The following is a 144,179-nucleotide window of genomic DNA, read 5'->3' as shown; positions in this document are numbered from 1 at the left end:
AGAAATGCTCACGTTGCGTGCTGCATTAGCATGATAGAAGCTTTTGTAACATCATCATGAAGTAAATTAGGATGGAATACACTGTCGGCGCTATAAAGGAAAACCTTAGTGCTTTTCTCGCATACAAAACTGACATGAAGTAAATTATGTTATTACTACCGAGCACTATTCATGCTTCACACTCATAGAAAACTGTACCAAATAATGAACTGTGCGACCCTCTAACACATAATGCATTCTTCACCTCAGATATATATTGTCTGCGATAGTCTCTTGTCCGGACCAATTTAGGCGTCTTACTTGGGAGAAACAAATGTCTTTCTGCTCCGCACAAATCTACGCGCTGCAATATCTGCTTCAGTGCGGAGGCAGAAATTGTGATTTCAAATGACCGCAGAGGGACAGCTTTTCTGAGTTAATGCAGTTTCTTGGTTACATCATCCTAATCATTGATATTATTATTATTCCCTTTGGAGCTCTAGAAAAGGCTGAACTCGTATCGTGCAAAGTTAAACATGGTCTCACGGAGCCAGCGCTGACACAAAAACAAGATTTAAATTGCAACAGATACAGTAAATCACGGCTGGCCTTGGAACGCCTCAGGATCCCCCAGAATGAGCTGGAAAGTGTTGCGGGTGAGAGGGAAGCCTGGGTCGGCCTGCTGAACCTGCTGCCACCGCGACCCGACCCCGGATAAGCGGCTGATAATGGATGGATGGACAGTAAATCACTTGTAAAATGTTAATATGAAAATTGTTCTATGCGTTATGAGACTTACTACACCCTTTGGGTCACTAAACGTGGGTGATTTGTCCACCTGCAGTAGCAGTGCTGGTACAGCTCACCACATGGGATTGACTTAAAATAATGAATGAAGGTTTAAAAGGAAAGTTCATTTTCAATAAAAAATATTTTTAATGGCCATCAAATCATAACAGAAGTTATCTGGAGACAGCTCCCATGCAGAGCAGGTGTAGGCCGTAATGCTTTGTTACCTGCTTCTCCTCTCAAGGCCTTCTCCACAGCTACGCCCCTCTCCTCCAGCTGCCTCTGCTTCTCCTCCACCTGCTCCAGCTGTCTCTGGATGATCTGAACGGACAAGAGAGCCGCGTCATGAATGAAATGCATGAACACGGCACATTACAAACAATCAGCGTTATCTCGCGCGGCTGCACAGACTCACGTGTGCCACGAGTTTCTCAGGGAGGCTGCTGCAGAGGCTACCTTTAACAGTTTACTAATGCAACGCTTTACCCTCATTAAAAATAAACAAACCAAGGAGCACGGCTAATTAAAGTCTACAAGCACATCAGCCTGTTGTGATGGGCACTTATTTGACAGCTTTGATCAGAAAATGATTGATATTTCATAGTTCTCCCCTCTTTGGCCCACCCCACGCTCTCTCTTGTGATTGGCAGTAAATGGCGGTGATGCAGCCTCTGAGGACGTCTTAGAGTCTGATCTCGTGTTCAGGGCTCTGACGCCACAGAGGCAGCTCAACCACTACCACCACTTCTACTGAAACCTACTTCTTAACTATTAATGCAGTGAGACAAAGGTGAACCAATATCAATCTTTAAGACATATTTACACTTTCATATTACATTTTTCCATTATACTTCAGTAACTAGAATGTTGAACTATTGCATTAAGTCAATGCTTTGGGCTGCCCTAAACAACTCTGTGGGCTACAGATGATGTCGTCGAGTGACTCATGTAAAAATAGCTCAAACTAGTTCAAATAAGGTTTGCATGTCTTTAAATACCCGATTGGTAAAAAATAGCTCCACACCCCTTTTGGTGACAAGGAGGATTACATTTTGTGTCCATGGGATTTGGTCCAATTGAATGATATTTGAGGTGAACATAATTGACTTGATAAATTATGAAATGGTTCAATGTGGGTACAGTGATGTACGGCGTAGAACGAGAGATATCCAAACTGAATATAATTCATTGTTATAACTGAGTATGACTTGATAAATGATTGAATGGTTCGATGTGGGTACAGTGATGCATGGGGGCAGAATGAGAGATGTACAAAATGAGCAGAAACGTAATCCAAAAGGTTATTTCCCCCTCAGACTCTAACTTCCCCTGTCAGTGCTGAACTTTATCAGTGCCACGCAGCAAGAGGAGCTGAACAAGTCGTGTGGTTGGGGTTCTGCCATTAGCCACTAAAAGGAAGCAGGACTTAGGCCAGCTACCCACAGCTCCAGGAGCAGAGACTTCAGCTGTAGCTTAGTGCTGCGTCGGTGGACTGGAAGCCCGACTGCAGAGTTTTAACATCAATCGCAGTGAACCTCCGAACCAAAGTATGAATTTGGCCGCAATCCAAAACAGCGTTGGCAGTAAGCACCCGCTACCAACCAGACGCTGGTACAATATGCAAGTGGCTGCTGGATGTGCATCACCCACCAGCCAAAGAAACAATGGTGATCTATTGAGAGGCAGTGGGACAAAAAAAATGTTAATTTCCAACCCTGGTTGAGTCACATAAGTGTGACCATATGGTACATAAAAAAAAAAAAAAAGAACAGAGGACAACACTGCGTAACAGTGAAAACAAACCCTTTGCATCCTATTTCCAGCATGCCACTAAATTACATCCATAAACTTTACCCATTTTTAAATGGTTTGACACGAATGACATGAATAATGGTTTGGTGAAACCGTTTAAAAGGGAGCTAGTCGGCACACAACCGCCACAGGAAAACTGACACAGAAGAGTGCATCAAGCCTACTCTGAACATGGCATCAGAAGACCCGCAGCCTGCAGCTCTGTGAGCGCTGAATCACAGTGACGCTAGAAGCTGAGCTCAAGTCAGCATGCTAATGCAGTGTTCACACCAAATGTGACACGATTTTTCGCGCCGCGTTTACTTGAGCGACAATAAAAAGGTGTTCACACCAAACACGCGAATAAATCGCGCCGCGACAAAGGGGGCGTGGCTTATCTCTGTCGCTTCTCTCCGTGAGACTATGGAATAAATAACCACTAGTTCTGCTTTATACTTGTTGTGGAAGTCCCAAAAATGACGGAACATCAAACGCCCTCGTGTTTGGGTTCATAACAGCATCTGTAGCCCCACACAACTCGGTGAATTTCACCGACTCCACCAGGAACTGCGTCTGGTTTATCTCCGTAAAACGGATACCGTTTCCTTCATACACCATGGAAATAACCACTAGTTCTGCTTTATACTTGTTGTGTAAATTCCACATGCGTCGGAACATCAAACTCCATCGTGTCTGGGTTCATAATATTATTCGTAGTCCCACAACAGCATCTGAATGAAGCATCTGAATGAAGCCTCTACCAGCGCTACTTCAGGCGGAGCAGCAACAGTTTGATTCAACAGAAGCAACGGCAAGACGGCGGTGGTGACGGGCGGATCTTCTCAACGCTGATTCTCAACGCTGATTGGCTGACGCAACTATGACTCACGTGATTTTTTGGGAAATTTCAACTTGCGCGAATTCGCCCAGCGTCAAACGCGCTATTCGCGTCGCCTCAAACGCGTCATTTCACGTCCCTGCCAAAAAGTATTTACTCGTCAAAGTAGAAAAAAACACAAGGGAAACAAAAGTCTTCTGGATACAGACACTACCAAGGTTTGAAGGCGACGCACGCTCACACACACGGGTATAAAAAGACAATCCGGCAGGGGTACATCACTGATAAAAGGTTGAGAACCACTGAGTTAGAGGATCATCAAACGTATTACTCATCCAGAGGGGAACGTGACGAGACATTTCCCTGACGGAGGGCCACCTCACAGCGGTTTCGGAGGAAAAGTCCCCAAAGGGGCGGTTACCTGGGCTCGGTGCAGCCTCTTGAGTTCCTCCTGCTTGGCTTGCCGTCGGGCAGCTTTCTGGACCTTTCGTGTCAGCTTGGCATTCAGCTTTTCCTCTGTGTAGGTTTTCTGGTGCAATAATAAAACAAAACAAAAACATGGGGTCAGAGAAGTCTCACTCACAAGCTACTGATATGTGGAGTTGACTCCATGGGGCCCTGGCCCTTCAGGAAACACTGAACAAGAGTGGAGGAGGGATTACATCCTGTAGACTAGCACAATAACATCTAGCTTTTGATTTTTAAAACTTCACTCCACAGTGTAAAAAAAAAACGATTGCCTTGAACCATTTAAGTAAAATAACTCAAATCCTTTTAGTGGAAAAAATGCTTAAATGGAGTACTCCCAGCTCAAGTATTTATTGTTAGGTATACTCAAGTAAATAAATTACTAGTACTAACTCCATTCTTTGTATTGAACTTAAAACATATTTACTATTTAAACCTATTTGTAATGTTTGTATGAACTCAGATGGAATGAATTTATTTGAACCAATATGATTATTTGACCAACACATTACTCATAGGGCTGTGCGGTATACCGGTTCTATTTGAAACCAGTATGAATTGTTCATATACCGCACGGCCATAAAGACTGTTGTCGCTCTTCGGCAGGCAGCCGCCTTTATTTTTTCACCACTGAGGACGCAGCAGTCGGAGCTACTTATGTGTCATGGTTGTAATTTGTGTCATGGTTGTAACTTTAGTCATTGTTAAAACTTTATAACAACAATCAATAACCCACAACTATCGCTCTTTACAAAGGTAAAACACCACGACACAAACTATTTGTAACACTAATAATTGTAATAATTGTGCCGAACTGCATGCTGGGTAGACTTGCTCACTTCACAACAAGCAGAAACTCCGTCGCAGGATGAGACAGACCCTTCCGGTCTGCTTGTAACAATAACGGTGTTATCGGACAGTACAGTGTATATTTCTCGGTAACTTTTGAAAAATCTAAGCGAAAAAACGCCGAAAGATGTACATTTACAGACACCTGTCTTAACGACAGATCAAGGATCAGCTAAGTTTTCGAACACATCCGCTGTCTATAAAATCAATTTAGATCAAATGAGTTAATACAACTCATTGGAATTGATACACATAACTTGAAAGTCTACCAGAAGTTGGTCAAACTCAAAATGACTGACTTATGAGGACATAAAAAGCTGGCATGAATCGAGAGAAAAGAGAGGACAGCACAGTTAATCAGAAATGAGTCGAACAAAACATCACTTACCTATTGTAAGAAAACTGATTTTTCAGATTCTAACACCAAGGATTTTTACTATAAAGCAGATAGACAGGTCTGTTGTTTTAAGACTAGAATAATATCTCAACAGTATATCTAATACACTTACTGATCTATGAACTATGAACACCACAACAGTCACTAGAGACTCGTCTACTTAATTCCTGTGGGCGCTAATTGAATTACGCACGGCCTGGCAGGCATGAAACAGCTTTAACACCCTGCTAGTGGAGCTGTGTAAGGTCCAAATTCAGATCAACGTTATTGAAAAATAACTAAATGTGGATTCTTCATATGCATGGTAAAAATGACGAAAACTTAAATGTGTTTACAATGGTTGATAAATTCATGCCTCTGGCCCTTAACTCGACCGTACCCATCTAAACCACCAGACACACACACACACACACACACACACACACACACACACACACACACACACACACACACACACACACACACACACACACACACACACACAGCAGCAGTGGAAACAATAATTTAGAATTTCATTCAAACATAATTAATGCAAATGAGTTCAAATAAAAGAAATCATGATAGAAATGTGGATATTCTGCGATGAATTTTCTGCATAGTCCTAATATACCATCTGCATATTTAATGAATCCAGTCTTTTGAATAATTCCCTCATTTAGTACTTCTGTTCTCATGATGATGTTAACATGTCCTGTTGAGGTGCTGTGTTTTATATCATCTTTTCTTCTGAGATTACCTGGGGGCAAGAATTTAAACTCTCTATTCTAACACTACTTAAAAAAATAAAAAGATGTATAAAGTATTGCATATTCATTTGAGGTCGGTTTTAAAGCCAGATGCAAGCTTTGTGTACTTAAAATTGAAAAACATAATATATATATATTTACCTCCTTACAAAATTATTAACCTCTATTAACCTCTTTTTCCCGCTCTCTTTTATAATGACTCTGTCACCCTCTTCCTCTCCTTTAACTCACTCTTTCACTTCTTCATTGAAAGAAAACGCTTTTTAAAGAAAGTCAAACAGGAAAGGATGCAAAAGATGTGACGTCTATCCTCGCTAAGCCACACATTGTCGTTTCATTCATTACGGTTTGGATATTTACAACAACGAGAACCAGAGCGTGAAACAAATTGCTCAGAATCGTCGAGAGGTGGTGGTGAATCACGTCCTGGTTCAGGCCGCTGCCTGGAGTCTGCTGACTGGCTCTGAGCAGCTGGTCTACACTGATTGTCAGCAGATGTTTTGCAGACTAAAATGAGCTCAGGCTGGCTTGGCGAGGCGATGCGCGTCTCGATACCTCACGGTCACAACGCAACATGTTTTACTGCGTCTGTTATTACTCACATCTGCCTTTGACTTCTGGGAGGACCTCTCCAGAACGTCATCACAGGACAGGTCCGAGTCCTCAGAGAAGATCAAGTTTCTGCGCGATTTCAAGTCTGCAACAAGCATAAAAAGGTAGTTTTTCTTTTTTTTTTTCTAGAAACACCACAAATAAGTATCACATTCAAAAAGTGCTCTAGATCACCTTTCTTATCCGATGATCTCCCGAGAGGCGAACCTTTCTTCTTCCCAGAGTCCTGAGTGGTGGAGTTTGAGGACGGTGTGCTCGGACACAACTTATCTTCCTTCTTCTTTTTGTACCCCGAGAAGACCGCCTTCCACAGGGACTTGTGTTTGGGCGGCGTCTCGTCCGTGCTGGAGAGCCTGCTGCTGTCGTTCTTGGCTTTTTTCTCCTTCTTATTCTTGCGAGAAAAGGGAACTCCGTTTCTTGCTCTTACCCGCCGAGGAGCCGTCTGACGAAGGACTTCCTCACCTCCTGCGGCTGGGGCTTCTTCTTCTCCCTCATGACGACCACTGGAACTGGTTCTGCTCGGCCAGTAAAGACAGGTTTCTGTTCCTCCAGCATGCCTGGAGACTGAGACTTGAAAGGGGGTGGAGTCCTGCGATGGAGCAGTAACACTCTTCTCTAAGATTTTACTGCTGCGGTCCAAAGGAGTCAGGCCGAGACTCTTCCTGATCTCAGCACTCTTTCAACCAAAACTCCTCAATGATATCCGTCTTTTTTGACGGAGTTTCCTCTGTCGAGGAATCTATGGACGTGGAGAGTTCAGGCGTGCCCGTGTCCGTTTTGGTCATGGGCGTCGAAGTGACGCCGGGGACCGGCTGATTTCTGACGGGAGAGTCCGAGGTGAGGGCCGACGAGGGCTCCTGGCAGGGCAACGGCTGAGCACAGATTGGGGAGAGGGGGTTGCCCGTGAGAGGGCAAATAGAGGGGTGAGGGTAGACAGGAGATTTAGGTGTGCAAGTCTCTGGTAGCGGGGTGGGCTGAGAGCGGATTGGGGAGCCAGCAAATAACTTGACTGAGGATCTGACGGGTGATCTGACAGGTGACTCGATGGCTGGAGAGTTGATGGGTGATTTGGAGAGTGAATTTAGGGGAGGTGAGGCAGGGACGTTGACAGGGGAGGCAGCAGCAGCAAGAGTAGGAGAAGGGACAGAGGACGGATCGTGGACTGGAGCAGGTGGAGGGCACAGTGGGCTGCTGGCGGCTGGAGAAAGGAGAAGGAGTTGACCCCTCAGTCTTCCTTTCCTCGGGTATGAATGGTTCTGGGAAGAAGCGCGTGCCAGGAGACTTCAGCGGCGTTATCTGGAAAAAGAAACGGAGAAGATCAGGATTCAGTCCAAACTAACGTCACATGCCTTCAACTTGAGGTGTGGATTTGTCTCACCTGTGGTTGGGGCTCTGGAGATGCTTTGAGTGGGAAAAGAACAACATCTTTTTTCTGCATGGGGCCGGCGCTGGACGGCCCCAAAACAAGAATGATGCCTTATTTTTATTCATGTACAAATGATTTCTGAGTGATCAATTTAGATGAATTATTAGGGCATGTACCAATACCGCAGGCCGTTTTCCGACTTTCTGGTTTCCTTTGCTCCTCAGGACATACTTCAGCCGGCTCCGACTGGTGCAAACGAGCCTCAGCTTCTGCATCCGAAGGGATGTCATCTAGAATTCACATGATGAAATATTCAATTGTTACACAGCTTTATATTGTTCATATTTGACATTCTTTTATCATAATAGAGCCGAGTTATTTGTGAACCAAAAATGTTGCGTTGAATTGAGAATTGTGACCGCTCACCCTGATCCATCTCTGTACCGGGCTCAATATCTGGACTGTCTGCTTCTGCTTCCAAGTCTCCATCCTCACAGGGCTCTGACATGACAATGAAATGGAAAGACTTAGCTGGGTGGCACACTCTTCAGACAATAACACAGCAGGAACCTTTTCCCACTTCCTAACCGTCACTGAACTCTTTTCAGAAATTCTTCCTTTAGGTAAAAATGTGTTCAAAGATTGCTTAGAAAAAGAAATCTGTCAAAACCAGTTTTGAAGAGTAGAGCGTAGTTACAGGAAAGAATGAAAGACCGAAAAAAATATGAAAAGACTTTAACACCAAAAGCCTTTTTTTTTTCTTCTGAAGACAGCTTGAAGGAAAATTCTCTGGCGAGAAAATCATACATTAGTTTTCCGTACAAATAAAATCCAATAAATCAGTCAATGAATAAATGGTTTTGGCTCACAGCAGCATTAGTAATAGATGCATGCAGCGATCCATTCTTAAATGTGCAAATGGATGACATTTAAACCAAGCAAAAGCAAAAGGTTAATGACATTGGTTAAGTGACGAGCAATAATCCCTCATTTAAACAAAATGTGAAGGGAGAGATTTTGTTTCTAACAAAAGGTGAAACCAATCTATTCAGTTTTAGAATAATATCACAACATTAACTAGCTCAGTAGACAAAATCTCGTGGGTTTGAGCACAAGGAGATCGTCACTAAGCTTTTAACCTAGAATACAAGTGTTGCCTATGAATCCAATTATGTGTGTAGGACTCTCATTACATTCAGACAAGCTATTAAAAAGTTTATATAATACCTCAAAAGCCTCAATACCGAAACTTTGTGCGAGTACAAGTGCAATTTACGGGTTAGTCAAAAAAATTGAGAACAACAGTAATGGCATGAAATACTTCACACATTACCCATCAGCGAGAGAAACACTGTGGTAGTAAGTGTTTTCAAGCCTTGATGGCTCGTCTGTCTCTGGACATGGCTTTACAGTAATACTATGTGAGTAAAGAGAAAATACCAGTGGCGGGCCGTCAGGGCCTGCTAAGCCTTCTCTGCTGGCCTAAACAGAATCGCAAAGTTTAAATTAAAAACAATTACAATTACAAGTTATAGCTATTTTATAGTTTAATTGTTTTTCACAAATTCACTACATGTATTATAATTATTTTTCCCTATTAACTTATTTTCTCATTGCACACCTGCTGTGTCCCTCTGTTGCCTTCAGCCTTGAGCCTGCTGTATGGCGCGGCGCAGCCGCTGGTTAACAGCGTTCATCCAATCACATTTCACTTCTGTTTCTCTATGGACCCGAGAGCTGATTAAACTATATGAGAAGGTCTTCCAGCATCTGTTTTGCCACGGGCCCGCGTGACCATTAACGTGCGCTGTGATTGGTCAGTGTGTCAGTACGCTGGGAGTACATGGCCACCTGTTGCTGGAACTGAAGCGCTCTGATAAACTGTACAACCGCGTCGCTGAACTTTATTTTAAGGAGAGCGGGTGGACTTTGTCTTTAATGAACAGCATCTGGTAAGTTTCCTGCTTTTTGTGTTTTTTCATCTGCGGTGGCGTTGTGTTGATGTGTCTATGGTGCTGTTTTTACGAGGCTGGGCAGGTGGGCTGGTCAGGACGCACAACATCGCCGAGGCGAGGTTGGAGGCGTCCGACCAAGAGGCGCTGCGTAACTGCGTTGCTCAGCGGGAGTGTCCGCTGGTGATCCACGGTCCCAGTGTGAAAAGCGCATTGCTGAAAGGGAGCGTGGGCTGTGGGAGCGTGGGCTGTGTTTTTTCTCTCAAAGTGGAGGAGCTCCGCGGGTCGGTCCCCACACCTCCCTCCATGCTTGTGGTGGACTGTATGAGCGTGCCGTGTATTGAGCAGCGCGTCATGTATTGAGTGAGTCGGACACTTTTTTCTCCTAGTCCGGGGTGGGGGGGATCAGCTGTTAAGCTAAACCGCAGGATCCACGGCCTGCCACTGAAAAATACATATTTGGAAGTTGGATGGCTTTAGGATAAGAGGTCGGGAAGTGAAATGAGACCCACAGAGTGCAGAACTCTTGAGAGCGGCAGCCTTGCAGCATGCAAGCTTTTGTGAGTGTACTGGCATCGGAGCGTGTTCTCTGCATGCTCCAGGAAAAGGCCAGACAGATAGAGAGTCTAAGACGGGATGTCATGATCCCTTATAAGTCTGTGCTACCTCCAGACATGGACTCCAACCAGACTCTCACTGCCTCGTGTCGGGCGGATGTGTGGGCGGGGGCTACGTTCAAACCAGAGGATACGAAACAACGAGGGATAGATGGCAGGGAAATAACAGTAAAGTAATTAGACACATGGAGAGAACATAGTAGAACACAAAAGAACAAAGCGGAACAAAATCAAAAGGAACTGACAAGGCGGTTATGGGGTGCACTGGGTTGTGGTTAAACATCACGATCACCGCAGTGACTCCAAACGACAAATTAAAAGATTGAACACAAAATAAGACATTCCAAAGAAAAAATCAAAAGTGACAAAAATGTACAAAATCAGAGATGATTATGAACAACAGGTAAGTTAGTTGGGGGAGGTGGCTCCTCCTGTCGCAGACACGGACGTACGAAACAGAACAGCAGCAGCCACACTGGTGAAATGAGACACGCTGAACCGTAACCCTGTGAGGCCTAAAGCCTTGGACTTCTTCGCCCAGCGAAACCTTCCCAGGTGTTCAGCTCCTCTGGGTGGGTTACCTGTGGAGGAGGGCTGTGTGGGCTCAGAGGGTTGGGACAGTTGGGAGGCTGAGGCCAGCTGGCCCTCCTTGTCTCCCTCAGAGTCCGGGCGTGTTCTCACCAAACCTGGAATGGCCTGGGGATCCACAGGCTGCAGGACTTGTTGGATCTGTATGTTCCTGGCTAAAGGAGGGTGTCGGCATACGGTGGAGTGTGTGTGTGTGTGTGTATGTGTATGTGTATGTGTGTGTGTATGTGTGTGTGTGTGTGTGTGTGTGTATATGTGTATGCGTATATGTGTATGTGTGTGTGTGTGTGTGTGTGTGTTTGATCAATCCAAGAAGTGAAAGGCAGATAAAGAGAGATGAAGGGAGTTGTGCCGGAAAGGTAGTAGTAGATGACAAAGAGAGGAGGGTCAAGACAAAAATGCAAGAGAAAAGGCAAAGAGACAGTTAGAATACAGTGGCACTAAAATAAATCATCAGTGGCCAAGTAGAGGGAGGCTGCATGCACTAGACTGCAAATAAAAAAGGGGAAGAAGGGAAGAAATAATTTTCACATGTTGAAAATGACAAATCTGCAACTCAATGGCAAAACATAGCTGCAACAACAACAACAACACAGATACACACATTCATGGGCGCACTCAAACACAGTGGACATAGGGGAAGGAGAGTCATGAAGAGGAGGGGATGAAAAGGAGGAAATCAGAGCGGATGAGGAGAACAATGTTTGAGACCTTGACAGATTATGAAGTTCAGACACCAAACATACACCAAAGAAAACAAACTACACAACATTGACAGAAAAAACATCTTGAATCACACCCCAAGAGTGGAGAAACTAATTTACCATCGCTCGACTCATCATCATCTTCGTGCTCATCTTCCTCCTCATACTCTTCATCATCTTCGTCTCTGCTGACTGCGTCGGCCTGAGCATCGTCTTCGTCGCCTCTCAGTTTGGCGGACTGTTTGGCGGTTTGGCATGTCGGACTCTGAGCTACTGTTGGAAAAGTGTTAGAACAATTGGGAGGGAAAAAACAGACAACCTGCAAGGTCAGTGAAGGATTGACCTTCAGCTTATTGTGCAATACTAGTATAGTGTTTCACTTTCAGGCTGACTTTAGCAATTTGTATTTGTCCAAAGGTTCACCTGCAAACTCTTTAGGTGCTTCAGGCAAAAAAAGTACTATAGGGCCACAACTAACAATTATTTCAGTATTGATTTTTATTTTTATTGATTGATTTAATTCTTAACCTGAACATTTTAGAAAAATGTCTTCCATTCCATTTAGAATTAATGCTTCACTGTCGGATGAAACCTTTGAAAACAGTGTGCAGGAGCTGATTTTTTATTGAGAAAAACCCCTTTGGTTCCAGCTCCTTAAATGTACATTTTTACTCCATCTATAAGTCAATATCTTTGGGTTTTGGCATGTTGGTCAAACACAACTAGACTTTTTAAGACAGCCGTGGGCTCTGGGAATTGATTTTGAGCATTTTTGCTATTCACTTAGATGCGACAGACCTAATAATTAATATATTGATTAATAACATGCTCAGTAGATTAATCCATATTGAAAACGTTTCCCTGTTGCAGTTTGTTACTTGGCCTGCTGGATGGAGTTATTTATGTCACTGAATGTGAGTTTGTCCCTCAACTGGATACCTCACTTAAAGAAATGCACACAGGAAAAATGAGGATGTTGTGTGTGACTTTGACCAACTAGAAACAATCCATCAAAGGATCAGCTGCAACAATCAATATAAAAATTCCAGCAAATTAGAAAATCCCAAAACTCAAACAGTTCCATTTAAAAAAAAAAGTGCACGTCTCAGCTGTTTTCATGCTCTCACCTGGAGCCCAGGTCGGCGTCTGCGGCCTTGTCCACCTTTTGCTTTTATATATTTAATATTATATATATTTTCTAATATATTACATATCTACCTTAATAATGAATATTAATAACCCTATTAAGGGAATAACTAAAACATTAGGAATACTGTAATCTAATTGTTGCTAAATGCATATTAGCATGTACTCTATCGGGATAAACTTCATCCCAACAATATGACGTGATTTTACTTCAACATCTTCTTTTGCTTATCGTAACACTATTGTTCCATGACGCCTATCTTTAATAATGAAAGTAATTCTTCAAATTTGTTACTATTTAAAATTAATGTTGCATATCTTTATATAGTATTAGTGCACAACATCAATTTATAATACTCCTCTTGCCACACAATGCAGCAGGCCTACACATAACTTATTTAACTTACTTACCAATAATATGCAATCCAATTAATGTCGCAAAGATGCAGTATATTAAGCAAACTCAAGAAGGTCTTGGCAGCAATGGGTGGAGGGTGAGAGGCCGAGGGATGCAGGAGGACAGGGCAGCCAGGAAGGAGTTGAGATCACAAGAGAACCAATCACATGCACTAATTCAAGCACTAGTAGAGCTCTCAGTTTTAAGCTGCTCTGATAGGAGGAGGAAAGGTAAAGCTCACTAAAGCACTGATACAGGCACTTCATCACAGTACGGTGAGTTTTAGTAAAAACGGATATTGTAGGTGCAAAACAGAGAAAGAAACACATCAAAAAGCAGGCTCTAAAAGAAACAGATCACACGGGAGGAAGGTAGAGCTAAAAGAAAGCAGTCACAGGCCACTAGAGGTTACAATCACAACAGAATAAAGCTTGGCTCTTCATTAAAACACCAGCAGGTAACAAACATGTTGATGCAATTACCTTAGATTACAGGAATGTACTGCTATGTGTGAGTTTGAACTGATATTTTGAGTAAAACAGCTGGCACATTACTGCCACATCTGATAATAAAATCAGTCCAGGAAGAGAGTTACAAATAGCTAATATTGCTGCTTGGAGAGCCGACCAGAAGGAACTCTGTCCAACTCTTTTTTTAATTACCAAGCCAAGAAAAATTAAAATGTATTTAAGATGCACCATTCAATTTTAAAAATATACGCTGCTTAACTGCCTCGACCAATCACAAGTCAGAAAATGTCTGAGAGCTCGGCCGAGGGCGCTGCTGCTGCCATCGCCCTCCCGGGGGCATCCACGGTCGCCGTGGGAGTTTGGGGCGCCTGGTTCTCCTGCAAGACAGACGACGTCAACCTATACTCAATCTGCCTCCCGCATGTTAGCTGCTGCGTGCTTCAGCAGGGCATTTGGAAGACAAACAAAACAACTTATTTCTTCATTATTGTGCAAGTGGATCCTGATTTCCACCAGGATTTCAACGGGTAAAACGGAAACCGGTACCTTAGCAGTGATGGGAGTGGGGGAGGGAACGGGCCTCTTTCTCTGAGCATAGCCAGACAGGCGGTAGCAGTAGTGAGGCTTGCAGTAAAATGTTCCTGCAGGATAAAGGAGACACAGAGCACATGAGCAAATCAATTCAATACAAAAACAAATGTGTAAAGTGCACATTCTGCACATTTCACCTCACAGAGTCCACAGGGTTCATCTCTTCTGCAGAAGTACACTGTGCGTTTGTCATTTTGAATAAAAAGATCTTCCTTTCGGTCTCAGCTCAGACCATCAGTGGGTTTAAGTCCCACGGCTGACTCGGAAAAACAGCTTCTCTTTCTCAATAAACTGCCGCCTGTCTTTGGGCACCTCCCCAAGAGGGGAAATGACTCCATAACTATGAGACTGGACTTGGCTCTTCTGAAGTCAACGTAGTGGAATGTAACGTCAGCTTACGTCTTTAAAGTTGAGATGTTAAAAGCCAGGAGGCAAAGGCGTAGGAGGACAGGCGTAGCGTGGTGCTACAGTATTCACACTTGAAGCAGCTGCGATGGAAGAACTTCCCCTCTGCGCTCAGCCTCTCCATCACGTACACACGCTTGCGGCAGAAGAAGCACACGTCGCTGCCCCCAATGTTGGCGGGGAACTCTTTTCTTAGTGAGCCCTGCGGAAGGATAACGCAGTGATTAGGTTTTTAGTGAGAGGAGAGGAGAGGCTTAAACGTCAAAGATTTTGTGGACATCACACGCCCGGCCGCTGCCGGATAAATGCTGGGTGTTGAGCTACTTATAACCCAAGGACAAGACCACAACAGAGGTTATTTGTCAAAAGGAATGGGGATCTCTTATCATTATGAAAATGATCTACAACCACAACGGTATCCCAAACAGCAGTTACCTGTGGAGGAGCAAACACACACACACAAACACACACACACACACACACACACACACACACGCACGCACGCACGCACGCACACGCACGCACACGCACACACCAGCTAGAGGAAGGTGGATTAATGTTGAACTGTGACAGAAAACTAACACTTCAGTGTCTGAAACAACTCGCTGGTCGACACTTGTGATCTATGCGAGCCACATGCCTCCTACCACTGGGGCAGCGTGCTTACCAAGTCCCTCTTTTCAGGTAAAGGCTTAGGATCTTCCTGAGATTGAAGCTGATTGGCTATCTGCTCAGCCAATGAGCCAACGCCTTTTTACATCCTGACATAGCTCTATCAACATCATTAAGCAGAGGAAAAAAAAAGAAATACAGGTGGACAAACATTAGAACATGGTGGATGAAAAAGAAAGATAAATGTGAGAGATGGTGGGTGTGCCAGCAGCCCCGCCTCACCACAAAACCAAACGTAGCTCCAGTAGCTAAGACTCACTGCGTATACGTGCCAACACAGAGCATTATTGGTTTTGGGACATCAGAAAAAGAGAGATCTTTACCGCATTTCAAAAGACGACGACGAAACTAAGTGCAGGCGTGCTTCTGTAACGTCAATGTTTATGAAGACCAAGTAAAGCAGTCATGCGTTAAAAAAAAAACTATGCCTCATCCCTTACAGGGGAAGAATTGAGGTGTATTTTGTATGAGGCAATCCTAAACCATGCAAACTATTTCTGTGGATGGATCAGAGGACGAGTTGCAGTCCCCCTGCGCTGCAAAGTTGTTACCCTGCCACAATTGGAACTGTGCTTGTCAACATGGGAATTATACTAGATGAGATTTATTTATTTTGCAGCCAAGCTGCTCTTGCAAATCCAAAACAACTACTAGAGACTCCCTTGGTAAAATAACTGCGGGAAGTATAATTAAGTTGAAGCGGTGTGCCAGCTGAGAATATTTTGACATTTGTCCAGGTAGTCACAGTCACAAGGACTGATTACTCACCCACATGCTAAAACACTACGACAACAGAAAACAATTAACAGGTTGCAAATGAGTTTCTTAATATTTCACAACAAGCAGACGGCTTTTCAAACAAGTTTCAAGGGAGCTTAAGTCATGAAAGACGGCGTGCAGTGCGTTAGCGTCACCACACTGCATTCCTGACGGGCGGGAAACCACTACCTGTCTCAAGGAGGGGGTGGAGTGGGGAGAACCGGGGGGAGACCGGGCTCGGGCCAAGTGCCATTGTTCCGAGTCGTTTCAAAATAGTAATTTAACAATTAAGAAACCAAATATGAACTTTTTCACACCACTTTCTGAAATCAAACTAAATTGTGTTTGGAGAGCAGCCTCATGATCAGCTCCATCACCTCGGGGGTTCCACGCTAACAAGCTAGCATACATTGCTGAGTTCAGCGCTTTCTAATTATTGTAAAGAAATTGTGTTCTATTACTTTTGGGCACCTTTGCCAATGGCAAATAAAATCACTTGAATTAAAGATAAAGGTTGATGTATTTTTGCCGTTAGCTGTTGAGTCATTCCCTCTCGTGTTCCATGCTAATGCATTAGCATAAATTGCTGAGTAAAAAAAGGCAGCTAGGCCATTTCTATTTCTTAGTTGTTGTTTTTTACAAACTGTCCTTTCATACAGTTTACATAATAAATATCATATTAACCCGACGGTTTGCATGTGAAATGTCATGTTTTTTTTTCATGTACTTTACTGCTAATATGAATTATTATTAACATGCTGCCCTTTTACAATCGCTAGTTCAGCCTAATGCTGAGTATTGAATAATGGAGCAGCTCCAACAATCTAGTGGGATAAATGGACGATGATGGTGTCTACTCTTGAAAAGGTAAAGTTGACCAACAGGGAAAGTTTGCAAAATTAGTGTGCTCTTTTATCAAGATGCATATTTTTTAGATTATCAAATCAGATGTCTGTGTTAATGGGGAAATGTCACCTGCGGTCCGGCTGGCTTGCCCTCGAACTGAGAGGCAAGTAGCTCAGCCCTCTCCTGAATACTAAGCACATATAAGGGCATTTCATCATCGGAGAGCAGAGGCCTTGCCGGCTCCTGCAGAGAAATAGATGATTCAGTCACAAAAGGGATGTACAAAGCGGAAAATGTAATTATTCTTTCCCAAAAAAATATCTCCTACTCAAAAAGCTTGTCATTGCAGTAATAACCACAGATAGTTTGTACGCCATTGTTTTTATAGCAGTAATTTAATCCGATGTGGGTAAAACGATGAAAGCAAAGCAATGCACTAAGTGGGACTATCCAGCAGAACATCAGAGCACACTTGAGATAAACACAGACTGAACAAGCTTGAGAGAGCCTTAAAGTGAGGCATTGTTCTCAAAATTAAAGCTGCCATAAGGGGTGACTTAGTGACACCAAAACCTAACCGTTCTAGAAGAGTCATTGTGACCAATAAAAAAAATCTGAATATTATAAACTCCGTTCTCCTAAAATGTCCATGCACGGCGTTCACCTTTGGTGGCTTGTCGGGTTTGCCCTTAAACCTGGAGATTAGGCGGTCAGCCCTCTCTTGTATGCCAGGTATGTGAATGGGTGTTGTCAGGTGGGGCGGCTTCCGCTCCTGCCAAGGGAAGCTCTATTGAGACTTGACGATGATTCGGTGTAGCTAAAGGGCTCGTGCTGTTAAAAGCCTGATTTGTTCCATAAAGCAGTTTGTTCACAGCTACTAAACCATTATCTCATGAAGAAAATCCAACCACAAACAGCAGTGACAAGCTGAACACGTATCCATGCAATCACTCAAGTACTCTACCCCGTATTTCAGAGGCATCTCGTAGTATTCAAGCTCCTCTACTTCCGGACTTTTACGCAAATGCTTGAAGGCAGAAATGAGCAGACACACGCGCTTTATTAACACTTTGGGTTCGCATGGAGCATAAACACAGTCACAGAAAGGAGTTGTTGTGTTAGAGAACAGCTTGTTATGCAGAGTCTCTTGACAGTGCCCGGCGATAAGTTAAAATTACTCCCTGGAGTTTTACATTTATTCACAAGCTGTCACATCCAAACGGCATACCCTTCCGCATGAAAACAAGCAGCTCCTCTTGATAATGACACACACACACACACACACACACACACACACACACACACACACACACACACACACACACACACACACACACACACACACACACCACCTACTCACAGGGTCCGGGGAAGTAAACAAGACCGCAACCTCTCTAGGCAGTCATTTGGAAAAATGCAGCGCTTTTGTTTTTTTATTATTTACACAGAGGCCAAATCTGAGGTACAGCAGACACAATTAGAGGATGCTTTCAGAGAAGAAGAAAGGGGAGTAGGATTAAGGGGGCCACTAGATGGGTCTGCCATGGATTTGTGGCAGATACACACACACACACACACACACACACACACACACACACACACACACACACACACACACACACACACACACAGCAGACTGTGTGTCACCTCTGAGTGAAGCGAGAGCGAGGAAGTGGAGGAGGAAGAAGGGAGCAGAATGGTTTTCTTTGGGCAGCTCCGAGAGCCCGAGCTGGACAGTCGGTCGGCACCGCCTCTGGCCTTGAGAGATGAGGGACAGGGACAGCAGGTTCAGCAGAAGAAGAATAGAATGATGATGAAAGAGTAAATACGCCCCACACTCCTAATTGTTGTCATTCACAGCCAGAAATGAATAGCAATGCTTTGAAAACCTTGCAAAACAAAAAGGTTTTGTTATCCATGTAGTTTATAGAATTAATGTGCGGCACCACTTCACTTGCTTAGGTTCACTTACACTACGGCGTGTAAGCGCCGAAAAGGGGTGCAGGAAAACTATAAAAACAAGGCCTTGTGAAACCTCATGAAAAGCTTCTTTTTTTTTAAGTTTTACATTTAAAGAATATAAAACATACTGAATACGAGTGGCTTGAATCCTAAACAGTTTGTGTAGAGTAAGTGTTTAGGATTATCACGATTATTTCCAGTGTTTACAATAGACTTTAAGTTAATTACCTTCGCAGCAGAGACTGGCTGCGCAGTGAGAGGACTTTTAAGAACAGCCGTGAATTAAATCCCTTTAAAGAGGGAAGTTGGGAGTTTAAATCCGTCTCTGTGAGGGGAATGCTTAATCTAGTGACGAGACAAAAAAAAGACAACTTTCTAAGCACCAGCAGGGGAAACCGCTGCTGGCACTTCACTGTGCTGAGTCTGATTATTTGCATGAGAGAACAGTAAAGCAGGACGACAACCCGGCAGGCCAGCTGGCTGCTGCTGGTCTTTACTGAGGCCGGAGGAGAGGACGTAGCACGGGGTCGGAATAATCAGTCAGCAACACTTCAACACACCTGGGAGTCGGGTTGGTGGCTAACAAAATAGCAAGTTTAATTAGAAGCTTAGCGTGGAACCTTAAACTGGAGCTCTCAGGTCAAAGAAAAGTGTCTGACAAGGCAACAAGAAAAAGGGTCATTACATAACATCAAAGGAGACGGACTACCCGTTCTGTTACTCTTCACTTTATCTGGTCTCGTACTTTTTTCTCCATACTTTTGTATTGTGCCAAGCAAATTGTCAATGCACCAGCAAAATGTGGGGATGAAGACAACTCCAGGGGTGCAAGCATGGATGTATACAATGCAGATTTCAAATAAATGAAAGAATTGGCTGTGCCAATGTTTTATATGAAATTAAACCTATTCAACAGTTTTGTTCATGCTCAAAGATATATAAACCTCAATACTCTTTCATATGTTTATGTGTACAATAAGATATTTTGTGTTAAAACCATCACAACTAACTAACAATTTCTGCCTTGTAAGCATTTTACGAGCATGCATTATATTATTTTTACGGTTGTTTCAATGCAGTAACAGAATGATGTTTCATTTTAGATTTGCAACACATGATTTATACAGTTGTATAACCATCTGGATCTGCTCTGGGCTTATTTAGTCCTCAGTGGAGAGGCTATCCATTTCCACACACACACACACACACACACACACACACACACACACACACACACACACACACACACACACACACACACACACACACACACACACACACACACCACTATTTGACTCAGAAATTAAAAGCAATCCCACAGTTTTGTTAACCACACAACAAGAGCCATTGAGTTAATTCCTCCGAATCAGGTAAAGGGAAGAATGCAGTTTTGTCCTGCTGATGTAAGTGACATTTTTCGGCGGATGAGGGTCTTCTCTCTTTTCCAAAAATGACTGCTACAGAGGTGTGTTTTAAACGCTGGAGTGATCTCATGTCTCAATCTCAGATTACCCTTTCAATCCGACTATGGGACAGACATCCTCTGCTGAAGCTGCCTTTCTATCCAGCGACAAACTGACTCCTGCATCCTTATCAAGGCTTCATAGAAGGCTCGTCTTCCCCCCTCACAGATTGTCAACACTAAAAATCCATTAAATATGGCAATGGCTATGCATTTATTACCTTTTGTTTGCTTTTATCAGATCACCATTTTTGTTTTGTTCTGCATTCACAGGAGAGTGCCCAGAATCTCATTATCTTGCGCTTGTGCATGATTAAGATGCACCCATAAGACATTGCATGTCAGGAATGAAGGCTGCAGGCACATCGAATACCTTTACCCTTGTCCTTTATAGCTAGGACATAGACTACAGACGTATACTATAAATATGAACACTGAAGCATTTCACATGACTCGATAATGACGGGCCTCTCCTTGACATGCTGTTCACTGTACATCACACTGACGGTTAACGCTTACCAATACTTGTCCGCGGTCGAGATTGGATGTTTATGATTCCGACAATGGGGTAAACAGTAGCGGCGTAAATCAACTGTTGATTGGATTTATCTTTGAAGGAACTGCGTCCTCGAGTTCAGATAGGTTTCCTCCCGTGTGTGTCGACATCGGGATATCATTAATGGAGCCGATTTCACTGTTAATGGGAGATCAGCATCACTCACGTTACTCATTTTGTGCCACAGGACGGTCTCTGTTGGATATGCTGCAATATCTGAGTACGCCACGAGGACTTACACACTACACACCACTCTTCATTATATGGCAGTGTTAATACTTTACCCTGAACAAGATGCCTTTTTGATTTTCATGCTCTATAGTAAAGTTATATTTTATTATTCTGAGTTGAGTTTTTTTTTGAGGTAGTCACGTGTGTGTATCCAACTGGAACACAAGCTTTTTTTTTACTTGTCTTTTATTTTACAAACAAATAGATGATTTTAAATGGGGCCGCTGAAGAAATGCAACGTGCTTTATGAGCAACTGGCATCAAACAGGAACATTATGGTTTATCTGGTGTTTAGTCAAATCTAATAGCCTTTTTTATACAACTGTAAAAATCCAGGTGGTCACAGTTTTACAGCACAGAAACACTAGAGGCTATATTTATGACTTGGTATGACATGTGAATAATAAAAAAGTGATATCATTTTAAGGGTTGTTGCTTTAGATGATGTGTGACATGTTTGACATGATTGATTTATTCACATGTGTGCAAAATGTTTTATATGTAAAGAAAATGAATCCTAATTTTTAAACTGTTCTGTTGACTAATGACTTGTGATGTAAGTGCTTCATGTAGCTAAATGCATAGGGGTGTTGGATGTATGCTGAAATGGCAATAAAACAATGCAGTGCAAAGTCTTACTTTCTAAAGCGTTATGGTCAGACTAAAATCTGTTTATTTCTTCAGAGAACATGACATACTATATACATTGCAATGAGATTAACTGTAAACCCAAATATGTGGTAGATATCAGTGGTGGTCCGTCAGGGCCTTCTAAGCCTTCTCTGCTGGCCTAAACAGAATCACAAAGTTATAGCTATTTTATAATTTAATTGTTTTTCACAAATACACTACATGTATTATAATTATTTTTCCCTATAAGGTTATTTTCTCATTGTACAGCTCTGTTGCTCAGCCTGCAGTCTTCAGCCATCAGACTGCAGCTGGTTTGAAGGAGAACATTTCATCCAATCAGATGTTTTCTCTCCAGTGTCTCTTGGCCATCAAGGCAGTTTAAGCAGGCCTTTGCAGATTAAAGTACACGGGGAGTGGACGTTGTGGTTGATTGTCATGGACTTCAACTAATCAGATCGTTAGTTTGACAAGCTGGGCGGGTTCTTTGACGTGCAGGGCCTGCGAGGTGGCGTGGACGTGTGATTGGTCAGTGGCCCAGCGTGACCATCAACATGCGCTGTGATTGGCCAGTGTGTCAACAGGGCGGAGCTCAGTGGGAGCTGGAATGATTCAGGCAGAAGCTAGAGAAGTTGTGACATTTGTTTTGCGTGTTTTGGCGCTCGGTGGGAGATAAGCGGACTTGGTGGTGGATTTGGGGCGTCGACTGCTGCTGTCGAGCGGATATGTTCTGCCCTAGAAATGCGTGGAGGTTTCCGGGGCGCGGTCGGGAGGCTCGGCTGTCCTCACGAGTCCATGGCCACCTGTTGCTGAACTCGTTGTTAATAAGGACAGGCGGATGGACTTTGTCTTTAAGTGAACAGCATCAGGTGAGTTGCTTTTTGTGTTTCATCTGCGGTGGCGTTGCGTTGTGTGCTGTTTTTTTTAAAATAATGGATTGTTTTGTCATGTTATAACGAAGTGTGGTTCTTGTTGATGCGGGGAAAGCCCGGGTCAGAGAGGCGCTGCGTGAGCTCTCCCCGACTCAGAAACGTCCGCTGAAAAAAACTCCTCCTTCATTACTTTTCTTTTTTTCGAGAATAGGCTCGGGGGGGCTTGGCGCTTATACGGTGAAAATAGCTCCGCGGGTCGGTCCACACCGTGTGCCCTCCATGCCCGTAATAGTGCAAAGAAATCAGCCGTATAGCAGAGTGAGACTGCGGTCAAGTGAGCCCACATCCGCCGAGTCAGCCGCAGTTGCAATTCTAAATGCACCTCTATTCAAGGTGTTACGGTACGGGGGCCAGCTCAATGTCACAATATTTAAACGGCTATAAAACCAGTTCCATAGACTTCTACATAGATATTCCACTGCAGTCTTGTTCAAGGGGACCTCTGCTATGCCCATGTGCATGGCCTTTAGATATTACTGTACAGTTTTGGAGAAAGGTGAATTCAAAGTCTGCTTGAATTCCATAATGATATTCATAATTCCCCAATATTCAAACAGCTATAAAATCAGTTCCATAGACTTGTACATAAATATTCCACTGCAGTCTTGTTCAGGGGGACCTCTGCTATGTCCATGTGCATGGCCTCAAAATATTACTGTACAGTTTTTGAGAATTTAATTCAAAGTCAACTTGAATTTCATAATGATATTCACAGTTTCACAATATCACAATATTCAAACAGCTATAAAATCAGATCAATAGACTTGTACATAAATATTCCACTGCAGGCTTGTTCAGGGGGACCTAAGTTATGCCCATGTGCATGGCCTCAACATATTACTGTACAGTTTAGGAGAAAATTGCATTCAAAGTCATCTTAAATTCCATAATGATATTCATAATTTCACAATATTCAAACAGCTATAAAAACAGATCCTAAGGTTTGTATATCGATATTCAACTACAGTCTTGTTCAGAGGGACCTCTGCTATGTCCATGTGCATGGCCTTTAGATATTACTGTACAGTTTTGGAGAAAGGTGAATTCAAAGTCTGCTTAAATTCCATAATGATATTTGAAATTTCACAATATTCAAACAGCTAGAGAAACAGATCCTTAGATTTGTATATTGAAATTCTACTGCAGTCTTGTTCAGATGGACCTCTGCTATGTCCATGTGCATGGCCTTTGGGACACAATTGGACAACATTGTTGATGAACGACAAAACATGGCACTTGAATTACTCCGCGCATCAGGTGTGTGACAGCTTTTCTTCATATTAATTTATATTGTGATATTGTACTACAAAAGATGTAACATTTCTATAATTCTTTTCATTAGTTTTTGACATCGAAACACAGTGTGCCATGTGTTCGGCAAAAAAGCCACCCACTCTGGGGCCTCCAGTCACTGAATGGGTAATGTGTTGTTTTAATTCATACTTCTTTATTGTCCATCCGAGCCACTCGGATATGTCCATGTACTCTGCCTTGCTATTTTATTTGCATTTGTACCATGGCAGCTGTAAAATTAAAATAGTACCTGTGCTATAGTTGATTGTCAGTCAATCAAAATAACATTTTACAAGCGATGAACATGACAATAAAATTAAATATTTGTTTAGAAAAATTGCAAATAGATGCTATTTGCGTTTGGGGTGAATTCATGTTTTAATGAAATTCTCAAATTCAATTGTTTAATTTTTTCTTTTTCAGATTCAGTGTGATGCTTGTAACAGGTGGTTTCATCCCGACTGCCTGCAGATAAACAAAACAAAACTAGAATTGATCAAAAATTTTTATTGGAAATACATTTTGTGCAAATAAATCAACAAACATTGTTTCTTGTGGTTATTGGGCTCTTTTTAGATATAGTCCGGTCCTTTTGGGGTTTTTCCATGTGTCTCGTGTCTCCTGTTGGTCTCTGTTACGTGTGTGTTTGTGCGTGCCGTGGGCGGGGCTTACAGCACCTGGGCTCATCTCCACACCTGCACATCATCTCCAGCACCTGTCATCTCATCAAATCCTTCCTGTTAAATACCCCTGGCTTCCATCTCTCCAGTTGCCAGATTATTTCACCATTTCAATTAGTATGTTGACTCTGGGCCTCTTTTAGTCCTTGCAATGATTTAGACTACTCTTATGCTTTACATTGTTTTTGACTGTTACTAACTCCTGTTCCCTGTGCCCAGCCGCCCCGTCACTTCACCGCTCAACATACATTCAACTCCTGCTATACCCAAATCACCTGTGTTTAGTAAATAAAGTCCATTTCGTCACCCTACCTTGACGTCCCTGTGTCTGTGCTTGGGCCCAGCCAAAGAACAGAACTGCAGTGGAATTTCAATATACAATCTAAGGATCAGTTTCTATAGCTGTTTGAATATTGGGGAATTATGAATATCATTATAAAATTTAAGCATGCTTTGAATTCAATTTTCTCCAAAACTGTACAGTAATATTTGGAGGCCATGTACATGGACATAGCAGAGGTCATCCTGAACAAGACTGCAGTGGATTTTTGATATACAAGTCTATGGAACTGTTTTTATAGCTGTTTGAATATTGTGAAATTATGAATATCATTATGAAATTTAGGCAGACTTTGAATTCACTTTTCTTAAAAACTGTACAGTAATATTTAGAGGCCATGCATATGGGCATAGCAGAGGTCCCCCTGAACAAGCCTGCAGTGGAATATGTATATACAAGTCTATGGATCTGTTTCGATAGCTGTTTGAATATTGTGATATTGTGAAACTGTGAATATCATTATGAAATTCAAGCTGACTTTGAATTCAATTTTCTCAAACTGTACAGTAATATTTTGAGGCCATGCACATGGGCATAGCAGAGGTCCCCCTGAACAAGACTGCAGTGGAATATTTATGTACAAGTCTATGGAACTGTTTTATAGCTGTTTGAATATTGGGGAATTATGAATATCATTATGACATTTAAGATGACTTTGAATTCAATTTTCTCAAAAACTGTACAGTAATATGTTGAGGCCATGCACATGGGCATAGCTTAGGTCCCCCTGAACAAGCCTGCAGTGGAATATTTATGTACAAGTCTATGGATCTGATTTTATAGCTGTTTGAATATTGTGATATTGTGAAACTGTGAATATCATTATGAAATCCAAGCTGACTTTGAATTCAATTTTCCCAAAAACTGTACAGTAATATTTTGAGGCCATGCACACGGACATAGCAGAGGTCCCCCTGAACAAGACTGCAGTGGAATATGTATGTACAAGTCTATGGAACTGATTTTATAGCTGTTTGAATATTGTGAAATTATGAATATCATTATGAAATTTAAGCTGACTTTGAATGCAATTTTCTCCTAAACTGCACAGTAATATTTTGAGGCCATGCACACGGGCATAGCAGAGGTCCCCCTGAACAAGACTGCAGTGGAATATCTATGTAGAAGTCTATGGAACTGTTTTCATAGCTGTTTGAATATTGTGACATTGAGCTGGCCCCCGTACCGTAACACCTTGAATAGAGGTGCATTTAGAATTGCAACTGCGGCTCACTCGGCGGATGTGGGCTCACTTGACCGCAGTCAGAGTGAGCTCTGCTGTCCACACATGACGCCGTGTAGTGGGCATCGCGCCGTGTTCAATACACGCAAGGGTTTAGACAGGAACTCCCGGGACACTTTTTTTTCTTCTTCCCCAGTCCGCACCTGACGTGGACACACGTCATTGAAGGCCTTGGTCTAAAACCCACGACCCGCCACTGGTAGATATACATGTGTGTATGTATATACATATACGTACATATATACACATGTATGTATGTATGTTTGTGTGTGTATACATATATACATATACACACACACACACACACACACACACACACACACACACACACACACACACACACACACACGTAAGTGTGTGTGTATATAAATAAGATTTCTTAAAACAGTTTGAAAAGTATTAACTCCTGCAGCCACAAACGTCCATGCCATTATTTTGAAAACCAGCCTATAAATTGTCTTCCGGTCATATTGCTTTATAGTGACATGAGGAAGCGCCCATAAATAGTGTTCGGAAGTCTGCGCAGACTATCACAGCTACAAAATGATGGCATCGAGTTTCAGGGACTGCAAGGTTTGTGTCCGGGCTTTGGGAGGCATTACGTCATTATCAAAAGTTAGCGGCGACATTCGCTGGTTATGTAAGTTTAATGTAAACTCAAGCGAACGTCCTTTGTGTGGTAAGTGGATGCAAACTCCGTTAAATTGGTTAAGATTAAATGCAGTGCGGTTCCAGCCTGTTATTGAGTCTGCAGAACCCACCAAAGGCTGGCGACGTGTGCACACATTTCTCAGGCGGACTTTAAAGAGCGAGGAAAAAGTGCGATAACAACGCTACTGTAGCTCACTGTGTGCGTGCGTGTGCACGCAACATGGATATATAAGTATTTACTACTGTAGCTCACTGTGTGCGTGCGCTTGTGTGTGCGCGCAACATGGATATATAAGTATTTACAACAGTATTATTATGCTTTTCCCCTTCTTACAGGCATGGAGTGCAGAAGGTCTTCCGTTGTCCACCAGCAGTAATGAGGCTTGTAAACTATATGACGCCATCCTAACGCAGGTAACACACACACACACACACACACACACACACACACACACACACACACACACACACACACACACACACAAATATTGTCTGCTGTGTTAGTGAAAGCTACATTTACAATCTACAACGTGTCATTTTTCTTTGGCTCCTAGTATGTGAAATGGCGGAATGATGAGACCGTGGGAGGATTTGAAGGATGCATTTCTGCTATCCAGGCAGCTGACCCTAACTTTGGTAAAAGTATATGTCCTTGAATGTTATGTATTCATTTCATTTAAGCTTTTGCATAAGATAGTGATGAGACACAGGATCCCAGGGAGCAGCAGAAATAAAAAAGAAATACAACATTATTAAGGGAGACAACCGTGCACCAGTGTTAAAGTTCAAAATAATAAAACAATTTAACAGTGCTAAATATATCTACTGCTGAAATACCCTAATTAGAAATGACTGACCCGAGATACCGTTTTAAATAAACATTGACAAGGCCAGATCCTCAAAGTCCTAGTTCGAGGAGCAACAATAAAGGTCATCATCTCTCTCATATTTTGGAGTCTTCAAACATTGGGCACAACTTACTGAGTAATAAATAGAAAGGACTACGACCTATGAACGGCAAAGATCCGTTCAGCTAAACAAACACTTTCCAAATAGATCTTTGGATGTGTTATAAAACCCAAGTGCACATGAAACATTAGTGTAACTAATAACAATGTGAACAACCCGCAATCAACATCCAGGTGAACCAGTTCCATGACCTGGGGGTTTTGCAGGTGACTCAGTTAATGGACCAGGATAATCCATGTCATTAGTCAAGAACTTTGCCTTTCCTGCCAAGTAAAAATGTCTGCTACGCCTCTCTGATATGACAACGCCGTGAATATTTCGCAGTGACTTCCTGTGCTGTCATTTATTTATCAAAAGCATTAACCCGTTGACCTTGAATTAGAGGTTGATCGGTACTTGCCTGTCAAACAGAGCAATGGTGACGTTGCGGACGCTGCTGTTTATCACCATGAGGTGATAAGGTTAAGCTCTCAAGTGTTTTAAATTGTTGTTCATGCATAACTGAAAACACGGGGTCAGACCTTTTGAAATGTTGGCTATTTCACAGTTACATAATGAAAACTAAGTCATAAGTACTTAGTCATAAGGTTTAAGTTGAATAACAGTATTACCACGAATCATAGTCAATATAACAGTTCTCTTTGAATTGAAAACAAAGCATTTGTCAAACAATATTTGGAATTATTAGTAACTTTGTAAGCACACACACACTTTGCTGTCGTCGTTGTAGGATTGTTAAAATGACGGACCTCATGTGACAAAAGCAAGAAAGTCCTGAAGGAAGGACCAATGGTATCTGTTTCCCTGTAGTCATGGGCCATGTGATCAGTACGGGTCTGGAGCTGGTGTCTACGGCGAGCTCCCCCCGTCTGAACGAGAGCCTGGCCGGCGCCGTGAGGCGCACGGTGGAGCTGGCCAGCAGCCAGGTGCTCTCTCCCCGAGAGAGGCTGCACGTCGAGGCCATGGAGCACATCTCACTCGGGTAAGATCCAGAGCCGGGTTTCCACAGGAAGTGCTCTCTGAACCGAGGGTCACGCCGGGGCGAGTGGCACTAAAGAGGGTCTCAAGACCGCGAGTGCTCTTTGAAGTTGTAATACGGACCCCAACATGCATACAAGTATTTTTCCGTAATAATGCTCACACACTGTATATTACCTATCTTTAAAAATCAAAAGGTTTGGAGAAGTATCGTACTGTGATTGGTGAACGGTATATCAATGAATTAAAACTCTATCTTCACTAATCATCAATTTCACAAAATCTTCTTAAAATTGTTATCTTAAAAATAGAACCGATGTGCAAGCGTCATGCAACAACAGCGTCATATCTGAATGTTCAAGACTCGCCCATATGTTTGTTTTTATTGCTTTTTTTTGCTCCGTTTAAGCTCTCTTTATCTATAGAAAAATTGTAAAAACATCCAAATTATTTGTGTTTGAAGATGGGATCTTTGGCCCAATTTCCCCAAAAAACAGTTTCACTGATTTATCAAAAAAACATTGAAGTGAGGTCTATAGTGCAGTCAGTCAACATTGGGTTCAAATTGAGAAAAGACCTGTTTTGTTTATCATCACGCCAGAGGACATTTCCTGTGAAATAATTAATTATTTTTAGACTAGAAGAATGTCTCCAAGTTCCTCTGTTTCTGTCCCCATGTGATGCCGCCACATGCTTCAGATACACAGCATTCCTCTGTTTGTATTGTGTGCCAAAGCATCTTATGTAAATTTCAGTCACACAGTGCAGCAAGTAATATTCAGATTCCATCTGCAGTGTCTTATTTCCCCATGGTATAGTATTATAAACTGTAATATTGAGAATTACTTTTTTTCTGTCTCAATATTGTCTTCGAGGATATTTATGTTTTGCAAGCGCCTCTAATTCCCTCCGTTCAGCACAAAGTATATTGACATCTGAGTGATTTTCATGGTACACCTCTTCAGTTGTCCTTCATCAATGTCTTTAGCAGTGACTCGTTTTCTTGCAGACATTTTACGAAGGCCTGCAATGTATGGGAATACATTCTGGTGGATCACCCCACTGACCTGCTGGCTCTCAAGTTTGCTCATGATGGTTACTTCTACATTGGAGCCCAAACCCACCTTCGGGATTCTGTGGCCAGGGTGCTGCCCCACTGGAAACCACACATGCCTTTGTTCAGGTAGAGAAGACGGCAAACATCACATCACAGCACTTTATATGACTTCATAATCATGCAAAAACTCAATGTATTGGCTGAGTTCTATATGTAATGGGAGGGAAAGTGGGCTTTAAAACACTTCAAACTTAAGGGATGTACACTACCGTTCGAAAGTTTGGGGTCACTTAGAAATTTCCTTATTTTTCCTTTATAAGATAACATTAAATTAATTAGTAATACTCTATACATTGTTAATGTGGTAAATGACTATTCTAGGTGGAAACGTCTGGTTTTTAATGAAATATCTACGTAGGTGTATAGAGGCCCATTTCCAGCAACTATCACTCCAGAGTTCTAATGGTACATTGTGTTTGCTCATCGCATAGACGACTAGTGGATGATTTTGAAAACCCTTGTGCAATTATGTTAGCACAGCTGAAAACAGTTATACAACAGTTAGAGAAGCTTTAAAACTGGCCTTCCTTTGAGCTAGTTGAGTTTCTGGAGCATCACATTTGTGGATTCAATTAAACTCTCAAAATGGCCAGGAAAAAGAACTTTCATGTGAAACTTGTGAGTCTGTTCTTGTTTTTAGAAATGAAGGCTATTCCATGTGAGAAACTGAAAATGTTTCTGGGTGACTCCAAACTTTTTAGTGTATGTGTGTATGCATTATGAAAAATCACTGCTAGCACAAAAAAAAAAACTGTAGGGGAGAAATAAATAAGATATATTTTTAAATTTATGTTTTCAATATCAACGTCAATAGAGGATATTACATTTGTATGGCATACTATATACCATTACTTTTTTTTTTTTTAAACATTTTATGGCAAACTATACTGTGACTAAATGTCATACTCTACTAAGACTTTTGCATGAAATTTACGACATTTGACACTTTGATATTTTTATGAAATGTGAATTTCTTATTACATTTTTCATGACCTATGTCATATCTTATTGTATTTTAAATGAAACTCAATATAATTACTTTAACAACATTTTTATGTTGTGTGCACAATTTGTTTCTGCTGCCCCCAAGTGGACATGAAAAAAATCAGTCATTCCAGATTTAATAAATACTAGTTTCCAGAGTAATTAAGGCAAAAAATCATAACGCCATAACCCTGCTCTTAGGCCATGACAAATACGGCAAAGACAACAGTTTGAGAATACCTTAAGATGTTTTATTCAGCTTACATAAAGAAATAGCTAACGGTATGTGTGGCAGTCGGTAACATCAGTAATGTGCGTGTGTAGGTGTTGTCAGTGAAACCAAACCCAATGATAACCGGCAGCACCGGTCTGGGATCACTCCACCAAACCCACGCACTGAGCAACACTCACGCAGGGCTTTTATGCCGACCCCCTTCCCGGACCAGGTGCTCTGCATCATGTACTGCAGTGATTAGGGACAGGGACCTTAGTTGTGCATCTTGTATGTCGAACATCGCGTATTATTATTTTATTTTTTTTATCGCAGTTGAGAAACACGACGAAAGGAAAAAAAATGCAAGTCACACAGTCTACATGCAAACACAGATCGTTTAGATACTAATATACCAGTTTATTGCAGGCTGTGGCCGGTCAGCTAGTGGTTGTAAGCAAAGTGTTTTTTTACTGAGAAGCCAGCGAGTGTTTCAAAAAAGGCTGTTGAGGCCTCAGAGGGTAATCTCTCACACTGCGGGACGCCTCGCTCTCCACCCTGCAATCACGCATGTCCTTTATGGGTAAAAACTCAGAGCAAGTAAATGTTGTTTTTCTTCCACATCTTTCATTTAACAACACATATTCAACGTACATGCTGTAGGTGAGTCAGACCGAACAAGATCAATTCATATTTAAACATTTGAGGGTAACATTTGTGTCCTACAGCAAATATATCTTCAAGCGATGTCTTGTTTCACCGAGACAAATCCTCAATATACTGGGACAACTACCACAGCTATTGTTACCACAGCGACAATAAAAGCCTGCATTGCAACATAGCAGTAATTTAAAGGCAGTTTTTAGCATAATTAAACGTTGATCATGTTGACTTTTAAATTTAAAAAGCAAGTCTCGGTCATTTCACTCTAATTTATTCCCTGTGTGTTCGTTCCCTCCCTCCCTCAGCTATCTGAAGGGAATGTATTCCTTTGGTCTCCTGGAGACCCGCGCCTATGACCAGGCTGAGAAAGTAGCCATGGAGGTGAGATTTTATTTTCCATTATAGTGTATTGTAAACACGTGTGTGTGGTCCAGGCTGGTTGTGTCACTTCAGCTCAGAAAGTAATTTGCTGTCGAATACGAATAATAAGAATTTTTTTTAAATGCAACATTTAATTGTTTTCCTGCATCTGCGTTGCGTCTCCTCTCTCTTTGGTGCAGGCCCTCGCTCTGACTCCGGATGATGCTTGGTCTGTTCACTCGGTCGCCCATGTTTATGAGATGAAAGGAGAGGTGGACAAAGGCTTGAAATTCATGGAGAGCAGAGAGAAAGACTGGCAGGTACAACTTGTGCTGTTCCCTTTTGTGTGTGTGTGAAATCATTTTAGCAGCCATGTACAGTTATGTACATACAGCTTGTACTACGAAATTCAATTACAAACTGAAATAGCCCACGGATGAATATTTCAAAATTGTATTGTTTATTGTCAGGTGTCTGACGTGCTGGCCGGTCATAACTATTGGCATTGGGCTCTATACTTCATCGAGAAGGTAAATATTGTAATATTATTGTTTTCTCATCCGAGCGAATAGCTGGCAGTAAGAGCGTTCGTGGAGCTCGTATTTATGATATCCTTTCCCCTGGGTAATTTGAAGTCTGAAGTTGATTATACTACAAGATTAATTTGTGTTTGCATCTGTGCCACACAATCTATCAACCCCACTTATCGCTCAAGTCGGGAGTTATTCACATTCACCTTCCTCACCTCTTCCTCCTCCACAGGGGGAATACGAAGCCGCTCTGCAAATATTCGATTCTCAGGTTGGTTTGTGTTGAGAGTTTGCATCAAAGCTTTAACGATGTATCGGTCTGAGTGCATCCACACAGAGTCCTTTCAAGAGCCATGCATGTACCAACGCACTAGGGATTCTGACTAAAAGCAATGTGTTGTGAGTAAAGGAGGCAAGTGTGGGCAAATGGAAGTGAAATCCACGTGATGACACATTTCAAGTGCCATAGCTGATTCCTATTTTTAGAGGGAGTAAAAAAATAAAGACGAGAACATTTCATAATGTTACTTCACATTGTCATGAGTATGAAAGCAACAGAAATGCTGACATAAAGTTAGATGAATTTCATGAATGTTTTAACCTCTCACATAAGGGGAATACCACGAGACGTAGAAGTGTCTCTTTTAAAAAAAAAAAAAAAAAACTCTAGAGAATGTCCTTGTGTGGATGCAGTTACATGTTCCATCCGTGTTCAGGGTGAATAAGTACGCGTTTGTCCTGCATTAGGTGTTAAGACGTTGCAAAACGACAGGATCTATGCTGGACGCTGTGGATGCCAGTTCAATGCTCTGCAGACTGGAAATGGAGGGTAAGATACGGGCTGATGTGGTGATTCTCAATGTAAACGCTGTCTGCATTCAGGAAATTGGAAAGGTAGTTTAAATCTTAAAGAAAATATGATATCTTGGACAAAGTGTCGGTAAAATTATGGAAGCGATGCACGTCACTTCTTATACTGATTGACCTAATGAAGGTGTTGCAACATTTGCTAATGTGTTGCTTACTGGCTGAAGGACGACTGGAAGTCTAATTTGGGCTAATTTAAGACGGTACTGTCTTCAGCGAAACTGCTAATGAGGTGAGATAATCTCAGTTATCATACCTCATTAATCTGAAACTAAAGGCGGCTGTGTTGGAAACGGCTGCAATTAGCACAAAATAGTCTCAGTCCATTCCAACTAAAACGAAGCCCAAATGGCCTGCAGACATTTCAAAATGTGTCTCATAATTATGTGGCCTTTATGCAGCCTTTAAGCAATATCTGTGTGTGTCTGTTTGTGTTGGCGCGTGTCAGGTGTGTGCGTGGGGGACCGCTGGCGAGAGGTGCTCCAGGTAACACGGCCTCACACCGACGATCACGTGACCTTGTTTAACGACCTCCACTTCCTCATGGTGTCGCTGGGAGCCAAAGAGAGCGAGACTTCTCAGCGTCTGCTGGAGGGCCTCCAGGAATTGGCTAAGTAAGTTCCACACCATTTCTTCTGTTCACTGCACACCTCAACACGTGCCTTACATAAGAGCCACACAGACCTTACGTAAAACGGAGACGGAAAACAAGGCTGAGCGAAGGATGGCGAGGTGGAGAGCGCATGCGGTCAGGAAGGGAATTCAGAGCTGCAGTCCGTCTCAGAGACCGGAGTCTTCCCTCTGTAGCAGATGCACCAGCTGCTGCCTCTGTGGAATTGTGGTTACAATGTGTTCTGGCATCCCGAACACGGACATCCTGTGCTCTCCATTTTGTCCGGCGTGCCGCCCACAGAAAAAGCGGCCACTTATAACCAGTTCTTTGAATTAACCTCATTTTCAGGGTTATGTAATATCATGCAAGTCACAATAGTTGGGGAGTGATGCACCTTCGGGGAAAGCAGCTCTTTAAAGTACTTTTCCAGTGGTGGCCAGCCAATAGAGGGCAACACCCACCTTGAGCCACCAAAAATGCATATTTATAATATTATTAATAAATTGTCAATATTTGTGTTTTTGAGCTATGGAATATCCCCAGTAATATTTGTAAAATAGATATCTGCGCCAGATATATGCTTTTCTTGCTTGTCCTCTCTGCTCATGCACCGCTCAGCTGCCCCGTGCACGTCTCTGCTGCTAGTGCACGTCTCTGCTGCTAGTGCACGTCGTGGAGCTCGATCGATTCTGCCCAAGGAAGACGGGTCTAATACGCAGTTTAGCCAATCACTGATTAAAGAAAGAAATAAATGAATGACATACAATTGATTCAATCAGCGCCCTAAAACAGATTTCCGGGAGGGCAATCATCTTGCACCACGGTGTGCATTCCCGTGTTTGTCTCGTTCAAATCTCGCGTGTTCTTGTGTTCTCGCCGGCTTCTCTTCTCTCGCAGCGACATTTTAACGTCATGACAATGGATCATCCCAGCACGAGCGCTAGTCTTGCAAGAAGACTAAACCCTAACGAGATCAAATCTCTCCTCCAAGACCCGTTTGAGAGAATTACTCTGGCGGTGAAACTCCTGGTCCCAGATCAGCGCTTCAACTCAGCAGAAACAGACCAGCATGAAAGGGAAGTAGCACATGCGGCCATTTTGGACTGTATGCTGTCGGGTTTTAAGGGATTACAAGTAAAGAACGCTGATTTTATCGACATTCAAGCCGACGAGGACTGACTGACCCACTGTCAGCTGATGCTACGCTAACGTTGTAAAGCTCGCATATGCCGGTGTTACGATTTAACAGGCGACCGTGTTAACTGGCGACTTTCTAGATAAGACGTAGCCGTCCTCGTGAATACTGTTTAATTTTTCAATACAGTGTCAAACCTTCTCATATACAAATTAAACAATGCGGCTTTCACGAGGACAGCTACATGTTGTCTACCTATTCTCAACAGCTGTCGTAACTACGAAATTGACTGAAAGTCACCAGTTAACAGGGTCACCTGTTAAACCCTGTTATGGCATTGATAAAAGAGGAAACACGTTTGTTTATTTTCTTTTACACTAAATGCTATACTGGCAATGGAATGGGCTGCCTTAACAGGAACACAGGGGATTGTTATTGTTATTGCTTTTATTTTGTCGGCTGTGTATAATGTGACCGGGAGGAAGTGACGTGAGGGGTTTGTTTTGGTCGGGATTCTGACGTCTGGGCGACGCAGTTGGCACTTGGAGGGTTCAGGATGGCGCGTATTTATATATCATATTATAGTGAATTATACACACACTGAATTGTATGAATAAAATGTCCTTATTATAACAGTGTTGGAATAAATTATATAAATGATAAAAAACATTTTTGATACACTTTTCTTTTTTTTTGCATTAAATCATACTAGGATGTTTGCTGAAATTGATTGGCTAGCCCTATTGGCCGCCACTGTACATTTCCCAAGACAGAAACGTTCTCTTCAACACAGCTCTACTTTGAATGATCAGGCAAGACATGAGGATGTTTGAGCTTTGCATTTATTTAATTCCATCACTTGCATGTTTACCGTGCCTTATTACCTTGGTTTGGAAGGAATGTAGGCACAGGTTAACATAATACATATTTTTGCCCTTTTGTAATTTCACATACTTCCTCTTACAGAAACAGTGACTCTCAGCATTAGCTTATCCAGCCTCACAGTGAAGGGATGTCTTAAGAGGAGTCATGCTTTAATACCACCTCAAATTAAATAAATAAACCTGCCTGGTTTTCCCCATAGATTTTGTTAATGTTTTTTTTAAGTAGGAGATTACATGCAACATTTACAGCTTTCATTTCATTAAACCTGAAGTGCTTCCTCATATAATGTCAGGAGCCTAGTTGTATGAAGTTACCTCCAAATTCGAACTGTTCTCTCCTGAGTTCCCAATTGTTTGAAAAGCAGTCCGTGAAAGTTTTTGAGCAGTTTCTTGTTTGTTTACAATCTCTCAAGTTACACTTTACCAATAAATGCCTTGTCTCCTTTGCCCCACAGAGAGCCAGGGGACAATCAACAGCATCAGCGGGCGGGGACTTTCGGTGTGTCAATGTGTCAGGCCATGATAGAGTACGACCAGGGCCACTACGATCGAAGCGTGGAATTACTCTACCCTTTACGCTACCGCGTGGTAGATATAGGTGGCAGTGATGCACAGGTAAGCTCCCCGGGGAACATCTCTCTGTGGTGAACCCCAAGCAAGAAAACAAAATCGAGTCCAATCCAATCAGTGGGTCTCTGATGCACAGTTGAAACGCATGGCGCCTCGAGGCTTCACTTTCTTTCTCTTCAGATAACATTGATCACACTGCATTGAGATTTCTTGAAAAACAAAAACCCCTGTTGTTGTGAAATAGGCCAGAGGTGAAGAACACTCTGCATAAGAGCCAAAGCCTTTCGGTCCATGAACATGCTCCATAGTGTGAGAATGTGGAGCACATGAATAATGAATCTGTGATGGATGCTGATAGACTTTATGCATTTTATGTTCGATGTGTTCAGAGAACTGTTCCCCAAGGTGCACCAGTGTACATACAATACAGTACAACAAAAAGGGTAGAAAGACTATATACAGTGTTGGAGAAGGGTTATGTTTACTAATGGTTTTGTCCACTGTTGTTCTCAGAGGGATGTCTTCAATCAACTGCTTATTCATGCGACCATGAAATCTGAGAATAAGCACCATCAGAAACTGGGAAGGTAATGTACTACAGGGATTCCCAACCAAACAGAATGCCTCAATCTTCTTTTTCAGTCGCCATCCATGTGTGTATGTGAAAGTCTAAGAGGAAAAAAGGAATAAAGCCCCTTGCACTATTTGAAGCGCTGGATTTCATCATATACTGTATGTATAGATTCTGTTGGGGCCATAGCTGTCTACTCCAGTTGCCAGAACACAAGTTGCATGCTCCCATTATGCGACCCACATCCCCTTGTCTGTACATCATGTTAGGCTTTTATTATTGATCAGTTTGGCCTCTCGGCTTGTCTCTGTAAATCTGTGTTTAAATGTTATCCTGTTCTGTGTTGTGCTGAATTCCTGCAGATGTCTTCTGATGGAGCGCGATGCCATGCGGCCGAACTCCCTCCTGACGGATCGCCTGATGCAGAGAGCGCTGGCTCTGCACAGCTAGACGGATTGCTACACGTCAACGTCAGCGCCATAATCTGATGTGCTGCTTTCGGAGACCCCTTTACCAACCTGCACTCTTTTTAATGTGGAGCTCGGTGCTCTTTTAGATACAGACCTTTTAAGCTTTGTAAGTGAACACATTTGTACTTCTAATCAACATGGAGCGGTGCAACTGTCACATTTCTATGTAAATGTGTTTGGAATAAAATCAATACAATAGCCACGTTCAAAAGCAATATATACACACTTTGAATTTTGCATGTGATGCCTTTGAGCAACAAATTAAAGTGTATTACACTTTTATACCTGGAGGAAACAGCACGTTAAAACAAGAAATGTATTGGATGTTGCAGTGATACAGTAGCAATAAAAAAAGATGCCCTTGCACGTCAGACGAGCGGAGTACTGTAAGTTCTTTTCTTCCCCCCGCGGCGGCCCGCTCTCACAACACTGAGGTAATCTCATCTTGGATCTGAGAGATCAGGATCTGGGACAGCACGATGCCTGCAATCTAGAGGACAGTAGCAGCCACTTTAGATTGCACAACAGACTCTGACTGTACAGTTTGTGCCGAGCAGCTCAAGGTCCTTCGTGCTCATTTGGCACAAGGAGGAACAGTTGCAAAATGAGATGAGACTGTTTGGATTGTGTCGCTTGAGTTTACTCTATAGTCATATTAACTCTTTATATACTGTATACACACACACACATCTCTTCTGATCACAAAGTGTTTCTCTCAAGCGAGAACACACATTCAGCGGCAAACACATCTTTTAACGGAGCGCAATAATTAATGGTTTGATTTAATTGTGGTATGTTATGCTGACAAATCCAGTAATGGTGTCTAGTTAAAATGTGCGAGACCATAAAGGCAACTTCATATTCAGATTTCCTGCACATCAAGGCAAACTGGAATACTAGTGCAATTGTTTTGACAGGACTCATGGGTAATTCACATGCTTCCCTTTTAGCAGAATCTTTGGGGACCCAATCAGCCAGATATGAGCGCAAGACGGATCAGGCAAAAGAACCGGTAGCAAAGATGCATGCTGTGGTGGAATGCAATGTGACAGTAGCTGAATCATTTTGATACGCGCGCTAATTATTTAGAGGCAGAATTTAAATGTTCGTCTCTGATTTTACAGCCAATCAAACATGTTTTTACTTAACAGGGCTTCATGTTTTATTTCAGGTGTGTTGTGCAGCGGTGCTCAGTGAGTAGGAGGCTCAAAAGGTTACATTATCGCACGCAGACTTCTACCTCGGTTGCACATTAACGTGAGCTTTTGGTCTAGAACAGTGCAATAAATGAATAATATGCAGTTAAAAATTCATTGTCCCAGTGTGCCTAGTTATTGCTGTCTAGGTATAACCCTCCATTTTAAATCAGTTCTATCTCAGTGGCCTCACATTTTAGAATAAGAATTTCATTAGATTGTTTCGTTTTTCCTTTCCCCATTTAACCGAGGACAGACTTATTCTGTGTGTGTGTGTGTGTGTGTGTGTGTGTGTGTGTGTGTGTGTGTGTGTGTGTGTGTGTGTGTGTGTGTGTGTGTGTGTGTGTTAAATAAAGGTGCGGGGACCTGATTGAAGTGTTGCCCCGACTACTTTTTTTGCCCCGTCCAAATACAGCGTGCAAGTCTGCCTTTGAGGGAGCAAGGCCCGTCAATATGTTGATTGCTCCACGCTCAACCCAGTGAGCCTCCATTTGATGCCTATATTGATTATATAGATGTATATAGATATATATTGATCTTATTTAAGACTAGATTAGAGCCATTTTCCAGCCAGGATGGTCAGAAATGGTGAGAGTCAGTAATAGTAAAGTCATGTGTGGGGTTGTTACCTGAGGCAAGGCTAGGCCCAAGGCGAGAGCCCCCACTAGCAACAGATGAGACTCGATCCACATCACTGCTTTGTCCACGCAGCCTACAGGGTAGATTGACTTGTTCGCCTCCAGGTGGCTCATGGTTTGAACCCCAAAACCGCACATCGTGTTGATCACCGTCTGAGTGCCAGATGGACAAAGGCAAAGACATGGAGACAGAAAAAGGAGTGTTTGAGAGATTGTCTTAAGTCTTCACTCTTTTTTTCTTGTCTATTAAACTATATTGTCTATTAAACCCTGAAAACTGGAAATACTGTGGTATGCAGAAGAGACTCTCACAGGCTGCTTTTCACATCTCTTGTGTTATTTTGAATTGAAAATGTATATTCACTATTGTGACAGCCGAGGGAGAGATCTGCAGATGCCTGTTGACTGTGGAGAGTAAAGAAGGAAAGAAAACAGCAAGATCTCGATACAAGCGAGTCCATTTGATGTGACAAGAAAGACTAATCAGTCCCTGAAGTAAACCATGCAGTTGCAGGCTATGGACGGCAGGCTGCAGCACTGCAACAGCTCCTCTAGTGTAATTAATATATTTTTCACCCATGTGGAAAAAGGTTGCTGTGATGTGTTTTTCATGTTGCATGATTTATATTATTAGTGTGATTGATCTACATGGACTCCGTTTTTTTTACTGTCTTCACATAAAATACTAGGAATTGTTATCGATGGCTTGTAAACTGTGCTGCTGTGTGTCTGCATAGACAAGCATTTTAAATGTGTCTTTGTGCGAGTGCAAATTAGTGTATTCATGCATTCATGAGAACAGTATTTACATATTTACTGCTTGTGCTCCAGCATGCATCCTTATCTGCACACATTTCATTTGGTATGCCTGTGCAGGCGGCTGTGAGTGTAGTGTGCAGACAAAGTGTCATTAAAAAAGACTAAACACTTTAATTTTGAAATGGATAAATTGTTACTGCCAACACTGCTTCAAAGGTTGGTCATGTCACTGTAGATTGCGTATCAGACAGCATATCAATGCTCTATATTTTGAAGATGAACATTATATACAAGTTGGTTAGCTTTAGATGGGGCTTAATTTTTCAACACTTTACCCATGATTATTAACTTTATTCAGATCTTTTGTTTTGTTGCAAATAACCTCTTGGCTCTTAAACATACACTCAAAGTCAAACACCATTTATGAAAGCTGCAGATTATTCACAAGGAACTAACTGGTTGGTCATTATCAGACCAGTTGTGACGACTGACTTCAACATATTAAACTTTTTTTTTACATTTTGGCAAAATACTATTTTGAATTTGTTCAACAAACTACACTATGACTTATACTATGAATTATTTTTAAAAGTGCTATAATATGACATTTTATGACTTTCTTTCAAAATACTATACTGTCACTTTTTAATGACTATTTTTCATTTAACACAGAAGCTGTGGTAGTGGCTCCGAGGACCAGAGTTGTTGTCTCTACAACTTGTAAGCTGCCTTTTTCTCATACATGTGGAAGGTTTTTTCCTAAAAAAATTATGAATGCACTAGCAATGTATAAATAGGATGTCCCCAGTCTTAATCCTACATAATACATTCTTTACCCCTGTGGAGTAACAGCTGTCAATGGGCACTACACCAGACTTATTTGAATTTCTGAACAAATCTGAGCTGTGGACAGTTATTCAGAGGTCTGAGACCAGGATAATATTCTTTGCTTGTTAAAATTAAAGCTATTACTTCCCCTTCCCTTTGTCACGCCTGTCAAACATGAGCAAATCTACATTTGCAGTTCTCTTTCAGAGCATCTTAACATCTCACTCAAAGAAGTGGTATTTGAAAAGCAAGCTAGTCTTAACCCTCCTGTTATGCTCTGACCCGTTTCAAAGTTTGAACAACTAGGAAAACTATTTTAAAGTACCATTTCTTTCTTTAAAAATGTGAGAGACAGTGTTTCTTACTCCCTCCTACCATGTTTCATCACATTTCACACACACACACACACACACACACACACACACACCATATATAAAGTTGTACACATTTCAAACTTCAAACAAAAAAGCAGGTGTTTGTTATGGGAACCATCTCTATCCTGCTTCATGTGCCCATCCCCCCACGTGAACCACACCTTCCAGACTAAACAATGCTTATCTTCTCACTTTCCCCCTAAATACACCGGGAACTAAAAAAAACTATCAAAGTGGCACCTGTGATATTTGCACATATTAAAATTAGATAACATGGATAGAATTGAAGCAGCTTTACTTTGCAAATGAGCCTCATCAACAGTCCAACTGTTGTAATCCCCTATAATATCATGAGCGCAATATCGTTTGGTTAAAAATGGTGTGCAATTCATTGTGCTATCAGCAGCCGCATCCGTTCCTTGTCAGCTCACCTACAACCTTGGTTTTAATGCCTTATGCTGTGTCTCATCAGAAAGATGAAAGGTCTATGACAGTAGACTTGAACCTGGCTTTAATAAAATGAGACTGAAAAGCAGGTGAGGGTGCAGAGACACTCCTATTATCACAGGAGAATTGTGAGAAAGACTGACAGAACTGCCAAATTTCCCACCCGTTTTGCTGAAACTATCGTCACCAATAAGGTTGCTTTTAGCGATACAAATTCCAGTCATGGTCACATCTAACAGAGGCTCAAATGGGGCCCTTGGCATTACTTCCAGATGTGTAACACCCTGCATAAACCAAGGGCCAGAACTTGGCTGTCTGGTGGCTTCCCAACTATCCCAACATGACAAGCTGAGATGGCAGCCAAGTACACCTTAACTATAGAAGATGAAATACCCTTCAGCCGTTGGCTATGCAGGAAGCACATAATAACACTGATTTGTGGAACCACGGCTGATGCAGCTGCCATCAAACTGTATTGTCGTGATTGTGTGTCTCTGCAACATCCCCTGAGTGGCTGTGGTGATTTTTACGCACCTCACTTGGGTCAAACGTGGCTTCATGGACGGCGAGTTTAGCTCGAGACCTAGAAACACTGTGTTTTGGGAGGGAGACAAAGTGCTCTTTTCCCAGTTCACCAGAAACCCCAAACTGTGGTAGATAATTTATCAGTTAGGTCCTGGCCTCATTTGAGGCTCGAGGCTCAAATTTTCAATTCTTGCCATGACGGCCTCCTGTGGGACTGGGCAGGGAGCTGTAGTTATTACATATTTTGACTTGCGAGTGTGAACACGTCCCGGTTGCACACAGAGCTTTGGGTTCATTCTGTTTGATGCTAAAACATGATGGCCAACAGTGAATATTGTTTGAGGGGGGGAACACTGGTTTAGTGTACTCGTCATGCGGCTTTCGCTGGGATAAAGCTGAGCTTGTCCAGTATTCTTTTCCGTGTTAATTAACAAGAGGTTGGTGTAATGGTCCAATAATACCGCTGAAGCAGACCACTGCTGAGGAAGTCAAAAAGGACGTCTGGGAGAGGTAACCCCGTGTTGTGGGGTGGACCATGTGTTGAAGCCTGGATTGTGGAGTGGGTACTCTGAGAGGAGCCCCAGAAAAACCTCACCACTTTAGTCAGGTCGTACAATTGTGACCATCTTGGTGAAATAAGCCCCGGCCAGCATGGAGGGCATGGGAGGTCCGGTATCCGGCCATGGTATTCCCAGTTTCTCGGTGGCCGTTTTGAGAAGATTCATGAGTTCCTGATGGTGTGGACCAGAAGTGTGTCCGGTACGTCCTCCACGTTGTCTTCCTCATCCGGGACCCCATTAAGCCACATAGAAGTACCGCAGTTCCCTGTGGTGGGCATACGGCAACTACTTGTGCTCTCCCTGGCCTGAAGGCTGAGAGTAAGCTGATGTGGGTGTTGCTGGTGGCAACATGTCAGCTCTCTCTCTTCTCCCGTAATATCTCAACTGCTTGTAGGCTTCGCAGCTGTACAAGAAAGCCCGGGAACGCTGTCAAATAAGTCCGCCCATTGGCAAATTACTCGCCCGGAGTAGAAGTTTCGTGCCCCAGGGACTGGACACAGTGTTCCTTCTGGCCATTGTGTCGACAGTCGAAACAACGCATACATTTTCCCATAGCTAGCTAGCAATTGTCGACGAAGCTAATGTTAGCAAATGGCCGCTTCCCAGCGGTGAGCTGAATAAGCAGGAGGAACTATTTATACTCATTCACAGCCTGGCATGGCCAAGTTCAGACTTGGTTGGGTGTTAAGGGCTATCACTTTATTTAGTGGATGCTGCTGAGACACAGCATAAGGTTATTACGAACTTGAGTTCAAACTGGAGTAACACAAAGCACAGAGCCTTGCTTCCCATAACAAGCTAGAAAATGCTTCTAATTGGCATTCAACCTGATCTTAGTCTTTTTTTCATGGCAGTGTTCACAGTTGAAATTACTTTCCAGTTAGCGGTTTTCCATGAAGCTTGTAGTTAGTAATTAGTTTGTCCACACATCGTCATGAGGCTACACAAAAAAACTCACACCTCTCCAGGAACAGGAGTGCAGCAGGAGTAGGGCACGGCACAGCGCTCGGAGCTGGGGTTCTCATGTGTACAATTAAAGTACAGGTTCCAAGACCAGTCTGTGTAGTTGTTCCACCCACAACACTTGAACTGAGTGGGAAAGAGAGACAAAGAGAAGAAGAAGAGAGCACAGCAGGTTTATATTTAGAACCATGGTCTTGCTGTGAACTGTACATCCTGCCAGTCTGGGCTTCTCTCGTGAGACAGGCCAGACTCAGAAGTGTGCCAGTGTGCAGATGGAAGAGGATTATCACATGAGGAGACCCGCAGAGTCCAGGAACTGTATGTAACATGTTGCCTCTCATGTGGAAATCCCTCACCAAGGAAAACATATCAAACATAACAGCGCTGTGGTCTTCTGTTGTGGTTTCCTGGTTAGGTGCTCATATTCAATAAACCACTCGCTGTGATCATTTTGAAGACTTGTGTGATGCCATTCAAGGGTCTGTAAGTGTAATTGACCAGAGCACCTCTTTCTGGATGTAATCCATCAGGTTCTGCAGATCCAGGTCGTCCCTGTAGTGCACAATGGCTTTCTTCACGAACTTTCCCAAAGCATCCTGAGTCTAAGAGAGGGGACATGTGGGAGTTTAAACACAGAATAATAGCTGTAAAGGTATATCACTATGTCCTTTTGTTGGTTCCTGTTTTTAAACACAGCATACAAACTTCACCTCTCTTCTCCAGCTTTATCAGCGAGAGAAGGAAAGAGGGGAGCGCAAAGGTGGACAAGCAAGCTGGATTATCTGTGGCAGTAGTGAGAGCAAAGCCATGCATCAGAATAATAAAACTTTACTTCCTGATTGTTTCATGGCAGTTACTTTCCAAAGCATAAATAAATGCATCCATACCGACTCACAAACCAGCAGGAGGATGCCCTATTTTTAATGAATGCAGCCGAAGGGACACTTTTTCCTGCTGTGGCCTGTCTGCTCTCTGTGTCTGTCTGTGTTTCTGCTCTATAGCAGAGACAGGGAAAACAAAGGAGCACATAAAAACACACAGCGACAGGTGTGTGACCTGTGAATGAGAATGGGCTGCACACCCTGCTTATTGGCTGGGGGTTACACACCCATGGGGATCAAAATGTTCTTTGCTGTCACCCAGAAATGTCGCTAACAGCAAAAGAATAAGAAAAACTAAATACAGGCAGAGGGGAGGGTCTCTAGATACAGACACCGCCACACACGTGTGGGCAATAAGTCTATGCATTGGTTTTCAGGAAGTTGTAGCATTATATACCTTTAATATCAACATTGCTATCTTCTAAATACGTTAAAATTTCTCATGTTGCATCTGTGGAGGATTGCAAAGAGCCTTTCCGTGTCAGGTCCTACAAACAGATGTGGAACTCCTCACACAACTGAAAAAGGATCAAATCTGGGATGATTTCAAATAGTTCTTTCTTAGTTAAAACCATTTCTCAAGAAGGATCAGGCGTATATTCAAGGTTAATCTGGTGGCTTTGTTCAGATTTGATGTACTTTTACCTTTATTGTTAATAGCATATAGAGTATTTTGCATATATTCTTTATAAAAGGCCACACACACATTTTACAAATGGGCTTTTAAGCTATAAACGCTATTATATGCAGTGTCAGTCTCTTCATTGAATGTTCTATGTTCATGTATCTGCCCATGTGAAGATAAACACAAATGACACCAATATATAGTTATATACAATGTGCTTGGTATGAGCATCCTGTGGGATATATCTCAACAATGCGGCAGCAGAGCAGAAACTGCGAGTGCAATATAATGATAATAATAAAATTGTTCATGCCTTTGAGATCAATGTACACGATGCATACCAAATGCGCGCACACACACACACACACACACACACACACACACACACACACACACACACACACACACACACACACACACACACACACACACACACACACACACACAGATGTTGTAGTATATAATTGGTTGAATTTGTTAGGGAATTGTCATCAGCTCCACTTGAGCTGAATAAACAAATCCCAGATGAAATATAAATGAAATCCATTGATTTGGTTGAATATTCTGTAATGAGGATTTCAAACTAGATGCGGTTGATTCAGACAATAAAATAGTGTGTTACTGTAATTTGTTATGAGATAATTTTCATTTTATTTAGTTTTTATATTCTCACATAAATAGTGTTAGGAAATGTATGTAATACAAATCTCCATCCTTTAGAAATCTCCAAACAAGGAGGGCCATGGTTATACGGACTTGAGTGTAATATATACTAATAGGAGCATTGTATGCTAATGAGCCACTGCACTTTAAAACTTCATTATGCCTGAAATGAACTTCTGAAATCAGTGCGCTGAAGGATCTCTTGAATTATTCGTGTTATAGCTGACGTTAGAACAGGTTGATAAATACTGTGAGCTGTATCAAAATAGCCCAAAATCTTTATCCTGAAGTAGTTTTACTAAATTGTGTGAGTATTTTTACGTCGTTTCCCCACCCTCACCCTGCACTCGCCACGTGGTGCAGAATGCTTGTGGCCCTCGGTTCCCACCGTCACACCTCCCCATGTCATTAGTGGCAAAGTCTCCTTCAAGGGATCTGTTGAAATGGAACATTTGGTTCCGCTTTGAAGTGCCGAAGCATTTGAATCATTTAGCGAGGAAGGATGCTGCGAGGGTTGTTAAACTGCTCTGTTTAGCAGCAGGCAGTCCGAGCACTGACAGGGAACACAAGGGAGAGCAGAGGTATGATCAGACACCAGGCACCTCGGCACACATGGATGTCAGAGAGCGTTGCCACCGCTGGTTCTTGGGTTTTTATTCAAGTGGAGCCCTAATGGGATGTTACGTAAAGGAGATAAGTTGATGCTAGAGGGGGGATCCTTCCACTTCCTGTAAATTCCGATCCAATCGCTGGGGTCATATGCTCAGATGGATTCATCGGAATGCATAAACATATACAGTCATTGAGTGGATTAACCGTTCTCATATACAGACACAAGCATTATTATTCAATGAACAAAGGGTTACAACAATGATTATTGTTTTCTTAATAGACAAAAAAAGTAATCCTTCACGCACAATTATATTTATTCTGAGGACTATTTCGAAACTATTTCTTCCTTGTTAAATTATGTATAATAGTTCCTCTTGAGGCTGGAAAACTCATTCAGATGAATCCAATATTGCAATATATGTCCCAATTCCATAATACATACTAATTGCATGCTGTATGCACTATATACAAATCTCTACAGTGTACTGTTTATGTGTACAAGAATTTTTATGCAAACAGGAAATTATGCAGTACAGGGCCGTACGTCAGTCAGTACATTGCATTGTACACATCAATCTTAATGTGCTGTATGTATTCAGAGCATTGATCTAACAGCAAATTAATCTGTTCTATGTAAAGATATATGTCTACCCGAGGAGAGAATGAAGCCCATCTTCTCCTTGCTACACGGGAGCGTGACCCACTGGTTAGCCTACTGTGGCCACATTGAGGTTACAGCTATCAATAGGACGAGCAAGGCCTGTGCAGAATCGATCAACGGCAATCGCCGGGACAATTCATGCCGATTAGATTTGTGTCCAACTCGATCCCGAGTTGCTCTGACATAATTCACTAGTGAGCAACGATAACCTCACAGGATCGAGGCTGCCGCGGTTTTTAGAGCCCACGGGCACGATGGGAAACACCTGGCTGTCGCCTGATCAATGAGCTGATTGTTCCTAGAATTGACGACAAAATAAAAATAGTCTCTGTGATTGTAATATTTAACACTCGAGTTGGCTGGTGGAACGAAAGCTGTTGAGAGGCAATTGAAATGCTGCCAATATTGGATCTTAACCCTTTAAGACTTATCAGACAAAATTTCGGAATTTGGTACACAGCTTTTGTCTTGTTTGCACGTGAGGGTACCGCCCCCCGTTTCCTTTTGGCTTTACATTGTGGGAAAAAAGTGCACTATATTTAGTAAATTTTCCACCCTTGCGTTGTCTTGGGTTCAAAATGACCCGTGTATATGTATGTGTGTTGATGGGTCATTTTGACCCCAAGACAACGCAAAGGGATTATACACACTACATGCTCAAGAAGTGTTTAGAATTAGAATATGTATAGTACATGTGTGAGATTGAGACACACTCATAGACATGCTAGCTGTTAGTACCAGGGATGGGGAGTGAAAAGATATTATTGATACACTGTCATTATCGATTCTGCTTATTCGTCAGATTCTTTATCAATTCCCATATTGATGGGAAAAAAATAGGCCTATGCTACTTCTCAGCGTCAGTGAAGCTGCTTTATTTCATCCTTCCTGACCGCACACACACAGGCCAAGTCTTTATACCAACAAAGTCACGCGTGACCTTGGATGACCCCAGCCAGGTATAAGTTCCGGTGTCATACCTGAGATCATTTACGGAATCTTCTCACGAGTTCAAGAGTCCGTAACCCTCGTTTTTATTATCTCTGAGTCTGAACACAGTTTAGAATGCCTGCCTAATGCATATCATTTCAACGTGATCAAATAAACCCTCCCTGCTGGAAGAGAGGGGGCAGAGACCACGTACCACAGAAAAGCACCCCTCGCCTGGACATTGCATCAACATTGCTTTTAACATGTTGATTAAAAAATGAACACATCGAAAAGGTCTGAAATGGGATAATCCCTAATATCAGAGAAAAACTATGTGCATGCACAGCTATGGCAAAAGCAGAAGGTCAAGATGTTAATGATGTTGACAACGGACAGGATACAGGAGGTAGTAATTGTCGGCTACCATTCACCTGTTAGAGGGTCTGATCATCATTTTGTTTCATGCCTTGTCTTGAGTACACTGTTCTCGGTACAAATAGGACTGAAGGTAAAAACTATATAAGGCTATATTAATTAACTGGAATTATACTTTACAGTTAAGTCGATTTACGTCAGTGCTTCCTGAGAGAATCAGGATACTTTCTTCTTCTTTCTGGCTGTCAAAACAAACCTAAAATAGACATTCTCAGGACTTATAGACGGCGATATAAGCAATGACTTCTGGTGCCTATGTGTTTTTCTGTCTCCATATGCTGTGTGCCTCTGACATTGACAAGACATTTCCCCGGTGGGCTCGGTGGGCGTTGTTAAGTTTAATACATTGTCGTTTACAAATGCACAGAATGTCCAAAAGCTACAGAATACACTAAATCACTGGAGCTCAGGGGTATTCATGGTTGATAGTGGTGTCACTGTGGAAGAGAACTGGAGACCAGATGTGACCTTAGAGTGAATGTATATGTTAGAATACTAATCTAGTGCACAGCGTTGTCAGATCTGTACCTGATCAGAGTAGAAGAAGCCCAGGACTGCTATGGCAAGCTGAGTGAGGAAGACCAATGTCAGGCTGAAGGAGAACTGGAGTAAGAAAAGACACGTATAGCTATTAAAACACAGTTCGATTAAGACAGAATCACAACTGTCAGATGTGTTGTTCCACAGGATATGTACGACTTGGCTTTGGATTAATTGTGATTTGAGCTGCCATATCGGAAGCGAAGCACGGCGCCAGTATTAGTAATGTGTCTATTACTGTCTTGAGGAGGCGAATGTTCTCTCGGAGGGCTCCGATGCAACCACAGAAAGTGATGAAGAACATGACCACCCCCACCACAATTAGGATGACAGCCGGATCGATCAGGAATGTGTCCCGCACCGTGTCTGGCAGAAAGACAGGAAAAGCCCTGATTTAATACTCTGTTTCTACCTTTACTTATTTTCCTCCTTGCTTTTATTTCCATTTTTCAAACCATTATTTATTCCAACTAATTAATTCCCTCCCTCCCTCCTTTTTTGTTTTCCAATCCTCCCTTTCTACACCGGCTGGTTTCATTCCTTTAAAAATATTAATGCTCTGTTGTGGATTATGTAGACATAATCAGGCGGGTGAGTCCAGGTAAATCCTTTTCTGTTGTTCATCTCCTGCATACTGCAAATTAAATGTGAAAATAATGACACAGGTAAAATAAGGATAAAGCTCAAATTCGGCGACCCGCTAAACGTATCAAGCGATTGCATTGTGTGCAGGTGGCCCAACAGGTGGCTCAACAGGTGTGCAGCTAAAAGAGGCCACCATCTCACCACCGGCACAGCTCATGAGACTGCAATGAATGGAGAAGCAACAGTTTATTAAAAGAATAAATAGACCTAAAGTAAATATTTATATCTATATATATATCTATATATATCTATATATATATATACATATATATATATATAGATATATATATATATATAGATATATATAGATATATACACAATCATGTTCTATAGCTGAAACACAGTGTGTGGAAAAGATGCACCTACATGTGTAAGAAGTGTGTCATGTATGTACCTGTAGCTTTCTGGACTTGAGCGTACACCCCGATGGCAACAATCAACAAGGAGAAAACCTGGGAACAAGAGATAAATGTTAATAAAAAGAGTAAAATGCCGCAATCACTGCAGAACCAAACCTGGTCATTGGCAAGGGTTCTACGTGGTTAGACATTTTGGGATCTATCTTGTATTATTATAAAAGATAGAACCACTCTCATCTCTATAAGCTTGTTCAAATGTACAGGTATATATATATATATATAAAAGACTTGCCATCTCCTCTAAAAGCTCCATTTCTGCAATTTCTCTTTATCTTTGTTAACTTAAGCTAAAAGCCTCCTGGCTTTAATTCAAATGTAACAGTGGAATCAATCTTCTCTCTCAAAAGGACGAGGGCTTAACTAAATTCCCTGAAACTCAAACTATTCCCTAAAAGTTTACCACGTTCATCTTTTCCTTAATTATCCATTGAAACATCTAGAAAAAGTAATTTATGTTTAATTCTGCATGTATTCTTTATTTGGACGTGGTAAAACTTAAAAATAGTGTTTCCATTGAGCAGGCTTTGTTTTGAACAGACTTTATTTGCACTTCCGACCGGGACAGGTGTGATCAGATGAGCAACGATGAGCCTTTCCTCAGGTGCTGAGTGTGCAGAGCTGCAGTCGTGGCAACAGCGTCACTTTATGTCTTCACAATAAACAGACAGATGGAAGTCGGCAGGAACAAACAAACAAAAAACATATGGAGCTGGGCTTTAATCATCTGGATTTGGATGCCGTCAATGTGGAACATCAAAGTGGAGAAGTCGTTTTTCTGAGAAACCCAGTTCACCTTCAGAATATAAATCTCTGCTTGAACCTCCCTGTGGAGCAGAACTTGACTTTGACTGGTTAAAAAAAAACATCTCTATTATCCAACAACGCTTTACTGAGCAGTGATTTGACTATTGTAGGAGGACAATAGATTATTTATTTTTCATTCTTCAGTGTCATGAACTACAACAGAGGCACATAGTGGAAAGAGATGAAAGAGGGGAAGAAAGCGAGAGATGGTGTGAAGCGTCCAGGCCGTCTGAGACCTGCTCTGGGCTCTTTTAAAAAGATGGAAGAAAAATGTTTTAACTGCCATAAATACTATTTATGGCATTATTTAATAGGCTTGTTTAAATATTATTATTTGTACAACTTGTTTCTTGAATATTGATTATGTTTGTATTTACACTTGAAAGGAATTATCTTTACGTCCTATGTTGTGCTGGGACGCATTTTGTTGTGACTAGCTACTGAAGACATATGCAGCGGTAGAAGTTTTTGTACTCTAATAAAATATTTAAGTTAAAGTGACACTGAAGTGTTGGTTTCTCGAAGATTATTGTTATCCAAGTGGACCCATTTCCCTTTCGGTTGTGTGCAGCCAGTGAGTTTGACTAACAGGAAATACACAACACCGTAGTTCTTTGGTTACTGGTGGATTGATGACGATGGTGTTGACTGAGGCGCTCATAAGACGAATAAATCCATCAGTAACCGAAGAACGAAGGTGTCGTGTATTTCCTGGAAGAAGTGATACATTTCAATAGCAATAAGTATAAGTAATAAATATTGAATGCAAAGGGAAGCATACGTCCTTTTAATGAGGTCTCACAACAGTGACAGCATTAAGGCACAGACGGCCTAGTGTGTGTGTGTGTGTGTGTGTGTGTGTGTGTGTGTGTGTGTGTGTATCCAGTAAGTAATATTGTTGCTCAAGGGAATGTATTTAAGTTGCTGAAGACGTGAGCTCATACAGACGCTACACAATGGAACGACAAAGAGGAACGTAGGCGGAGTTAGATTGTCCTGTTCAATACATTGTCAACACTTGTCAACGTTTCCTCGATTGTTTTCCTCACCTTAAATAACAGTGTGCATGGTTTTCATCTCCAGCCTCCAGATTCACACCATCACCAGGGCCCTAATCTTCGTATCTGGTTTACTGAGTTAGCCGGCTAATTTTCAGGATAAGATGACGTATGTCAGGCTTTTTGGTTCCTCGAAGCAATTTTAGAAAAATCACCATAAATGTATACCTGCTCCCGCGCAGGTTGACTCAAATTCACTGGATAAGCTGGCCACTGCCACCGGACAAAAAAGGCAGCTCCCTTTCTCATTGATGAAGGAGCGATATTAGTTTTATTAGTATTATAGGGAGAGAGTTCTTCCAGATCGCCAAGATCCGTTCTCACATCATCATGACTTCCTGTACACGGCACAATCGATTCTGCCGACAAGGAATCACTTATTTACAAGAGCTTCTCGAGCCGTACATTGTGAACACCACACGCCCATTGCCCGTTACACAGACATAGACTTAGACATAGATCACCCGCTGCATGCCGTGCTGTTCTTCAGTTTATTTAGCGCTTAAGAAACTTATGGATGTGTTGAAAGCACTCATAATTATATGACAGTGTCATTAGTACACCATACATATCATTATTATAGAACATGATTAAGGTGATCGTGAAAAGAATACAGAGAATCACACACAATTTATTTTCACTGCTTCAATTGATTGAATTTCTGATTATGAATAATACATACATACTGATCCGCCCATACACATATTCAAACTCCTAGTTATATGGTAATCTACACCTACATTAATATGCACATATATTGTACATGTATTGCGCATACAGTACATATATCCTCATAAGTATATATTTATTCGTATACTACTGCCAGCAGGCACATCTAAATAAATATAATCTGATTGAATTGGGTGATGAAGCACTTAAAATTAGCCGTTACATTTCCCCAACACTTACGCATTGAACTTGTCTGACATATTTGCGACGCTTATGTCTCGCAGCGGGGGCGGTGTTAAGCTGCGTTCACAGCAAACACGTTGCAAAAACGCTGCGAATATTTGCAACAGGTTTGCTGTGAATGATTAAGGCATTGACTTCCTCATATGCATTCATGATCATCTCAAAAAAAAAAGGTTCCTCTGAGTTTATTTGCCATTGTACAATTAGAACATCGTGCTGTGTGTCAGCATCCGTGTTTGTACACAGCCTGTTAAAACATGTATTTGTTTTGTTTCATATGTAAAAAACCTGAATTGGATCTCTGGAGGTCATGAGGATAAATGGGCCACGGCATATTCTTTTTTTTTTTTTTGCTATGAAAGAGGTGCAATTTTTATTTGGCAGCCTTATTTCTGTTTATGGGCTCTGGGAAAGTAAATTGTTACCTTGAAATGGTTTGTTTTATCTCCCTCATATTGTTTGAAACAATAATCTGACTTGACAAGACAATGGCAGACAAAACACAAGACATAGATGATGCACATTTTCTTTGGAATTGCAGTATTTTCAAGATTTTTGAAGGCACAGTTTGTTTGTTTGTATGTCAGTTCCTTTAAAGTTTATCCTCTGTTTTGTCGGAGTGTTTGCACCTGCAGCTCCGTTTGTTAGTTTGGCACTGTGTGTGTTTATGTGAATACGGGTAACAGCGTGCATTATACACACACACACACACACACACACACACACACACACACACACACACACACACACACACACACACACACACACAATGTATTCCAGCTCTGTTTTCAGGCTTTTCAAAGGGATGAATCAGGCTTTTCCTGGCGGATTGTGTGTGGAGGTGAAAGCCAGCTGAACTGAGTCGTGAGGACGCGGGGACAAAGACCTGATGGATTAGGGCTGCAGTGTTCACTTCTGAGCCCGTGTCTGATAAACAAAGTCAACGCGGGCCGGGCTGTGTGGCTGCTGGGGCTGCAGTTACTGCTGATTGGTTCTAAACACAGTATGAGTGCGATACAGTGTTTGGCCCCTCGTTGTGTTTGTTCAGGATTGGATGAACAGGGATATAATGGAGGTGCAGGGACTCCACAGAGCTGCAGATGTGATCCGTGCACTTGAAGCAGTAATGTGATCGGGAAGCAACAGAGTCAGAGTATAAAGTATGTGTCTAAAGTGTGTGTCTGTTTGTGTGAACACAACTTCTGTTGAGAGGTTTAATGACTGCAGTAAAAACCTCTTCTCATCATTTCTCTTTTTCTAACAATCCCAGTTGTCTCCTGGCCTCTCAGTCACACTAACGACCAGCAGTGGAGCTTATATAAGGATATGCATTGAGACTTTGTGCTTACACTGTATATCACATGTAACCTAATTAGGTTGCTTTGGCTGCATCTGCAATAGTTTTCTGCCTCAACCTTTTATCGAATTTTGATTGTTATCTAAAAGCAATAGAAAAGCATTTGACATTTTTACTTTTTATCTGGAACCGTTAGCTTTAAAAAAAACAACTTTTGTCAACTGTTTAAAATAAACATAAACATTTTATTAATTACTCTAAGCTTATATGTATTATACAAATTACAGTTATACATTCATAATATGGGTAATATTATATTATAATATAATATGGATTCATAATAACTGAGTGCAGTCATGTTGTGAGACAATGCAACCTACAATACATTTAACAGTGACTTTTAAGTAACAGCATGTGAAAGAATATATATATATATATATATATATATACATATATATATATGTATATATATATATATATATATATATATATATATATATATATATATATATATATATATATATTCAGATATAGACTAACCAGCAGCTGCCAGATGTTTTGTAGTTCAGTATGAGTCAATGATCAAATGATTTGATTAGAATATACAATGCAGTGATGTATGAGCAATCTCAGTGTCAGTGTTAAAATAGATAGCAGCAGGGTGGCTGGGTGCTCCTGCTGTTTGCAGCTACGGCTACTATCTGAATTATATTTGGTCATTTATTATGTATAGGCTCTTTTTCTTTTGCCTGTTTTAATTTGGCCTCCTTTTCTCGCAGATCAGATTGCTTAGGAAAGCCTCGGCTCCCTGATAGCTGGTGATTTGTATGCTCACAAATATTAACAATGTATGGAGTCCCAGGACACCATAACAGCTGTGTTTTTGTTAGTACTAATCCTTCAACAGCGCAACATTACTCACCCAAAATAAGAAGCTGAAGAAGAAGAGAAAATATCTGATCCAGGGGTTGACGAAGGAGAACGTCTCGGCTCGGTTCAGATTCTGTTTCCTGTCCATCGTATGTTGGTGTTTTTACAGTCCCGACAGTGGCAAAGAGGGTTTAACTTAAAAACAAGTCCTCAGGCCGAGCCCCACCCTGCAGATACTCAGCAACCATGTGAGGAGGGGGTGGTTGCCCGCAGTGGGGGTCAGGCTGACTAAAAAAAGGGGCATGGGGCTGTGACGCTGCCCCGCCATGCCATGGGGCCCAGAACTGTCTATGTAGACAGGAAGATCAGATTACACAAAAAATATCTCTGGCTGACTGCAGCTGAATGGCTTAGGAGCTTTGGAGTATGGTCAGCCTGCTGCTAGATTGTAGACCTTCTTTCATGCCAGTCACTCTATCTGTCTTGCTTTCTCTGTGACTCAAAAGTTCCTAGATACTGTGTAAAAGGCACATTATCTAGGATGCCCACTTGCTTCAATATTATTGCGTATTGCCTCTAAAAGGCTGGTGTTCTAGTTTAGAAATGACAGCCTCAAAGACATCTGCTCTTCTGCAAAGACGAGAGTAGAATCACAGTTGACAATGGCTGAACAATAACATCTCATGTAGTTAAATGACATCAGGCAGTTTGTTCTGATGTCTCCGCTGCGCTGTGTGCTCGAGAGTGAGTCTTTTGAATTTCAGCCAAACATCACTCAAATGAATCAAGGGGCAACGATGTCAGGCCACCAGTCTGTAATGAGATTTGATGTCAAAACAACAATGATAATCGACCGGCAACATGGATCATCTGGCAGAATGACGAGAGATTATCTGAGGACAGAGAACAGAAACAACTATAACGTGTATGTGAACGTATGAAGGAGACACTACTGGCTCTCTTCTAACTACAGCTCAAAAACTCTGAAACGTAGTCCGAGCTGTCCTTGGAAATAGGAATACTGTCTGTGAATACTTAACCACAAGGTCTTTCCTAATCATTACATTAGATGTCTCCTGTGGAGTGATTGAAGGACATGAGGTCCCTCAGGTAGCTCAGAGCTACATGAAGTCTTAATGACATTGATGTTTCTTTTTTAGGAGATAACACTCCTCAAGATCTCGTCTTCATGCTGAGCTTCAACCAGGTTTAGTAGCGCCATGTTTTTAATGTACAGACAGGATAGCGGTATCATTCACAACATGTAACTCTTGGCAAGAAACCCATAAATGTAGAAGTTGATCAATTATGTTAAACAATACAAAAGGTAAAGCAAAATGTAGCATAGCAGAGGGCAATCTTCACCCAATTAAGTATCTGTGGGACTAAAAACCGGGGAAAGCCAGTAAAAAAACGTTATATTGTGGTTTTACAGAGGTAACATAACAGCACAGAAGGCTACTATTATAAAACCATTTTTGTACAAATTAAACAAACAACATACAGGTGTTCAGATGTGCAAGAAGGTAGATACAACATTTTTTTGGACAGAACCAGGCTAACTGTTTCCAGTATTTGTGCTACGCTAAATACATGCGAGTGGTATCATTTACCTCTCAGCAAGAAAGCAATCAAGCATATTTCTAGTTTTTATATTAAGCTAAACTAATCTTAGCAACCGCTAGCTTTAGCTTCATGTTCACCATACAGACATGGCAGTGGAGTCAATCTTCTTATCAAAATCTCAGCGAGAAAGAAAATCAACATATTTCCCCACACCTTTTTCCCCTAATTCAAAAATAATCTTAATTTTGCCTTAATTACAGTTATACAAATATTGTAAAACTGTAGTTCAGATCTTTTCAGTTTACTAAGGTTTTAAAGAAGAACAAACCGTTTGAGGCTATAGCCTACAGCAGCATTAGTCATGCTGGTTTTCCACGTGGAGTCATGTCAAAGTTAAAAGCCTTGCTGCCGTGCAGTTAAAAAAGATAGCAAGTTTACTCTGGGAAACAAAGACTGATTTAGATCAGATAGCAGCAGAAACAACCTGCAGAAATTAGGTCCACAGCAGCTTAACAAGCGGAATAATGCGGTGTGGGGACAAACTAAACAGTCTCATCAAAATGAAAGCTTTCCCAATTCAGGTTAATGTAATGAGTTCTGCTCGGGATGAGGTTGGAAAAAAAAGTGAAATGCTGTAATAACAATTAGGGGGAAAAAAGTATCCATGGTTGATTCTGTTTACTTTATTTCAGTACATGTTACTCATACAAAATAATCTGTACAAAGGCTAAAATAGGTCATATTTTTGCATAGAAGGAACAGTGATGTAAAACAGAAAGCCAGAATGGAATGGCACAATAAACTCCACTATCACACATGGGCCTGTAAACAATTAGGTTAAAAAAGGGATAGAGCTCCGTACAAAAATACTCTGCTGCTCACTCCATGTTGTAGAAACGAGAGACAAATTGGCGAGATCTCCCACTTTCATCATCTCCCTTTTGTTCTCGACAAAAAAACTCTGCTCGACTGGCTGACTACCATTAGCCCATCTCAGTGTCTTTAGGACAACAGTCCCTCAGGTTTTGTCATTCTTTTTAAAAAGAGGCCATTTTAAGGCGGCGATGCCACTCGGTTTTCATTTAATACACCATGGGATCTGCTTTGACACCGTTTCTTTTGCTCTTCAAGCCAAGTCCTGTCTTCCAACCCCCACCAAAATGCAGCATCAAACACTGGTTAAATGCCGCTTGAATAATTGACAGTGACATAAAAAGGGAATATATCAGGAGCATCGAGTCATTAAACATGAAAGGCAATGAGCGTACGGTATCGTGAGTTTTTGTGACACTCTTTCCTTTATTTAAAAAATAGTTGATTTAGAGAATAAAGAGAAGGTAGTGCAGCACCTAGTATAGATATTCAGAGTGCTTTCACATGTAGCAGAAAACTCCACAGGACAAGGCTGGCAGGTATCAGATAGTGCCCCCCAGCAGAACACAACATCAAACACACCATTTCCAGAGCATACATTTCCACTACTCAGATATTCAGCTGTAGCACAGGAGACGGATTAGGAGGAGATTACAGAAATAATATGTCGGAGGTGGCAAAAAAAAAATTAAATAGCTTCTAGGTCTCAACATTTTTCACAGCAGACAAAACCCAATTACTGCATGTGCATTCTTCCTTTACCAGCACTGTGGCTTACTGGGAGTGCTTCCATGGATAAGAGGGAATACTTTATCCTCCTTCCAATAAAAAAAAAGATCATACGGAAAAATGTGTCTTACTACAAGATGCAAATAAAATATGAAAATCATACCGACAAAAACAAAACTTTACATCAAATTGACACTGCTCCTGCGCTTCACAGAGGCAGAAAAACTATCAAACATGAGAGAATGAATAACACATGGCTGGAAGGTATGTCTGTAAATGAGCACACAAGATCATGGGTTGTTAGGCAATTCACAATGGCATTTAAACTGTCAATGTGTTTACAAGAGGTAAAGTATAACAGTAAGTTACATCAGTTGTAAAATGAGCATATTTACATCTGGGGCTAACATACAGGGCTGATATACTGTAGTGACATGAGCTCTGTGTTGTAACAGTGTCATCTAATAGATCATGCTTTAGAAATACATAATGGGTCTTACACTGGCAGTATTAAAAGACATACTGCAGATTATGACAGCACCTCCTAATTTAATTTGACTAGGTCTTAATACAGAGAAGCACGGAGACAAGCGTGCAGTATGTCTTTTGTGGGCTTCACCCGATGCTATATATGTCAAATTTCCCCTCTCTATCAATTCTGACTTAACTGCTTTAACTGCCTGTGGCCGTGCTACGACAGAAAGGCGTTTTTGCAATTTGTGGAGGAACATCGCAGCGACTAATCCTCTCAGAAACAAATGCTTAATGGTTTCATGTTCTAACAATGAGAGACTATGAGCCTCTGTCATGAATGAAAAAAATCAAAGCTATTTAAAAACAGCCTACAACAAGGAAAACAACAGTATATCGTATAAAAACAAACATTAAAACGGCGACAACCAATGTACAAAAATAACCTCATTAATCTGCTTTTGTTAAAACGGCGTTCATCCCTGCATTCTACAAACACGAAGGAACACTTTCTCTGACAAAACTATGAAATCTAGGTGACAGTGGTAGAGCTGAAGGGGAGTTCGCATGGAGGAGAACATGTCAGAATGTCAGCAGAGTCAGATCAGTCGGGGGCAAAGAGTTTGCAAGCATGCTCCTTGAAACATTTGAGACAGCCACTGGATTTGCTTTATTACACTCCATTCACCCATTTTGGGTGACATCCGTGAGTTTAAACACTTCTCCGCTCGATGCAAGAGGAAGAACCACAAACCAAATATTGATCTTTTTTCGTTTTTTTCTGAACCTGCCTGCAATTAGTAATCACTCCAAAAAAAACTCCTCCCGGGTTCAGGATATACCTCACATCTGGTTCCAGGCCACTTAAGAGCACAGCTGTATTTCCACAGTGTCAGCGCTGCCAGCTACTGTATATGTTGCGCTGGGTGTCTGCAGAGCCAGGCAGTAAATAAGAGATGTGTGGAGCGTTTGTGGTGGCAGCCAAGCAGAAGAGATGTGACCACTCGTGCCTGCGCTGTACATCAGCAGCTGTCATGTTCCCCCCGTGGACACAACAAGAAGAGTCGGAGCATATGGGGGCAGGCAGTGAATCAGAGCCAGCAGGGTCGCTGCACATAACAGCCCAAATCTGCTGCTTTCGGAAGCACGGACCTCTTCCTAAAACGGTGTCTCTCAGATGAAGTCATTATCAAACCAATAAAAAAAAAAAAAAACTGTTAAGAATGACTTGAGGTGATACTCGGAGGCATACCGGCCGACAGAATGGAAGAATGTCTAATGAGTGAGTCTTGGTGGGTAATGCTGGGTCACTTGTAGCTGCTATGCACAGTGTCTGAGTTCCAAGACTTCATCCAAAGCAACAAACTCTCCTGTCAACAATTACCTTGGATGCAGTTTAGAGCACAGACCCTTCGGGTGCCAATGATTTTCGTACTCGGTTTTCAAAAGCAAACCCGTCCTCTCTTGATACTTCTAGTATATTACGACTTGGGTCTTATCGTGGTAGTTTTGGCCATCATTCCTGTGAGTAATGGTACTGTGTAAGTTCTTTGCAGAGATCTGAAAATATGGCCTTAAAAAAGAAGGCGGAGGGGGAAAGAAACATATCGGCTGGCCTCTTGGATTGCCGACCACACATCAGACTTTTTTGAACAATTGCAAAAGGCCTTGTAGTCATTGACGGGTGTTTTTTTGGTTGTTGGAGAAACAAATGAGCCAAGGAGAGCAATGGGGACGTTTTCCTGTGCCACAAACAGTCTGTGTCCGAAATCACTTCCCAAACTATACAGTGCATTTTTTTTTTTCTTTTTTACAATCCCACAATTTCAGTATCCACATCCTGAGTTCATGCGCCACAGAATGCCCTCCAATTTCCCACAATGGATGGATCTAATCAGCCAAGGTAATTGAAAACACCTGTGTGGCTGTGCAGGGCTTTTGTATCGGCATATGGCGACCATGGCGAAAGACGGCAAAAGCTCCTCGCAACCGCGTTTGTGTGGAAATTACATTGTCACACCAGATAGGCAAGTCATCCCTCCCTCCCAAATGGAGAACGGCTAATATGAACACAATGTCATGATGACTACTGAAATGGTGAAGCAACATGGCTGAAGGCCTTTCTCACAGGAGACATTGTGACTTCATAGTAGGAACAGCACACCCATAACAATGGCTCTGTTCTATTCAAGTGCTCCAGTGAGCAAGCATGAGCAGTACCAGGGACCGGAAATCAAAGCAGCTAAATGGAATTCAGCCCTCATTAATTTCATTGTTTACACCTGTGCTATTTCTTATTGTGACAAGTCAAAAGGTCTTCTGTGAAAAGGGCCTATGTTTCATCTGGTTGTCAGCCTATAGGAACACAAGCAGTCAGATTATCATTTAGGTCCGGAAACAAACTACCAGATTAGCCAAATTTATTTGGCGGGAAAACAAAGGCGAACAGTGCAATTATTTTTCAAACTGTCCTGCACTGTTGAAAACGTCCGTCAGAGTTTACAGACGGACTTTCCGGGTTTACCTTTCTGTTTTATGAATAAGATGCGAATATGGTTAAACTGTTGGCGTGTTCACAACCTGTTTGATCGTCTGACTGCTTGTTTCTTGCCTTGTCGTTGAAACGTTGTCTTGCATTTGCTTGAGTTTACTGTTACAACTGATGACCAATCACAACCAAGAGACCGCCTGGACTGAAATAATTCTTGGACAAAAAGCTGGTCTTCTACACCACCATGGTTACAGCAATTTTGACGCCTAAAGCAGACACTGTGGAAGGTATTTTCTTGAAGTTGCCACACCAGATATAGAGTATTTTAAGTCTTAAGAAGGTAAGCAGACATGTCCTACAGGGGTTGTTGCCATACCTATCTGTCTCAGCTTTGATCCCCCTACACTATCTGTGGCTGTGAGAAAAGGAAGCTTACATAAAATCTCTGAAGTTGCAAACCAGAGTAACTGTGTGATGAGCAGGAATGTCAGCTATTGTTGGTACATATGGAGCATGAAGCTCGTTGTTTTCTGACATGTGGTAAAAGAAATTGGGGTAAAAAAAAGAGAAGAAAAATGGAGAGAGGAAGGAGTTGACAGCCAGAGTGAGGAGGGCAGAGCATGTGGTGAGATCTCGAGAATACAGACGAGATGGTCTCTCGCCGCTTCTGTTAACACAATTGATGGTAGCAACATGTCTGCTCTGCTTTTGCCCCTCGTGCCCTTGCTTTGCACCGCCTTTATATGTTTTTTTTTTCTCCCCACCCACCACTCACCTACACACACACCCACACACACACCCATACCCACACACACACAAACACATCTGAGTCTGTATTCTCGAAGTGGGAACTAAATCACCCAGTTCTCTTCACTTGACAGTCCTGGTGGAGCCCTAATAAAGAGCAATTTTACCCCATTTGTATTGTCTCATAGGGAATGGGAATACTGCTGAGTACAAAGTGTGTGTGTCTGTGTGTTCACTAGATTTGTGCATTACAAATACTGCAGAATTTGGTGCAAAATAAATCCACCGATGATTTCTCACACCAACATGGCGTTCCTCTATCACACTCGCTTTAGCAAAACATCTATATCCAAAAGAAAAAGAAAAAATAATAATGTATTACATTAAACGGCTTTCCCACATGTCTGTCCCTCCACAGCAGCGTCACGTCAAATCCATCTGAGAGCTCATTGCACTGATCTGTTCAACACCTACATTTCACAGGAGCGTCGACGACATAGAAAAAAAAGAAAAAATGAAGACATTTGACATTTCAATCAGTAAAGTAGAAAACTACCATGCCATGTTGAAACTTTTTTTTCATTTACAAGTGAAAAGGGGGGCTTGACTTTAATCAACATGAGGAAAAAGAAACTCTACAAATGTTGGAGGGTATTATCAGTTGTTGATGTTCTCTTTGCCTCGGAGAAGGGTGTTTAGGCATTAGTAAAGTCTTCATTGTCTCAAAGTCTGTCCTTCCTTCCAGCAAACTGTTAGTCCAAGCAAGAAAAATAAAAGATAATAAAATAAAATAGAAATGTTCTCAAGCGGAGTGACAACCAATGGGATTTTCTTCCTTGCCAAAAGTAGGTGTCCCTTCTCTTCCAGTTTTGTTACTCTTTGGCAAAATGAATGGTGCGAGCAGAATGGAGCGGGGACGCAGCTGGAATCTGTACAGAAGGTCTGGGAAAAGGGAGTGGGTGGCAAAGAAGGTTGTAAAGTGAAGGATGGAAGCTGTTTAAATCAGAGTCTTATCCCATCAGGCAGTGGGGCTCCTCTTCATTGGGTGCCTCCCCCCCAAGGCTAAGCATCGTACTTCTTCCCTGTCCTATGGATGTGGTGGAACAGCGTCATGGAGAAGGCCATGCCCAGGAGCTGTGGAGAAGCGGAGAAGGAGATGGTGAATTTGTATGTTTAGTGTATATATGTATATATGTGTGTGTATAAGTGTGTCTCTGTGTGGTCTTTTTGATGTTGTTGCCTGAGGCTGCAATGAGTTTCGGTTCACTGTAAATCCTGTGGTGAAGTAAAAGCACATTTTCGTTCGTTTCCCTCTTTTTTTTCTTTTCTCAGACGGTCTTCAGATGAGAGCTCTGGAATCTTTGTGATGGAAAAAATGTAAAGCGTGCTCCAGCATTAAGTCAATAAAGTAAATTGAGATGCCACTGAATCAAAGTAGCCAGCTATCTCTTTGAAGTTTCCATTACCCCTGATACTTCTACATCAAACACAGTCACAAGGCTGATCCTAAAACCATTATCTGGCAAAGTTAGGATGGCAGGGAGAGTGCAAAGTATTGTATGGTGCATAGTCTTTAGTCAAAAGGCATCGTGGACTTCCTGCAAACAGACTTCACCGGAGATTCCTACGGGATGTGATTAGCCTGGGAAAGCTTCCGATTCTCTTCCTTTAGTTTAAGTCAAAGCCTAATTCGTGGGGCTGCTTCAGAGAAAATGCTACCTTAAGCCGCTGCCAATCAAAACATGAAGTGCCATTGGAGGTAAACATCCAGCTAAGAGGGAGTTCAATCCAATGAAAAACCAACCCAGTTATGTACATGTGCCGCATCTGTGCTGCTCTGTCGTTCTCAGAGCGTCTTTTGCTGTCTGATCCATTCAGTATGAGTGAGACAGCATGACAGTCGCTCTTACAGGCTCTTCAAAGCTCCATCATCCTTCCATGCTCAAGAATATATAAATATGGCTATGAGGTTATACATATCAGCTTTTGTCGAAGTCTGTCATATGCTGCTGGTCTAAATCATTCACTTCCGCGTGCCTCAGGCAATTATGTAACATTGCAGACTTGTAGGGTATCAGCTTTTCATGATGCTCACCTCCATGATATAACTTTCCTTCGAGTCTGTTAGTCTCAATCATACCTCTCACCTGACGCAGTGTCTGGGGAGTGTGTGTGTGTGTGTGTATGCAGGAGAGAGAGAGATAAATGGCCGAGCTTCATTTTTCTTACTGATGCTTCTTGTTATTGAGAATGATAATTTGTTTATTGGCAGTGTGTTATATTTAATATTCTTTTTTTTTTGCAGGCCTCCTCTCGTTTTGTTTTTTTACTTATTTGTTACAAGTTCAAAGTAAATAAATACATAAGAAAATAAACAACATGTTTTTCACTGTCTTTTCATATTCATCAACATAATCCCGGTATGAAAATAAATGTTAAACCTGTGCAAAATAGGCATATTGTTCATGAGCAGTCGAATGGTGCGTCTCATTAAAGTTTTCCGCTGCAAGGAATTGGAGGGCGCCATTATCTTCTTTCCTTTTGTATTTCCTATGCGAAAGGAACTAAGAAAGGAAGCATTGAAGCACGTTTCCTTAGCATTTAGAAAATTTGAACAGCTCCTATCATTGCAGCCACTCCGATACTTCCGGGTCATTTCACTCAGTGAGGATCCTTCCGAAGTAAAAATCCCTTTTTGACTGTGTGTGTGTGTGTGTGTGTGTGTGTGTGTGTGTGTGTGTGTGTGTGTGTGTGTGTGTGTGTGTGTGTGTTTGCAGAAGAATGAACAGACAGGGATCTGTCATGAACATATCATGATCTGAAGTTGGTATATACAGTAATGCTGACTTTCTCCCAGTGGGTGCTGTGAACTTTAACAGGAGCTCAAGCATCATATTTCCCCAAGGACATTTGACATGTGAAGAATCTTCCCTCAACACAGGGATTTCATAGTGAGGCCACCTTGCTCTGGCCGAACAATGGTTCATGAATAAGCAAGAGGGCATGTTGAAAGCAAGAGAATGGAAAAGTAAGAAGCAGAGTGCAGGGGATGAACAGGAATGTTAAGTGTTTTTCCATACACCTGTTTCCAATAGCATTTTTCACTTTGTGCAGAACAAAAACGAGAGTGGAAAATGTAAAAAAAACAGTCAGCAATATTTAAGCAGACTTTACGCATTAAATCATGAGGACATGGTGCATGAGACTCACAGCAAGCGTCCCTCAAGCAGACAAAACATCATTAATTTGTGCGTCAGGAAAAATTTAGATCCACGTTCATTTGGGTGAAATACTACGTTTTTAGGGGCAGAGAATCACTCTTAAGGTGTGTTCAAACATGTGCATGAAAAGATTTGCACAAGCCGATTCAAACTAAATTAAAGACCTGTACGCCATCCTTCTACCAGGGGTTAGGGGTGTAATGTGCCCATTAGGGTAATGTGCCCAGTTCACATTACCCTTAAAAGGTTACCAGTCTATCACAGTGATGGCACATATACACAGACAGGCCCGAGCTGGCTTTTTCTGGATCCAAAACAGGACCTAAATATGTTTCAACTTGAGCGAAAACATCACACTTATCCCTGGGCTTTATGACTATTTCATACACATACAGAGACTGCAGGAAGAAGGAGAAGGACGGGAAGAAGATTGCAGAAAAAAATAGAGTTTCTGATTAATGCTGACATCAGTCTGAGCTGGCACACAAACACAGTACAGATTCTGCACACACACACACACACACACACACACACACACACACACACACACACACACACACACACACACACACACACACACACACACACGTTTGGTGCATTGTTAGCTAGCTACAGCTAACGTCTGTATATTTGGTACTTAGCTGGCTGCCTGGAGTGAATAACTACAAACTGCAAAAATAAACTCCAGCAGTCAAATTTATGCAAAGGCAAGGTAAAAGTACACTTTGCTTTCTTCAGTCTGCAGACACTTTTAGGACACTACCTCCAAGTAAGTGGGAAATGTACTGCAACAACAGTGACACTCAGCGTATAAAAAGGGATAGATGTGAAGCAGATTTTAGGAGAAAAAGAGAAACGGTATCGTAGCAGGAATATCTATCACCCTTCCCTACTGTGCCTTTATTCTGAGAATCTATACATGCTCTTCCATATTCAGTATATCTGCTGATGGCTCCTTATACGTGACTACAGCCTGTTTGGCTCAAAGCCAGGTGGCTTTGATTCTCCCAGACAGGATCAGGGTGCAGAAGACAGTGAGGGTGCAGAAGACAAGAATATTTCAAGATGTGTGGGTGACCAGAACGCCTACTGAGCACAATCCTCATAACTTCCTGAGGAGAAGATGGTGGCACAGAAGCCATGGGATGCACACATTTTTTTAAACACATTTCCAGACAGGCAGACACAAACAAATGCACCTAGACACAAAGCAAAAAAGGAGGAAACAGGGGGGAAACAAATGGGAGAGAAGCACAGAGAAATGGAGAATGAAAAAGCAATTTATCAATAAGCCTCCTACCTGCACTACCAAGATGACCATGCCTATGGTTCCCAGCATGTGCTTGTTGTCATCCATCCATTCCTCCACTTTCTCGAAGCAGCCCTAAAATGGAGCACAAGCTTGTAAAGATACCACTAAAGAATTGTGCATTTGCAATGTGGCAGAGGAATCAATGTCACTTCAGTTGCTGCCTGCTTGGTCACGGAGAAAAACCCAACCATTATGTTCACGCTTTTCCACTAAAATGCATTACTTACATCTGGGATATACTCTTGGATGAATGAACTACCAGGTGAGGTGTTAAAACAAGTGAATTGCCCATGAGTGGTGACTTTTACATGCAGACTTATGGGCCATACAGACTGTTAAATAGATTACCACCTGGGTTCATTCAAGGGTCACTCACTGGCAGGGGAGGTGGGATGACGGACTTAATGGTGGTTTCAGCTGCAAAGTGGCGCCCCTTCTTGAGTGTGGGTGCTGACGCAGCATGTAAAACTAACTATATAGTGTGTGGCCGTCTCCTCTGGGCAGGATTACACGCAAGCTTTTAGTGCTGCGCTTTCCCAATGGGCCAGCTCAATGTCTGCCTATTCTCGTTTTGGCAATTCGATTACAGTTTATTACAGTATTTAATCTCCTACTTTGGACTTGCTAACAAACCCCATGCCAGACCAAATATAGCAGATTAGACTTGTAATGGAGGGAGATCGGTGAATGTTGTGCTTCAAGTCATTTGAAAAAAAAGGCTGTTGTACAATGCACAATGGAAACAACTCCAGTGTGATCAGCAATAAGACGAAAATTAAAACTACTGAACAGATGGACCGAGGATGTACGTGTGTGTCTATATGTATATTTACCCACCAAAACAAAGAGACAAAACATGTGTCTCTTTGTAGTTGTTCTGTGTCTCTTAGTGGTCGTTTAGAGTCTCTTTTCAGTCAGTTTGAGTCGCTCTGTTGTCAATTGACTTTCCAATGAGACATGTTTACGGTCACCTCAAACAGAGCCTGTGACCCGTTGAGCCTCAGCAGACCAGTTCAGTTACGCTTCCACAGTTACCACAGTGCATGAATAACACACACACAAAAAAATGAATATATAACAGCCAATGTGAACTCACCCTGTTCCAGAACATGTTTGTGGAGTTATGCCCACAGTTCTGGTAATGTTCCTGGCAGCAGCGGTCAGGTACTACCTTCTCCTGCAGGGCCTCGTGCCAGTCGGTGTATGCTATCACACCGCAGCACTTCCACTGTGAATGCCACACACACACACACACACACACACACACACACACACACACGCACGCACACACAGACACACCGGACAAAAAATGTGATAATGCTTCTTGTCAGTCCACGGAGACCTCAAACTAATTTGAATGTAACCCGTATTGTAATTAGTCCCTTTGCTTTAAAGCACTGCGATAATGGGGTGAAGTGAAGTCAGCAGCTAGTTTGGACTTTAAAGTTGCATTAAAGCCACGACTGCCAAGACAGGAAATACATTAGCTGGAATATTTTATTAAAATTTTGCATTTATGCATTTGTTACTTCTAGCGTTGCGAGTGAACATTCATGCAAATGGGTCTAATGTGTGCTGTAGTACATGTTGTGACGCCAGCCTACCTCGGCCTGGATGATGTTCCAGGCGTTTCGGAGGCCTATGTTGGTTTCTGAGTTGTAGAGCGCCAGCCCGTCCTTCAGGTCCTGCTTGGCGTTCTCACTCACCTGAAGACAAAAAAGACAACACCGACCTTTACTAGAGAACTTGGTTTGAAGGGGTCGGTTAAAGAACTGTTCATTGAGTTCTCAATAGTCAGTAATGGTAATAGTAGTCAGTTGAGTAATCATAGTCTTTATATTGGAACAGGCAATTGAAGTGTTAGTATGGGTGCATTCATTGTCTACGTCTTTTTCACACAGATTTACATGAGAATTGATGTGATAAGTGACAGTGATGTGCTTTTTAGTTGATTTTTTTCACGGATTGTGTATGATTGATCGTGGAGTCCTTCTTCTTGTGAACTGACTAATCATGATGAAAAGGGTACAGACAGCTGACTGTTACTCACATTTAAAGACAGGAAATACCTGTTGCTGCCAACATAAAAAACGATAGCAGCTCAGTTACAGGTCGACTTTTTTCTTGTCATCTAAAAATAACTCTGCTACAGTCACTTGGACTGTAGCATAACGGCTGCAAATGTGACACATGTCATGTGTCGCTTCGCTCTATACACTCATGCCCTTCAGCAGAGCTAGAAAATCATTTTCCTCTTGACTGAACCCTAATAATATACTCAGGGTTGTGTCATATCTGATGGAGATTAATATCTCATTGGATGCGTTAATGAGATACAAAATCAGAACTTCAGTTCTCCTGCCGTTTGCATTGCCCGTGGGGATTTGCTAACTGCCAGGACAGATGGAGAGGCGCTGCGGTTATGGGGTAATTATTACTGGAAAAAATAAATGACATGCACTGCCAGAACCATGCACACATCTATACAAGTCATATCTCAAAAAGAAAGGAATGCACTTGCTTTAATAGTTAAAGCTTAAGGCCTCAGTCTGTGCCCAGGAAGAAATATATGAAAACCTTCAGACAGAAGGGAAGCGGCATCATGGCTGTCACAGCCTGACAAGCTGCTGTCAGCTATTCTTAAATTTCTTTACTCAGAGGTAAGACAGGTGTTCCGGTAGACATTGTTTGGAGGCTGCTCAGAAAATCCCTCAGTTAAAAGGAAAAAGCATCCTTGTCTAGCCTGCTTTTCTAAAAGAAATACAATCTTAATGTGCAGCTCAGGGTATTCTGTACACTGTACTGAATATGAGCGATAGACCAAAACTCCCTTTGAGCACACAGAAAAGTAGATCAAACTTTAAATGAAGTGCTTCAGCAGTTTATTGGTGAGAAGAACAACCTGAAAACATTGTAAGCTCAATGGCACAAGAACAGTATTTCCTGAATTAAACATGAAAGGCAAACAGTTTTTTTTTGTGAGTAATTAAAGTTTCTGTGTACAATGCTTTCGTTATAGTTAATCATGCAAAACCCATTCAAAGCATCCATTAAAACGAGAAATAAGATTTGTATCATTTCAAATCACGTTGTTCTCTCTCGCTCAGTGACTTTGCTGATGCAGATGAGCGTATCTGTGAAGTGCACCTCGGGCTACAGGCCCCTGCAAATCTGTCCTTGTGCAGGGAAATGAGATGAAGAGCAGCATCATCAATCTCTGCCTCGCACTTTGTTTCCATCCTTTATCTTTTCCTCTCCATCTAGGCTATATGTGATGCTGTTCGCTCATTACTGACTCCTCACGCTAACACAGTCACCAGAGAGCATGAAGGGGGGGGGGGCCCTGCTACAGTAAAAATCCTCTTCTGAGTCGCCAATAAGTCTCTGCATATCTTCTGTTTCATGTGTGGAAGTCTTTGCTACAGCCTGAAATTAAACTTAATGATCCAGATTTACCACTAACGAGAAGCAGACAAATGACTGCAGAACAAACGGCAAAAGGGATTTGATCATGCAACTCTCCCTGAAAAAGGAGCGGATACAAACTCATTCTTTGTTGTATTAGCCTACTTCTTCTGATGAGGAAAACTAACTTCATGACTGAAGCTCATGTTACTTGTACTGGAAATTGTTCACAAATAACACCATCTAACTCCAGGTTACTTTTCTCTGAGAGTCACCACCGGGCATATTGACAACCCCCTGAGACACGGCTCATATTCTCAATGCATAGATAAGTCCATGCTCAGCAATACAGGCCAGCGGGCTCAACACACAAGAGTCACAGACAGGGAGAAACTGAGGGAGACATGCAGATATAAATGTTGACAGGGCGATGGAAGGAATAGGCTTTTCATCCAAATTGGTGTGTGTTTTCTGTCACTGTGCACAAACGCGGAGAGCAGGGAGTGGGTGGTGGATCGTCTGATAAACACCTGTCTGCCTGTCACTTGCGATGCTGTAATAATACAATACAGCCAGTTAGTACTGAACTTAGCAAATGAGTTATTCAAATTATTCTTCACTCATTTTTTTTCCAGTTTCTTCTGTGATTTAAATAATACAATATTTTTTTTCAATTTTACCAAAATCTCACAGGCATCTTTTTTTCCAGAGGCTTTATCCCACAGAGACATTAATAATTCCTGTGCAAGAACTCCTTCCTGACAGAATGTGGCCCCAGATCTGGTGACAGGTAAACACCTCGGGGACCAGGTCCACTGGGACTTGTGACATGCAGACATGGAGCAACACTGCTTACTCATTACCGGAGTGCACTGCCATGACTGAGCCCATTTAAAAAAAATGTCAATGTCAAAAATCTGATTTATTTGTTAGTCGGTCAATGCACCGTACAAAAAAAAGTGTCGCGATATTTTTGTTTACCCCAGTGAGATTCGCTTGTATTTCTTTCTCATTAGTTTTGCTTCTGAGAGCAACTCACAAAACACCAGAAAGTATTGCTTGTTTACAGTAGGTGGTGTAATGGGCGTATAGAAGAGCAATTAGTGTATTGTGTGAGTTTAATTCACTTTTGCCCAACCGCTATTTATCACTTTGAGGGATTACAATCTTCAAACAATGTTTAATTCCAAATGAATCACAGTCTTTGCAGTCTAATTTCACTAAAGAAAAAGACCATCAACAGACTATGCAGGAGGTTCAGTAAACATATTACCATTCTGAGACAAAAGCTAACTAAATGAAAACACAAGCCACCTGTGAGATGAGACAAATGGTACAAATATAGCCAGATTAAGTTTCAGTAGTCTGCCACCTTCTGTGCACACTGACAGAAGAACAAAGCTTGGAGACACGCATGAGCCTGCCATACGTAACGGAGGGAGCGACAAGGCACGAGTCAAAGAAAAGAAGCAAAGAACACCAACTTCTCAATGAAAGATAATCTCTACCAAGTCCTGAGAAGAATATCTGGCTCCTAAATTGCTAAATTCTTCACTATAATCACCAGCTGGCCACTAACTTTGTTTGTCTGCCGTTTGGTGCTGGGTAGGTTGAGTAAAGTAGGTTTTTAGAACTTTGTGGCTTAAAGCAGCTGCTTGCTGTGGCCAGGGAACATGTGCTGAGTGGTGGGAGGGAACCAACACAGTAACATTGAAGGCGATAGATTCACTGTGGGTTTGTCACAAGGAGACCCCTTTCATACACATGATCCATTGTTAATATGACAAATATTGATATTACAATAGCCACTTCAAAAACTCCTTCTTATACTTGCACATTTACCCTCCTAGAACCAGGGCATACTCTTAACACAATATAACACACCATACTCACTATTTGCACTCTGGAAAACCATGATGGTTCATGGGAAATAACACGGTAAGCACATCTTTTGATACGAAAAATGATAGCTTATTTGTATCATAACATTTAGGTCAAGTTATTTTGGTTATGGTTGATGTAAGTCTCGATGACCATAAGTTAAAAACGGTGGAGAAAGGAAATAGGAAAACTATAACTTGGAATTTTCCATTAAAGCAGGCTTCAGAATCATGTCAACGGTAAAACTGGAAATGGACACCAACCCTGGCCTTCACTGTAAAAGAGAGCACTCTCGACGGGCCACATTTCCACTTGACAGGCCAATTTCTATTCTACAGGATTCACCTCCTCTCCTCCCTTTCATCTCGTCTTCAGTCATTAAATATGACTCATTCTGTGAAGTTTTAAACAGCTGCACATCGAAACAAATTGTCACTTATTTTACTTTTTCTTCAAAAAAGCAGGTATTGTTTTGTTCTGTTGGATCACACAGACTCTGTTGGCTTATCTTCAGTCAGCTGTACAACAGTATTTTAAGAGTGTTTGCTAAAAACCAAAACACAAAAGTGGCAGTCACAACCCATCTTCCATCATTACACTCGGCTCCACAATCATTCTTGGGTCACGTGTTTATTGTCAAGTCGCACTGGCAGTAATTGCCACGTCCATTGGCTACGGACCACGGGTACCGACGCTAACAATATTTCACTGTTGCTCAAATGACTCAACTCTGGACAAGTGCGTTAGCTAACTGCCCGGAAAGTGTAATAAATGATCTGGAGAGAAGCAGCATCGCAGCCAGAGGTCCCCAACAGCACATCATTAAAAAGGATACTTAATTCCCTGAGTTGCTCTGCACGCCTGCGCCGAGTAGCCTGAGGTTGTGGCACTCAACAGAGCGAGGGGAAGACCCACACTACTTCTCTGTAATTGGTCTGGAAAAAGATAAAGCATGGCCAGGGATTGAACATAATTCCTGTAAACTAATGCAACACATGACTAGATGTGTGTGCCGGTTGTCTGGGTTGTTAGTTAGATAAATCATGGATGTGGCAGAATCTTCTCTGCTTTCTGAACTAGTCCTTAATGTGATTAACCTTCCATCTTCCAACATTGCCTTTCTCCTAACTCTCTTTACAAAACTTTACTGGAACACCACACTTTTGTCCTCTTTTGATTCTCCCCTTTATACTATATGTATGTACTTATACCTCTTTCCTCTACACATTGCCTCCTTAACACATTACTTTTCCTCTCCCTCCCTCCCTAGACACCTCACCTCACATTTTCTCTCACACGTGTCCACCTGCTTTCTCTACATGCTCCCTTCCCCCCGTGCATGTTCCCTTCTCCCTTCACTCTCATGAACATGCTCTGGTGCTTCCCTTCTCTGCTTGCAAGGTTCTGCTTTCTCATTTTGAGCTAGTTAACCTAAACTAGAGTTCGGCTCGGCATGTTGGGTCGACGGAGGCACAATGAGGTCACATCGTTAAAGACGGATGGTTGTAATCTGGTTTGTGACCCAGCCATCTGCTGTAGTCAGCTGGTTGCTAACTGCAGGCCCAGCCTTTAGTATGCTATGGCCTCTACATGGCATTTAATCAGAGAGCTTAACACCACTGGGCTGTCGAGGGAAAGAGGGGTACCTACACATAAGCCATACCTGGAGGCAAGACTGCTGGATTCAGGGAAGAGGAGAGTGACATTCTCCATTAAGAAGAAAGAGCAGAACCTCTTAAAATGGATTAAACTGGTGGAAATGAAGAAATAAGGGGGAGACTAAATGAAAACAGTGGAAAAAATGTCTTCCTCCAGCAAAACCACATACTATATGTTCATTTCTTCCCTACATATCGTCGACAGCTTGTCACCCGGAAAGATCACAGTTTGTAGAGGCGTCACTCATGACTTAAAGATGACCTATTTGAAAGACTAAAATATCTGTTTTGCAGGCCTCTGACGATACACATTCAAAAGCTGCCAACTACTGTATGTCTTCCAGACTTGTTAATAAATGCCTTGTGATTAGAAGATCAAATAGAAGAAGTGAATTAGTGATTCCTCTGATCACAGCCTGTAGGAGAGGATGAGGAGAGGCTCACACAGCATACATGATCTCACTGGAGAGAGGCATGTCAAGAGAAGAGAAAAAAACAGAGCAATGTCTGATGGCCTTGTGTGATGGAAAGTGATTGCCCTTCATCCAATCCGGACATTCTTAACACATAATGCAGTATCTACTCACAAAGCTGGCAACCACCTTGACTATATTTTTCACCAGAAACTGCTCTATGTCTAACCTCACTGTAGCTCCACTTCATGTCTCTGACCACTTCTTCATCTCTTGCTCTCTCCCACTCTTTGGAACTGAGAACCCTCCCACATCATCCGACTCTGCACCTGTCCGTCGCAACATTCACACCGTCTCTCCCTCCTCTCTGGCCTCGTCTGTTCTGTCAGCCCTTCCTTCAACTGACTCTTTCTCATTCATGCATCCTAACTCTGCCACAGACATTCTCCTCTCTACTCTGTCTTCCTCTCTTGATTCTCTCTGTCCTCTTACGATGTAATGTATGCCACTTGGAGAATGTCTTACTTGGAGGAAGTCTGAAAGTGTCAGCTCCGATTTCTTATGATTTGCTGTAATGACCTTGCTTTCCACTGACATTTGAAGACCAATAAAGGGAAATATATTGGTAAGTGATTAGCCTTATCATAGTTTAACGTCCCATTAGGGTCTAATGCAGGATAAACACAAACAATACATCTGCCACCCTCTGGTACTGGTGTGAATCAGACAGTTCTCCCCGACTAATGCCCCATCCCGCACTAATGCAGACCCATTTAATTTCACATTTAAGAAATCCTCAGCCCTGCTTGGCTATCTTTTCCAGACTTCACAGGTGATGGGAAGGCACTGCTGGGAAGACAAGAGTCTCTCTATTTAAACTCCACCAGAGGGATCAGAGTTTGGACTTTTTTTCTCTCCAGAGTTAAGCTGGTAATATTTTGGAGATAAGGCAACAGACATATTTACTCCCGACAGGGTGTGCCTCCGAGACCTGATCCAAATCTGAGAATGGGTTTGCTGCTAAATGAATTCCTTCATCTGTCTAAGAGACTAAGTTTGCGCAATAACCTGAGAACAAAGAGTGAGAATTAGCCGACGCCCCGGGGGGCAGGGCGACTTTGAATATATAAATAGACAGATCTATCAATGACGCGTCCTTGAAAACAGATAGAAGTCTTCATTGCTTTCCCTGCACAAGACATTTGTCATGTTCAGGATGAAACTTTTGTGGGGCCATTTGATTAACCAGAGTATAATCTAGTCTCTTCATGGATGTCAGTAATCTCCAGAGCTTTACAGAGCATCATCTGTTGCCACCACACATGCATTCACCTGACTTGAGCCCCTGTGGGGTCATGGGAAATGGGCTGGGGCCGATTACAGGGAGCCAACTGGTGGGGATTGGGCTGCATTTTGCGGCCTAACCTTTGACTGCTGAGACATTCAACCTCCTCAAGATACCCGGAAGCAACTGGCGATAGATAAGTTTATACCACTCACACTTAATTACTTCATGCGGTTGCAAATACTCAAGTGTGTGTGTGCTACTGTGTGTGTGTGTGTGTGTGCAGAACAGACATCCACTCTCCAAGGCTCGGCTGTTCAAAATGTGATGTATGCCTGACAGCCGTCACACATACATGGATAAGTCGTGGTGAAGTGGAACAATAACAGACGTTGGCTTTAACATCGAGGCATAACATGGAAAATGAAACTAACTTACCTTATCTGAGTACACAAAGAACAGGATGAGCAATATCAGCTCTGCCAGGAGAATTATCAGCAGGACAATGAAGAACTGTCAGAGAGAGGGAAGAGAGCCTTATTTTAACAATTGCTTTGGCAGTATTACTAATTTGCCTTGTCATGCCATTGAAAACATGTTGAAAATAAAGCAGAGGCCTCTATTGCAGTCATTTGCGTCTCTGCGTGCAACAGAAGGTGAATAAAAACATCAATTACATGACTGTAGATGACATACATGACAGTTTACAACATACATTTTTCATTGCGCACAGCATCTGTGATTTGCAGTGCTTTTGATTCATGCTCTACCTTCAAATGTAATGTGTGAAATTCCTTCTGTTTATGCATAGAAACATGATCTGTCAATTCAGGTTAACTACATTCTTTGATATTTTGTGAAAGAAGCTCATTTGCTTTCTCGTAGAGAGTAACTTGGGAAGACATATCTGTAAATATACATATGAAACTACAATCGTCGGCCGGTTAGCTTAGCATTAAGCCTGGCTCTGTCCGAATGTAACAAAAATCTTCCTCCCAGCACCTCTAAAGCTCCCTAATTAACACGCTATATCTTCTTGAACCTGGACAAAGCACAAAGTGTAAAAAGGACACTTAGTTTTATTGGGAGTCATTTGCAGGATTGGAGTCCCTGCTGGCTGCCTGGCAGCTGTACTAACCGCCACAACGGGACTGCAGGATGCTACTTAGCCCAGCCAAGAAATAGCCCTCAAACAAATACAATATCACTTGTTAATTAGTGAGCTTTAGAGGTCCTGGTATACATATTTATTTATGTTTGGACAAAGCCTGTTTCCCTCCGTTTCCTGTTTATGCTAAGCTAAATTAACCGACTACTGGCGCTAGATTCATATTTAGCATTAGTGGGATCTATCTCCTTATGACTGTCGGCAAGAAAACAAACATCCATATTTTACAACATGCTGAAGTATTCCTTCAAGGTTACAGTCGGTGATCTCAGTTTGTGGACAGAATACACAGCAACACCGATTTCTCAATGATAATAAAAGACACAAACTCAAAAACATTCAAATAAGATAAAGAAAGACAGAAAACAAGAGATAAAGGAGGAAGTGGGAGAGACAGAGGGAGGAGAAAAGGAGCATCTGAGAGCTGGAGGGCTTGTGGACGTGTAAGAGGAGGGAAAGAAGGCATAATACCTCCCTAGATTAATTTCCAACACAGCCTTGCGTCTCATCTACCATTCTGCTCTCCCTACTTGACTCCCCCTCAGCTCAATATTTACCGAGCTCTTCTGCACAGTATGGGAGGAGGCAGGCAGACCTAGATTCTAGAAACCCCCATTAATTCCACACTCATTTGGGAGGAAGAGGGTAGGCTATTATTTGTGTCAAGGCCCAAATGAAATAGTAACAACAGTTTTCTGGGTTGCCAGTTTAGCGTGTCACTTTTGTGCTTCCACAGTTGGGTTGTCACATTTTCCTGGTGCTGAAAGTTAAAGGGATGGCTTCTGATGATGATGTGTGAGGTAGTGTGTGTATATATTCATATGCACACACAGCTTTGTGGGCGTATGGGTTTTAAGGAGTTTCTGCCAGATATTTCAGTGTTATCTCTCCTTGCTTTCTCTATTAATTTTTTTTTAAATTTGTCTCAGTGAACATTTTTTGGCAGCAAAAAAGACAGAATGAGAATGTACTGCAAAGGATGTCTGGGCTTTGAATATTTCTAATCCAGAGAGAGTTGTCCGCAGAGAAACTTCAGAGACAACATGTCAAGGTAGAGGCTCAGATCTGTTTGCTGCGGGAGATCTAAACCCACTCTGATGTTTCCACGTCCTGCTCTCGCCCCCCACACCCTTGGGTGCGCTGAGCCGGACAGACATGCGGAGAAAAAACAACAACAGCTCCTAGCAGCCACCGCTGCACTAAACAGCATTATCATGGCTAAATATGAAACGCTGCCACACACTGATTACCTAATAAAACGAAATCTCGATTTCCCCATTTTTTTCTCATTTCAAAATGTCTCTCTTCCTCTCTGCTTCACAGTAGTTAGGCAGGTGAAGGAAGCCATGTCGAACACTGAGGATTTGGTGGGGCTTTTGACTGATGCAAGAGCTTCAGGGGATTGAGCTGTTTGTGATGTTAAGTACCCAAAGCCGAAACTCCACTTCCCATTTAAAGTTCCGACACATGAAAGTTTTCTTTTCTTTTTTGCGGCGGATTCACACTAATCATTCCACTGGGTGAACTTTGGTAATTCACTTTTTTTTTAAGATAAAACACTGCCAAGACAGAGGAGCCTTTGTCATGAATAATAGAACTTTCTCAATTATTGAGCACAAAAATATCAAGTGCTTTTAGTGCGCTATGTACGTACAGTAATTAAACCGCGCTGGGGACACAGAAGGCCTGACGGCTCTTTTTGGGATGTGACCAAAGCCACGGACATGTCATGAACGCGTTGGTGTTGATTTGCAGAAAGGGAGAATCTTACACAGTTCTAATTTTCCTTTAAGAGCCCCTGAGGTTCTACACAATGCAGAATAAACTCCTTTGCTGAGGTTCTGACTGGAAGACCAACACAGATACACTGCTGAGTTCCCGCCGGCCTGCGACCAGCATGTGTGGGTGTATAAACAGCCACACATGAGAGAGGTCGTCTCCACAAGGCATTTCTGTCAATATGTGCATGGCTAACATGGTGGGAATGTGAGAATATTCAAAGGAGGAGGGGAAGAGTGAGAGCAGAGTTTCAGTGTGTGAATTAATCCTGAGACAGTCGCCTATATGTGGCCCATTTATAATGAGACTTTGCGTATAGGTAATGTATTGGACTCACGCTCAGAAGCAGGCACTTGTTCTCCTTGATGGCACCCAGGCAACCGAGAAAGCCCGTTACCATGACGATGGCGCCGATGGCGATGACCATGTTGGCAGCCGACAGCGAGGGGAATGAGGGCGAGAAGGTGGCGAAGCTGCCCTGTGACACAGAGAGCCAGATGCCCACGCCGAGCAGCCCGCAGCCGCATAACTGCAAAGGAAAGAGAAGAGAGCACAAGGTGAGCAAACCAACTGCAGGTAAGGGTTTTCAGGCTTAGTTACAGCAATTATTTACAAACAAAAGTTAATTTTAAGCTCTCCCCTGCCAGGAATTGCTCATGACATAATGATAGACCTTCTGAACAATAATGCAATCCCAGCTCAACTGCAGACACAGTCATCCATCACCAAACAGGTGAGGCTTTTACACCAATTAAACCTGTGATAGGCCAATAACAGCTCCACAAGAGCAAAAGTTTGACTTGGGCTGCGCTGATTTTGTGTGTTTGAGCTGATTACGTTAAATCCAGAACAAACAGAGATGTAATTACTGCCACCCTCTGAAACAACCACTTCTGAGCCTTCCAAAACCGCCCGCAGTAGACTTGAACTTCACCTAGAGGGAGCAGTTCACTAATTCCCCTCAGTCTGCACGGCCGGGCTCCCGGTGTGAGCTCTGCAATGTGAGTCCATTAATGCAAAGAAGTGTTTATGGGAGGCTTTGATTGCCCAAGTGTCCCATCTGCTGATGTGTTAGTCCATCTATCAGAGATAAGAGCCACACAGCACGCCCACCACTCTGTGAAATATAGGCGAGGAGGTAAGTGGTGACATTTTTGCCTGCACCTAATAGAACGAAATACCCAAGGCAATCTTGCTATGAATAAAAAAAGAAAAGAAAATCCCAAATGAGGGGGAAATATGGAACGGCACCGTGGTAAATCATTGGACCACGGCTCTTTCTACCCCTCTATCCACACCGCTCCCTTCCCCCCTCATCTTCTCATCTTTGCACCACTGCTCCAGAACACTTTAATGCCTGTCAGCAAGTGCATGTAAACACACACACACACACACACACACACACACACACACGCACACACACACACACACAGTCATTATCAGGTAAGAGTCATGAATAAATCTCTGCTTTCTCTTTTCTCTTTCAAAACAAATTAATGAATCCACCACACGCAGCGTTACACCTCTGGATCTGACAACGTTTAACAGATAAATGGCATAACCGACAACACACCTAGAAATGTGCTGCAGCTCTTTCCCAACAAACACAAGCCTCCGTCTGTTGATCGGCTATGTCGCGCCGCAGCCAAACAAGGTGACTTTAAGCCCATTACAAGTCCGACAAACTCATAGGTGGCTCTCAGAGAGGTGAGGTGATGATGTGTAAGAAACTCTTTGGGGTTTTAAACGCAAGCCTCATGAGCTGGTGAGAGACACCTCGGGCCTAATGGGTCCTCTAGGATCTGTAGATAAGTAAAGTTCAGGCAGGCCCCTCTCCTGTGTCAGATGAGTGCAGTGTCACTGTCATCAACCTGCAAACTTTGAGCAGTGAGGTTTGACTTTGTGCAGGCCGTGTCCTCCGTGTCCTCCAGTTGGTATATGGGAGGACACTCGGGCGGCTGAATGAAGCACCCGCTCTCCTGAGGAAGAAATAATGACTTGATGCAATTAAAAGAGAGGGCACAGAGAGAAAGAATCTGGACTGCATGGGCATAAATGGCGCAGGATGCATAGAAGCTCTATTTGAGAGTTGACTGCGTTGCCCAGGGTGGGATTTTGTAAAAGTTGAAGCTCCCACAAATAAAGTCTGAGTGCTGCCGTCAAGGTTGAAGGCGAGGGAGGCTGAAAAACACGGCCCCGCCCAGCAGACTGCAAGAGAAGGACGCTTGTTTAGTCACATATAGATGACAGTAAAGTCGCATTGGATTTCTCACCCAGAAGGAGTGAGTGGTCTCAGAAGGTGCTGGTAAGACTTTCAATCATCTGTCATCTAAATAATTCAGAGGCCACTGTATTTGCTGGGAGGCCCCCGCTGGCCCTTTATGCTTCTTTGATTAAAAAAGGTGGAATGAAGGCGTCAATTGAAAAGGCTTGTAAAGGTCACGTCCCCAATGCAGAGCGGCTAAAATACGCTATCACTGCTGACACTCCACAGAAGGATAGATTATGAAGAGCGGGAGGAAGGGTTCGAGGACGCAGGGGAGGAATTTATAAGAGGACAGATAGATGGAGTGGACTTAAAGCTTGCGAAGGGAACACAAGGAGCTTTAAGAGTCCGAGTGGGGAGGGTTACAGTGCCTTCACTTAATTGTGTTTAATGCCCAGGGAAGGGAGCTCCTCCATGTGTGTCGCTCTTAAAGTGACCGTGAAACCACCCAGCCCCGGCACAATCTGTCTGATCTGAGCCGACCAGGAGTAATCTCTGCCCTGCTTCCACTACTACTACAACAACAACATGCGGCCTTTGGACCTTTGTGTCGGTGCCACAGGAAATACCTCCAGTATAAGCTCTGATCGCTTTGGTTATCTGACCTTGGCGCGTGCGTCTGAGATTGACCTGGAGGCTCTCCGCTGAGCTCCTTATCTACTTTTAATTGTGGGGCGGCCATGTTTTGATATCCCATCTGCGGGGGAAGGATCAAGGAATCCCCAAATAGCGGGGAGGATTGTAAACAGTCACGGAGAAAGCTTTCTATTAAGGCATTCATTGTTATTACATCAATCGGAGCAGAGGATGCTGCAGGGTTATGATTCACATTTGGGTTAATGGAATAAATTGGCCTATTACCATATTTTCTGGGTAAACAGAAGAAAAAAAGTTTACGCGATGATCTTCTTTAACTCGCGTTTGGTCTGAATGACGTGATGTAAGTCAATACAGCGACTGATGAAATGTACTTTTCTATAGTGAAGACTATAGTGTTCACACTTTATGAAAGTGCTACCTTGCCTCTGTTTACACATCTCACATGTCCTCGCAGTTGGGGTCCCTCTCTATGCCCCTTGACTTAAGCCAGCATAATGCCACACGGCAATTTAAAAAAATCTGTGCAGCTTGCATGGTTGCTCTGAGCTATTAGTCTGCTTTCACAATTCATGTATGCAACTTTGCAGAGGGCGGACCTTTCATCAAAAAACTGAGGGCGACACATGACGGCTTGCCAGGTCCACTAATATTTACATTTTAACAAGCTTCAGTGAGGGACAGCGAGTCTTTTAGCCCTCTCGATTTTCAAATATTTTATTTTAAGGTTTAGCAACACTGTCAAAACAACCTGGCTGATTCGTCTCGTTGACGGCCGCATGGATCCGTGCAGCACAGAGACTTTTGGAGGCTGATAAAAACCCATCTTCCAGCTGTGATAATGACAACTTATTTGCAGTCTGGAACATAAAAGATGTCGCTCTAAACACTGAATTGAATTTGGAAAGTGAACAGGAGAAGTTAACTTCTGACAGGAGGGAGGGATGCTGGTCGTGTGAAATATTGTGCTTCAAACAGTGATATTTTTTCCAAAAATCAATGACAAAGGGTGAGAGCAGACAGCAGGAATGAGTGACCTTTTCATACGTGTTGGGCAGTATTTTGAGCGCACTGCCATGACAGGACAGAATGGAGTCTGGTTTCTAAATGTCATTTGTGGAAGGAGTGACAAAAGGAGCCCAGCAGTGAGGCGAGGAGTAGAGAGCGACATTCACTTTCGGGAAGAGGAAATTGGAGGACATGAGGTGTGAATCTATCTAACTGGATTAGTCGGGCCCCGCTGTTTGTCAGAGGTGTCAAGTAACGAAGTACAAATAATTCGTTACTTTACTTAAGTAGACATTTTGGGTATCTATACTTTACTGGAGTATTTATTTTTCAGACAACTTTTTTTTTTCCTTACATTTTCATGCAAATATCTGTACTTTCTACTCCCTACATTTTAAAAATAGCCTCGTTACTATTTAATTTTGGGTTGTTTTCACTCCGGCTTGTCATCGTTCAAAAAGAACACACAAAAAAACCTCTCCGCCCCGTTGCCCACAGATACGTGGGCAACGGGGACACACCAGCGGACAGAGAGCGTCGAAAAATATGTCGCGTTAAAAGTAGACCGCTATATCTGCGTTTTAAACGCTCCCAGGGTGAAGATGCAACAGAAGCTCTCCTGTGAGGAGCAACCAGAGTTCTCCGGGTGAAACGAGCCAAAGTGCTCGTGTCTTCTACCAACAATGAGCTGCTGGCTTCACATAGTACAAAAGTACAAAGTACACGGATATAAAACTAAGTCATTAATAAATACATGGACAAATGCCTGTACTTTCGGGTAAATGGTTACGGTACGCCGTTAACAGGTTAAGCTTGCGCATGCGCGATTTGACGTGACGCCGTGAGCTCGTCTTTTCCTGCTGTTTCTCAAAATAAAAAAACAGATCTAAGCTCAATATTGAGCATGAATTGAGAGAGGCCGTATCAAATCTACAACCCCGTTTATAACATGTGTGTAGAGGAAAGCAGCTCACTGTAGCCACTAATACTGATATGTGATGGCTCACATATCTGCACTCATTCTGTTTTGTTTGGCAAAAAAAATTAAAAGCTTATTGTTTTCCACAATGAGCTATTTAGTAGTAACTAAATATGAGTTATTTTTTGCACAGATAGAACTTACACAAAACATTGTCTGATGGGGCAATCTGATTTACTTTTCTTTATTCTGTTATTTATAAAAGCACAGAAGAGTCACACAATTATGTTGTTTACAAAAAAAAGTTTGAGAACCACAGCTTTAAGTGTTTGTGTCGGAGTCGCCGCCTATTTTGCACTATTACAATACTTATAGGCAACTAGTTATCATGTTTTCCGCTCCATGAAACGCATGTTAATGCTCAGTAGTACACATATGGTACTTTAATGTATTTGCATTGTAATAAAATTTGATCATTTTAAATGGGCATATATGCAGCTAAAACAGGTAGCCTAGTGCATCCCACATTTTTCAACATAACATTTTAAAACATTATAGTCATTATGGCCTTTAGAAAAAGTATTGTTTTGGGGGGAGGTGGGGTAGTGCACTATAGGCCCCTGAGAGGCGGCTTAAGAGTTTGTCCTTAATGAGGAAAAAAATTCCCCTTACATTACTTTTACTTTTATACTTTTAAGTAGTTTTGAAACCAGTACTTTTACACTTTTACTTAAGTAAAAAGCTTGAGTTGATACTTCAACTTTTACAGAAGTATTTTTAAACCCTATCTATACTTCTACTTGAGTAATGAATGTGAATACTTTTGACACCTCTGCTGTTTGTGGCCCTTTAACAAGCTCAGGGTGTTCAAGAACTGCAATAATAGCATGTGAATCAACTGGAAGGCAACTTTTCAAACAGGAAAGAGAGGTGAAAGGGGTCAAACCATAAGATGTGTGGAAGAGGGTTAGACAGTATTAAAGCCAGAAAGATTGGATGCGCACGTGAGATGTGTGGAAGACAAAGAGAGGTTGAAGAAGAAAATAGAGGCTGACCCTTCATCCGAGTGGCTGGTTCAGAGAATTATCAGTTGCTGCAGTAACTGGCTCAGTGACACGGAGCCACTCGACACGGGACCCCACTTCAATCTCCCCCAGAGAGGGGGTGTGAGAGAGGGCTGTCCATTGTGTGTGTGTGTATGTGTGTGTGTGTGTGTGTGGAGGCTGGATGATATTGACCCGTTAACACGCTGAGCAATCAGAGAGGTTACAATCCTGTCATAGAGAATGACAGCTTTTGTCAAATTACCACTGTACTCGGAGGCTCAACTCTCCTCTGAATGAGTTTGTAAAGTTTGATTGAGTGAGTGATATGTGTGTGTGTGTGTGTGTGTGTGTGTGTGTGCGTGTGTGTGTGAGAGAGAGAGAGCATTGAGAGTGTGTTGTGTTGGAGCCTCTTACTTCAGTTGCTTTAAAACAGAGTAAATAAACAAACGAAGGCGTCTTTTACACAGACATAATAAGCCTCCATAGACATCTCCCGTGCTATACTAAAAACTAACCTTTTGTTGAAGTAATTAGAAAGCACTTCAAATAATACAGCACAATAAACCATCAAATTGGGTAAAATGCCAACCTTTCTGCACTGCTTTAGAATTGAGCCACTTTATCTCTTTACGATCCCCTCTGCCCTTTACGGCAACTCAATCTTTCTTTTTATTGGGAAAAAAAAATCTTTTCTCTCCTGCGGCACACAGCATCTTCAGCTTTAGCATTGATTTTGCACTGAAATGAAAACCTTCGATAAAAGACGATTCTTTATTTCTCACCATATGATCTTGCGAGCCTTTGATTCATGTTGCCATATAACTACGAAATAGCTTGCCAACTACAGTACGAGAGGGAATGAGAATCACGGAACAACAAACATAACAAAGCAAATGTAAACATCAAATAGGAAGGAAAAAAGCCTGACAGTAAACACAGGCTATTTGTGTTTTATACCCAGCAAGTGGAAAAGGTCTTCTTTGAGGCCTGCTGTGAAAGAAAAATGGTTCATTTTGAGAATAAACTCTCAGGAGTGTTCGTGTGTACTTGTCAGAAAAGGATTTCATCCTAATAAATAAGTACGTTCACTGTATTTATCCTCCACGGTGGTCACATTAGAGCAAACAAAACAAAAGCCCACTTTATATTATCTTTCACGTTAGCAGTCTTGAATACTTTGACTCACCTTGTCCGTCTTTAAAAGACTTCAGAAACTTTCGGGGTTTAAGTCCCTTTTATTATTAATGGCCAATAGTTTGTTCAATAAGGAACAAGGTCATTTAATCCCATTTTCTTCTCATTGAAGCTCAGCTTCACTACAAAGCACCTGATGGCTGAATGGGGCCAAAAGAAACCCATGTGTATGTGACAATAGCAGCACATGACACTTCATTTGAATGGTTGTTTGTTGAATTCAAGTACACAATATGTATAATTATAGACAACATATATTCATTTCAACAAGCCACTTAACAGCAACAAACAATTTTCTTACATTCAAAGAGTCCAAAACATAACTAAGTACACAACTTTCTTTTGTTGTGAGCTAACTGCACCAGGGGAAGCAAACAGAAGCTGCGTTTCCATCCTTCTGTCACCAACTGAGTATTTTAATGGACAACAGAGAAGTGAATGCTGCAATTGTGGTTTGAGTTTCTATAGACAGTTTTATTTGTTTTACTTCGGAATAACTTTTTAAGACAAGGTAAAACATGTTTTTCTTAAGTGGAACGTGTTAATAAATATGGATAAGACACTTGGAACTAGTGAAGCTGCTTAAAAAATAACAAATCCTGAACAGGTAGTAAATTGTACATTTCTCAGTGAAGCATGGCTACTCATAGTCAAATGAAACCCGAACCCTTCCATTACGAGGCCTGCATGTTTCACTACATCTTTATTGGGGGAGTTTTTCCTGATCCGATGTGAGGTCCCGGGACAGGGAAGTCATGTGTACAGATTGTAAAGCCCTCCGAGGCAAACTAGTATTTGTGATGTTGGGCTATACAAAATAAACTGAATTGAATTGAATTGAATGACGGTAGACAAGCTAAGCTGAAGGCAATACACAGTTTTACAGTAAAACTCCCCATCCCTGTCTCGCTACGCTTCCTGAAGGCACCTCAGTCATCCCCCATTGAATAGTGCATAGCTGATGTCAGTTGTATAACAAGTAAATGGGTCTCTGATGGTGGCTGCGGGAAACAGTGCTTTCAGGCCCAGAATAAACACTTTGAATTCAAAAGGCTGAGACAGATGCAGGGCATGAGATTAAAAAGCAATATTCTGCCTGGTTAAAGTTTCATTCACAGACTGGAGTCCTGGTGGATTCACACAATGCAAGAGATTACCTACAAAATCACACCGACGGGTCGACTGATAACACAGCTTTCTATGAACGCATACAATTTCATTTGGAGACAATTAAGCTGTTATGGGGTCAATTACATACACATCGAAACCAGACGGCAACCTCTGGGTCTGTAAAATGATTTATATTGGCCAGCAGGGGGCGACTTCTCTGGGTGCAAAAATAATTCTAATTGTATATAATTATATGAGAAAATTACCTTACTTTTCACTTGATTCATTACCTCAGTAAACATTGTCAACGTGAGTTGATGGTCTATCATTATTTTCAAGTGTTCTTCAATACAGTAGGATGCTCATTTTGTAAATGATGGCTCCATTTAGAGCAGAAATAGACGATGAAGCACGGTGCCGTCCAGTCTGACAGTTGTCTGTGTTTCTGTCTTACAACTTCCACCCTTTCACAGTTTTCAGTTCTCTGAAAGTTAATTGTAACATTTCGGTTGCCTATAAATGATTCAGAGTTCTGGTGTACTTAGCTCCACCCTCCCGTGTCACTTCTGGTTGAAATACAATACAATATAAATGAAAAGAAGGTGAAGGTCGTAATGCCGAACTTAAGCCTATACAACTGTAGTTCACACACCCCAATAGGTGACGTCATGGTGACCACGTCCACTTATATACACTCTAAAGTATGATTCAATTGACTTTCAAGACTCAACCTGCAATCTAAAAAAAGACAGACGAAAAGACTGGGCTCGCTGATATGTTTTCATATAGAAGAATTCCCACAATCCATCATGTGCCTCTCGTCCAGCATCCAGAATGGAGCAATTCTGTGGTGGACGCCTTAGCCGGGCACTTTAAAGAGGGATACGAGATTACTCTGCTGAGGGTCTGGTATTCAGCGATGCACCCATCAAGGATGCAGGGTTTGACATGTCTCCTTCCATCTCCCTCTCGCTTTCTCCCGAGAAGAGCTGAAAGGCCTATTCACCGCAAAGTGACTAAATCAATTGCGCCAAGAAGAATTAAAGATAGACAAGCCTTTTTCTGCCTGTCCAGAGCCATCCCTGCCGTCTGCGCTGACACGTCCACACACTTTCACACCCGACAATAGCCTCTATCTACCCTGAGAGGACGAAGCATGAAAGGAAAGAAAGCCAGGACAATGGCAGAAGAAACGCTATTAGACATCCCTGACTAATTCTACTGTTAAATCTGTCCCATTCCAACAAGACTCTTCAATCAGCCTGAGAAACCCACAGGCACTTCAATTATGCATTGAGGACAAGAAGGAGAGCACGAGGAAAGGGAAAGTCCTCCCACGATTGTAGCTAGAGAGCGAGGAAGCGCTGCTTGCCACCGTTAGCCAGAGGCAGTGAGAGCGTAGATGGAGACGCTGACATATGCGGAGGGAAATGGGGCCTGCAAGTCAAGTCAGAGTACAAAGCCCGGAGCCAAAGACCAAAGCCCAGGCCCAAGTACAGGTCAACACTACCACAGGAGAGCAAAGCTGCTTTACTTCATGCTGCGGATGCGGCGTGGATGCAGAGATGACAGCTGTCCCGTCTTCCTGTTATAGTATCTCTTCCCAGTCAGCTGAGAACCGAAGCTTAGAAACCCAAAGCATTCAGTCCTTTAAAGAGATGAAGGACCAAAAAAATGTTCTAATGAGGACAACGAGATATAAATACATAAACTGAGCTGATTACAGAGGGAGACGTTCCTGCACAAGGCGCTAATTAAATGGGAATATTGCCGCTTGCTGTTGACATCAAATGTGCTTATGAAGATATCTTACGAGGCATTTGCATACAATAAAAAGTCAATGCGTTAAGAAGAATAAATATCTATTCATGAGAAGGCTGGGTCCTTTTACGAGTGCCTGTTTTCCTCAACATGAACTGTCTCTCCTGTAGAAGCACACAAACATTTGGTCCGTATAAATATCTTACTCTGGTCTGCCAGTGCAGCCATGCCGAAAATCCTCAGAGGCAGGCAGGCGGTTGGACGCTCTCCCATTGAGTTTCACTAGTTGAAGGGCTTAATGAGAATGCTGGCTCAGCAGAGGTAGTGCATGGCTAGACTTGTATATTAGACAGGTTGGACACTCAACCTGTTCCCCGCATAGCACCTAGAGCAGAGGACCAGAGGGCTGGAGGAAATAGGAAGCCCCCAATGCACTATATGGAAGTTTCTGTGTGCTGTAAGTAAAAGAGAAAGCTGGCGTGTAACACTCAGCACATTCCTCTGCTGCTTTTCACCCCTCGAAGTTTTAATATGAGCCCAAGTCAATGTCACCGTGGAGGTCAAAGACTTGTGTGGGGGAATCTGTTACAGAGCTGTCCGTATGCTTAATACACCCACACCGGTCCACTGGAGTTCCCATCTCACAAAATAAGAACCTACACTGGCAATATCAACAATTATAGTGGAATATGTTTTCCCTAATAGGCATAGGGACTTTGTGGCAACTGAGGTGACCTTGCCTGGCTATATTTGAGACTGCCGGAAGAGCAAAACATGTCGTTGCAAATGTATTTCAAGTGTGTGAAATTGTCAAGCCAGAAAATTTGGTGAAAAACAGCCCTGGGATCTCTCCCTGGAAATGAAGGAAGCAATTGGGCAACGGAGGAGCGTTGTTATAGTTTTATCTGCAGGGTCAGTCGGTCTGACTTTGTGCAAAAACAGACAGGCTGCAGGGTTCCCCGTGAGCTGTGAGGGGAGAAAGGTGATAGTGAGCGTGCCTGTGTGAGTGTGTGTGTCCGTGTCCATGCAGATGTGTGTGGTATTAGAGAGTGTATTATCGCATATGCACTTGACAAAAAGCGCAGAGTGTGTGCGTGGCCTTGCTGCAGGGATGGTCTGAGTACTGCACAGCCCTCCAAGATCTGACCGGCTGCTGCTCGAACACAACATCCATTAGAGACACTGGCACAAGCACATGGCCTAACGTTTCGCCGCAACGTGATAAAGGCTTACCCACACTCTTAATGACCAGGAAGGATTTCTTTTGCCAACGGCTATAGTGACTGTAAATGCAAAAAATGAGGGGGTGAAGCCCAACTGCGGCGGTGCAAAAGCACAGCGTGTCTATTCTCTGTTTGGGCTTTCAGATGCTTTGCAGCAGGGGGGTGGAACACATCTTTAACAAATGCATAAGAGTTAAGAATATGTTTATTCCTAGAGCAGCGGTACTGTGAATGAAAACACCCCTGTTATGCAATGCGAGGCATTATGCATCCCTGGAGGGGCAGAGGGAAGATGAAGATGCAAAATATGCACATGGGCTTAAGTGAAAACCAAAGCACCAGGCGGATGTCTAGCGAGAAAAGAGGATATTCAGATTGAAAGACATATAATCAATAGTTGCTCTGCATGCCGTGCCACAGGGCAAATGACTGTTTCCCTGCACTTACTGTATAAAGGGCTTTTTTAATACCCTTTTCTCTTCACACTGTAAATTATTCACTACACTTTTAAAGGCAGAGCTAAGGGAACATACTGTGGTGGGAGAGGTTCGCTAATGTTATTACACCCTTTCCTATGAAGTGATTAAGTAGCCTGACAGTGTACAACTTAGACTTTTATTATTGCCCCTGTTCCCCATCCCCTTAAATCTTATTTGTCCCCCCTGTTGCTTCCTTTCATGGTGCAGGGATCACTTCTTTCCCTACTCATTTCAACCCAAACATGTTGCAGTGCATCCTCTTATTCATGCCATAATTCATGCTTTATTGCGACAAAAAAGAAAAAGAGCTCTGGGAATATTTGCAGGCCGGCTGGAATAAGTAAATTCTGCAGAAATACCACCTCTCCCTCCTTCTATCCCCTCTCTTTTTGTCATGAGTTTGCAGCGGCACAGATCCTGGAAGGTTGACCTTATTCCATGTGCCAAACTGACTTCACTACGGAGATAATACACTTAGAGTGTGAGAGAACACGGAATGAAAACAACACCTTACATTAACCAATACAGAGAGACAATCTGTATTCAAGGGAGGTGCGCTGTGTCCAGGGGCACCATCTGAATGTTGATGACGCTCCGTCTGCATCTGGTGCTCATCCGGAGGGGGCCGGAGTGATTCTATTTCACCTTTGGCATGACAGCCGCAGCGCCCGAGTCTTGTCTAAAGGCCAAAAAGCTCTGCTCATCCATCATTATGAAAACCTGTTCTTGATTTAGACAAGACCGTGAGGTACAAAAAAGAAAGAATATTGACGCAAGATAAAGCCTCGACAGCTGTAGCGTAAAAAAAAAAGACAGTCCTGAAACACTTCATTTTATAAAAAAAAAAGAACTCTTCAGCTTATACTGAAAAAAGTCAAACTTCGTACTTTTAATGTGCCTCAAATGACATTGTAGTGCCATATGGTGAAGCACTAATCAGTGTTCCCTGCAGTTGCTGCAGGAGCTATCTCCCTTTATACCTCCTCTTCCTCAGAATCCTATTGCTTATTTTTATTCATTCAAAAACAGCTCAAGTGGGATGACTGGGTGAGAATTAGGAGATATTGTGTGCATCCGGGGCTCTGTGAGGATATGAAACTTTTCATGAAGGGTCTCCCTAAAGACATTACCTCCAGTCAGCACTTTCCCTCCACACAACACACACACACTCACGCCTCACACCAGAGCAGATAGAGGTCCTAGCAGAACATGACAACCCCCCACCGCCTAACACCGCTGCTAGAAAATGCTGTCCTCCCTTTTTGTCCGGTGTAAAGATCAGATTTTAGTGGAAGTTTGATGGCACATGCAGAAAAGCTTCCTTGACTGGTTCTGCCCCTCTTCCGCTCTTCTCCGAAACGGCTCATTGAAGGCGACTTTACAGTTGACATGCTAATTAGCGCAGGAGGGAAATGGACTGTGTAACTGCTCTTTTATGGTCAGCCAACCCCTGAATCCTCATCAGCCCTTCAATCTCAATGCACTGGACCGCACAAAGAGACACATCACTGAATAATAGTGTGGCATCAAATTCCTGTATTAATGTTGTGATATAGTAGTAGCTGTATTATTCACTGTAACCCACCTAAGGCTGAAAGAGAAGGACACGAGGGGGGGAAAGGATTCAGGGAGAAGGAGGATAAATGAGGCTTCATTCAGGCTGTAATGTTGCATTGAGGACGCTGTAATACGACCCCATCTGTGACCTCCACTGGGAAGTCATCAACGCACATCAATTCCCACAACTACACTTCCTAACCCGAGTAAATGCTGCTTCAGTACATAAAAGAGATGTCGTAAGCATCAATAAAATAACGGTTGAGTAGAGTATTCCTGTTTTCAGGAGGCGGGGTAACTAGCTTGGATGACGAACTGAAAAGGAACATATGGATCAATGCCAGCTCAGAAATAGTATTGGAATAAATCAATGCTCATTAGATCTGCATGAAAGTCTGTCAGTAAAACTAATACTCTGTAGCCCGTTCTATGAACCTGCCCCGGGCTCATCACGCTAACCCTTTCAGCACCGTATATGTTACTCCCCAATGAGCGTGTGAAAGATGAGGAGCCTGTTTCACGCTGCAGAAATCCGAGAACCGGCAGCCAGCTGGCGGAGAGAAAGGTGGGGTTTCAGTTGTTTCAGTTGGTGCTTCAATGTACAGCGCCCTTCAGTATGTCCAACTGCAGTAAAGACACACACTCCCCACACCTCATAAGTGTGCATATTCTCATCAAACTTATCTACTGTGGGGATGGCTCCCAAATGCCCAGCAGGGACAGTTAATATGTGCATGAAAAGGACCAGAGTAATTTATTTTAATGACAACGTCTCTCGTCTTCTATTATAGTTTAAGGCCTTGATCACTTATTATAACAGGTGTTCTATACATTCATGGCATTTCCTTGAATCCTTCATACCTCAAAAGCCAAGAATATGTCCTCTGGTTTTATCACCATCTCTGAACAACTATATTAAAATAGACATTCATATTCAACAAAGGCACAGTTCTCTTTGCTAATGCATGGCCACGCTTTGAATTAATTGTCTGAATGAGTTACTGAAGTACGCGCAGGGTTTCTTAAGTGCAGCTGCAGTTCGGGAAAAAAACTAAATGTGGGCAATGGAGAGAGTTCAATGAATTACTGTGATTGTATATGTGACCGAAATAGAAGGGGATACTAGACCCTTTATCCATCTCTTGAAAAATCCCAATCAATCACTGTACAGCGTATGCAGAGCATCAAGGTGTATAATAGATATACTGTGGACTGAAAAATCTAATAAATGACACAGGTTAATGTGCACAAGACCATGCATGAGCCTGTGTGACGATTGCATGTATGTGTATTTCACTTTCCAGCTGCCACTTGTGACCTCCAGTCATAACTTGAAGAATTCTAGCGCCTGCAGTGGAGCCCATCTGTCATCAGACACAAGTTCAAAGACAAAACTAAGCAGAGGATTAGTTTCAGCAGAATATTGTGTGTGATTTCTGTACGTGATCGCAACACCGCCACACTGACTGTGAGCTTGGTCTTGTGCCAAAGCATGAGTCAAACCGGCAGCGTGTAACATTTTGTCAACGGCCCTCAAATATGAAATACGGTGATCGTTGGAGAGTTTAACCAAACCCTGTTTCTGTCAGCAGGACTGTGCACAAACTTTGCCATCTTGCTTAAAAAAAACTCACATTATCACAGATGAAATCAAGGCAGCCAGCTCCAAGCGGCGCACAAAAAGCCATTAGTGGGAGGAAGCTGTCTCCACATAAACTATGTAAAAGCTCCAATAAAGTCCCAAAAATAGCAAATTCACATTTTTTATATTTCCAGCAAAAGGAGTAAGAGAAATTCACTCTTCATATACTAGTTGAAGGTTGATTTTTCAATCCAAGGTTTTTTTCCGAAATAAATTGTCTCAAGATTAGATGGGATAAGATAAAATAAGATGATTTTGTTTACTCGGCCTCGAAATGTTGTGATGATGTCTTTGCGGGCTGAGCGGCTCTCATGTGGGTAAACTCTTACTGGCAAACATGGCTATTACACAGGAGGACAAACCTCTACTGCATCCCAAAAACATGATTACAAAGTAACAGGATGAGAAACAAATCCTTTACAAATGCCTGTTGCTACTGTATCTCCAGCAATCTGCTTCTTGTTCCCTGCCTGTGCATGAGAGAGTAACGGTTCAACGCCAATGGAAAATGGAAGCGTATAGTGTATATTGAAGTTCTATTGGCGAGTCTTTTCTCTGGATTAACGGCATAATCTTTGCACGAACGGAACCAGAAAAAGCTTCAAGTCTGGTGCCAATAACTACTGCATTTCTCATGCTCTCTCTACATCTATCCCTCTCTCTCTCTCACTGGTGCCAAGCCAGTACTGTCAGTATGCAGGGGTGGAGGGTTTCACGTTGAAGACCGGCAGCAGAGGTCACATTTAACTCTTACCACACATGTAGCAGGGGAGCTAATCTCCCGATTAATTTACAGTTTATATTCCACCTTTTGTCTGTGTGTGTGTGTGAATGTGTAAAAATCCCCTTGGGCCCTTCCTGCCTCCTAGAATAGAGGTGTGTGCGATTATCAGAGCGCGTTTCTTGCCTCTCTGGTTGCTTTTGTTAACGGCGTCCTCGTGGGAATATGGCGGCCACCGGCTGATTTAGAGACCTGTCAAGCACGCCTGTGGTCCAGGTCAGTGTCAGGAGGCCGAGCTAGGTCAAGTCCCCGGAAAGGAACTGACACAAGTAAGCAACAACCATCCATATCCTTTCCTGGCACGCCGAGTTCTTCTTTTGCAGTGACACAAAGTCAAATGAATGCAAAGTGAAGCTGCATGCTGTAGGTTTTATGTGTGTGTTGACAATTGAAGGGTTCATCATTTGTTGAGAGTCCCCTCAGAATAGCAGGTATAAATAAATACCTGGAGTACAGCCTGCAAGTTTAGAGGAGTCAGGAAACGCATGTCTCCTCGCAACCTGAACAAGAGTACACCAAGTTCTACGAGATGCTGACCTAAGTAGTTATACCCAGTCAGGCAAAGAGCTAAAGGAGATTTTCTAAAGTATCACAGTGTTCACACGGGGCGTCTCAGGGACAGGTTGACCCATGTCCACCTTGAATTTCAAAAGGGTTATTTTCAAAGATTCCCTAATGCTAAATCTTTCTCAGCCAAAGCCTTGTAGCAAGGACAAAACCCTCTGGAAAGAGTAAACAACAACAAGCAATGATCAAAGGAAGTGATTTATTTGCATGTTGGTTGGGTTGCTGGTATTTTAGTGGAGACTTGAAAACCTATAGAAACTACAAAGATCTATTAATTGCCCCATTATCCACTTGACAGACATCTCTGATATGAATAACGGCAACCACAACATCTATTAAATAAAGTTACAAGGGATACATTTCAGTAGGATTGATTAATGAAAATTGTGTTTGTCGTATTTTTAGTTCAATGACTTTGAGCTCTGCCATCTTCATTATTTGCTCTTTGTCATGCCAGACATTCTGGCTTTGAAGGGTGGTTGGTTTACCACAAGTAGTATATTTCTCTCTTAATCATTGTTTTTTACATCTGAAAACACTACACATTGATTATAACTTGAATCACAATTATAAAGTACTTTTTCAAAAATGAAATGTGAAATAATAAAAAAATGGCAAGTAGATAAACAAGTTTTACTGCATTTCTCCCTGTGCTTCTTCATGGATTACCTTTTAAATGGACTAGTAGACATGCTAGCAACGCTACTGAATATTAGCCTTCCCGACGCTTGCGGCTGTCTCCATTTTTCATGCGACCATCATTATCTCAGTTTCCAGATTGTTCAGTAATAAATCAAAAGGCTCAGACGAACCATGAGGACCATAATGCAGTGAGGTCATCTGAAGTCCAACCAGCCGCTGAGATGATAGCTCTGGTTAAATATAGATAGCACTGGCAAGCTAGCTTGTACAGGGGATCGTGCTCGGGCTCTGTCACAAGGCCTGTTGAGATTTACTGCGACATCTTTAATCTAAAATCAGCCCATGGCGTAATGGGCTGTTTTCCATGACACAAACCAGAACAATATTTCCCCTGTGGTTTGAAGAGATGAAGTGAATCAATTAAAAATAAATAGAGGATGATGAGACGTTAATTGTTGGTGCACTAGAGGAGGCCGGTGGAGGGTTTAAGAGGCAGCAGGGGGAATGGTGACGGTGGGGTCAACCCTGTACCTCTGTGACTCAAAGGAAACATGCCGCTGGGATTCAGGCTACATGATCTGAATAGCTCAGTATTTTGGAAGATGTTAATGTGAGTAGGGCTATGCGGTGCATGTGTCCGACCATCTTTTCAATGTCACAGGCTAAGCAAATATCATCACACTATGCAGCAAAGTAAAGTGGCACTGTGGGGTTTTACAGGTTCTTATTCTTGCCACATCCTTTTTAATCAAGTTAAAGCTAATGAGGTCAAAATGTGTTTGCAGAACTGCAGCCTCCGTGGCCACAAGTGACCATCACGAGTAACAAAAAGTAGAACAAAATTAATCAAGTAAGCAAACTAACTCAATAATGTCAGTTACACAGCAATACATGTCTAAAATGTGCAAACAGCTAACATTAGCCACCATTAGCTAAGGTGTCATACCCAAGGCTTTGAAGCCACTGGGCTCAAAAATACTTTTTTTTCCATTTACTTACATTGGGAGGGAGAAGACTGTAAAGTGGCAGACCTTTTTTGAATATAAAATCAACTTTCTAGTAAAAACACTCCAATGACCCTCATTTACATAAGTAGGTCCTTAAATGAACAAATGGCCGAATCCAGAGTTATTTTCCTCGGCAAAATGAGCTGCCTTTCATGTGAGGAAGCCGAAACCCAGCGGCTGGGAGAAGGGGTTAAATGAAACGCTCATGCGCTACTGGGCCCATGGAGCCAGGTAATTTTATATTCGACAGTCGAGCCATTTAGACTTCATGCACCACTGAGCAACTTTCCTGATGAGACGACAGATGGGAGAAACGTGAGGGAAATAGAAGAAAGAACAGGAGATTCTTTCAGTCACATTCACTTTAATAAGAAGCTAGACTATGTCACTTTTTAAAACAGTAACACAGTCTTCATATACATAAATCAAGCAGTGTATGTAGAAGAAGAAGATAGACAAGTGAAACTTAAATCAGATATTTAAAAAAAATGAACCTGTACGTTTTGACACAAATACATACTCTTGACTTTTTCTGCCTTGATGTGCAAAACCATGTATTTTTTAGCAACATAAAATGGGACAAAAGGCATATATATATATATACATATATATGTATATATATATATATATATATATATATATATATATATATATATATATATATATATATATATATATATACATATATATATATATATATATATATACATATATATATAAATATATATATATATATATATATATATATATATATGCCTTTTGAAAAAAAGGCATATATATAAAATGCTATATATATATGTATGTATATATATATATATATATATATATATATATTCGATCTACATTGAAAAATGCTATATATATACATATATATATATATATGTATATATATAGCATTTTTCAATGCTATTCAATTCGATCTACATTGAAAAATGCTATATATATATATACATATATATATATACATATATATATATGTATATATATATATATATATATATATATATATATATATATATATATATATATACATATATATATGTATATATATACATATATATATATATATATATAGCATTTTTCAATGTAGATCGAATTAAGTGCTGGGTTTATTATTTCTTTTTACTGCACTTTAGACTCAGCTCATTCTTTCTTGGCCCTTTGCATTACAAGGGTATTCTTTGATTGATGGGATTTCTTATAATACAAATGGAAAGACATTCATTAAGCTTGATCTTCACACTCTGGACACACTCATCACTCTTGAGTGAGTGCGAAACAAAATTCCATTCATGCACGACTCATAAATGAAAATGAAAGTAGACACAGAGGGAAACAGCGGCGCATAACCAATGAAGACTTTAGACAGGCGGTAATTTTTTTTTTTCTGTCACCCCAGTGAAGCAAAAATCATCTCGGGATAAAAAAGACACCATCCATCTGGAACATTACTTACTAAGTTCATTACACAGCACATGACAGGTATGGTATGGACTACACACACACACACACACACACACACACACACACACACACACACACACACACACACACACACACACAGTGTTAAGTGTGCATAGTAAATACATTAATAAGTAACTATGTAATCAATCAATACATGAATGTGTGTGTGTGTGTTGTATAATGTACACAAGGACTGGCAGAGCAACACAGGAGGTGGAGCAGAGGTGTATCTCTCTAAATGTCAGAGCTGATTAATTAACTTAAGCTACATCTGTCACGCATGCTGCTCATAGTTAGCAGACTTTAACGGCGATAATCCCCGTTAGCTGAGCCCAAGTAGGAGGGATTGAGGAAATGAAGACCTACACGGCAGCCAGCCAAAAGATTAAATCTGACTTGGGAGTTAAGACTAAATGGACTGAATGATACGGATTGCCACCGGATAAAAATCTAAGAGTTTACCTTAAATTATGACTTTTATGAGCCCGATTGACTATAACTAAACGAAAATGTCTTGTTCAGCTAAAATAAGACCGTTTTATTCCTTTCATCAGACTGGTCAGTGTGCAGGCGTCATGTCAGAGTCCACACGCTCTCTGGATACGTTCTTTGCTGTGACTGCTGGACTGGAGGGCAAATAAGGGTATTACTGTCCATGACCGAGCCGTTGAAACCCTTCCTCGAATATCTACTTTTACACGTCAGTCGACAGGGAGAGCAAAGGGAATCCTTTCAAGGTTTCACACGTTTCTTTTCCGAATGAATGAAAATGAGAAAGCGAGTGACATTTCGGCGAGGTGGAGGAAAGCCCAATAGATGTGTTTTGCAAAGTTAGGCCTTTCTTCCCTTTGGATGAAGACCGAAGAGGATGACATTTTTCTCACCCTGCCTTGTTTGTTGTTTTCCCATGAGTACAGCATGTGTATTTACTGATGTCCAGATGGCTGACTTCCTATAAAACTTGTATTAAAGATGATAGAAAGAAAGCCTTTTTTACGTTTACAAAATATTACAGATAACGATATTTGCAGTCAGTGATGAAAGGCCTTCATCTTTTCCAAACACCAAACCTGCTCCGCTCTCTCCATAGAAACAAACGCCTTTCATAATTTGGAGGTAAAGAGCAACAACCTTTGTAAGCCAGAGCGATTAACCAAACCAGTTCACATGCTTTTCCAAAAAAATGCCACGATGACAATTTTCATTTTCCAAAATTACAAGGAAAAGCTGATTTTCTTTTGCCCTTACTTACTGTCATCAGTAAGACACACACATACTTGGAGCTTAAAAGACTGCAGCACATGAGGAAATTACTGATTTTACCGCTTTGCTCAATTCTAAAGAAATAATGTTCAGTTAAGTTAAGTGGTTCCTCACTTTTTACCCAAGAAGCTCTGCTTCCCTCCCTTGCTTTCACCCCTCCAAAGGCAATTATCACTTGCAGTGCTCATTGTGATCCTCCTTTGAAGGTTAAGCTGCATCCCCTGTGTCACCTCACGAGAGAGCTGCTCTTATGAAGGAGTACGTCCTGCAAATTATCTGATCGTCTCTGGGCTCTTCCTGTGACCAATCCCATGTAATCTAGCATGACTCAACACCTTTTTAACAGTACTGTGACCTATTCCCCGCTGACCCAGAGGGTGTTGGAGAGAATTAAAGAGATGGAGACAACAGGAGAATCTGTGAGAATGAATACAGTGCTGAAATAAAACTGTAAGAATATCACATGGTGATTAGTGAGGCATCCCGAGCTCTGTAAGTCCCAGAGGTCTAGAATGATGTGCGAGGATTCTCATTAAATCAGATCAATACGGGATTGGGTGTTTGTTTGTTCACCAAGAACACAACAGGAGAGAAAATGCAAAGCAAATACTGCCGTCGAAGGTTTTTCGCTGCCAGAAAATTCAATTGTTTTCACTAAGCGAGGTGTTTCTATTGCAACAGCAGAGGTCCTGTTAAAGTCTTTTAAAGAATTCATTTTCTACCTGTTAAAACACAAGCAGCCACTTAAAGCTTCACTAATACGATTACTACCACATTTAAAAGAAAACGATCAACATCTGCACCGTGACAGATGTCGCTGAATAATTCAAAGCGCACATGTCTGGCGCTGACTTTTAAGTTTCACTCAAAGTGAACAATGACTTCATATTAATTATGGCGGTGTTATACAAAACATAATACACTTGGCACATCATCTAATGCAGCGCAGAGCATACAATGTTTAAAGGAAATAAAGAGCAGATCTGTGTGCCGGATGCATACGCCTTTGCTCTTATTCCCGCTGTGCTGCTGAATGAGTGGACGATGTGATGTTTTGCAAGTGCGAGCAGACTTTAACCTCCCGACACGTGCTCTCTTCAGCTCCATGAAAACACCAACGCTGAGTCGGACCGGCAAAGAGAGTGTTAACCCTAAAGCCTGTTTGGGCTTAGACTGTGAGAAGAGGTGGGGAACGAAGACTGAAGAGTGTGACTTTTTTTTTCTCACTTTTTCTTTAACGCCAGATCAGCTCTATTTCTGAAGACTATATATAAAAGTGATGAAAACTAATTTGCAAATGTGCTCTTTCCCAATGAAGCTAGTTACTTATGTGAACGAAAATCTACAAATAACACAAATCTCCATTACAAGAAAGAGGGAAAAGTATTTAACAATTACTGTGAAACTTGAGCGCCTTTGCGGCATTTCAGTATATTTGTGTGTGTGTGTGTGTGTGTGTGTGTGTGTGTGTGTGTGTGAGTGGATGATGAAGCTTAATGCCAATCTGACGTAAAGTCACTGCTTATGGATTCAACACAAATTCCTGCTCAGAGAAGATCATTCTGTGTGTATCACAGCATGCCGTCCAGGTTTTTGGAGAGCACTCCAGGACGAGGACTCTGCCCTGAGCCGTCAGCTGGTGAGATCCTCTGGGACTCATCTTATTTGACATCGCCGGTCAATAATATGCCGTTCTATAAAAGCACCGCTGGAGACGGTACACAATATCAACCTTATGAAAAGACTTTTGAACTTTTGAAGCTGCTTAGAAGTCAAAATGTCTTTGTGGCTGAAGGTTTGGCAGCTTTCTGTGTGCCAACGAATGACATGCTCAGAGAAGAAAAGCAAATACAAAAAGCTTACAAACTGCCCGATAGCATGAAAATGAACCACTTCAATTTTTGAGGTGGCAACTTTGACTATGTGGTGGATGTTAAGGATTAAATCTGATGTCATGGACCTCGAGTGAGCCGTGATATTTGCTTTGAAAGCAGAATTAAAACCATTGTCTGATGTGGAGCCCTGTATCAGTCATTGGACAGACGCTAACCATATGACAGCTGATCTGAATAAACCAACAGACTCTCATTACCCTTTGGACATGGGTTAATTGCTCTGGCCTTTGCTATAATGTCAAATGATACTGCGAGTGAGGCTGTATTCTTTTGGCTGATAACTCTGGTCAGAAATACGTTTTTGAGTTGGTTAAAATATGCACATGACCTTAAGCAAATGTAGCTGACAGTCAAGACACTGATCCTGTGTCAGAGCTAGTTGTTGTTGGAGGTGGGATCCCTGCTCTGAGGTCAGAGAGGAAGCCCCTTTGTGCCGCGGGTTAAATGGCTTCTTGCCTTGCGGTGAATCAGGGGGCGGTGGCGGCGGCGGAGGGCAGGTTCTCACAATGTGAGGCCCGATCTATTAGAGGAAACCAGAGCCCTCGTGATTGACGAGCTGCTCAACTTCATCCATCAGGCCTGGCACACAGAGGCCTGACACTGCCATATCCCTCCCATGTGGCCCAGATCGCTACAACCCTGAGCTATATTTGCGAGCTGACATTAATGCCTCGCTCTTCTCCAACTACCTAAGCCTCTCTCTCTCTCTCTCTCTCCATGAGGCTGCAAATCTATGGCTACCTTATCCTGCGCTACTCCATTACAGCGGCTTCGAAAGGGAAGTCTTCAGATTTATATTTCCCAAAATTAAACCTGATGACTTCCAAAGTTCTAGGAAGGAACAGCAACTGGATGCACAACAGTTCCTCGCACTTTCATAGCCTCCATATGTGCATAGTTCACACACCATGCACATATAGAGCACATTTGCAAAGTCACATATATATAGAGAGGTACATATCTAATTTATAATTATATATAATCATCTAATTTAGTAACCACCATAACATAATATTAAAATATTTAGGTAATAGTGTATTTTTTATCCAATGGTAATTAACACTGCCACACAAAAATAAGGCAGCCACTGGGACTTTTGGGGTTATGGATGAAAAACTGAAAATAAGTGTGCAGATAAAATGTCCTCCCAAGAAAGAGATAGACAAATATAGTGGGGAGGGATGTCTATGTTTTATGGGAGTCGTTATTCGTCTGACGACAGCTATCTAGCCTGTTCACTCCCCCCGTCCCGTCTGTGTCTTCATTAAAGTGTACTTGGTTGTTGATCCGTGCAGTAATTCTAATTAAAACCCATAAGTAAGGAAGGCAGAGAGTATAGCTCGGTACTTTCCGCAGTCTAGAGAGCCGAAAGAGCCTCTTCACAGTGGGGAGTCATAAATAATAATAATAATAACTAAAACAACAACACACAATGCTGATCTAAATTCAGGTCAGGACAGAAAAATAGCTGCAGTGTGCGTAGCTCACCTTGAACCTGCAATTAAACAAAATAGTCAAAGGGCTAAGGCAGCTGTCTGCGTTCAAACATCTTGAAGGAGAATATCAGATCAGTCAGATTCTCTAAGAAATCACAGATGTATCAAACTAAACTACACTTAAAGGGACAGTGTGTAACAAGTAGGGATGGTTGTCGCAAATATTGAATATTATATTCATAACTATGTATTAATCAGTGTGTAATCACCCAAAACTAAGAATCGTTATGTTTTCCTTCGCTTAGAAAAAGGCATTATATCTTCCAAGGTCTTCCACGGAGTCAGCCATCTTGCTACAGCAGCCCAGAACGGACACTGACTTTTTCACGTTATACCTTATCTGAAGGAAGGGATGCGTAACCTGCTATTAAACGAGCCCTGGTGCTAAATAGTTAAATATTGCAGTATTGATAAGCCCCAAAGTTACTGGTGCTTTTTATTAGTACTTTTGAATGTTTTGATGTAAATTATAATCACCCTGTAGCTCCCTCTGCTCTGCTCTCTCTGTCGTGCTGAGCTCCTCCAATACACACACACACGCACGCACACGCACACACACACACACACACACTACGTGCAAAGAAGCCAGGAGGACAGAAGACAGAAGGAACGGCTGATACTGACCCATGTCTGTGTTCCTCAATATTAATAAACTTCACTCAGAAATGTTTTTTTATTTTATTGACATTTGTTTCCAGTGAGATATTAATGACTTTGTATTGTGACTTTACTGTTGCTGTTCTAGAAACAACATGTATCTATATCTAAATTATAAATACATTCTTTAATTGTTTATATATCTTTAAATATATATATAGTTAGAACTGAGTCTTGAAAGAGAAAGTTGTACTAAAATCCTAAAGATCCCTACCTGGAGGCCACCATCGTTCTCCGACATGCTTGGAAAGGTACGGAGCCGAGGGGTGTGTAGCTGGTTGCAACCTGCCACTGTCCCTTGATACATCTATCTGAGCTACAGCAGCTTCAGCTGAGAACAAACCCACACAGAGTGAGGCATGTTATGAACTGAAATGAGTGAGGAGCTACTCGGTCTTAAGTGATGTTTTATGGATTGTCATTAAGAATCAGACAGCTGTAAAACCCAGCTTAGGCATGCTTGCACTTCTCATATTTAGTGAAAGCTGCAACATGAGGGACATTCAGCCGAGCAACAGGGAAAAGGTCCACTCCGGGGACCCTTGCATAATTCTCTTGCATAATTTCCTTGATAAAATCCTCCGGCGTCATCTTAATGTGGTGTAATTAATGAGGACAACTTTGCCCTGGTTAATTGAAAATCTGCAGAGTCAGCCTCCCCGATGGAAGAAGAGGGAGCGAGTCGATGAGGAGGGGTTTACGTAGAGCGAGAGGAAGAGGTTTCAACGCATCGCTATCCTCGAACGAACTCAGCTAAAAAGCCCCTGCAGTGTACACACGGAGAGCTCCTTCTGTATTCGTCACCACCTGAACAATATATTCTCTTAGGGGTTTTTCCAAATCCAATTTGAGATGGCATCTTCTGCCTCGGGCTCAGTGTTTGGGTCGTAGCTCACACACTGCCTGCTTAGAGAAAAGGAGGAGCAATTATGACTTGGCGACGGAGGATTAAGGGCCGAATAAAAATAAAGACTCTTAGTTTAGAGACACCACATGGGATAAATGAAATGAAGCCTTGTGACTTCTGTCAGGAAAACTCCTCAGACGGCTGCGTCACGGTCTGTCCGCTAGTCTTCCGGCTCCTTCATATTACTGCCGCTTTTCTTTCTTTCCATTCATCCCGACAGACCGTTGAGGCAGCAAATTGGGTGATGAGACGTGTGAGACAGGTGAAACAAATAGGTCGGGATTAATCTTGTTTGAATACGTCAAAATTACTGCTCCTCCATTTCAATGTGTAAACACTTAGTGTGCTGCGGAATTTGGCGAACAATTTCGCCAACACACTCTCAAACTGACAAAGCATATTTTTCCCTTTCATTCGTTCTACTTCACAAGGCTTTAACCTTTGCTTATTTCGCATGTGTTCAAACTGAATGCATTCAAAAACTGTATTATGATAAGAATGCTGAGAAAAGCACAAAGGGATCATATAATGGATTCATTCCACAGACGCGCACATGCCTGAACAAGCAATCTCACCCTGAAAATGTAGAAAAATGCAATAAAAGCAAAAATTCAATTCAGGGTAACGGGAACATTGACATTCATTGGGACTATAATACTGTCCATTAGTCACATGCCCCATCATTTCATCTGGACTTATCTGTGAGTCATTACCAGAGGTAAACACTCCATTTGGCATTGTTGTGCACACTTCATTTTCCTCTTGATTGAGCTTACCTATTAGTGCCTGCCACCTCAGTCGGGCACACCAGACAGAGGATGCTGAGGAGAATCGCACAACAGCCGAGCCTCTGGGGTCCGAGCTCACACTTCAACTCCCAGTTAATTAACAGCATGTTTGAAATGATTTTGGTTCGCATTTTTCGGTCCCTTCGTGGCAAGGAAACTTTACGGTTATGAATAAAACATGCAGTGTACCGTAATCATGATTATACGAAGAATGGCTGAGGCCAAGTGGTTGTGCGGGAGGCGGCTCTTGTTTCATTTCTGCCTCTGTGTTGCAGACGCATGCACATCAGGATTCAGCGGGATAACTGCAGGTCGGGATCCAGAAGCTCGTCTGCCTGCATGCCAAACGGCAAAGCTGATAGAATCACTCGCTGTTACCTAACACTGCCTCAATCCCCCGATCCACCACATTCAGCTGGTCGATACTGGAGAATGATAAGACACTGCACGCAATAACCGCTTTCTCCCACACTCTCCGCTGGACTTCAAGACAAAATGACATCTAAATTGGCATCTTTGGACTGTTTTCTGATGCCCAATGTTCTCCCGCTTCCAGTATCTTTAGATCCCCGAAAGAAGAAACAGTGTAACAGAGCTGATCTATGAGTCTGCAGGCTGGACTGAGGAGGCTGCAGGAGCAGATATAATGAACATACGATTTGATGCTATTGCTTAATATTGAGGGGTGAGAGCTCGACTTATCATTACTGTGGTGATTTGTCTTTGGTTATTGTGAGACTCCAGGTCACCAATAACAAAGCAGCTCCTCTGGGACACAGCAATGAGATGCTTGAACTGGCCATGAAGGATGAAAACGGTCACGTTTTAATAATCTGCATACCTGACCCAGCAACTCTGCTTGGCTCACTCACTTCTCCTACATTCTCAAAACACACACACACACACACACACACACACACACACACACACACACACACACACACACACACACACACCAGAAGATAGAGTACATAGAAAATAATCTGTGTCAACATGTCAGGACTTTATACCTCCCTGTGGCATCATGATCACAGCTGCACAGTGTAGATAATTGGGTCGTAATTAGATGAGAATACAGTACAGAAATACATGTAGTGTTGAAGTTGGTGTATCACAGCTGGATATGGGCTACCGAGAAAAAGCACTTTACACTGTAGCCGTTCTGCATGATCGCCTATCGAGAATAGTCATGCTAAACACACCAGAAACATACACAGATGTATGCACACATGCACACACAAACAGATCCTTCTGTTTGTGGGCAGCTAGAGGAAGTTGCTTTGACACATCACTGCATTTGGTTTCCACATTCTGCCCTGAGGGAGATGGCGCATTGCCAAGCTCCTCTTCTCTCTGAAATATTAAGGCTAGGACCCATTGTATGCTGCTAATTCAAGAAAGTGCTGAGAAGGGACAGAAAGGGAAGGTAAGAATTATGCTTGGATATTCTTTGCGCACTCTCCTCCTCCCTTTCATCTTTGCACCGAAATGATCACCGACATCATTACTGAGATTAGATAAAATAAACAAAACTGCCCTATCACATCCAAAACTCTGATTATCCAGCCTCTACAGGAGAAAAAAAAAGAAGAGGAAGAGATGAATTGCCTCAGTAAACATGGCTGCACACACATTTACATATTACTCATTGATGAGTGGTCGTCCCGCAACCACAAGGTAGCCGGCTCGATCCCCAGTCCCCCCATAGCTCACATGTCGAAGTGTCCCTGGGCAAGACACCCAACCCCCAACTGCTCTCCGGGCGCCTCACAGGGCTGCCCACTGCTCCCCATCCAGGGATGGGTCAAATGCAGAGAAGAATTTCCCCAAGGGGATTAATAAAAGTGCATGTTTATTTTATGTTTTATGTTTAAGTTAGGGCAGCTGCCTGATCGCTACAATGCTTAATAATCTATAATGTCAAAAATATAAACACTTCCTTGCTGTTCTGCCGTATCAGCCTCATCTTGAAATTAAGGTCAGGATCAATAACCTCAGACTGCTCCGGTAAAAAGAGGCCAGGACATAAAATGAGCATCCGACAGGGCAAAGTAAAATATCCATTTACCAGAACTTTTCTTGCAGCTCTCACCTGCACCGGCCGTGTACTCATTTCTCTGCTATCTGCCTGCATAGGTATCAATAATTAATGACCGTGGCTCTGACCCTGCCTAGTCATATTCCACTGCAGGATAACTACCACTATGCGGACTGCAGGAAATGATGACACCCTAGAGTGCTCCATTTTTGTTTTTAGACTTCACGTCTATGGTAATGTTTTATTATCCTGGTTCTAGCTGGAGTGATGAGGCTGCAAGAAACGGCTGGTAGCTGATATCTCCCTGTTTTGTTTATTCACAAGAGGATGGGCATAAAAAAGGTAATTTACAGTCCGGACCGTGATAAGGTAAAGCCTCTTAGCGCTCCCTGCTCATCTCTGAGAGATAACCAGAGGCGGGATGTGAAGAGCATTCCTTCCTGTTCGAAAATGTTGGCTGCCTAAAAAGCTCGGTGATCTGTAAAGCGAAGAATCGAGAAGAATGATCAATACACTCCCATCTTACTATTTTCTCTCTGAAGCCCAAAGAAATCAGTATCTGCTGCACCGACACAGAGGAGGTGTGAAGCTAAAGCATACTACAGTGGGCGGCGAAGGTGGTCAATTCAATTATCCTTCTGTCAGAGCACATTTTCTATTCTAGACAGCTTGCAAATCCTTTGGGAAAAGAAATGCCTAAATACTTTGGATTGCTTCAAATATTTTGGGAGTCTCTATTACATTTCATCACTTTTATCGAGAGCCGTTTTCATGTGAATTCTATTATTATTATTATAAGGATGTCAAAATCCAAAGTTCTGTGAAACGACGACAGAGCTAATTTCTTAGGTAATGGGGCACTTTTATGGACATTTTTATTATCATCTTTTTAGAATAGTTGCATCTACTTATTTCGCTCTGTGTCGAATGACATGGAGGGAAATGGCAAATGGCCGTACTTGTATAGCGCTTTTCGAGTCTTCCGACCACTCACAGCACAGCACAGCACACACATTCATACAGTGATGACAGGGGCTACCATGCAAGGTCGCACCTGCCCATCAGGACTAACTAACTAACATTCACAGCCTCGGGATCATCGATATGGGCAAGTGGAGCCGGGGGTCGAACCGCCGATCCTCTGATTGAAGGACGACTCTGCTCTACCAAGGATCCCCAGTCGCCCCGCTCTGCTGTGATAACGTCTAATGCTGTGAATGAGGGAGGGAAAGGTATGTTGGCTAAAACCAAAGGATGTGAGTCACAGAGAAAGAAGTTTGTGTCCACCAGACTCGGAGTCTCTGTTGGGAAATGTCAGGGGAACATAACATTCTAGATTTATGCAAGCTTTAGGGGTTGATAATCCAACATGACAGAAGTCCAGATCCATTTCTAGAACAAAAACGTGTGATTGTTTCCAGAACTAAATATAGTCGAGTCAAAGTTACTGCTCAATGACAAAATAAGTGCTCACAAGCTGGTAGAGCCTTGCCTCCTGGCATTCCAGGAAATAGGGAAAATATTTTCTCATATCTTCAACGTGTGAATGTATGTAAGGCATTATGTGATAGAAAAGTTGTAATTTACTTTCCAGTTACAACCACTTTCCTTCAGACTTTCTCGTCTTTGGGGTTTCACTTGAAGGATTTAGTCATTTCTGAGATTGCCCTTGTACAAATGTTTGAGTAATGGACAAAGACATCAGTCCTGTTAGCTGAGGAGTGTGTACATGGCAGGAGATTTACTCACTGCAAGTGGATTAATAATTGAAGATCTCTTTCTTTTGGAAACTGAGCAACTGATAAACTGATAAACTGATGAATGACTACAGTTTAGTGCTTCATATTTGATCAGATATTGAAACAGGATGCTAATTATTATTTAGTTGTGTATTGTATATGAGCCAAAAGCAATAGTGTGAAAGCAATGGTTCAACTTTTTTGGAAATATGCATATGTTTCTTCTTGTTGAAGCTCCAGCCAGCACACAGTCTGCAAACAGTTAGCCTGGCCTGCTGGTAATAAATAGATAACCTTTAGAAGCACTGAAAGGAGGAGTTTGTTTCACCCGACTAGCTGTTTCCTCCTGCTTACAGTCTTTATGCTAAGCTAAGAGAACAGGCTGTTGGCATTAGACACAAGCGTGGTATCAATCTTCTCGACTAACGTGTGTGAAGAAAGCGTCAAACATTCTCTTTGTTGTTGCCACTGGTGAATACTACACATCACGTAACCCCTGCGACTGAGCTATATTATGATTTATCAATGCCGACATCAGTGAAGACACTATTCCTCTGCTTAATGTGAGAGTACATAAAGTACATCTGATATGTATATATAAATAACGAGTTTCTATTAAACACAGTTGCAGCAGCAAATATATTCATGTGAGGTCTTATTAACTGTGATGTATATGCAACAAGATAAAATAGATGTTTAGTGTGTTTTTAAATGATTCCGAATAAATATTTCTTTCTATTGTCTTGTTGAGAAATGTTCTCATGGGAATCACACATCTGGCTGTTAAAAAATAAGTTTCAATCAATATCAGAGAGGAGCACATGGTTTTAGTTGCTAAATGTGCTCCAGAACAGCACCAAGACATTTGGCTTTTGGTAAAAGCGCAGATGGTGGTATCCCAAATTAATACATTTTTTCCATTACATGCAATCACTCAGCCCGAATCTGACTAACAAACGAGAGTGGAAAAAGTCACAAAGAGGTAACAATAATCATAATTGCAACAAATATGATTCTAATGTTTGTCGACTTTCAAGCAGATGCTAATCCAGTCCAGGTTCTCTGTACTCCATCACAGTGAGGTAAGCAGTGTTTATTAACCTATAGTGTGGCGCACATCAGAGAGGAATTCAGCGTTATACAGAGAAGAGGGATGACTGGTGATACATTTGACTGAGGAGGCGGCTGCTGTAAACACTATTTCCAAATTCCCAATGGCTGCTCAGATAGGTCTTTTATTCCCCTCCACTATATACTGTAAACACCTGTCTCCTCTCCAGCCTACGCCTCCCTCCGCCCTCTCCACACAGGGACAGCTCATCATCCGGGATATCTCATCCTCCATTCACACACAGAGTAAACCCAAGCTTTATGCGAGTGGCCTGGGTAAACAACATCTGACATGCTGGCCATCTGCAAACAAATGCAGAAGGATGACAAGGCACAGGGATTTATTGTCTTTAATTAAACAATGCTTGCCACATGCAATGCAAGAATTTTGATTAAATGTGCTGTGAAGTTGAAAGCAGGGAAAGAATACACAATATCCTAGAGCACGGGGTGATGTCATTACATGTGTGGTTTTGTTTGAGAATGACTGAAACAATTAATTAGTTACTGTTCAGCATGCTAATGTGCTCACAATGACAAAGCTAAAATGTCAATGTTAAGCAGGTATAATGTTATTTTCTCACCATCTTAGTTTCGTGTGTTAGGATTCAACATCGGCAGAAAACACAAAGCACAGAGGCCGATGGGAATGTCATTCGTTTTTGGGTATTTGGTCATAAATGACTAATTAAATTTGGATCTTGATAGTGTTGTAGGATGAAAAAATCACAAAATGAATCACAATTGATCCAGAAGCAATTTAATAGTTGTTGAGATATGCTGTACATTATGCTGCTGATTACAATGTGGCTCATGGTTTAATGCAATAATCCATCCAATCCAATACAGATTTTTCATTTTGCTTGATTATTTACGCAACTCTAATTGACTGACTTTTGAGATGATTGATGAGGATGTTAAGAAAATACACAGATGACACAAAATGAATGGATAAAATTAGCATTTAGAGAGATGTTTTCAGTTTGAACATCTCTCCTAAAGATGCCATGGCTGTTTGGATATTGCATTCCTACTGAATGAAATGAGCTACAAAAAGAAAGTGAGAAAGAAAAAAGAGGCTATTTCTGCCTTCACTAATCCTGTCGGCTATTCAACACTTGTTTGTGTGTGTATGTGTTTGCGAGAGTCCGTATTGGTCTCCTTGTTAGAGCTTGTGTTGCTTGGCGCTTAAATTTCCAAACCTATTGAGAGTCATTCACGGATAACTAGTTCTGAAAAAGGTAAAGTCTGATCTCTCAGCCACAGAACATTGTTTGGCGACGGACAACAAAGCAGTCGCACTGCAAGGAACACGCACCGAAGACGATCCGTGGAAGTGTTGATCCAGAGACTGGAGAGACCACAAGAGGAGGAAGCGGGACAATTGCAGCACGAGCCACAGTAGGAATACACTAACTAACACTTTGAGTGGCTCAGTCTTTGCTCTTGGAGCAGTGTGCTTACTGAGCAGAGAAAGTCAAGTTTAAAGTCCAAGAACAAAACAGAGGTTCCCTGATGGCAAACAATGTTCTACTTGCTAATCACTGCAGTCGGGAAAAACAAAGATCCCATCTGCAGCCGCAGTTAATTGAGGAAACAAATCTCTCGGCTTAGGTCTAAACATAATGAAATGTTCCACATACAATTGTTTATTTGCCTGCCCTGACCTGTCTCACTCTTCATTTCCAGTGTAATGGAATAGGCTGCGGTGAGAAGATTGAACCAAGATGTGGATAATATCAGAAGATGTGCCTCTACTGCTGAGTCTGGTCTTGCTACAGCGCACGGCCACCGGAGCTGATAACCTTGGCTGCCTCACGCAGGGCGGCACAGAAAACATCCGTTTGCTCTTCATGTATTTCATACTCAACCACCAAACCTACACTCTGGTAGAATTTACCAGATTGAGATCCTGTTTTGAGTGGTTTTTACAAGCTTTAAAGTCTACATGAAACATGGAAAAAAATGTAATCTAAGTTAAGGTTAACTTTTACAATACATTACAATGTCAAATGGTGTTTAGTACAGATCTCATCATGACATCATGAAAAATGTTCACCTGCAGAGTTCCTTTTTGCTAGCTACTCAGAACAAAAGAGAGATTTGGCAAAAAAATGCAAAGCTCGTCTTCATTTGTGGAAAAACTATGTTGGGACAGTCAGAGCGAAAATATATTATAATGATGTGGATTCACTGGATAATACAGACACATCGAAAGTGCACACATCATTCTTCATACCTGGATTTGTTGGCTGCAGCCAGCACTGCAGCCAGCCAACTTGAATGAAAGAAAACAGTAAAAAGACCTTTGAAAGTTGATGAAAAACACTAAAGTCTCAGGAGGAACGTGGCGCGATTGAGCCAGACTACTTTCCTTCGTAAATCAAAGCACATCATAGACATCCACCAGCCACTGTTTCAACAGGTGTCTCGCTCCTCCCTCCTCGCTCCTCCCTTTCTTCTGCTTTGGCATGCAAATAGCCCTCCTTGTTTACCATTTAAACATGTGCCTCTCTGAAGTAGGCCACCTCGGATGGATCCCAATACAATGAGCATTTAGAGAGCCCTCCTGGCTGAGAGGCAGAAGCGATGGGCATCCTGCTCCATCTTACACACCTGCACTGCGATTGTCAAAGCGATGGGATATTTTCAAGAGGCGTGTGCCCGTCCACCTGTCGAACCGGGCAACAACATCAGAGGCGGCGGCGGCTCGGGTAATTAGCTCCGCGGCTCCCCCGCTGTCTTAACACGGCGACACGTCGGCTTTGTCCTCTAATTGTCCTCCATCCCTGGAGTTTGGGCCGGATAATGGTGGAGTGACACGTCTGCTGTACTCCACAAGTGCCACACAGGTGATGCTTCTAAAGAGCCTTGTCGCACTGTCACCGTGTCACCGCGGGAAGGCTGCCAGCGGAGAGCGGGGCCTATCTCGTTTGGACAGGAACAAATGAGGCAGAAGCTGGAGCTGAAGCTGATCCATGCCGTCCTCACTTATCGCTGTGTCCAGAGGCCATTTCAAACTGACGTCTGCTGATTACAGCAGCTGCTTCTGTGGCCATATTTGTGCCTCATGTGTGCATGTTGAAATGTTTACATTTCCATTAGATATAAAGCATCATGTAGTCAATGTGTGAATGTAGATTCTGGTTTCTCTCCATTTCTAAAATCAGAGAACATGAGGGGAGGGTATTATTAGCAGAGCTGCTGATGGGCGCCATTTGTTCCTCTGGAGCTGCTTGAGTTACCCGCTGTGTGCTCTGCACGACCGGTGAGATATCGGGTATCTGCAGTATAACGAGTTAGTGTTTATGACGTGGGAAAAGTTGGCTCAGGAGGAGTGTGGTTGTAGATGCCACAATCCAGATTTTTTTTTTTTAAGTGAAACAGGAAGACCTACTGGCTTACCAACAATGACACAGGGACAAGATGAGGGCAAGCAGATCGATAGAGGTGACAAGGTATTGATCTCTAACAGGCAAATGAAATGCCTCATGTCGTATGTAAAATCTGCACTCGAATCTCCTTCAACAGTTCCATTATCTCACTTAACCCTGACTCCCCTCACCTTACCTTACCTCACAGAAGAAGAAAGAAGAAGGCAGGAAATGAATTAGTAACAACTACCAAGAAAGAGAAGAGCTATTCAATAGCGGAGGCTTTTCATTGAAAAATGGCAACGTGATGTCACATTGTAAAAAATGCAAAACCCACACAATTGGTGAGAAGCTGTGACCGATTTATGTTCCCTGTGCCGATAAATAATAGGCCACATTACCAATGAGGTCGAGACAAAGGTCTAAATTGTGTCAGGAAAAAGCCCTCCACTGTAATTTAAAGGCAACTTACTTTTTCACCGTCCTCCCATCGCACATTCTCTCAAATAAGCTTTTGTTTGGTTTGCTGCTCCGACAATCATGCGCTGAAAAGAACAACGGGAGATCCGCAAACCAGCTGAGATGTATTATCAGAATGACTAAAATAAACGGTTAGATGCACAGTCAGTGACTGACAGCACGAAAGCAAAGCCATTAACGGGAAATACCGTTCATGTAGCAAGTGCAAACAGCAAATGCATGCATTTAAATGTACATGAATTCATGGGCCATGGGTATAAATATACATCCGCATTTTCCTGACCTTGGCATATTGGTGTACTGGAAGTCAAGTGGATTCATTGTGCAGACACACAAATGTTGACAGTGACCTGCAGGCATCTCTGCGCTTACAATCTCCTGCAATGCCTCCATGCTCAGCAAAAGAACAGTGAATCTTTACAGGCACAACAGCCTGCATCTGGGATGGACTCTGGTATAATGAGGACCCGGATACCTGCAGCTGCACTCTCCATTTCCCTGTAACCAGCACTGATGCAGAGTGAAACCGTTTCAAAAACATATCGATGTTTTGTTTTTTTCTCCCTCTTTCTTGCCAGAGCACATCCTCTGCAAATAAATGTGTCTTTGAATGAAGTTATTCTTGTCTCACCAGGAAAATGGAAACCGCTGATCACGAAGGAATCGTATGGGCGATAAAGCTCACCGCCCACCACAGTTAATATGAAAAACAGCCAGATTTCTCAGCTCGAATGCATTCTCAGGCGATATTGGATCAGCAGCTAAACCAGGCTAATAAAGCCACTCTGATGTAGGCCAGCGTGAAATGTGATTGCTTTTGTGGAAGATTTTTCACCACAGTGACAGACACGGCCCTCTTGTGGCTCATATGCATTCAGGTTTTGCTCATATGCGGATCTTAAAACATGGAGAAGAAGGGCCGACTTCTCCGAGAAGTAGTCTATTTTGCCTATTTGTTCTCGGTGTTATAATTGCTTACTTGTTGTTTTCACCTGTCACAGGTGTCTATGATGATTCATTAGAGAAGACTCAGGGACCCTGTCAGGCAATTTTTGATAACAAATGGCAAGACAACAGAGAAATCCCTTCATCTCTCCAACAGACTACGAGAGAATTAAAGACAGAGTGAGAAAATACTGCAGCACAATATTTCCCCCCCTCACATCTCTTTTGCAAGCTAAGCACTTCAATGAAAAATGAACTGTAGAAAGGGGGGTTGAAAATGAGAGAACGCTTTCCAACTGAAGCAAATACGAGGTATGCTTTTATGTGGCAATTACTGGGCTCTCAATAATATCGACAGAGGCCAGCGAACATACATGTCAGCCTTCACATGTGAGATGAGGGCTGCCATTGTCTTCATCATGTGACTTCATTGATCATCTATCTGTCAACTCAATTAGACTCCTGATCCGAGTTCTGAAATCACGGTTGTTTGATTCTGCTGCTCACATGAAATGCAGGTTTGCTACATCATGCACAGCCATAATTTATATTACAGCTACAGAACGCCTGTGGCGACGGCACTACACTGTAGAATACTTAACGGCTGTACATTTCTGTGTATGGGTACACACACAGAGTGCTTGATGTGTATTGAATGAACAAATGAATAAATGAAGGAGGTCAGTTAATTCCATTGTTATTGGCTAATTAGTGGCGTAGAGCCCAGCACAGCACTATGGGATTTTAAAGCCATGCGTTATAAATTAATAATGCAGAAAATTAACTGTGTTCTCTAATCAGTCTGGGGAGTTTAGAGCTGTCGGAAGTAAAAAGGAACTTACTTATTTAGAGAGAGTTTAATTCTACTGTCTGACTGCTTCTCTCTGGGTACACCTGCATTAAATTATCATCTAATGCTTATTTATTTCCCTTTCTTTCTTCTTTTTCTTTGTTTTTTAATAATAAATATTACTGCAGCTGTATCATATGGCCACTGGGTATTTCCCTAATGGCCTTTACGTCAGATGTTGTTAAAGAGACAGGCTGCCCACATGTCACAGAAGCAGTGTTCACTGTCCACACTATGAAGTAGGATTCAGCAACCTGACACAGAATCCAAGCGGCTTCTAACAATGCTTTCGGAGCCAGATCCGGTAAAGGCTTTTTTTTCTTCTTCATCTTTTCCGTAAATCTTCCTGTTGGAGTCAGTCTCTGGCTGGAATATTTCTAAACGAAATTCACGGAAAACTTCCGTCATTCCTTCTCTCAGCCGTTCCTTGTCCATTGTGGAACTTTCAAAGCGAGCAACGGGAATAACTAAAAACAGGGCGTCCTACAAAAGTTAAGCTCGTACTGGCTTGCCGCGCCATGCTGCTTCCATCACGGCCAGTTAGAGTAGACCAATAAAAATACAACAACAATGCAATCTAACTGAGTTTGTCGCTATGTGGACATAATGCATATAAAAGATATTCAAAGTGGGAAGAGACAGAGCGTAGCCAATGTGTTGCATTAGCCTGGAGAGATATAAGTCAGTAATGGTTGACATAAAAGCCAAAGGGGAGCTTCTTTAATTCCCCAATGAATCAGGGAAGAAGATTGCAATGTTACAACATAAGGGCCTTATTGTGAGAACAGATGAAACAGCTCCTTATGTATCTGTGGCCACGAGTACAACACAATGCCCACAATGCTCAGACCCACACAGTGATGTTGCAACTGATCCATACAGTTCAACAGTGCTCATAAAAGATTTACTGTGCTGTTGCTTTTTAATCAAGTGGGAGCATTTACCTGATGAAAACACATAATTAATAGTGAGCAGCAAATGATGGGCTAATAGTGCAATTCATCAAGTCAAGATCCAAATATCTTTTAGTTTGTTGAGCTGCTAAAATCTTTCAATCACAGTTTTCACCTGAATTAAATAGACAACGTCTATATAATAGTCCTCAAATAGACAACGTTGACTTACAAGTCTGTCCCTGGGAGGAAAACAACAGCCACATGAAGTGGATGCCAGGGAGCGTGAGAGAGACAGAGAGAGACGAGGATCCGATAGTGACGTCGACTCACCTCTCGGGGGAGCTGTCATCAAATATCAATGTTCACCTCTCTTGCTCTTGGGAGGAGGTCCTTTCCCGCCCTCCCCGCATTCACGCATCGCTTCTTCCCACCCGGAGAAAGGACAGCGTTTCGTGTCTGCCAGTCTGTCCTCTCAGAAGGGGTCTGGGGAGAGAAATCTGGCCGACCCCATCTGCTCAAGAAAAGACTGTACAGCCAGTGCGAGCCAACAGAAAACGCTGTCTTACGGAGAACTGAAATCATCCTGAAATAGTGGAAATGTGTGTGTCATGGAAGGGGGCATTAATGGGCTGACCCTAAACACGCCGCTCTGTCTTTTGCTGAAATGATCACAGTGATGGGGATTTGTCTCCGAGCACTGCAGTGATGAGAGTATACACGGACAAACACAGTCTATGGTAATAATTACCCCGACTCACTACGGATGAATGAGATCAGTCACTGATGGTGGCGATGACCCCATCGTCGACCTATCAAATTAGACTCCTTTCCCCTAACCTCGTTCTGCCCACAACAGGCGTTCACTCTTTTGTATGCCTCCGCCGTCCCAAATCACCCATTACTGAAGCATGGGTGGCTTAATAAGAGACATCTGTGCAGAAATAATGACGACTGACGGGGACTGCAAACAGCACATGGCCAGTGAGGGTGGTATCTACATCAATCACTGTACATGATATTTCATTTAGAAAGAAAATGGGGAAAGAAATTGTGTACATATTGTACAGCTAATAGAAAATGATTTTCAATGATATGTTGCTATGTTAAATAAAAGATGGGAGGTTAACTTAAATCACAGCAAAGCAAACAGTGGCTAACACATTCATGTGTTTGACGTATTTATAATAAATGAATGATGGTTAATGAATGTGGACTCAAGCCAAAGAAATTTTGTTATTGTTCATAATACTTTGTGACAGATGGAATTGATAACACAGGCGTGAACACCCGCAACCTGATAATTCATCATTCTAGGTGAACGTCTGCAATTACTGACAACATGCAATGAAACTGTCATGTCCTCTCTGAAACACAAGATCTGAGACATTCCTCTGTGTCGCAGAAAGAACGCCGAAGTGATTGAAAGAGCCTGGGTTTTGCACGCTTCCTTTTTCATATAAGATTTTGCAGGCTTGCGGGCAACCGGACTGCTTCAGATTTACAATTACATTGTTTTAAACACACAACCCGATATTTCTACTGAAACAAAATAGAAACACGAAGCGAATGCTCTTTCATGTCTGGAAAATACGATCTGGAGTTGCAAATGGGAAGAACATTAACAAGCAGAACCATTTGCTTTAGTTATGATAAGACGTGGGCGAAGTCAGGAGGACAGTTTAAACTCTGATAAGGAAGAGGATGAATCTGCATGCAGGAGGAACGGCAATAATCCTGATTAGGTTTCCACAGTTTGTCAGTTATCTCGCTACTGTAGCGGTGCAGGATCTTGCCTAGTTACTGCATTTCCCTCTGCAGGGGGGATATCAGAGCGGTGTTGTGAGCACACCTCATGCACATCAAATGAGAGTCAACCTCAAATTGGATCAGACATAACGAGAGCACTGCAACAACCTGCTCTGATGAAGATCTGGGCTTCGCTCTGAAAACAAGATGGGCCTCCATTAGTAATCCTGACATGCGGTCTAATACATTGGCTGATGGTTTGAAATGTACAGCATATTGTACAGAGTATGTGCAATTGCTCCATTAACAAATAGCTATAAAAACACGTCAGGCATTCACAGGCGATCATCCGGCCAGCGTATGTGCTGATGTGTTTTCATCTAGAAAGCAACAATATATCGCTTTTTATGGCTGAGTTATCACGCAGCAGTAATCTGTCGCGGATCGGCTAAATAAATCAATGTGTTTTAATGGTAAAGGCATAAATCTGTCTCTCATTTGTCACGGCTAACAACGTGGAGGCGAGTACGCCTCATTGCGTGCTGAAGCCCTGCTGGAGATGTGTCCAGGGCTTGTTTTCATTCAAGCAGTGAACGCCTGAGTCCCTGACCCAAATTCAGGATGACGCTTGTAAAATACACAAATTCAGAGTCAATCTGCTTCTCATATTTTCAATGTATTGTGGTGCGGTTGCCCAGTGTGTCCTGGGTCTCTAAATGTTGTTTAAAAAGAGGCGAGGAGGTAGATAAGTGGAATCAAGCTCTCAAGGATGCTATGTGGGTTGTTTAAGTGGGTTTACGGTGGGAAAAGAACTGAATCAATTGAGCCAGTGGCCCCGGGGAAATAGGTCTTAAAGTCAGTCATTGATGGATCCTCGGCCAACAGCTGATAACCTCTGGAGATCTCAGGGAGCCAGGACACCGTTCTGATGGACTTAACGGCTTAACTTTCGAAGACATCGAGTATTTCCAGGGAAACAGCCTTTCCAATCAAAACCTGTGCATTGCTAAAACCAACTATTTGAAATACAGTATGTATACAGCTTATGGATGTGCAGTTAGTTCACGTACACATCCCCGTATACTGTTAATTAAACATGAGCATGGTAATCTAAATGGGATTTCTTAACTCTCAGAAGACCGAGAAAATGATATTCTCTCAGTCGGAGTTGGATGAACATTGATTTCACTATACTGTAGCGACCCTGGGTCAGGAAAGCTACGAGACGTAGATGGCTTATAGGGTGTTTATTAAGAGAACATAGAACAGGCTACTGTTGGCCGTAGCCTACGCCAAAACAACAGCAAAAACCCCGTGAAAGCCTCTCAACCAGCTTCACGGCTGCTCCGGGTCATAGACTCTGCTCCGAACGGCTCGTAACACAACACCACACCACACAACAACATCCTCGCTCTCCAATCACAGACACGCTTCACAGCTACCAGCTCATGAGACGTTCACTTACATCCTGAACATAACATTTATAACACAACACTTCCCTCAGTCCGTTACACTACCCTCCCCCCACAAAGTCCCTCGCCCCCGAGGGGGCAAACAAAGTCTGTTAGATGGCCAGGGGGCCTGCGGTTCCTCTGAGGCTGCCATCGGCGCTGGGGAGAAGGAAAAGGGGTTGAGGGGACGCTGGGACCAAGGGCAGGGGATAGGAAGGGAGGGGCTGGGCCAGGGACACCAAGACCAGTCTGTGAAGGGGCGGGCGAAAGGCTGGGTCCATTGGGAAGGGTTTGGGGGGTAGTCTGGGCTGAGTCCAGGGTTCCCCGTGCCCCAGGCTCTTGTCCTGGTGGGGTGAATGTGCCCCGGTAGGGGGCCAGCCTGTCTCTGTGCAGAGCGACTTTCCTTCCTCGTGGTGGCAGCTGGACCCTGTACACCACCTCTCCAAGTCTCTCCAGGACTCGGCAGGGCCCCACCCACTCACTATCGAGCTTTGGGCACCTGCCCTTCTTCCTCTGAGGGCTATACACCCAGACAAGCTCTCCGACTTCAAAATGTCGTCCTCTGACGTGCACATCGTAGTTCCTCTTTTGCCTTACGCCCGCACTGCACATCTGGTTCCTGGCAAACTCGTGGGCCGACTCCAAGCGGTCCTGGAGTTTCCGAGCATAGTCGAGCCCCGGGGGACCCGCAGGGGCGTCAGGAGGTTTCCCCATCATCATCTCCCCTGGCGTACGGATTTCTCTGCCGAGCATGAGAAGGGCAGGAGAGCAGGAAGTGGAGTCCTGCACAGCAGACCTGTAAGCCATCAGCACAAGAGGCACGTGGTCGTCCCAGTCGCGTTGATGTTTAGCTGCCAATATGGCCAGCTGCTGTGCCAGCGTGCGGTTGAATCTCTCGACCAGCCCATCGCTCTGTGGATGGAGGGGTGTAGTGCGGGTCTTGTGGGATCCCAGTTTGTCACACATGACGGCGAAGACACGGGACTCAAAGTTTCTGCCCTGATCTGTGTGGATGACTTCAGGGGCCCCAAATCTGCTGAACATTCCCCCCACCAGAGCATCCACAATCGTCTCCGCCTCCTGGTTTGGCATGCAGTAAGCTTCGGGCCACTTAGTAAAATAGTCCATGGCAGTGAGGATGTAACGGTTGCCCCTCTCTGAGTGAGGAAACGGTCCAAGAACATCAATGCCCACCCTCTCCATGGGACACCCAGCCGGAAACTGCTGGAGCTGGGCATGAGATCTGTCTGCAGGGCCTTTCTTCGCTGTGCAGCTGTCGCAGCGGCGGCAGTAGTCCTCCACATCCCGCCTATGTTGGCCCCAGTAGAATCCCTGGCGGAGGCGACGGAGCGTCTTTGTAACGCCAAAGTGACCAGATCCATGCATTGCCCGGAGCACTGTCTCTCTCAGAGCCCTGGGCACCACCACTTGCCACTGTGTCTCTCCAGTCGCCGGCTCTTTCCACCCCCTCTGCAGTACACCATCACGCAGTCGCAGGGCTTGAAAAATTGACCAGAGTCCCTTTGTGGCTCGAGAACACATGGTAACCTCTCCCCAAGTTGGTTGCTGTTGGGATCCCACCCAAGCGAGCACTGGCCTTATGTCAACATCCTCTTCCTGTTTGCACCCCCACTCTGCTGCGTCCACAGCTGTCAGTCCATGGTCTGCTGGCGTGCCCAACTGTCCCACGGCAGCACATTTCACATCAGGTTGCAGCCGCTCTTCTTCCTGCGCCTCTCTTTTCTCACAGTAGTTGCAGCCATCAGCGCTGCAAGGCCGGCGTGAAAGCGCGTCAGCATTTCCGTGGCGTGCCCCCGGTCTGTGGACCACAGGGAAATCATACGCTTGTAGCTCCTCAATCCAGCGTGCCAGCTGGCCTTCTGGCTCCTTAAAAGACATGAGCCACTGTAAGGCATAGTGGTCGGTCCGGACTGTGAAGTGGAGGCCCCCAAGATAATATCTGAAATGTCGGATGGCACAGACCATAGCAAGCAGCTCCCGTCTCATGACACAGTAGCGGCGTTCAGCCTTGTTAAACTGTCTGCTGTGATACGCCACCACTCTCTCTCCTTCAGGAGTCACTTGGGCCAGCACAGCACCTGCGCCTGCATTACTGGCGTCCGTGTCGAGGATAAAAGGCAGGGTGGGGTCAGGCGGTGAGAGGACTGGGGCCTCCACGAGGGCTCTCTGCAGTGAAGTGAAAGCTGCATGGCACTCCTCTGTCCAATCAAACACCACCCCTTTTTGCAGCAGGTGGAACAGTGGTACAGCTATGCAGGAAAAACCACTCACAAACTTCCTATAGTAGGAGGCCAGGCCCAGGAAGCTTTTCAGATCCTGCACAGTGCTGGGGGTAGGCCAATCCTTCACCGTCTGCACTTTATCATCCATGGTGCCGACACCGCCGTCCCCAAGCTTGTGCCCGAGAAATGTGACCTCCCGTTGCATGAAGGAGCATTTCTGTGGGTGCAGCTTTAGACCTGCTGCTGCCACTCTCCCCAGCACCCGCCTCAGGGCCTCGAGAGCCGCCTGGAAGGAGTCACCATGCACCAGTATGTCGTCCAGGTACACAACACACTCCTGCCGAGGGATACCCGCGAGTACCCTGTCCATTAGTCTCTCGAACGTGGCAGGAGCATTGCAGAGGCCAAACGGAAGGACTTTAAACTGCCACAAGCCCCCATTAGTGATGAAGGCAGTTTTGGCCCTAGCTTCAGGGCTGAGAGGGACCTGCCAATACCCGCTCCGCAGGTCCAAAGAGGAGTACAAGGCTGACCCTGCCACCGTGTCGAGGGCCTCGTCGATGCGTGGAAGGGGGTAGGAGTCCTTTTTTGTCATTTTGTTGAGGGGCCTGAAGTCCACACAGAAACGCCACGCCTCCTTCTGCTTTTTGGGGACCATGACGATCACAGAGGCCCAGGGGCTGGTGGAAGGCTCGATGATTCCCGCTCGCTGCATCTCTTGCAGGGCTTTGTCTGCCGCAGCCTGCCTGGCCAGTGGGAGGCGTCGAGGTCTCATCCTAATCGGTCGTGCATCTCCTGTTTCGATGTAATGCTGGATGAGATCTGTGCGGCCCACATCGTCCTCCGACATTGAAAAACAGTCCTTGAACTCAAGAAGCGGCTGCCACAACAGATCTTGTTCGCTAGGAGTCAGACCACCACAGTTTGTCTGCCAGACCTCCCTCACTGCCAAGACTCTTTCACGGTCGTCAGGTGGAGAGGCGTTTGTTACCTGTGTGTGTGGACTTGCAGCTGGCCAGACAGAGGCTGGGGATGGGTGCAACTCAGCAGCTGGCAGGGTGGAGGGCAGTGTGGGTAGCTCATTTGAAGGGATGCAGCTAGGGGCAGCAAAATTTGTTGTCTCAGCCGTCAGTGTGGCAACGGTGTGGGTCGCAACACAGCCAGGCCGGGGTGGCTGGCGCCACATCTGGATGACATGGCCATCAGGGAACGTGAGAGTTCCTCTCTTTGTGTTGATGACACAGTCCAAAGCCCCGAGAATATCCAGTCCCAGTATACAGTCCTCCAGGTTAGCAACCCACACCGGGCAGCGGATAGACTTTTTCCCCAGCCCCAGAGTCACTATTGCTTCCCCAACCATGGGAGTTCGCTCCCCGGTGACTGACTGCAGTTTCACTATAGTGGGAAAAATATCAGTTCCATTTGTCACCACATCGGGCCTCACCAGGGTTGCTGACGAACCTGTGTCTACCAGTGCAGAGCAGCATATCCCTCCAATGGTGAGCGGTGCATACCAACAGTCTCCTATCCAGGTTCGACCCAGCACCACTAGTCGCTCTAGCTGACCATCAAATCCTCCGATGGTCTGGTTGCCCCTATTTGGTCAGTCGGACCAGGTGGCCAGGCTGGCCACACCCCCAGCAGACTCTTTGTTTTGGCTTGTCTTGCCTCTCATCTCTCAAAGTGGCAGCCCTCACCAGCTGGGTTAGCTCCCCCACCCAGGCAGGCTGCGCCAACTCCCTTTCCGTCTCACAAGCAGCGCTCCCCTTTGGTGCTTTTTCAACCACTTTACCCATGGCGCCAGCACACAGCATCTCTCTCTCCTTTGCTGACTCCAAAGCCTCCTGGAGAGACCCAGGGTGAGCAAGTAGTGTCTGGATGCGCAGGTCAGCTGGCAGCAGGGCCTGGAGGAAATGGTCCCTAGCTAGCTCGCTCTGGATGGACGGTGGCATGTGGGCGTAGGTGCGGTGAACAAGCCCCTCAATGTCATTAGCGAGCTCCCTCAGCGGCTCCTCTGGCCGTCGCTGTCTGCTGCATAGTTCAGAGCGGAGCAGGCTAGTGGCAGAGCATTGTCCAAATCGTCGCTTTAGAGCCCCAATTAGTGCATCATAATCACTCCTATCATCGGGACTGAGCAGCAGCAGGCTTGATAAAGCGTCACCCGTGAGGCACATCGCTAACTGGAGAGCTTTTACTTCAGTGGACCATCTACTGGCATGGGCTAATAGTTCAAACAGTGCATGAAAAGCTTCCCAGTTGGATGTACCGTCATATCTGGGGGTCTTTATTGTGGACGGAATAGTTTCTCTGCGTGTCTCAGTGTGCTCAGTCATGTCCCTTTCTGCGGCCGCAGTTATTCCTCTACGGCCGCCATTTCCCTCACCGGCGCGGCCCGAGTGGCCCAAGCCAGCCTGCGCAGCCATCCTCGCGGTCATTTCTTTTACCCGCTCTCGGTGCGCCGTCGTCTGCCAAGCCCCGGCTGCGCCGTCCCATTCTCATTCGTCACTTTCTACTTCCCGTTTAATCTTGAGACGGCTCCCCGACGTCATGTTTCTCACCGTTGACGAGCGTTAGCCACTTAGCTTCTCTGTTGCTAACTCACGTGGCGATGTTGATGATAGCGAAGGTTTTACTTCTGACACCAAATGTAGCGACCCTGGGTCAGGAAAGCTACGAGACGTAGATGGCTTATAGGGTGTTTATTAAGAGAACATAGAACAGGCTACTGTTGGCCGTAGCCTACGCCAAAACAACAGCAAAAACCCAGTGAAAGCCTCTCAACCAGCTTCACGGCTGCTCCGGGTCATAGACTCTGCTCCGAACGGCTCGTAACACAACACCACACCACACAACAACATCCTCGCTCTCCAATCACAGACACGCTTCACAGCTACCAGCTCATGAGACGTTCACTTACATCCTGAACATAACATTTATAACACAACATTTCCCTCAGTCCGTTACAATACTTTGCCTTTAGGTGAAAAAATGCTGAGTAATTGAACTCGGAAACTGCTCCAACATTGTACATGTATTCACTGCCTAGGTGCAGATTAACATTGATAGCAGAGAAGGTGAGGAAGACGTAGCAGTTGGACTTCACACCCGCAGCATTGAAACCTGTGTCGTCTGCGGCGTGTGAAAGCTCCAACATGTTTTGCTGCACTGATATTGAATCAAACGGTTTGAAAAAAAGAGCTGGAAAAAAAGCAGCATGAAGGGCGTAGTACATTCAGAGATATTTGTCACAGACAGAGAGACTGCAACAGCACTTCAAAAGCTTCAGCAGACCCAATCACAGAGCGCAGTGTGTCTGTTTTAGTGGCTCGCAGCTATACTGAATCCCTAAGTCCACGGGCGCTACAAAGTGTGACTACATGACGTGAGAAATGTTCAAAGGCAGATGAAAAGCTACAACAATCGCACTCATTTGAATCAAACATGGATTTCGCCAGACTACTGTATTTTCGCACAATAGTTTACTTCATAATACCGATCACTTTGCACCAAATTGAATCTTATCATAAAATGGCAAACTGCCCTCAGCGTGAGACTGCTCAGAGAAACTTGTTTTTGTGCATATTTGCCACGACATCCTCTGAGTGGATGCCTTGTTTAGACCGTTGTCATATAACTACAAAGCAAGCAAACTCTTTATGTGTGCACAGTAAGTCTGTCTGTCCCTTCACATATCTCGAGAACCTCTCTTTCAATCTACTTCACACTTAGCGGGTGTGTTGCTGGGGACCTTAAGGACACATTTGTTTCAATATTAATACACTTTGATAAACAGGGGTGGGGATTCAGGGCTCGAGGCTGCAGACACACTGTAAATGCTAACGCCATGACCGAACTCTTCTTCCCTTCCCTGGAGTCAAAGGGTGCACTTTAAAGCTGTCGCGGTGAAGGAATTTCCCTTGAGGTAATAATAAGTGGCTCAACAGCCAGATATGCGGTATTATTGCCTTTTCTTACGTCTGCAAATTACTTAATTTATCCTGATTTTAGTACTTCATAAATAAGCTTTACTGTTCGCCTATTATGAGGTATATTGTTGCTTTTTTTTTTTTACAAAATCATCGATGTCGAACACAGAAGAGCAATGAGGCACAGCGGGGTTAATTTCAGCTGAGACGCTGCGGTTGCGCCTGGTTGCCATGGTACAGAATACATCTCCTCCATTGTTGCCGTTGTTCAGCACTTGTAGCTTACATTGTGTTTGCAGCCCTACAGAAATTACTAAAAAGAATGGATAAGATCTTATTTAATCAATAACCCAAATTGCATGACCTATGAGGATATTTTATCCTTTTTAGTTCAGCAATATAAACACATTATTGACCCCACTACACTGATGCTGCCTTCTCTATTGCCTGAGGTGCACGATTTGGCACATAGTCGTTACAAAAGATCCTGCTTATGTATGCATAACTAATGACACCCCCTTCTCCCCCCATCGTTCTCACATTCTCTCTGCTCTGAACTCTTCTGGCCTATATTTAGAAAAACAAGATATCTGTGTTTCATGTGCGTGGGCAAAGAAAAGATCTAATTTATAGTGATTCTTAATTCTAATTAGATTTGGCCACTGTGAGGGTGCGTTTTCTCATCTGACCGTAAGGTGACTTTCAGACGACGGATAGATGAACCAAACACTGAGGTTTCCTACGTGCTGTAATTCCTATGTAGCATATCATTTAATTTGTTCTCAGGTTGTTCACCTGTCAGTACAAGTCAGGGCCACATAGCTGACACAGTAGAAACTGGGTGAAAACTGCCCCCCTGTTGCTTATTGCAAACTGAGAAGCAAACGTCAAATGTGATGTCAAAAAGCTCCAAAGGGATTTATATGGCTAGTAATAACTGTAATAACCTGTACTGAGTGCTTGTTCGGCATTCAATGGTTTATTTGAATCTCCGCCTTTGTAAGTTATTAACTTGTTGCCATCTACAGCTTCTCAGGTGTGTCATAATCACCCTTTAACAAAACCAACTCATCAAGTCTGAAGCCCACCTCATTCAAAGAGCGATGGGGTGATGAGGTGGGAGACTTAATTCCTTTGCAAAAGCACCACCTACATACTGCACACCTCCAACTCTCGTAGCTCTATTACCTCAACCCCTTAGAGGGAAGCACAGGAGCTCTGCATCCCAGTTGATTTGCAACATGAGATAATGAGCTCAGAGGCGCCGCACAACACGGCTGGGAAATCGAAGCAGCCGGAGAGACGTGTAAATTAAAGTGATCTCACTAGACGATCTGCTGGACAAGGGCAGGCCTACGGAGACATTTACCGAGCAGGTCAGCCAGTAGGGAATGCTAATAACAGGACTTCAACTGGTTAAGATTCATTTACATATTAAGATTTTCAATGCAAATGCTGCAGAAAAAGTTAAGGCAGTGCGGCAACTATATAGTCAATGTGAATATAATATAAATGCTTGATACGGATGATTCTGAAGAAAATACTGCTTGTGTTGACCATTGATTATATCCGCCGACTCCCCATCCTGTCATAGCTGGAGGCGTAAAATTCAGGTGGACAGGCTGGCTGAGGTTGGTGCTTTATTCTGCCATTTCAAACTCAAATCGAATTCAACAGCCAGCCTTTCACGGTGGATTGACGAAATGAAATGCATGTGACAGCCCAGAATATACAGCTTGTTTCATTATCCTGCAGAGCCCACTCAACCCTCATCTATTTTCCCTTGCCACAATTCTTGTTTCACCTGGCAGTGACTGATGGAGTTCAGCTGTGCCTCTTGTGAAAACAGGAGAAGAAGAAGAAAAAATAAAATAATACAAGTTTGTTACTATACACGCTTTCTTAAGGCATAACAGATGACTTCCCTTTTTTATGTGTCGGTACGGAGAAGTAAAAACAGGCAAATTGCTTCAGCACCTCGGATCGCAATTCCCGGGGGAGGGTGGGAGGACAGCTTTTGTGAAATGCTTTAAGGAATTTCATTCAATCAGACGCAGGCGTTCGTACAAGCCACCCTGAGTCCACCGATAGCTCTACTCTTTGTAGCGTCACAGCGCAGGTACATTTGAAACCTTAAATATCAAACAGTGATTAAATCGATGTGGAAACTAATCTTCTGTTGCCTAGGACCAAATGGTTTATAAATCCCGTAGCAATCCCCTAAGTAAGCACAGGAATTCATGAATGCTAAACACATTTGGCTTTCTCAAAGGAGATGCTTTGATACTACCACCCCTCAAGACTGCTGAGCTGACACTTTTCTTTTAAATATGGATATCAAATGAGGCCTTAGCCTTTGATATGGCACGATGATGGCAAACCTCGGATGGGCCCATTTATCTACAGTGCAAAGGAGAATGAGCTTGTGTGTGATGTTGCTAGTGATTTCGCTGAATAAATCCATGTGTAGTGTTTTTGGGCCCTTTTGTTTGGGGTTTACTTTTCAAAGTTCCTCAGTATCACTGGACAAGACAAACACGTGCAACAGTGGAGAGTAAATTGAATCTTGAATGGAAGAGATTAACAGGGGAGGCTGCGTGCACAGAGGACATACTGCAGAGTAAGTAAAGGGCTGAAGAACTTGCCCTCAGCAAGAACACCGACATTAATATGCTCACAAGGCTGACACCAAATCAGGCCGGTCACTATGTGTGTGTGTGTGTGTGTGTGAGCACAACAGGCCCCCCTCCCGACTAAACAACACATTGCTACAGCACAAAAAGCCATTTGCTTTGATGATTGTTGGCTTCAGCAAAGAGCTGTCCGAAGGAGTCATGCTCTCAATCCTAACAGCACCACCCAATCCTGCTCTAATCTACCCGAGACTCCCCCTACAGCTCAGACTCCTCTAATCCCTCATAAGAAAGAGGAGCCAGATGGTCATGAACAACTGCTGGGAGGCCTGAGGATGAGCGCATCTATGGAGATGCCTGGAATGCCTGCCGCTGTTTACCTTGTGCTTCAAGTTACCACTGTAAGCCCCGTGGAGCGGGTGGTGTTCGGGGCGGCTGTGTGTTTGTGTGTTTACGGCAAGTGTGCTCGAGCACGTCAGAAAGGAGAGCCCACCCCCCGCTGTACCTGGTGTCGGGTTACAGCGGCGCATCATTCCCCTTCAGTTCTAAGATGAGATGTCAGAGCTTCAGACGCAAAACCTCCCCACCAGCTGCAGTCTCCTTGTGATTCCTGGAGTATCAGGAGGTAGAGCAATCCCAGGGGTGTCAAGATACAACATGCCTCTCGTCCTCCCTCCCTATATCTTAGAGTGCTCAGGGCAGCCGGTCGCGACCCCTCGCTGACGAGCGAACCCTTTATTCTCAGCTCTGCTAACCTTCAACTAGGCGCGCTGCTGCCCCAGAATCCGGAAAGTTAGTGAGCCGGCCGGCCGCTGATGAGCCCCGCGCTGTCGCATGCTGATGGACGGATCCAGCAGCTACATGCTGCATCCTCACCCCCTCATCGCCGCTCTCTCTTCCCATGGGACGCTGATTAAACTGTCATTAAAATGATCTACTGGTGGGAGGAAAACAAGAGTATCAATCTGCGGGAGCAGACAGGGAAATGCATGGTGGGTGTTCATTAAGTGAACATTACCAGAGTAAAAATTCAATTATTTCACAGCAGGGGATGCGCTGTGCTGGGGTAAAGTCCACAGCCACTTTAGGTCCTTATGCCCCCCCACACACACACACATATGCACACGCAAACACATGACTTCAGAGAGAATCACTAAAGCGAGAGCTTCTGCACACTTTCAGGGTGTTAGTGAGGTATTTCCATGGAGGCCAACAAGCTAGGCTCCACATGAATCGGGGAGCCACCAGCCTTGAAATCCAAAAGCCTCTTTTCCACCTGCCTATTAGTGGTGTGTAGCAGCTGGTTATTAGTGGCAGGGTACTGCCACTGAAAAGGGTTAAGCACAAATTGAGCCCGGAAAGAATCTCGGAAGCAAACGCCTTCGCACAAATCCCCTGTGGCTTCCCCTTAAGAAGATAGCGGATCATAATGACCTCATGACCTCTGCAAAAGGTTGACCTATACCACCGAGGTTGCTTTTGAGCTATTAAATGAGCCGAGCAGGCCAGTACTGAAATACAGGTAACTGATGGTTTCACTCTGTTGTAGTAGGGCCTTTGTCTGACATATTTCACTTGTAGTTCAAAGAAAGAATATTGATGGGCAGTCGTAAATCCCTCGGTTGGATGAATATATCAATGTGTCATGTGCCGTGATCAGAACCTGTGACACCAAAGCACATTACATGTTTTATTTGACAGAAAAGTAGTGGAACAGGTGTGGCTCCCAGTGGTGGTGTGTTGGAGGTCTGGCTTGTGAGCACATGTCCCCTACAGCTCTTCATCTTCCAGGGAAGCCCATTTGGAGAGGCATTTGTCTAAGAATAACCCATTCCATCTGTTTATTAAATGAAGCTTCCGGTAACGAAAAACATTCTGAATGGCTATTAACCGCGGATTGATCATTTATGTGGCTGGAAATCGATTTAGGAAATCGCTTAAATGTTCCTTACCTGTCTAAATATCAAGGCCGGAGCACTTAACGTGCACTGTAGATGTACTGAATGAGTTCAAAGGAGGTGGCCGCTCCCATCAAGGTAAGTCAATGTCCACATTAACGAATCCAACATCAGCTAATCTTTTCTGACCCTGTTATTCCCTTAAACAAACATTGCATCAAGTCGAGGCCCGCTGAAGAGCCCCTGAGCCATTTGTCTCTGCCAATCGCTCTGGCCTTTTTTCTCTGTGGACTGGTTAATGACACGAGTATGACACAGAGATGTCACCCCGGGGCATCAGAGGCGGCCCCGGCTTCAGGCCACCGAGCATGACCACTGTCAGTGCGGTTTGTTTTAGTACATGGAGCGGAAAAAGGGATGGATCTCAGTTTGTGTGGTGCATGTGTACGTGTGTGTGTTTTCAATGCTGGCCTGATCACAGCTGGGCTCAAGCTAATGCCCACTCTGTTGCCTCCACTGTGCCCCAGTTAGCAGGGCTCACAACCCAGTGACATGGTGGGCTGGGGTTGATGGAGTCCCCAGTGTTGGGGTGTTTTTACGCTTTGCTGCATCCACACAAAAGACTTGGCCTCATAACCTATAAGCCCTCTAATCCATTCTGTAAACATTCAAGGGATGCCCACTTCTACTACGAATGCCCATGCATGGGTACACAGCGGAGCCTGCCACACATTGGCCAGGTCTCTGTGGGTTCAATCGATTTTTTTATTTTTTTTGGCAGAGAGATCACTATCACATTATGAATCTCCCCCCCCCCCCCCTATTATTACTGAGGATTACGACAAATATTGATCATTTTAAATTACACGGATGGAGCCAAATGTCGTGGTGCATCAGCTTTATAATTGTCTTGATTATTAATGTCAGCATCACCCCAGAGCAAAGGCATTTCATTAAAAGAGAGACTAATAAAAGGAAGCAGAAATATCAGATCATCTCCATAATCACCCAAAACTCGAGCTGACCGTCTCCACTCATATCCCCCTGGTGCATGGCGTGCTGCTCATCGAAGCAAAAGTACTCTGGAGGCATATACTTTTTCACTTGCATGCCTAAAGCTGCGTTTCAACTCCCAAGTCCACCATAAATCATATAACCCTCTGAATGAGTGACCCTTATGAACCCACCATGACCCCTCCACACACACACACATACAAAAGAAGACCTGCTGCAATGCCACTGACTCTGTCATATCCAGGAATAGCAACATGCACAGGGGGAAACAAGCATTGGCAGCCTGATGTAGTAAAATCACACGATTGCACTGACAACCACCATGTTTCCCAATTAACATTTTGAAAAAACTTACCACACACTCACATGAATAATGATTAGCGCTGGGTTACTGAAGCCGGATTTACTGCATCATCTTTTAAGCCGACACATTTCTATCATTAACATCAACTCGAATTCATGTGAAGTGTGATGAGAAAATCATTGACAAAATGATGAGCCACTTACCCAGAAGATGAGATTGAAGATGAACATCATATACTTCAAGCAGCAGAGGCAGCCCCTTGCCATGTTGCACTTCTTGAATTCTAAAAGGAACACAAAGGATAGATCCAGGTAAAAGACCACGTATTTGCTGCCTTTGGGAGAGCTGTACTTGTTGTTGGTCTTGTCTGCTGCGCTGGCGTCAGCCGCCACTCCAGTCTGGCCCTGCTGTGCGTCTTTGCGTGGCCCCGTGGAGCCGTAGAAGGCGCCGGCAGTGAAGCCGCGGCCGCCAAACGGGCGGCCAGACGTGGAGGCTTGGGCAAAATCAGAGTCACGGCTATCTACGGAGGGGCTACGGTGAATGGCTGACTCCTCACTGCTGGACTTCTCCATGCTCTAGGGCTGCAGCTGCTGATGAAGGGCTCCCTGACGCACAGTCTACCATAGTCTCAGGGATGACAGGACAGAACAAATCCCCCTCCAAAGTCTTCACTGCTTCACACTCTGAAGCGACAAAAAAAGATTTTAAAAAAAGCCTCCCAGAAGCACAACTACATCCACCTCAGAGCACACAGTTGGGTGAGAAAGTCTTCAGTGGAGAAGTGAGTAGAACTGCATATTTCAGCACCTGTGCCAGGCTCAAGTGTCTCCTGCTGCTGCTGTCTTGCTGCTATAGTCATGAAGTGGCTGTGCAGAAGAGACCTGTGAGGAGCATTACCCTCGCCCTTATGACAGGACTGCCTTTCCTTCGGAAGAAGTTACAGCACTCCCTCTGTCCCCTCTTGTAATATCACTCTCCTCCTGTGCTTGCTGATTGCTGCCGGGCTGCTCCAGTGGGAAAGAGAGAGGTGAGTCTCAGCTGCTCCACTTCCACGTTATCTTGCTGACCTGGTAACTTTTCTCCCGTCCTCCCCTTCAGTGCACTGCTCCTTCTCTGTCCTCCTTTTCTTCGGATGCGGTCTCTCTTCCTTCGCTCTGCCTCTCTCTCTGAGTGTGCCTGTCTTCTCTAGTGTACCATTCAGTGCTCAGTGGCTCAGTCCTCCGCACTGCCTGCGCTCTCTGCTCTCCCGATGGCAGCGCTCTGGCTGATGTGCTATTATTGGCAGACGCGACTAACGGGCATTCCCTATCTCCCAACAAGAGCACTGCCCTCCTCCCCCAACTCTCTCTCTCTCTTTCTCTCTCTCTCTCTCTCTCTCTCTCCCCCTCAGTCCCTCCCCGCTGAGCAGACAGCCAATGCAGCAGCTGCAGCCAGACCAGAGCTCCTCCTCTCCTCTCCCCTTGCTTTAATGAGCCCATCACTGTGTTTGCTTTGACTATACATGTTCAGCAATTTCATGTTTGCCGTCAGGAGAATTGAGAGGCCAGAGATGAGCTTAAGAATAGCAAAAAAAAAAAAAAAAAAAGTCAAGGTAATTGTGAATTAGTAGGGGGTACGCGTGTGTGTTTCCACTGTCAGTCTGTTGCAATTTAACACCCTGTTGTAATCTGTAATTTTATTGATTAATGTTGCCGTAAATAACCCGTAGTTAACTCTGACAGATGGGGATTTATCACATTGAGATGCTGAACACTCTCTGGGGCAAAGCCAGGGTGAAACGCTGAACAGATTCACACGACAAGCTGACAAGATCTTACAGAGCTTTGGCTTTAAATTTACCTCCCCAAGTGTCTACATGTGCATATCATTAGAGAACAAAGGCCAACTGGCAAAGGACCCTTGAGGGTCAAATTTCAATAAAACAGGATAATTATTGCTGTATTCAAGTTGTGTCTATCTGTGTGACCTCGCCGGAGCTTAGTTTTAACCTCAAGTGAGGAAACAATTGGAATAACAATATAAATGCCCTTACTGACTCAGAGAATCAACCTTTTTCTCCAGGTCTGTCCAGCTAAATCAGGTCTACCACTAGCCTGCACATTGCTCTGCTTTGGTAATAGTCTTCTGTCAGCTGAGCGCCGCTGATGGCTCAACCTCCAGACAGATGGAGAGAGAGTTTCAACTGAATGGTCTTAAAGGTAAATCCAGTAATACCCAATCGACATAGACAAGCTAATCCAACCCTCCTGTGTTTCACCATTGTAGAGTAAAAAAACAGCCTTGAGGAAGCGCATGTATTGTGGTTGTAATGCCCATATGGAGAATCAGCTTTCAGCGTTTTTACCAGGCACATTCAATGGTTTAAAATGACAAAATATTAAAATCTTTGCATAATAAATAATGCTTAAATGTGCATCATGCATTATCGATCTAAATTAAGAGTTGACACATTGCTATTGTCTGTATGTAATACAAGACTACGGGGTGGGTGCGGGGAAAGGATGGATGGGTCAAACAAACACATGACTTTCATCCCAGAGACTATTCGTGTCCCATGTGAGACCAAGTCAAGGTTGACACATTTGACCTCGGTTTCGGTACGTAACTTCCGTGCTATTTACGCAAGTTGCCTAACAAAGATATCGAAACCACACACATTTCTTTAGCCTACCAGGTAGTTTTCTTGCGTAACTAAAAGTAAACCTACATTCGCAGTTTATTTGGAAAAGAGACTGTATCCGTGTAATGAGGGGAAACTACATTTCCTGTCAACACAGACGTTTATTTGGAAAAGAAAGTAAGAAAATAAACTCTAAACGCAGTCCCCGACAAATCCCAAACTGATCCTTGGGGGGACCTGCATCATAGTGGGTTATAGTTGGAAGAAAAGGGCCACTAACCAAGCTATGGTATTTGACAACGTTAGGAACAAGAACATGTTGATATGTCATGCATATTATGTGCGTAACGTTAGCGAGTTTGCTGTAACTCTGTTTCTTGCTCACCACCTGGCTGCTGATTAGAGTGCAGGGGGTTAGCCCGCAGATGGACTGCCCTTTATGGTGCATCACTTATTCTCATTCTAGTGAGAAGCTGCTCCTCTGAGTTTTGCTCAACACACTGGGGGGAATGGAGGAAATCCTCTCCCAAGATAAAACAAATCCATCTAGCAGCACCAGGTCCCAGTCAAGAAATGCTCCAGCACAATAACTCCTGCAAGACCACAACTTTGAGTTTTTACGCTTTGGATTTTGTCGGGATTAAACAAATGAGACACAACAAGCAGATTGGTAGTAGTAGTTTTTCCTTTAGACAGAGCCAAGCTAGCTGTTTCACCATGTTTCCAGTCTTCATGCTAAGCTAAGCTAACGAACTGCTGGCTGTAGCCTTGTATCTACCGTACTGACATGAAAGTGCTTTGAAATAATTTCCACATGAAATCCATAAATGTCCAACTTTTTGTATTTATGTGAACCAATTGTGAATCACTTCAATAAAAATCATATTTTTGGCATAAAGAAACAAAAATAGTTTCATATGTATCCATGACAGACATTGTTGCTGAGAAAATCACTTTTCCACATTTTCAGAAACTAACAAAAGATGTGCCTGTTTTTTTTACCATGCTTTTTTGTGGCTCTGAAGCACTTTTATTCACTGAAAGATTAGAGAATGTGCTGAATGTCAGACATTGAAGACCAGCATTTCAACAGATCACTTGCTTTATCCCCAACAAAGCCTTGAGTTGCTTTAACCACACGTTTGCAGTTCTGGAGCCAGATCTATTATCTGCAAAAGGTAGCAATTCAAAATGATCAAGGCGAATCAGTTATAAATGCTGCCAGAGGTAGACGTCACACAATGAAAATATAGCTAGTCACAAGTTGCAAGGGACTCAAATCAGCCCTTTTGAATAAAAATGAAAACATGCAAGGACTTTCTGAATCGAGGCACTTTCCATTTGTCAAGTTTCAGGCCCTTAACTCCAAATTCAATACAATTTACGTCAGTGCTGCTCTCTCTGAGAGTTACACACATATATCAGAGCTCAGTGTGGCTCTGTGCATGTTACTGATTCCGCTCATAGCCCAAAGGACACATCTGAGTCTGCTCCCTCCGCACACAGATCCATCCATCGACTCAGAGCAACGGGGCTCTGCGCTTCTTCATTACGGAGAGGGGGTAAAGCGAGGGAGACTCGGGAGAAATGGACGTCTGTGGGAGGACACAGAAGAGTTGAGGCACAGAGGGAAAATATGCGGAGCACAGCAGAGCAGGGAGCCTGGGCTGAGATGGAGAGTGTGAAGGGGATGCGATTGCATTCAAACATTCTCTATGATGCTGAGTAAAGCCGGCAGCTCCTTTGACATATGTATGTAAGGTGCAAAGACAGACGGGAGTGAAGAGATTAGAGCTCACAGGGAACCAACCGGGCTCCACACACAATGCTTCCCAAAGGGAAGCAAACACATTTCCAGGGCCAGTATGGACAGATAATGACACATGAGTGGTTTCAGGAGCGTATCTCAACAAATGTGCCCATTTAAGAACAGGTTAAGACGAGTGATGCAATAAATATATGTAGGAAATACAGTATGGGTTGGATTAGCTATGGCGGGCAGTATTATGCAAGGACAGCATTGTATGTGGTTTACATTACAAAGATATTCCTGCCTACAAACAGTAGGGGGTGAAGTGTGGTAAGTGGTAAGTGAAATGTGCTGTCTCATTAGATAATACAAGACCTGTGCAAAGAAATCCTTCATTACTATGGCTGAATGTTACCTTAAAGGTAAGGAAATGTCTCTCGAGTCTTCACATTGTTTTATCATTTTTTTTACGAAATTGTATCTCTAAAATATAACCAATTCCCTTTCTTTTTGCTGTCAAACAATAACTGAAACCTACATGTTTCATCGATTATTATAGTTTTTTGTTATAATGGTAGCAAGAGATGCATGTAATCTAGTATTTATTTTTAAATGTATTTATTATAATAATTAATTTATCGTAACTTCTGACATTTTTTGTACTTTTATTATTTTCTATAGTGTGTACCTTTGGCAGTGTAATATTAGTGGACTGCTCTAATTATATAGTGGCATAATGGGCCTATTATGCCTACTACTGGTGCCAATGCAAAGCTGGACACTATTGGTATTCCAGTATCACACTTTCATGAAGTTGGGAATTTGCGAGGCGACTGTGGCTCAGTGGTTAGCATGCCCGTCTTTCAATCAGAGGATCGGTGGTTCGAGCCATGTGTCCTTGAGCAAGACAATTAACCCCTAATTACACCCTGTTGCTGTGTCTACGGTGTATACAGCAAAAATGTAAGTCGCTTTGGATAAAAGCGTCAGCTAAATGTAATGTAATGCAAAAAACCTTAATACATAGCTAAGTTCCGACATTACTTGATCCTATTTCCCATGATGCAACTCAATTAGAGGCTTTTATTAGACCCTACCTGACCAGAAAACACCGACATTATCCAAACTACTCCTCACACTTCAAACACAGATTGATCATTATAAATACATTCATAAATTCCAGTTCTATCATTCAACCCTGATAACGTCACCATTACATCATCAGGTTAGACTTTAGAAAGGTACCTTCAGGAAAGGATAAAGCAAATAGTATACAACTGTTTTCAGATTAGTATTTATCAGTTCAGCAGCTCAGTACTCTTATACTAACAAGTATACCAATATTCATGAGTAAAAATGGCGGAGTGCACCTTTAATGAACCACCCATATAAAAAAACACAGCATCCAACATGTGGGTAGAGACTGGCACCAACACAACGTTCTGCTTTTATTGACTGATTATTCCAGTTTGCCACTGAGGCCACAGCTGGACTTCTTCATCTCCATCAAAGTCTAGTTCACGGAAATCTACTGCAGTTTAACACCCAGCATATCAACAACTCATTCCTTGAAACAAAACACTTTATTGTAAATCTCACAATCCAGTCACAACCTACACACCATCAGTTACAGCCAGAGGACGGTTCAGTCCGACAGGAGAAGATAGAAGATGGAAAATATGGAAAATATGAAACCCACTCGAGTTATAAAGTTCTTTGTATTTTGAGCTGAAAGCTACTTTTGATTGAGTGCGTTCCTGGTGCACTTTATCTGTGACGCCTGCACAAAATGACAGAGCAGTTTGTTTGTTGGAAAGCTAAGTTTGTTTGCTTGAGAGAATGTTTTTTGATGCAATAACATAATATATGAGAGGGCCTGTTGAGACTGTGTGTGTGTGTGTGTGTGTGTGTGTGTGTGTGTGTGTGTGTGTGTGTGTGTGTGTGTGTGTGTGTGTGTGTGTGTGTGTGTGTGTGTGTGTGTGTGTGTGTGTGAACGCCTTTGGTGATTACTTCAGAAGTTTGTTTTGGTGGATTTTATTCCTTGATGCTTGCTTTCCTCGGTTTCTATTCATACTAACATTAGTATTTTTTCCCTGTTTGTTTTTGGCTCTTTCAACACTTTGCAAACCTCTGGTGACTTATAATAATCTTTTGTCATTATTTTGTTGACATTTTATAGACTGCACGACTTATTATACTATTATTTAAAGAATATTTGGTCGATGTCTCTATCAATCAGATGCAGCCCTACTCATCTATGAAACTCCTTTCCCCTAAAATGTCACAGGATGAAAGACCTCGGTTGCTTTCAGCACGGCTGAGATAATTATGCATACGAGATTAGGGAGTGCTCTACCTGTGGAAATGTGTGAAGCTGGAAGGTGGAGGTGATCTCAAGTAAACTACACACAACTTGTTTTTACATTCAGCCGATACGACACAGGAGCCTGCGAGATATTTACCTCCCTGTTGATGTAGTGCCTGAGTCGGTGTCTGTGAGTTGTTTTCAGTAAGAAAAATGCAATCTTGAAAAAAAAAAATATATATTTTTCATTTAATATATAAAAGTTGTTTTCACTCAATCAACTTCCGAGATGCCTCTGAGATAAACACACCGTTTAGACCTACTATTTTAAGACGAATTAATGAAGAGATTCATGTCTTTCATGGGGTAAAACACAGTTTTTCTTTCAAACGTCAGTCTTTGATATCCAGCCAATGAATGCCTCTGATTTACTGACTGGAATTGAATCATGACAATCACAGCCGCAGTCACAAGGTCACCTCACACATGACAGCATGCCAAAAATAAAACACTGGCTCTGTTAAAAAGTCAATCTGAGAAGCTGTAAGAAAATTGATGTTTTGTTTTAAAAGACAGCATATGTTGTGACTGTGGAGGAGCCGTCTGCAGTGCAGTCATTTGAGCGTTCAAAAAGGAGGACTGCTGCTCATTACACGTGTAACAAAGAATGTCTACTACATAATTACTATGTCTCGTATGCCTTTGCTCGTATTACACAAGGAGTTAGTGCTGCGAACCTTTGACCAGTCAATCTGAAACCATAGCCGACCTGCAGAGATACAGTACAAGACGCGCAGCAGCACACGATCCTAGTGTGACTGTGTGATCAAGGCCTGGGCATAAGGAGAGGATTAAAACTACAAAGGGTTTCCTCCCACACAGAATGTCGCTGCCAGTGGTCCCTAGCTCCTCTGAACGTTTGTCCGAGTCTGTTGCTGTGGACGCAAACAGACACGGCTGATATCGTGGCATGTCCTATGGTACGTACACTTCAGTGAACAGTGAGAACCAACTCATCAAGCAGGGAGATGAGAACATGTTCGCAATCACTTTTGGTCCAAGGATATGCAGTGATGTGCTAACACACAATTCATCCAGACGTCTGCCTCGTCCGCCTAATCAAATTAATATCAGACGTCAATCTTCTTTGATATTTATGGTTCTATCTTGGCCTTTTATGACGGTCTGAATATCACCCTCTGGGATGAGGCTGGCCAGACAGTGCCGCCGTTCTTCAGTCATTCTTGGGTGATTTGCAACCAAAAAGTCAATAAAGGTGTCTGGAAAGAGTGTTAATTAGGAATTTATGACATCACGCTCGCTCGAAGATCCAATTGTGATAGCATATGAGGACTCCAGATAAGGGCACTGAAGCTGGAAAGGATCAAGTTTCTTAAAGTCAAACACACATCTGGGAGTATCAAGCTGGTGTTGACTGACCGTTTAGCTCAACCCTGTTCCGTCAGACATATTTCACACACTGATCTAAACTGTTTTATATTTGTTTATCCGGCCTCTCATGACAGTGACATTGGGAGAAGCGAAACCAACAGCTGAGAGCCGGAGACGTGTGTTAGTGGCCCTGGTGGTCGGGATTTGAGTGAAAAAGCAGCAGTCATGACGTATCCACAAACCTACCGACAGACACAGGTGCACTCAGGGCGCCCACACACACACACACACACACACACACACACACACACACACACACACACACACATACACATACACACACGCACACGGCCATATAAAATTAAATACACGTAAAGCCCCAAAGCCCCAGCAGCCAGTCCTGCAGCCAAGCCTCAATCTAAAGTTAATGCCTGCAGCCCGTCCATCAGAGCTGTGGGAGACACGGTTAGACAGGAGAGACAGGCAGGCTTTTACAAGGAAAGTGAGTATACTCTGACTACAGGAAACTACATTAGCATTTAGATCAGAAAGCATCTCTTCGTCATTGAAATGCAACGTAGTATCACAGTGCAGTAAAGTCCGGTTCAATAGGGGCCGTTGCAGAGAGCCAAATGCCTGTGATGTCTGCAGTACGACACATGAATCTCAGAATAGCCCCGCAGATAAATCTGGAGTGACACCGTGTTTTGATAATGTTGATCAAAGGAGTGGAATAATTAAGTCCACCAGTGTCCTAAGCTTTATGTAATATTTAAGAGAGCCATAACTCTGTGGTAAAGATGGCATGTCAGCAATATGAATCTCATCCTGTTCACTGGGAATGTGTGGAGCGAGCTCCTGAATTTAGCGCTCGGTTATTGATCTGCTGGCTTCGAGTTAATTAAACTTGACTGGGGGGTCTTTGAAAAGTACGCTGACTTTCTCCACTGCTAAATTTGAGATGGTACATTTCAGATTTTTCAAATATTGTCGAATGGTATCAGTTATTCCACCAGAAACGAAGGCTGATTCATTCACACAGATATATAGAGCTATAATTAAACAATCTCTGAGGGCAAAGATAACCAGTATTTTTAACATTAAACTATCATTTGTAAATTATGACTATCATTTATTGAATCACATTGTGATGACATGAACAAACAATGTTGTAGAAATGAATAACTTAGAGGATGTTTTAATACGAGGCTATTACTGGCCATTATTATTATCACTGTTTAACAGTGAGAAAATGTCCTTTATTTTCAATTTGATGATTATATATGTGATTTTGAATATATTTGTTTGATCCTGACATAATTACTGACTAACACAACATAATTACAGAATGCAAAAACACTTAACTGTAGGAAAGTAGAATCATCTCATCAAAAGGTGTAAACCACCACAACAGATTTTACCTTCTGACAAAAAGGAACAACGAATTCAAGGTGTGAGAGAGCTTGTGTTTCGACGGTATGGCGAGATTACACATGATTAGCGAGGCCATACACTTTTAGAAATATGATGGCACAAGTGAAAAATGTGAAGAAATTTCTAAAATTCGCACTGTTCCTGCTACTTTCGTTGCATGCACATATTATAACTTTGTGTGCTGTACAGTACGGGTCAGGTTTCTGACTCCAAGGGTCAGGAGAGAAAAGAGGAAGCGGGCTCGTATGTGCTTTAAGAGGTGAAAGAGAGACGGGATGAAGAGGATGTAGTTATCTCCAAGTCATATGGAAAAAATGGCAACCGCAACGGAAGCGATGCCACTCAGAGTTCGAGTTTCCAAAACCTGCTGCTGCCGTTGGCGCAACATTAAAACTATTTCTGTCCGTGGAGGAACAAGAATATATGTTGGTCTAATCTTTCTTTGCCGTGAAACCCCAAAGCCCTGTGGGGGACTTGTGTTTGTGTGGCGCCTCATAAGCAATCCAACACGTTCTTAAATCTCCTCCGGTGCTTCGGGGAAGCAGGTTACAGGGCGCGCTGGAGAGCTTAAAGACAAACATGTCCCTAGGTCACTGAAGGAGAGATGAGATGTACATAAAAGAAGCAGCGGGAGGGAGATGAATATGCACCATCAGGAGAGAATCGGGCATGCATCCTGTGGTGTTTTTCTGAATTTATAGCAGCCTCCTTTAAGTGGCAGTATGGCCTGGCTGTGGAGGGCATCACTGTTTTGTTGGCTGTGGCAAATCAGTCACCGGCTCAAATGAGTGTATGATATCTGTCAATGCATGTAGGGGAGTCACTCCCTGCAGGGACTAAAGTCACCATCATGGTTTCATCTCTGCTTCCCAACCCACGGGAGGTTTGGGAAACAGCTGGCGCCACATACAGCACATGTCTGCATCATGTGAAGTATGTCCAACGCGAGTGCTTCTCTAAAGGAGCATTAAAGACGCTGCTGACACAGCGGCGAGAGGTCAGATGGGGTTCATCAATATTTCAGTTGGCCGTTGCTGAAATGCAAACAAAGGAGGGGCAGCCCGCCATGCCGTGCCGAGACAGAGCTGGAGAAAGATGGACACGAGGGAGCGCACGATGCGAGATGTGAGAGGAAAGACGAGAGCGTCTCTCTGCTATTCGGGCCCCATGTGCTAGAGCTCCTGGCTGAGGATTCAAAGGCGAGGATGGATTAAAGGCACAGCAGAATGCCAGAGGAGCTTTCCCATTGTGTGCGCCACAAATGGGACTCATCTACGTCTTCCATCCTGTTGTTCGGGGTAGTGATGATAGTACGATCTTGAGCTGCCACTGGCACGTACAATCTCCCATTACCATAACTTCGTCATGAAACAATACTTGCACGCCCACATACGACAAGAAAGAGAGCGAGAGACAGATAGAGGTGGGCGGGGAGATATAAAAAAGATTAAAAAAAAAATTAAAAAAAACCAAGCAACCTGCAGAGAGTAGAAGATGGCCCGCAAGACTTCAGCTCTGATCCCACCAGCTGGGTAGCACCTCCCCGCAATATGGCCTGCCCTGAGTAGTCCATGTTTGTGTGAGTGAGTGTGTGTGTGTAGGTGTGTGTGTTTGAACTAGAGACATGGGGCCTGGCCCTCAATATGGCTGTGGTCATTCATGAGCAGCCGCTCTGTCACTGCCATCCAGAGAGTCCTGGCAACGGACCAGCAAAGAGTCACTTCCTCAGACGAGAGGAAAGGAGAGGAGAGAAGAGGAGAAGTGAGGGATAGAGGCAGCAGACTGTGGCAACATGCCCTGGATCCCTTCATTTTTTACAGGAACTGCCCTGCCGCGGATTAATGCCCTCCTCTAAAGAAGCAGCTGCCATGTCATTGTGTTTGTGGGACAATCTCCAGAGATGAATCAACAACTGCTGATGAAGCAACAGATACAGCGTCATTTCACAGAGAAATCACACTTGTAAGACATAGACATGTCTGCACACACAAAATAATAACTATATATATATATATATATATATATATATATATATAGATATAGATATAGATATATACACACACACACACACACACGGACACACACACGGACACACACACCTCCTTGCTGCAATCTAAGAGGCAGTTGGAAGCTCCTGTCGAAGCACACAAGAATATGATACAGCAAGCAGTGGAAAACAAACTAGAGCTGATGGATAGTTTGTGTAAACAACAAGAAGCCACGCACATAGCTTCTTCACCTCCATGGCTGGGGGATGGAAAACAGCAGATGTCTATGAAACTGAATAAATGGCATTGAGCAAGGCAAGAGGCGTATCTATTGCAAATCTGCTAAATACTGCAATACGGGGTCTGATGATCTTCAAAATAAATAGTGTTACTTGCCAAAACAATATCCAGTTTCTGAATGAGCACACACACAACTTTTTTGTAATTAAGTTAGTGGATGAACACACAATACCTAACATATCCGCTCACTGGGGATATACAGATACACAAACATATAATTACCAAGAAGGACATGCACGCACGCACATGCACACACACACACACACACACACACACACACACACACACACACACACACACACACACACACACACACACTAAACATAAATAGAGTGGTAGACCACATTCCCTGTGAAATCCCAGTAGGTTCATCAAGCAGAAAATGTGATTTGCAGCCCTGCAACAACACGCTATTGACATCATTAATAAAGCCAAATTATTACTAAATAATAGTAATCTATTATTTTGAGTATCTGCGACATACCAAAACATCTGTCACACACACACACACACACACACACACACACACACACACACACACACACACACACACACACACACACACACACACACACACACATAGAAATCAAGTGTTTGCTTAGCTGCCAAACGTTCTTAATTAAAGTCTGCAGACGAAGTCTCTCCAGAGTCCGAGCTGAAATTGGCTCTGGCTACTTTTCTGATTTCACCTACTTAAACATTTCGTGCTGATGGCTCCCAATTCTGCGCGTTCCCGTTGAGGACAGATGATTATAAATTAACTCAATATTCTTTCACCCCATGTCATGCTTTTGGCAGCGCGATCCTGGAACAAAATTGCCTGTAGATGATTTAAATGAAAATCATTTTTGTTTCACCACAAATCCCAAAACATAATGAAGAAGGCAAAAGCAATTTATGCAGAGCCTTAATGAGTTGAACATTATTCATTGTCTGCTTATACATATAA

General features: G+C 42.9%; 3 protein-coding genes across 3 annotated transcripts; 1 reads left to right on the top strand and 2 right to left on the bottom strand.

Moving 5' to 3' along the window:
- Positions 1–26,844: 26,844 nt before the first annotated feature.
- On the top strand, positions 26,845–37,916 carry ttc38 (tetratricopeptide repeat domain 38). Its single transcript, XM_079223056.1, has 14 exons — positions 26,845–26,884; positions 27,299–27,376; positions 27,517–27,598; positions 28,742–28,913; positions 29,919–30,092; positions 32,190–32,265; positions 32,445–32,564; positions 32,715–32,774; positions 33,007–33,045; positions 33,522–33,603; positions 34,090–34,255; positions 36,729–36,888; positions 37,357–37,430; positions 37,777–37,916. The coding sequence occupies exons 1-14, from the start codon at positions 26,855–26,857 to the stop codon at positions 37,862–37,864; spliced, it is 1,401 nt and encodes a 466-aa protein (XP_079079182.1). The 5' UTR covers positions 26,845–26,854; the 3' UTR covers positions 37,865–37,916.
- Positions 37,917–38,240: 324 nt separating this feature from the next.
- Positions 38,241–55,674, bottom strand: tspan33b (tetraspanin 33b; the record flags this gene model as incomplete). Its single annotated transcript, XM_079223057.1, has 8 exons — positions 38,241–38,374; positions 39,710–39,871; positions 44,172–44,300; positions 44,681–44,776; positions 49,510–49,584; positions 49,760–49,887; positions 50,561–50,618; positions 55,579–55,674. The coding sequence occupies 8 exons, from the start codon at positions 55,672–55,674 to the stop codon at positions 38,306–38,308; spliced, it is 813 nt and encodes a 270-aa protein (XP_079079183.1). The 3' UTR covers positions 38,241–38,305.
- Positions 55,675–63,465: 7,791 nt separating this feature from the next.
- On the bottom strand, positions 63,466–132,013 carry tspan9a (tetraspanin 9a; the record flags this gene model as incomplete). The annotated part of the gene is made up of 7 exons (XM_079224245.1): positions 63,466–63,537; positions 66,925–67,008; positions 68,033–68,164; positions 68,541–68,642; positions 76,017–76,091; positions 78,863–79,054; positions 131,645–132,013. The coding sequence occupies 7 exons, from the start codon at positions 132,011–132,013 to the stop codon at positions 63,466–63,468; spliced, it is 1,026 nt and encodes a 341-aa protein (XP_079080371.1).
- Between the last annotated feature and the right edge of the window lie 12,166 nt (positions 132,014–144,179).

This window comes from Taurulus bubalis (assembly GCF_910589615.1).
Source record: "Taurulus bubalis genome assembly, chromosome: 9".
In the NCBI taxonomy this organism is placed as follows: Eukaryota; Metazoa; Chordata; class Actinopteri; order Perciformes; family Cottidae; genus Taurulus; species Taurulus bubalis.
Note: the sequence above shows the minus strand (reverse complement) of the source record. Positions and strands in the feature narration are given on the sequence as shown.

Coding starts and splice junctions, on each gene's coding strand:
- ttc38 (XM_079223056.1), top strand. CDS start 26,855: ATGATGGCATCGAGTTTCAGGGACTGCAAG. Junction 27,377..27,516: donor ATGACGCCATCCTAACGCAG/GTAACACACACA, acceptor TTTGGCTCCTAG/TATGTGAAATGGCGGAATGA. Junction 34,256..36,728: donor GGCCTCCAGGAATTGGCTAA/GTAAGTTCCACA, acceptor TTTGCCCCACAG/AGAGCCAGGGGACAATCAAC.